The sequence below is a fragment of the Heptranchias perlo genome, chromosome 14, assembly GCF_035084215.1.
Source record: "Heptranchias perlo isolate sHepPer1 chromosome 14, sHepPer1.hap1, whole genome shotgun sequence".
Lineage (NCBI taxonomy): Eukaryota > Metazoa > Chordata > Chondrichthyes > Hexanchiformes > Hexanchidae > Heptranchias > Heptranchias perlo.
The window spans coordinates 60,882,900-61,027,078 of NC_090338.1; the positions used below are offsets into that span (position 1 = coordinate 60,882,900).

Below are 144,179 nucleotides of genomic sequence, written 5' to 3' on the forward strand. Positions count from 1 at the left end.
CCCTCCCTATCCGCCTCGCCTCCCTCCTCCCGCTCCGCCCTCCCCTCGCCCCTCCCCCGCTCCGCCTCCCCTCCCTCCCGCTCCGCCTCCCTCCCTCCCGCTCCGCCTCCCTCCCTCCCCCGCTCCGCCTCCCTCCCTTCCGCTCCGCCTCCCTCCCTTCCTTCCGCTCCGCCTCCCTCCCTCCGCTCCGCCTCCCTCCCTTCCTTCCGCTCCGCCTCCCTTCCTTCCGCTCCGCCTCCCTCCCTCCCTTCCGCTCCGCCTCCCTCCCCCTTCCGCTCCGCCTCCCTCCCTCCCTTCCGCTCCGCCTCCCTCCCTCCGTCCGCTCCGCCTCCTCCCTCCCTTCCGCTCCGCCTCCCCTCCCTCCCTTCCGCTCCGCCTCCCTCCCTCCCTTCCGCTCCGCCTCCCTCCCTCCTTCCGCTCCGCCTCCCTCCTCCCTTCCGCTCCGCCTCCCTCCCTCCCTTCCGCTCCGCCTCCCTCCCTCCTTCCGCTCCGCCTCCCTCCCTTCCGCTCCGCCTCCCTCCCTCCCTTCCGCTCCGCCTCCCTCCCTCGCCTTCTCCGCTCCGCCTCCTCCCTCCTTCCGCTCCGCCTCCGCTCCCTCCCTCCGCTCCCCTCCCTCCCTTCCGCTCCGCTCCCTCCCTCCCTCCTTCCGCCTCCCTCCCCCCCTCCCTCCCCTCCCTCCCCCTCCCCTCCCTCCTCCGCCCTCCCCTCCCTCCCTCCCGCCTCCCTCCCTCCTCCCTCCGCTCCCTCCCTCCCCTCCCTCCCCGCCTCCCTCCCCCTCCGCCCGCCTCCCTCCCGCTCCGCCTCCCTCCCTCCCTCCCCCTCCGCCTCCCTCCCGCCTCCGCCTCCCTCCCTCCCTCCCCGCTCCCGCCTCCCTCCTCCCTCCCGCTCCGCCTCCCTCCCGCTCCGCCTCCCGCTCCCTCCTCCGCCTCCGCCTCCGCTCCCTCCCTCCCTCCCGCTCCGCCTCCCTCCTCGCCTCCGCTCCCCTCCCTCCCTCCCGCTCCGCCTCCCTCCCTCCCTCCCGCTCCGCCTCCCTCCCTCCCTCCCGTCCGCCTCCCTCCCTCCTCCCGCTCCGCCTCCTCCCTCCCTCTCCGCTCCGCCTCCTCCCTCCCTCCCGCTCCGCCTCCCTCCCTCCCCGCTCCGCCTCCCCTCCCTCCCGCTCCGCCTCCCTCCCTCCCGCTCCGCCTCCCTCCCTCCCTCCCGCTCCGCCTCGCTCCCTCCCTCCCTCCCGCTCCGCCTCCCTCCCTCCCTCCTCCCTCCGCCTCCGCCTCCCTCCCTCCCTCCTCGCTCCGCCTCCCTCCCTCCCTCCCTCCCGCTCCGCCTCCCTCCCTCCCTCCCTCCCGCTCCGCCTCCCTCCCTCCCTCCCGCTCCCGCTCCGCCTCCCTCCCTCCCTCCCTCCGCTCCTCCCTCCGTCCTCCCTCCCTCCGCCCGCTCCGCCTCCCTCCCTCCCGCCCGCTCCGCCTCCCTCCCTCCCGCCCGCTCCGCCTCCCTCCCTCCCTCCCGCTCCGCCTCCCTCCCTCCGCTCCCGCCTCCCTCCTCCCTCCCGCTCCGCCTCCCTCCCTCCCTCCCTCCCGCTCCCTCCGCCTCCCTCCCTCCTCCCGCTCCGCCTCCCTCCCTCCCTCCCTCCCGCTCCGCCTCCCTCCCTCCCTGCCCTCCCGCTCCCGCCCTCCCTCCGCTCCGCCTCCCTCCCTCCCTCCCGCTCCGCCTCCCTCCCTCCCTCCCGCTCCGCCTCCCTCCCGCTCCGCCTCCCTCCCTCCCTCCCCGCTCCGCCCTCCCTCCCTCCCTCCCGCTCCGCCTCCCTCCCGCTCCGCCTCCCTCCCGCTCCGCCTCCCTCCCGCGCTCCCTCCCGCTCCGCCTCCCTCCCTCCCCTCTCCGCCTCCCTCCCTCCCTCCCTCCCCGCCTCCCGCCTCCCTCCGCTCCGCTCCCGCTCCGCCTCCCTCCCTCCCGCTCCGCCTCCCTCCCTCCCGCTCCGCCTCCCTCCTCCTCCGCTCCGCCTCCCTCCCTCCCTCCCGCTCCGCCTCCCTCCCTCTCCTCCCTCCCTCCCGCTCCGCCTCCCTCCCTCCCTCCCGCTCCGCCTCCCTCCCTCCCGCTCCGCCTCCCTCCCTCCCGCTCCGCCTCCCTCCCTCCCGCTCCGCCTCCCTCCCTCTCCCTCCCTCCCTCCCGCTCCGCCTCCCTCCCTCCCTCCCGCTCCGCCTCCCCCTCCCCTCCTCCGCCTCCCTCCCCTCCCTCCCTCCCGCTCCGCCTCCCTCCCTCCGCCTCCCTCCCGCTCCGCCTCCCTCCCTCCCTCCCGCTCCGCCTCCCTCCCGCTCCGCCTCCCTCCCTCCCTCCCTCCGCCTCCCGCCTCCCTCCCCCTCCCTCCCGCCCTCCTCCCTCCTCCCGCTCCGCCTCCCTCCCTCCCTCCCGCTCCGCCTCCCTCCCTCCCTCTCCGCCTCCCTCCCTCCCTCCCTCCCGCTCCGCCTCCCTCCCTCCCTCCCTCCCGCTCCGCCTCCCTCCCTCCCTCCCGCTCCGCTCCCTCCGCTCCCGCTCCCTCCCTCCCTCCCTCCCGCCTCCTCCCGCCTCCCTCCCGCCTCCCTCCTCCCTCGCCTCCCTCCCTCCCTCCCGCCGGCCTCCCTCCCTCCCTCCCTCCCTCCCCCTCCCTCCTCGCCTCCCTCCCTCCCTCCCTCCCGGCCTCCCTCCCTCCCTCCCTCCCGCCTCCCTCCCCTCCCTCGCCTCCGCCTCCCTCCCTCCCCGCCTCCCTCCCTCCCTCCCTCCCTCCCGGCCTCCCTCCCGGCCTCCCTCCCGCCTCCCTCCCTCCCGGCCTCCCTCCCTCCCTCCCTCCCGGCCTCCCTCCCTCCCGGCCTCCCTCCCTCCCGGCCTCCCTCCCTCCCTCCTCCCCGCTCCGCCTCCCTCCCTCCCTCCCGCTCCGCCTCCCTCCCTCCCGCTCCTCCGCCTCCCTCCCTTCCGCCTCCCTCCCTCCTTCCGCCTCCCTCCCTCCGCTCCGCCTCCCTCCCTCCCGCTCCGCCACCCTCCCTCGCCGCTCCGCCTCCCTCCCTCCCTCCCGCTCCGCCTCCCTCCCTCCCTCCCGCTCCGCCTCCCTCCCTCCCTCCCGCTCCGCCTCCCTCCCTCCCTCCCGCTCCGCCTCCCTCCCTCCCTCCCGCTCCGCCTGCCTCCCTCCCGCTCCGCCTCCCTCCCTCCCGCTCCGCCTCCCTCCCTCCCTCCGCTCCGCCTCCCTCCCGCTCCGCCTCCCTCCCTCCCTCCCTCCCTCCCTTCCGCTCGCCTCCCTCCCGCTCCGCCTCCCTCCCGCTCCGCCTCCCTCCTTCCGCTCCGCCTCCTCCCTCCCTCCCCTCCTCCTCCCGCCCCTCCCCTCCCGCCCCTCCCCTCCCGCCCCTCCCCTCCCCCCTCCTCCTCCCCCTCCCCCCTCCTCCCCTCCCTCCCCCCTCCCTCCCCCCCCCCCCTCCCCTCCCCCCCCCTCCCCCCCTCCTCCCCCCCCCCCCCTCCCCCCCTCCCCCCCTCCTCCCCCCCCCCCTCCTCCCCCCCTCCTCCCCTCCTCCTCCCCCCCTCCTCCCCCCCCTCCTCCCCCCCCCCTCCCCCCCTCCTCCCCTCCTCCTCCCCCCCCCTCCTCCCCTCCTCCTCCCCCCCTCCTCCCCTCCTCCCCCCTCATTTCTCAAACACTCATTTACCTCTCATTTTTCTGCCCTCCTTTCCTAGTGCTGAGTTTTCCTCTGGTGCAGTTCCACATGAGTCAGCGGCCCGCCGGTATCTCACCCATGTGTCCATTCTTCATGTGTGAGTGTTAGCAGACTACTTCAGCAAGGGGTGGTGGTTGGGGAAGAACAAGGAGAAGTCATCTGAGCTTGATGTCTGCATTTGTGTACAGCAGAATGGGGTGGGATATGGGTATTGTCGAAAGAGCTAATTTTAAAAAGGAAGCATTGTATCTCTTTCATGCACTGGCTAAAAGGAAAACAGGACATTTTCTTAAATCAAAGCCAGTTGATTCGGATTACTGGATAATTTTTTTTGGGGGGGGTGAAAAAATGACTGGAGTTGTCCAGGATTAGACCTTATCAAGGCCATGACCTGAAGTATGGGAGGAGTAGAAACGCTCTTATTTAAAACTCTCATAATAAAGAGAACAATATTATTTGGTGGGAGGAGGAAGCTCTTTTTAAGTGATTCTTCTTTCTTTTCCTCCCTTCCAATAAAAAGGAAATATTAGACATTTTGGAAATCAGCCAGGTTTAGCAATCTGGCTGAAAATGCTACTTGTGGTGCTAATTGGGATATAAATCCCCTCCCCCCCGTGGCTGTGAGTGGCTGAACCATACAGACCAGGGTGGTTACAGATGTTCACTCTACTGAATTAGCTGATTTCAGCCAGCTGACTGGGAGGGGTGCAACAATTGGCCTTAGCCCCCTCTGGTAATTGTTTTCCTGCTGGAAGGCCATGTATAGATGTTGGTGAGGATATGATCAGGCTGCGTCAAATGGACAGCTGACATTCACTGTCAAGGCTCACGCATGAAAAATGGTCACTTTGCAAGATACCAGAGAGCGGCTGGAACCTGCACACTTAATCTCAGGCAGGAGTGATCCCTTCAGTGGAGAAGGGGAGAACACACTTGTTTTGCTGCAATGTAAAAGAATTTTATGACTATGCTTTCTCAAAAGGCCTTGGCATTGACTTGCGGTGACTGGTAACCAACCAATCCTCAGTGACCCACGCAAATTGCAGAAATGGCTAAATTAGCATTCAATAGAGGCAGTTTTAGAGTTACCAGGCTTTTTCATTTGGTGGCAAGTTGATGCCTGAATATTTTTCACCTGTTCTGTCCAGCCCATTGGTACCTTGACCTGCCAATGTATCTCTAATGTGCCAGACTTCAGATTTGCTGCGCTGCTTTTAATTTGGCCCAGTCTCAATGCTGCACACAACAGCAGAGCATGACATTGTGGGTGATGGTAATATGGGTAGTGGATGTGGTAAAACGTGTGATGTAAGTGAATAAAAGTTTATTTAATACAGATTTTCAGAAACCTTATTTAACAGGAAATTATACTGTTCCATGGGCCTACTTAGAACCTTTATTTTTAAGATGAGGTTCACTTGAATCAACAGACACCCACTTTGAGTTTCATTGTATAAGAAATTACTGATTCCTGGCTTAGCCACATGTGTCCCCCCCCGGCCTGTAGCCAAATTGAAGGGTTCACATGAGGCCCTAATCTGGGGAAGTAAAATGTAAGTTGTTTATTACCTTTCTCTGAACTCAACCTGGTCACTGCCTCATAATCGTGCTCAGCTGTTAGTTATTTATAATGAAGCCAGGTGCTTTATGTGGGGGTTGATGAGGTGGGCAAAGGAGAGGAGTAATTTTGTCTGGGCCCAGGGTGCCCTGGCTCTGTGATGTGACTGTTGCATTAGAGGAATAACTGCTGGAAAGGTCGTCGTTGAGCAATAATCTGCAGTTGATTACTGGGAAATGCTGTTTGTAAATGGGAGAGTGGTGTGTTAGTTGTTTCCAGTATATAAAACATAACAGTGGGTTAAAACTGAACACTAAAATGGCAGAAGCTGATTAAGACTGACAGCATCACTCTCCACACTTTAGAGTAAATTACAAAATGCTGGAAGGAGAAAGATGAGTTAATGTTTTGAGTAGGATGCTTAATCAGAACCAGTATTTTCTGTTGTTTTTGATTTCCAGCATTAGCTGTTTCTCTGTTTCATCTCTAGGGTTTATATTACACTGTAATTGGAGGGGTCTTTAACTATCCAATAACTTCATAACCCCACAGAGTGCTAGAAACCGGGAGCCTTATAATGAAGGTGAGGTGTAGCCTTGATTGTGTTATGACTGACCACCTTTATAGGTTGGAATGTCACTATAAACTTCACCACAGTTCCAAAACTTGAGGCGGGTACAAGATTCCATAGAAACACTGGTGCTGGATATTCTAGTGCAAGTGTTGGCATAACAAACTTTAACCATATAATTGTGAACTGCTGCTGTGTTGATATTTTTTAAGGTTGGCTTTTCACTTTTTTCCCCCTGGCATAACTTCAACTGTAAATGGGAGTAATTTCCCTGGGAATTGTATTTCTTTTCCTTGTTGTTCCAGCGCTGTGCTAATGACGAAGTAGAAGAGTAGCTTGTGAGTGCACAACTCGAGTGTTGGGACTTGTTCACTCAGCCTTTGCTCTCTGGCAATCAATCTTGGTTACTGAAACAGAAAGCTTGGACTTGAGTGCGGGAAAGATATGTGTATGTAGACTTTTTCCAATGTGCCAGATTCCTAGATTAGCAGTAATTACTATCGTACTATTTACTGTTGGACCTTGCTTTGTGCTTAGCAGGGCTGTGCATGTTGGAGACTGTTGACTGATTGTTTTTTAGATTGCCTGTTTTATGGTGCTCTCCTTTTTATACTGTACTTGGAAATATGGTCATGGTCTAAAGTGCGTACTGTAATCAATGGGGTTACTAAGAGATAAGCTCAGTCTGTCCAATTCTGGCCACAATCCTCAAATATTTTTAATATAAAAGCCTGTTTACTGTGAATTTATGGATACGGAGTACAGCTCCCTGTATTCTTTCCAAACAATATACTGTAACCCCAAACTCAGAACAGCCACCTTTCTCCGCCGCCTCCTCCCCACCCTCCTACACCAGAATGATATTTTCAATATTTTCATTTTCCATACAAGCCCCTCTGAGTGAGATTTCCAGTTTGTGTCGAGATACAGACAGTTGCAACCTTATTTCACCCGAGACTCTTGACAAACTGTATCCCTTCAATCTGGACTGGATTCAGATCTGAAGTGACGAGATAGTGCGCCAACCCATTTCAGCAGCCAGTACTGCTGTAATTGTAATCAAGTCTTGACTGGATTCGTGAGAGTTGACTTTTGGCTGGGTTGTGCCACATGGGAGATGAGTTTTGGATGGGAATTCTTTTTAAAAAATGACCAAAGTTGTATTACAGTTGGACTGTTTCTTTGTGGGGGTTGGGTGGAAAATTTACTTGCCAACACCACACATGAGCTCACTTTCACTACAAATTGCTATAGGCACTGTTCGTTTTAGTTTAGTCTTTATTTCCATTTTACAAAGTTTGAGAAACTATTGCTCAATTTAAGTGCAACTATGGTCAGATTAGTCCGTTGAGGTTTTTTTTCGATGATTAACCCGTTAAATGTAAATGTTAAGACAGCCAGGCTCCAATTTATATATTTGAGTTTTCAGTGTCCATCACACTGTTTGGTTGTTTACAGTCTTAACAATAATGTATTTTTTTCCTCCTGACCTTTTTGGAGAGGTTTTTGAGATAACAAGATTATTACCTGAGAAATTGGCTATCTAGAGAAATGTGCAACTAAAATAGTTAGCCTTTTAATTTTACCTCCGGATGTGTTTGGACCACTTCTCCACAGGGAGCACCTGAGCAGTGAATTGAAAGGGATAGGCCAGGTTAGCAGCTAAACATGACAAGCATTTTCCGCATTACCTGTGAGCAACACCACAGGCGGTCAGATAGTATGAATATAAAACTTATTTTTAAAAACCTTTTTTAGAAGTGCTGCATTGCAAAAGAGTTGCATTTTTCATTTCTAAAACAATCTCTACGACCTCTTGCAGGAGTTCCTTTTATGTTTCTCAGCAGTCTGAGAAAGTTTACTTAGTGCGCATTTGGCTGCAATTCATTCAGTGAAACGGTCACTAGTGAGGTCATTCAGTTAAATGGTAACATAAGAGGTGAAAAAAGTGGAAGCTTTAATATCTTTTTCAAAATGGTTATGGAATACAATTTTATGCAGCATGATCGGGCTGACCTCCAGCTGTTTTATCCCGTTATTCTGTCAGTGATGTTTATACCATACATTTGGGCAAATTCTGAATGTGCTAACTTGTGCTGGGGCACAGTTCCACAGGTGCCAGCAGCGCTCTGTTACCTTGTCCAAGTGCCTACTCTTCATGTATCACACACTACTTGATTGCAGAGGGCATCATAGAATTAAACCATCCCGATACCCACATACTTGCATTTTCCAGCAGGAGTCTCTGGATGATAATTAGAATGGGGAGCTCTGTGTAATGTTTTGCCTCTGCTTAGTTCAGGAATATTGAATCAATTGCAACACACTTACCCCAACTAGCCCAACAATACCTCACCTGATACTGGCTGACTCGACACAGACCAGGAATTGAATCTGGACCTTCTGGCCTGTATGGCTTTGTAGTATGTGGGGCAGTGCATTTACCATTGAGACTTTGAGGAAGCTCCTGAAAGCATGCATGATTTTGCAGTAGTACTTTGCAGATTGCAGACTTATTCCCATGGTAATTTCTTCATTTTGAGCTTTTTTTTTAAACTTGTGGCAGGGGTTGGGGGGGAGAAACTATTTTTGACTACTTCGTTAACCCCAGTGTCCTGGCCAATATTTATCCCTCAGCCAACATCACCAAAACAGATTATCTGGTCATTATCACATTGCTGTTTGTGGGACCTTACTGTGTGCAAATTGGCTGCTGCATTTCCTACATTGCAACAGTGACTACACTTCAAAAAATACTTCATTGGCTGTAAAGTTCTTTTGGGACATCCTGAGGTCGTGAAAAGTGCTACATAAATGCAAATGTTTTTTCTTTTTACCTACCTCCCCAAAAAAGACCACTCTTACCAAACTACTGTTACTGCCAGAAACAGCTGCACTGCTATATACAGAATGAAGCTGCCCTGCAGGAAAGGAGAGAAGACTCCTTTTTGATGTTCCCCAGCTGTACGTATAAGGCAAACCCATCAGGAGTCAATGTACAACATACCTTACACTTACAACCTTCAGAACCATATTAATTTAGATTTATAGTAATAATCCCATACATTGCAAGATTGTCTAACTTGTTCCTTTTTTTTGTTATCCTGGCTGAACTCTAGCACTGCAAATAATGAGGTGTCCTGCTATGTTGTAGGAGCTTTCTGTATTGCATTTGTCCTGATGAATTCTCTTTCTGACTTGTGTGTGTGGTGTGTGTTCTATTTTTATACAAGCACACATTGATCATAGAATTTCACTGTTATCAGCTGCAAATTGCTTTTTGATAAATTGCATTCCATTATCTGTCCTATAGTAGGAACATTGTTGCAAGTCAGTGGAGAGTGCATTGGCTGTTAGCATCTACACTGGTTGCTGCAAGTACACAAATAGGGTTATAGAACATAAAATTTGCAGGATATTTGAGTGCCTGCAAAGCTATAATGTTTGAATTACAGTTGTAAAGTTTTTAGTTTGTCCTCTGAAATGTTTAGAAATACATAGATGTCACAACACTGAAACAGGCCATTCGACCCAACAATTCGTGTTCTTATATTCCCTCTTAGTTATCTGTTTATATATTACTAGTTGATCTCTTTCATGACATTACACTTGGTGTTAACACCCCCATGTGCAGTGTTCAGATGAAGTGGGGGTTAGAAGGCAGTAGATAATTAAGTCAGTGAGCAGACATAATTCAGTTTGAAATTTATTTTTATATACTTTGATTTTATGTTATTAGTTACATAACATGCAGGGATTTGGGAGGCAGAAAAGAATTGGTTGGAGTGTAGGAATTTCTTTGCGGGACACGCTGTGGAGCTGAGATGCAAAACAGACGCTGTCACTACTGGTGGGAGGGAGTAATTACAGCGTGACAGATTTCCATCGGTAGTTTCAATTATAAATGTGGACATAGGAATATATAATGAGGGGAAAAAGTTAACGCAAGTGTGACACAAAAAACGTGACTGCAAGAAAAGATTTTGTAGACAGGAAGTGCATGCAGATGTAATTTTTTTAAATACAGGTTATTATTCTCTTTCAGTTGTTGCTCAGGTATATCTGATAGTTGTGTGCATTTCATTCACAATCACCGACATGAAATGTTGAAACAGTAACCGAGATTGCAACACATCAACCCAGATTCAAGCTGCCCTGAACACCATTTATTCAAACTTAAATATGCGGTTAGTCTAGTGAAGGACATCTACGCTCAAACAGTTACCACACATAGCATTTTAAAAAGGTGGAGGTTGAAAAGACTAATTAGTTTTAAATGTGAATTGTTCTTTGCAAACAGGGTTCCCTTTTAATCCAATGGGAAGAGGATAGAGGTAACGGGGGAGGACATGCTGAGAACTGGGAAGCTCCTTCCTTCATGGGAAAACATTGCAAGGCCATTTACCCCAGGCCATGTTTGTGCAGCACTCAGCAACTCGTGTTTTATTAGCAGAGACCTGTGTCGGGTTGCCCAGCTGGCCCCTTAAGCCAGCAGGTGTAATGTTTGGCCACCTGACTATGGAGAAGAGGGACAAAAGCCTGTTCTTAAAGCCTGAGCATGTTGGCATAATACATTGGAGCTTCATGAACAGGTGGCAGGATTGTGCCACTGATTCTCCACTTGGCGAGTTAATGGTCCCAACTGTTGAAGGTACTGAGCAAAGTGGGGTAAGGAGGGAGGGAAAATCTGAATTGCATTTGTCACTCGGCTGCTCTTGTCCAACCCCTATTGGCTAGTTTGAGTGACATTGGTGGAAGCTTGGAGCAGATCTCCAGCTTGCATCCTAGGGTGAAAGAAAGTTGTTTGGGTCTTGAGGAGGAAGCATTGTTTATAATATTTGGGTTTTGTAGCACCGGTGGCCCTGCAGCCATTGCCAAATCCAAACTCATTTCAGCCTGCCCTCCTTGTTAATGTAGTTTCCACACCACCCAAAGTTCCACTACTTGGGCATCTCATAATCTAGGCTAGATCAAATGTGTGGCTATGGGTCACTGTCTGTTGACTTAACTGTTCGACATCAATGCAAGTGGAAGATAATACTGGTTGAGAGGGCCCCCATACCAGAATCTGAATGACAGTGGGGTAGATGGGATGAATGATTCCTTTTTCCTCTGCTTCATGTTCCAGCATTCTGCTGGTTTACTATAAAGGCCTGTAAAGGGGATTTTTACTAAGGAGTTTTGTCCACAATAGCAAATAATGGCCATTTCTATGGCGGTTGCAGTTGAAACCTTTCCAATGTTGCAGGATAACCTCTACAAAAATTCTCTCCACTGTAATCTATTTTTTAATGTTCAAAGTCAAAGTGAATTTCTTGGACATCCTTGCACAATCGTAGGGGCTTCACCTAGCATTACCATGGTCCTGTTGTACTGTACTTCTGATGTATTGTTATGTACAGCTTTATTTTTCCCACTTCAGTTTTGGGATCAGTCACTTGTTCTTTTCTGGTTTTTGCAGGGCATGTTCTTATTTGTTGGTGGAAGGGAAAGAAGGCAGATGGACACTTGTTATATCACCACCTCTTAATCATCAACTGTGTACTTGGACTGTAACTTATAGAACAAAGGATCACCATAATATTGTACTAGTTGATCCATTTTGGTGTGAGTTAGAAGTGGTAGTCTGGCTGTCTTGACCGTGTAACACACATTTGCAGCTCTGTATTGGTTGTGTCTGTCGCTACCTTTTTCTTATGGAAGGAGTCATACAACACCAGGTTATAGTCCAACAGCTTTTCTTATGGGGGATGGGAGGAAAAGAGCTCTTGTCACAGCAGGAATCTCTGGGTTTCACCACTATGCTTCTAAATCTCTTGCTACAGTTGTGGTGATTGTGTAATGTACTATATTGTGTAATATAGTGGGTTTCAAACTACCCTGTATAGGAGAACCCCTGTTAATATCGACGCTCTCCTAGGGAATCCCTATCGTTTCCAAAAGGCAAGCTACCCAAAGGAAAATTGTGTTCTATTTGTGTACAGCAACAAAACTAACACACTGGTAAGTCAACAAATACTGAAGAAAAATCAGAAATTGATGACCAAACTGACCCTAGTCGGGTGAATGCAAGAATTCCTTTCTGGTTATGAGATTCCACATTCTAATATAGGTTTTTGGGGTCATCTCGTGACCCTCGGGTAAAGCAATGGTCCTACCATGTTGCCTCTAAATCATTAGCAAACTTATGTTGTAAAGTTGTATTGATTTAAAAATAAAATCATTCAAAGTAGGAAAATCTTCCAATTTAATATTTTTCGATGTCCTGAACCCCTTGTATTTGTTTCCAGGTGAATGTAGCTTGAATTAATGATGTGGATCAAAAATAAATTATTTTGAAGCGCTCAGTAAAATCATCTTTAAAAATGTCAAGGAAGTGACCCGCCCTAGCAGGTAGATTGGCCTATGGTAAGATGGTGGTACCATATTTATTCGTAATGCTATCCATCTGCCCTCGAGCCTGTAACTACAGGGTCTCCATGGTTATGACATGCTCTAACGGCCAGCAAGGTACTGTACCAAGATTGATCTTTGTTTAACCACTTCTGCCACGATTCCAGTTAACAAATCTTCTGTCAACATAACAACTGGGCTGTGTTTTCTGTGTGGTCAAGGAAGTTTTGTTTTATTATTGGCGACTACATTGTGGATGAATCAACTGGCTGATGGCTTCTCTTGTACGGCTCTTGAGTGGCTGCTGGTAAATGCACACATTTCTTTGTGCAATAGCTGTGGGAAAGGCTGTTGCACATACTGCAGTTAAATTCATCAGCAGCTATGGCTTAAGATAGGGCTGCAGTTGCCTGGTAGGCTGTGGAGCATGTGCCTGTGGACTTGTTTTTAATACCACCTTTGAACCACAAGACTTGGAGCAGTTAACTTTTGGCCATTGTTAATTTACATCTGTGTATGTCTTGTTTACTAAGTCTTAAGCAACATGACCATTCAACCAAGAGTTGCTCTGTAAATATTTTTTTCAATTTTGGGGAATTTTTCTATTCATTGAGTGAGGGATGTTGATACTGGGCAATGTATTCGCTATTTCAGGCACCTAGTGTCAACATTGAGCATTTCCAGATTAGGTGTAGCACAGCCTGCTGCAGCATAAGAACATAAGGAATAGGAGCAGGTGTAGGCCATACGGCCCCTCAATCCTGCTCCGCCAATCGATAAAATCATGGCTGATCTTCGACCTCAACTCTACTTTCCTGCCCGATCCCCATATCCCTGGATTCCCTTAGAGTCCAAAAATCTATCGATCTCCGTCTTGAATATATTCAATGACCGAGCATCCACAGCTCTCTGGGGTAGAGAATTCCAAATATTCACAACCCTCTGAAGAAATTCCTCCTCATCTTAGTCCTAAATCACCCATCCCTTATCCTGAGACTATGCCCCCTAGTTCTAGACTCTCCAGCCAGGGGGATCAGCCTGTCCGCATCTACCCTGTCAAGCCATCTAAGAATTTTATACATTTCAATGCGATCACCTCTCATTCTTCTAAACTCCTGAGAATATAGCCCGTTCTACTTAATCTCTCCTCCATATGACAACCCTCTCATCCCAGGAATCAATCTAGTGAACCTTCGTTGCACTGCCTCTTAAGGCAGTATATCCTTCCTTAGGTAAGGAGACTAAAACTGTACACAGTACTCCAGGTGTGGTGTCGCCAAAGCCTTGTACAATTATAACAAGACTTCCTTACTCTCGATTTCCAAACTCCTTGCAATAAAGGCCAACATATCATTTGCCTTACTAATTGCTTGCTCTACCTGCATGTTAACTTTCTGGGTTTCATGAACAAGGTCACCCAAATCTCTCTGGACACCAACATTTAATAGTTTCTCACCATTAAAATAAAATATTCTGTTTTTCTATTCTTCCTACCAAAGTGAATAACCTCACATTTCCCCACATTATACTCCATCTGCCACCTTCTTGCCCACTCACTTAACCTGTCTATATCCCTTTGCAGATTTTGTGTCGTCCTCACAGCTTACTTTCCCACCTAGCTTTATATTGTCAGCAAACTTGGGCACTTTACACTAGGTCCCTTCATCTAAGTCATTAATATAGATTGTAAATAGCTGAGGCCCAAGCACCGATCCTTGCAGCACCCCACTAGTTACAGCCCGCCTACCTGAAAACGACCCGTTTATTCTTACTCTCTGTTTTCTGTCTGTTAACCAATCCTCTGTTAATATATTACCCCCAACCCCATGAGCCCATATCTTGTGTAACAACCTTTTGTGTGGCACCTTATCGAATGCCTTTTGAAAATCCAAATATACTACATCCACTGGGTCCCCTTTATCTACCCTGCTAGTTACCTCCTCAAAAAACTCTTAATAGATTTGTCAAACATGATTTCCTTGTCTTTTTACACTATCTTAGAAATGTACATCAGACCCAACCTCAGCAGAGTATCCCCTACTGTAGCACTGATGTTTCCCTATCCTACATCTGCCATATTTGTGGTGCTAGGTTAAGGGATAGTTTTCGTCCACGTACACTAGGGACTAGGTTGACACTGCATCATCTCTTTTTTTATGTAGGAGCAGCCAACAGAAAGAGAAGGGGAGACCTCCATTCTATAGACTGGGTTTGAACTCCGTACAGAAAGAGTCCATATTTGTCTGCTGGCTCTTTGCTGGATGAAATCAGATTAATCCCTTTTCTTTCCCCACAGCTCTGAACTTTCCTCTAGTTCAAGTGTTTATCTACTCTTCCTTTTCAAAGCTGCAGTGGCATTTACCTTAACTACTCCCAGTGGCGAAGCGTTCCTTGCACGAACAACTCTCTGCGCAAAGGAGTTTGTCCTAACTATATTAAGTTGGTGATTCTTTGTCACTGACTTTCCCCAAATAGAGAAAATAATCTTTCCATATTTATCTTGTCAAAATGCTTCATAATTTTAAAATTCTCTTAAATTTCCTTGGGTTTTTTCTGCTTCTGCATTGTATAGTCTCTATATAGCTTTAATGCCCTTTCTATAAATGGGATATCCGAAACTGGATGTAGTACTTTCAACTGTGAACTAACCATTTCTATGCACAAATTTGTCATTATATCTTTTCTCTTATGTGCCTATTTATAAAAATCCAAAAATGCTTTTTTTTCCTGGTTTTATCTACCTGCACACTCTGGTAGATAAAACCCTCCCTCGGTCAAGGATACTATACAGTGCCATAATTACAATAATAGAGTCTGAACTAACAGCACCCACTTCAAATCATAGCACATGTTCTTAACTAATTAGAGGAATGTCAAGCTGTTAGGTAAAAGGTTCTTGCTGCAGAACCATCACTCAATTAGAATGTTCCCAACTGGATAGCCCTGGTTGTCAAGGCTGCTTCATACCCTCTTCCTTATGTTTGAAGAAGATCTGTTTGAAGAAGACTGTGGACCTCCTGAAAAGAGGAGATCTCCCTTTTGTGGTGGAAGGTTTTGTGTCCATGTAATGAAGGGTTTTTCTTTTTTGTGTTTTCCCTCTTGTTTTAAAACAAAATCCTGTCCTAACAACGCACCATGGTTGTGGTCGAGGTGACCTGGGAGGTTTGGTATCTTGAGCGTGAGTATCCCACCATCGCAGCACACATGTTGGTTGACCTGCTCCCAACCCTATGCCAATGCCACTTTTCAGCCAGCTCCTGGAGGCTGCAACCGGAGTCCAGCAACAACTCCGTTTTGCACAGGTGTTTGCAAGCATATGGGCGCACATACGACAACTCATTAATGTGGGATGCTGGGATAATGTTCTGAGGAATGCTTGTCGTTTCAGTACTAAAATTCAAACCTATTTACCAATGAAGCTGAGAAGATAACTTAATGGCAGTAATGGTGCATCAAGAAAGCACAACTACTAAATGATGCTTGCTATAATATTATGGCAAACTTGATTTCTGCACTAATTGCTGCACACAAAATCCTGCTATTGGCCTTATAGTTACACGGCATCGGTGACTAATCCTCATGGTCAGCAGTAATAAACCCATCCATGAGTAAGACCGACTCTAAATGGCTCGAGAGTGATGGTTACTAGTGCATTATGATTGCCTCAAGTTAAAATATTTTATCTCACTGCTGCCATGATCTGATTCCTAACCTATTTATAACACTCAAAAGGATGGGTCAGAAGCATATCTTGTAAGAATTTTTCTATGTATTGCACAAAGCTGGTTTTGTGACTCTACCATTTTAAAAAATAAATATATTTCTCCACAGTGTTAAAATGGATACTATTTAAATTAAGGCACTTGGGCGAAGGATCATGGCCTGTAGTGCAGAGCCTCACCAAGGTAGAAGATGACATAAAGCCGCAAGTTATTAGGGTGCAGAAGAGTGATTGTTGACAGAGGACCTGACGCATGTTAAATATGGACCAATGGGAGCAATGCTGTCGTGTGCACATTAAAGGTCAGCCCACTAAGTAAATGTCATAGCCAACAGCTTCCTGGAGTGTGCTTAAGTTTTGTACATCTTAGCACTGAAATGATGAGCAATCCTCAGAAGAACACTACCCCAGCATACCACATTTAATGAATTGTCATGTCTGGGCCTGTGCGCACACGCATGCAAAATGGAGTTGTTGCTGGACTTCTGTAGCATGCCTCCAGGAGCTGGCTGAAAAATGACATTAGCAGAGGTTTGGGAGCAGGTCACCCAACACGTGGGGGGGAAAAAAATCTTTTACTTTTTGACATTTAAAAAAAATTAAATAGCATTGAAGTGTAATGGACTCAATGATAGCAATACAATGTAGTGCCATTATAACATCAAAGGGCCTGACTTCAGAACACCAAGATATCGGTGATTGGACTTGTGGCTTAGTATATGAAGAAAATAGTTTTGCATCTCAATTTTAAATTGAATTGTGATCTTTCCTCACTTAGCAGTTGAAAAATAATGCTCTCAATATGGTCCATGATAACTATCTCTTGGATTGAGCAACACTGGTACTAATTGTGTTGTCGCATGATTCCCATTATCCGGTCCATTGACTATCATGGTCCAGGAATTATTTATTACGCAAATATATTCAGTGTTGACGCCAGACGGCTTTCTCTTCAGATCATGACTGGCAGTAACCTCACAGCACCTGCGCAGTGATCTTTAAATGGTAGGTAGAGACCTCCATTACTAGGGACAAATCATGTTTTTAGGGGTTATGGGGAGTGGGCAGGAAATTGGACATGAAGCTGAGTTCGGATCGGTCAAGGCCCTGTGGGTGGCGGAGCGGGCCCAGGGGCTGAGTGGCCGGGTCCTGCTCCTACTACTTGTGTTCTTTAGATTTTAGGTTAGGATCAGATCAGCCACGATCTTATTGAATGGCGGAGCAGGCTCGAGGGGCCAGTTGGCCTACTCCTGCTCCTATTTCTTATGTTCTTATGTAAATCGGTCTGGTGTTTGGGTTTACATAATTATTCATGGCTTCACTGTGCATTGTACTGCAGAAAGTGTAAAGGGCTCATGGTAGCAGCACTCTGCTACATTACCGAGTAAAACCGGATATTCTCTCTGCTTTGGATGGGCATGCGCTCTAGGGAGTAAAAGCAATTTTAGTCCAGCTGTGTAATGCTATGCACTTCCAGATGCTACGTACCTGCCAGTTTTATCACCCTTTCATATCTCATACTACTACTTCTTAGTGTGGCTGTTTCCTACTTCTAAAATAAAAGAAACATGCAGTTTTTAATGTGGAGGATCATTGTGGTCCAACTGGCTGGCTGGCCCAAGGTTCAAAACCTATACCATACTCTCTCCTATACCCTCAACCGTTTCATTTGGCAAAACACTATCTGGCTCCCTTTTTAAATTTGCCCAAAAAGATGGGAGCGGTGGATAGCCCATAATCATCACCCCACTTCGTGAAGTAGTTTAATCTAGCACGTCAGTTCACTTTGCTTCAACTGTTCACTCTCCCACTTCTGAGTTTGAGGCCATGCCCTTTTATGGTTATGTCACACAATTTATTAGAGTTCCGTTTGTCTAGTCTTTTTTTTGAAATCTTAAACTTTGACCATGTCAGCCATCAGCTTCCTCTCTTCCAGCCTAACCAAGAGTGTGGTGGGATTTCTAGATGGTTATTGGGAATGTTTACTGTCAACATTTGCTCACCTCAGGTCTGCATTCCAGGTGAATGCTGATTTAAGATTTCCGTTAACTTGCTAAAGCTCTTATGCCAGGTGTCTTTCTTTCAGTCCCATGTTTTCAAAGAAACATCAATGGACCTCATTGTACTGACTGATAAAGACTGGGCTTCAACAATACTAGGATATTTAATTTTGAACATAAAACTCCCTCTTATGTAGAAGTTTTTTGTTTGCTGGAATTTGGTACTGAAGTACATTTTTGCTCTTGTTTATTTTTCAGGATGGGGAGGTCACGCTCAGTTTCTAACCCAGGTACATACAGTCCTGGTGTTCATGTACCGTGCTTGACCTTTCTCTTTGGGGAAGAATGTGGGTCACTGGAAGAGAGTGGGCCTGATCTGGGTGGAGACTTTTGAGCCAAGTTTTGAAATTCCCGATTTGACTTCAGGGTCACTGTCTTCACTTCTGGGCCTCTGGCTTGAAACCAGTCCAGACTTGATCTGATCTGGATGAAAGTATGTGCACTTTTGCAGGGAGGGGGTGGGGTGGGAGAGAGAATTTTTAAAAAACCACACTATGCCCTATTCTGCCTTCTCCAACCAGTTCAGCTGCTGTGGTTGATTCAGTGTTGCAATTAATGCTGATTGGGTGATGAATTGGGTTCGACATTGACCTCTCAGTCCTGGGACCTGGGCTCCAATCCAGATCTGACTGGCATGAAAATCTGTCGGTTGTAAAGTTCTAATGTGAAATATGATTGAGCAGTCTTAATCGAGCTGATGATGGACGTGGGCCCACAGCTCAAAACTACCCCAAATCTGACACTAGCAATCTTGCTCAGACCACTGGAAAGTTGGTATGGAAAATGGAACATTTTCTCACTTAATGCAATGAGGTGAACCCCTCAGGACTGGGGAAGACTTGGGCAGAGTGCCAGGCGCTTTGCTCTGCATCTGACCATATTCTACCTGCCGTGGAAAGCTGAATGCTGACACAGGATGCCACAAATGGGGGAAATGTTCCATTCCCCAGCATAAATATCCTTCATCTGAGTGCAAAATTTACATTTTAAAAAGTAGGCATTTAAAAAAAACATGATGGGTAAGCAGGGGTGCATTTGGCTAAATTGTGACTGAGATTGAACACTGAAATCAGTCTCCTGCACTCTGCCCGTGTGACCTGTGGTTTCAGAGCTAGGTTAAGAAGTAGACTCCCAAACAAGAATTTGCAAATGAACCATCTGCTCCTTGTCAAAAGCATTCTTGCATCAGTATAAGAATAAAGAGAATGCTGTTTTTATTCAAGTGTATGTAACTTGAATCTAACAAATTATCAGAACAAGATCCAAGTAAGCAAATAATATGTAAAATACCACCTATTTGAATAAAACTGGCTGAAAATTTAACTTGCAGTTATTTAACTTGCAGTTATTCAACTGTCACTTTACTTAGGATTTGAAAGAGCTGTCCCTCCAGTAATGATTATTTTGGATTTATATTAGTTTGTTCTCTGAATTTCATTTTGTGTTTGTAAAACATAGATCCAATATTTGTGGAAGAACAATTGTGGCTTTCAGGCCAATCTGTGTTGCAACCGCTGACGATACCGGAGTTGGCTCTTGAGCCGGAGCCTCTTTGTCAAGACCACAAAAGGCTGCTGTAGCTGCACATCAGCACTCGATAAACTGGACGCTCAATATAGCTTCACACATTGCTTCTCCTGCCCAATGGAACCCTGTTCCTTGGATGCCAAAACACAACTGCAGTGTAATGAGGGAGGGAAAATCGAGGGGAACACTACGGGCTGGGTGCACTGCATATTGTTTGTTTGTTCTCGGAATGTGGGTGACCTCTGGCATTTATTGCCCATCCCTGTGCAACTGACTGGCTTGCTGGGCCACTTCTGAGGGCATTAAGAGTCAGCCACATAGAGTGGACTAGTCTTGTGTAGGCCAGGTTGGATTCTCTTCCCTGAAGGACATTAGTGAACCAGTTGAATTTTTACAATAATCTGGCAGCTTTCATGGTCATTTGTTCTCTCTCTGGTGCTAGTCACACTCACATTACCAGATTTATTGAATTTAGCTTCACAACTTGCCACAGTGGGATTTCTAGTCTAATACCATAACCACTACACTATTGTGCGCACTATACTCCATTGGTGGTGTGCTTTCTTGAGGTTAGGCAGTCCTAAATCAGCTTCTAAGCTAATTTGAAATGCTGAACTCCATTTTAAAATAAGGGACCTGCTCCACGATGCATGGCACCCCTTTCTGGTATCAACCTTGGGTCAGTGGTAGCACTCACCTAAGTCAGAAGGTCATGGGTTCAAGCCCTACAGACACTTGCTCATGTAATCTAGACCGACATTTGAATGCATTGTCGGATGTGCCGTCTTTCAATGAGGCGTTAAATCAATTTGCCTTCTCATGGGATATAAAAGATCCCATGACACTATTTGAAAGAAGAGCAAGGGAATTCTCCTGGTGTCTTGGCCAATATTTATCGCTCAACCAACACCACTAAAACATATTATCTGATCACTTATCTCATTGCTGTTTGTGTCACCCAATAATCTGACTTGGTGTCTAATAGTTCTGTACAATTTCTTCAAATATGCTCCTGGCACCAGAGTGCATATCATGAGACCTCTGAACTGTGTGCAGATTGGTTGCTGCATTTCCTTATATTACAACAGTGACTATGCTTTTTAAGAAGAGCTTATGTTGTGTAGGGTGCTATATAAATGCAAGCTCTTTTTCCTGTAACTGACTCCATTGGAGTGGCTCAGACCCCAGTGGCAGGTCTCTTTTGAGGGCACAAAATTAAGAATTCAATAATGAGTATGCTATATATTTGAGACAAACTTTCAAAGTACTTTCGTCCCCTGCTCTTCTCTGCCCTCTCTCCCCTCCCTCCCCATATCTTTTTTTGAGGGTAGAGTACTTGTGAACAAAAGTGCTTCCCTAAATTTCCCCACCACCCCTTGCTTTTACTACCTCTTGTTGAACTACCACTTGTTGAACCAGGGTTGCTGGAGTATATGTTGAAATTATGGGGAAAATCATCTGACTTGGTGCCTGATAATTCTGTACATCTTTCTATGCTCCTGGCACCAGAAGACCTCAAGAGACCTTTGAACTTGCTAGATTTGTCTGTGGCTCCTCCCTGTATGTTGATTTTTAACTGTATTTTAGAAATTGACGTGAATATTCCCCCCCCCCCCCCCCCCTTTACACAGGGCAATCAAAAGAATGGATTAAGAAAGTGCCACAGTGTCTTGCAACACAAGTTTAAGGTGACTACCTCCCGATGAACCCAGCACCACTGGAACCAGGAACATGGCAGAGTGAAGGGACGGGCGTTGCAGAGGGAAGAGCTCGGTCGCTTTTTCACAGCACACAAGGAAAGGCAGGAAGGTTACCATGGTAACTGTCATTACGGAGCAGCTACAGAAACAGAGTTTGGATGACCTGGCTTGTAAGGCCCTTAATATTAACCTGGTAAGAGAACCATGCACAACAGCTCCAGCCTTGTATTTTGCCATGCATGCGGTACAATGTGGTGTGTCTGAGTTTTTTCACTACCGCTGCTGTATCCTGCAGTCAGACTCACCCTGCTTTGAGAATTTTGCACATCTCCATTGTTAAATCCAGAGTATCAACTCGGCAACTCCACGGTGGCATAGCAGTCACCTAGGCCACTTTGAGCACGTCCTTGCGACTGACTCCAGGTGGTGCTGGTGAAGTTCAGAGAGCTGCTTGCCTGTCCAACACAATGTAAATAGAAAGCATTTATTTTTGAATTTATTTAAAACACAAAAGTTATCCGAATTGAATCTGTGGACTGGCCTGTAGTTGTCTATGGTGAAGAGAAGTGATAGAGCACTTTCGCCAAAAAGATCCATCTTTGGGTCACTGTGCACCATTCTGCCTGCAGTCAAGCGAATAACCAAGCAATCTGTCAACGTTTTGTAACTCCTATTGTCCACGGTGAGGCACATGGGTGAATTGTATTTCTCGGAGAGCCTCTGAAGCTTGATCTGTCAGATTGGAGAGGGATTTATCCACTTTTTCACTACTTTTTGCTTTCTAATCTCATCTCACTCCTTGCCATGTTATCCTGTTGTCTTGTCCTCTAGTATTCACACACTGTTATACATTGAGTGTGGTTTTCCACATACATGCATTCTTGGATGAGCTGAAGGCATGGATGATGAGCAACCCTCCTTCTGGTAATCTTTACTTCTAAAGTAGTGAAGCATTTTAATATAAAGCAGTTGTTTTGACAACTTGCTCTCTCTTCAGTAAAGCTGGCATGCATTCGACCATGTACAGCAGTGGTTTTGAAATTTCCTGTGTGGGGTATTTTTTGCATGGCCCGCTGCAAATATTGATACCCGAAAATACTGAAACACTCCTGGGGACCCCTGTTCTAACTTCCGTTAGGCAATGTCAACTACCCAAAAGAAGAGTGCCATTGTTGCAGAATGCATGTTCAAATTTGTATACAGCAACATAAATTGTGCTAGGAAGTCAATAATTAATGAAATACAGAAATCGGATTGGTCCCCCAGGATCCCTTCACAGCCCCTCTTTAAAACAAGCCTCGTTAAATCTTTCTTTCCTTCCTTCCCTCCATTAATGAGCTTTTCAATGATGGCAACTGTTTAGCTTCTCACTGAGGCTGGAATTCTCGTCTGCAGTGCTTGACCTGTTGGTGAAGCACTTTCACTGTGAGGGAAAGACTTGGCCTGGACTGAAAAGCCCAGTCTGTAGTGATGATTTCATCCATGTGGTAAATGTGTTAGTTTAAACACCAAAGTTCTGCATGGGTTTTTGCTGTTTATTTTTTTGGAGATAGATCTTGTGTTTGTGAAGGTGAAGTGCTAGGAGTGAAACATTTTTACGCATCTTGCATTCAGCACTTTGTAGATCTACGGTGAGTTAGCTGAAGATAATGCTTCCTTTGAACTGTTCCAGTGTGATTATTTTTTTCTTCACTTCACTGTTCAACAATATTGAATTTTGGGTAGTTGTCTGCTGTGGGCCCACACCAATTCCGAACTGGATTGACATCACCCTCCAGTCATTTATTTGTGCCCAGAGCCACTGGTTTACAGTGAGTAAACAAGTCACATTCTCTTTATTAGATGTTACTGAGTCAGTTTTACTTGCGGTTTGGGGATTGCATTCAGTGAATCCATCCATTTTTGAAAAACCAGTGACCTTGCCTATGGTGTACAAAGGGGCTAGGATCCCCTATAATAGCCATTAGTTTATCGGGACTGAGATGCTGCTTTTATTACACATGATTCATGGGTTTTTAGATATTTTGATATTCCACAATTGTCAACTTTTCTAACTAAAAATGGACAATCGGACATATTATCCTAATATTTAGCACGCAAGACTTTTATCCTATCTCTGGCTTGTATTTTTGAGCTTGGGTTATGCAATGCCTAATTACCTCATCCTGTGCAGATTTTAAAATTGGATTTTTGTGAAAAATCAGTAATGTGTTGAAGCTGTAATGCTTTTATCGTTTGATCTTGTGTTGATTGGGTCAGCCATTTGCGGAACCTTTGCTAAAGGTAATCATGAAATGTCCCTCCACCACCCTCGTGGCTGCAGGAGGAGTGTGCATGGTGGCAAGTGTCCTGGTTCTTTTTCCTTCATCCTGACTGGTGGAGAAGAAAACTGTGGTGTCCAACAGCCTAGACCTTTTACTAACCCCCTGACTGCAGAAGGTGTAGACTGCATAATGGCAAGCAGCTCTTCCCTGCCCTCTAAGAACATAAGAAATAAGAGCAGGAGTAGGCCATAGGGCCCTTCGAGTCTGCTCCACCAATCAATAAGATCATGGCTGATCTGTGACTTCAACTCCACTTTCCCACCCTATCCTCATAGCCCTTGATTCCCTTAGTGTCCAAAAATCTATCTGTGTCTTGAATATATTCGATGACCGAGCATCCTCAGACCTCTGAGGTAGAGAATTCCAAAGATTCACAACTCTGAGTGAAGAAATTCCTCCTCATCCGAGTCCTAAATCACCCACCTCTTATCCTGAGACTATGCCCCCTAGTTCTAGACTGTCCAGCCAGATGAAACAGCCTCTCAGCGTCTATCCTGTCAAGCCATCTAAGAATTTTATACATTTCAATGAGATCATCTCTCATTCTTCTAAACTCCTGAGAATATAGGCCCATTCTACTCAATCTCTCCCCATAGGACAACCCTCTCATCCCAGGAATTAATCTAGTGAACCTTTGTTGCACCCCCCTCTAAGACAAGCAAATCCTTCCTTTGGTAAGGAGACCAAAACTGTACCCAGTACTCCAGGTGTGGTCTCACCAGAGCCCTATATAATTGCAGCAAGACCACCTTACTCTTATATTCCAACCTCCTGCAATAAAGGCTAACCTACCATTTGCCTTCCTAATTGCTTGCTGTACCTGCATGTTAACTATGCAAGGACACCCAAATCCCTCTGAATACCAACATTTCTTAGTGTCTCACCTTTTCAAAACATAGTCTGCTTTTCTACTCTTCCTGCCAAAGTGGATAATTTCACATTTCCCCACATTGTACTCCATGTGCCACCTTCTCACCCACTCACTTAATCTGTCTACATCCCTTTGCAGCCTCTTTGTGTCCTCCTCACAGCTTACTTTCCCACCTAGCTTCGTATCGTCAGCAAACTTGGATACATTACACTCTGTCTCCTCATCTGGGCCTGAGGAGGGTAAGACAAGGACTGAGTTACTCACCACCATAGTCTTCTACAGTTGCTCTCTTTATTCACTTGCTGTGAAATAAAGCAACTTGAAAATTCGTATTTGACCTCACCTTACCTTGGTCTGCCTTCGAAAAGATCATAGAGGCACATGGGGGTATTTGCAAAAGACAGGAATATTCAGTTCAGAGGGAGTACTATTGTCACACCCCTGGATGATGCGATTGTATAAGTAGAAATTGGGCAGTGAGAGGCCCCTCTGGTACGTGAGGGGCATGGGATTCACATACAGGAGCAACTGACTCCACTGAACCAGAGAAAATATCTGGCAGAACTGAATTTGTAACTGTGGGGCATGTGTATTGATGACTGTCTATAGATTCTGGCATGGGCAAGAATAGGTAATCACTTATCCACAGTAAATGCTGCTTTATTTGGCTGCTCGGATATTTTGAGCTCTTTGTTGTGTTCAGGGTAACTGCAGAGTTAAATGCTTTTGATTTTCCACTAGTAAATAAACCTGTTCTGATAAACGACAAACTGAGCAATCAGGCATCCATTGGCGTTGGTCTTTGGAACATGGAACCAATGGATGTTAACCCCTTGAGGGCTTTATTGCTTTTTAAATAAAAGGGCAATGAGATTGTAAGTTAACGTTAATTTCCTATTCAATATGCAGTTAAGATCGGCATAAGAATTGTGATGCCCTGTTAAAATGGTTTACAGTTTGCTTCTATTGCAAATATGATTGTATCTTTTTCCCTGTCTTTTTTTTAAAAAGACAAAAAACAATCTAATTGTTTGACTTGAGTCTAACTAAGTAATTGCTAAATGTGGGTTTAACCTAATTGGAATCCTAAAAACACAAACATTGTCTTCAAGCTTGCAAAATAAAGATTCTGCCCCCCACCACCCTATGCCACATGGCATGTTCCTCATCTTTGTATTTAAAAAAAATATTAATTCACTTTTAGTTCACTTAGCCTGTCTCATTTGAGTGCACTGGTTTTTTTGACTTGCTGTGACTTCCTGCCTCCACCCCCTCACTGTTTCAACTCATCCTCAATTTTTCAGATTCCAAACATCATTTATGATTTTCACCCTTTTTAATCTAACCTGATTTGAGGCGAATAAACCAGAAGGCCAATTTTTTTCTTCTGTTTTATTCATGAAATACTCCCTAGCTGCTAGAAACTTGTTTTATTTTACTCTATCCATTAAGGTGTGGCCAAGATCAGGGAACTATTCTACCAGTCGTGCCACAGTACATTTCATTATCAATATTCTGTTGTACCTCCTCTTGACCTGCCTATATTGAATCTTCATGGCTCTTATGCCACTAATTGGAGCAGGAGTCACTGAACTAACTTGTCCTCATGGATGCTTCAGCAGCAGTCTCACTTGGGATTTCTATTGCTACTTTGTGACCAACTGAAATTTGGTTTTGGTTGCGCAACCAAAACCAATCGGGGACTGCCACACCAGATTAGCACAGCAATAGACACTGGCTTTACTGGTACTGCCTGGAATCAGCCATTCAGTAAAGCTCACCCACCACCACTGTTGACTTGAGATATAGTATCCCATGTGTTCTGCAAATGTAACGTATGTCAACATGTTGTAACCAAAGAACAATGGCGATTATGCAGAGAATTTATTTTGTTGACCCAGTCCTTTGTTTTGCATTCTCTACATGCAGTAGGAGTGTAGCCTAGTTTGTTGGTTTCCCCAGAACCAATGTTCTGAGCATTGATGTTTTTAAAAAAAACATCATGACTTTGCTGATATTCAATACCGCATGTCATCTTCTATTCTGTCATCCTATTAAAACCCCAGGACCTGTACCACTAAGCTGCTACTTTTACTCCTTTTTAAATGCTTTTCTTATACCTCACTTTAGAACTTTCCAAAATTCTGGGACAAGGTCTCCAGCCTCTCTGCTACTTGCTAAATTTACCTTGGATTCAGACATCATATTCACATGGAATGGCTGCATTTTGTTTTCCATATTCAGAGCAAGATAGATGAATACAGCGAGTTCAAGAAATCCATCCATGAGCAGTCAGCCAGTGATAAATACACACTAGTGCCCATTGGTGTTGAGGAAACGCTGGCTTCCTACAGTGCTGTGGCCTATGGCATCAGTCACTGCTGAGACAATGCCTACATACATTGGTTCTGAGAGCCCCCTTGGTGCCTAGAGTTCATCGATGCCAATTCTGTGTAAACTGAGGGCAGATTACACCTGATCCCTCCAAAATGGTATCGATCAGTCTCTGACAGTGACCCCTCAGCTTAAGGGTTCTGAAGCAAGCCTAGTTTTCTGTTAACTACCAGATTATACTCCACTGGGGACAGTCAAAGTGTAAATACTCCCATGAGGGACATTTGAAGGTGTCCAAACCCATTACATAAAATAAGCACCTTGAAATGAGCCTGGATTTGTACTCCCAGCTCCCCATCTCTACTTGGTTCCTGTTTATCATTTTCATTGAAAGTTCCTCCCTCTGAGAGATCCACAAGCTCTTACTGTAGGAAGAAATATTTGAGGAAAAGCAGTGTCCTTCCATGGGCTATATGCCAGGTAACCACACAGGACACTTCATGAACTCCTGAATATAACTATTGATTCTGCTGAGTCAACAAGATCCTGCTGGTACCTGGGCCGACTATAACTCCACAAGCAAGAGGTGTGCTTTAGAATGTTTCCATCTTCTTGCGGTCGTTGGAAACTGCACAGGTGTGGAGGTAAAAACCTTAATTAATTGCCAGAAGATGCATTGTTAGACTGATCTCACATTGGAAGCCTTCTTCTGGATCTTACATAGACAACAGCAGATGTTTTTATTCAACCACAAGATTCCTTATGGTTGGATCCTTATGTGATATAGTCATTGACCTATGCAAATTATCAGCTCCAAAATGAACAGTATCCATAAAAGACTACAATGAAACCCTTGTATGGTACATGCATTTTAAAACTGATGAATTGGCATGGAAAGTCCACCCACAGAAAATGGCAACCTAGCCATCGTGAGTTCAAATCCCACAATGGCAAGTCGTGAAATTAAATTCAATATAGCTGGTAATTTGGTGGCTAGCATCAGAAAAAGAACTATGGAAGTTGTTGGATTGTTGTAAAAACCCAACTGGTTCACTAATTTCCTTTAAAGCAAGGGAACCTACCACCCCTACCTGGTCTGGCCTACTTGTGATTCCAGTCCCACACTATGTGGTTGACTTTTAATGGGCAACTAGCGATGGCCAATAAATTCTGGCTTGGCAGCATCGTTCCCTATCCCAAGGACTCCATTCAAGGGCCCCTTATAAATATATACTACTTCAGTATCCTGTGGACTGTCTGTTCGGGTTGACTTCATTATTCAAATGATTTGTATCCTCCACTCATCACAATTTAATCCATATGTCCTGCAAGGGTGTAGTGTGTTTTTTTTTGGGGGGGTGGCATTAGTGTTAACTGATTAGTTTCAGTTTAGCTTCAGCTTGTAACACATTGGTACGATGGTGCATTTCCTGGTCTTTACACACAATAGGAGTAGGCGACCACATGCAACCTTTCTGCAATGTCATGATGTTTGGTGCTTCCTCAGCACATGGTTTTCTCAGAACCTATCTAGCTAGGCTACTTCTATGTTGTGTGGAAGATGCATATTATTTGAAAAATTAGTAGGTAAGCTATCTCTTCCTGGTCAGTAAACTTTTTTTGATTCTTTACTGGTCCCTTGTGACAGATATTGAGACCTATCTCCCTTCATCTTTGATCTTTCAGCCCCTGCCTGAGAACACAAACAAAGGTGGCTGCTGGAACCCGTACCGGTTCGTACCAGGTAGGTGCGCTTACTTGACTCTCTGCTACCGTACCTAGCCTATATTTGTAGAGTTTTTATGATCTATGAAAAGGTTGATCTTCATTGCTTCCCTTCAGGATTGTAGCAGGCTTGTTATCCGAGCAAGGATGCTGTTTAATCTGAGACCGGAACAGGTCACTGCATTGCAGTTGTAGCAATGACCACAGTTTTGTGTAATTCTTTTTTAAGTTTACGAAAACTCTTTGTTTCCCCTCACTGTACAGGACTTCAATTTTGAAATCTAAGGGAAGGGCCCAGGCCCATGGTACAATACAAAACACCACCAATGTTAAAGAGCTGGAAAGAAATGAATAGGGAAGTAGCGATTAGTTAACGCCAAGCTTCAGTCTTAAAAGCCTAGGAATTGTAGGAGAAAGGGAAGATTGAGGGAGGCAGAAAGTTCCACAGTTTAGAGGTCCTGGGAAAGAAGTAATTAGATAAGGACTTGCTAGATCATGCACGTCCTGTGGGTGGATGACCTGTTTCCAGGTGTTCACCAATGCCACTCTTCAGCTGGTACCAAAATGGCATACATCTGTGCACTATAGCGGTGGAGCCAAGATTAGGAACACAGCGGTCAGGTGCGGGGTCAAACTGGAGTCTCTGTTCTGTGGTGCTACGAGTTGGTTTTGCAATGTGTTGTCCAGTAGTGTGGAAAGTTCGTCTCCCCACCCCCCTAACTATATGCAAGGTTCAAGCACATAAAAAAAATGCTGTAGGATTAAGCCTCTGATTCCAGTGCAAACTGTGCTTTAAAAGAGTGGGTTTATGTTTTTTTTCAGATGTGCTGCCTCTTCACTTAAGACCAACGGGTAGGTAGTGCTGTACTAGTTTGCTTGGTGAGCAAGTCTTAATGATGTCCTTTAAGTTGCAGAATATATGCAGGGATTGAAACATATTATCATAGCACTCAATAGCTGACAAGCTATGGTCCAGTTTTTAAAATTCTTTTAACATCATAAACATTTACTTATTGTACCTTGCAGAGATATGATGAAGGCTGTTAGTGAGAACTCTGCACTAGGACCACATTGCTCCCTCCCATACACATAGTATTGTCTGCACATATGCACTGGCATTGGATTGCATTCAGAGGTCAGTTACAGGTTACTGATCATGGCCTGGTTGACTAATTTTGTGCTGTTGCTACACACCTTGTTCCTTCGTAGATTATCTGCAAAAAACACTATTCTGTAAATGTTTTAAAATAGTGTTAGTCCCATGTATTTATGCAGACTGGGTGACACATTGAATTAAAGCCTAACCCTTTTGCGTTTTGGGGACTGGGTTGGAATTGGCCCAGGAAGATGGAAAAGTCCTCTGTCTGACTACCATTTTGGGCCAGAATTTACTGTAGCCGACAAACGAGCGGCAGACTTGCCCTTGCCCACACTTTCCATGAGCTTTTGCACTGGAAGTTGCTGTAAGTTAGAGATCCCAATAGCGCAGTGCCCTCTACAGGGCATCTGGGACATGTGTGAACAGGGCAAGCAACTGTGTATCTCCTTAATCAGTCAGATTGAAGAATCGTTAATGAACAGAGCAGAGTCTGAACCGGGAAATATAAGTTAGAATAGTGAATTCAATGTCAAATCAGGTACAGAAAGCGAAATAAAGAGAGGGAAAGAAAGATTGGATTAAGAGACAGAAAGAAAGAGTAAATTTAAATTGTTTGTTTTTTTAAAATCTCCAGCAACAATTAAAAGCTGAAGGAATGAGTCAATTTTCAGTGCCAGAGAGGTTGTTTGGCAAATTAAGACATATCACGCTATTAAAAAGGGTACTTAGACTGAAAAGGAAAAGCCCCAACTTTCTGTGACGAGTTTAGTCCATACAGGAACTCCACACCATTCAATATATTTGAGTCAGACAGCGAGATGCTGTTTTCGTAAAGCTGCGGCGGAATTGTGCTTCTCTGACAGCAAGTTCCGGATTTTCACGTTTAATTGTGCATCTGCCCTTGCCTGAAGTGGCTGTCCAATTTGCGCATAAGTAACAGTGAGTGCCATTAGCCTCACCGTTATTTTTACAGTAAATTCTGGCTGTACTAACTTGACAGCTGACCTTTTGGAAGATTACTTATTCCTGCACCCATTCCATTTTAATTTATGATAATTAAAATACCCACTAATTATCATCCAACGTGTCTCTGATGGACTTTTATTTTGTAAAAATATAGTTTCCTCCCAGCTTGCTGAGTTATAGCAATTGCCAGTTTTCTTTGATTTCTCCAATTCTCCCATTGCACAAAACAAAATCTCCTTTTTGAATAACATTGACCCTCCCTTAATAATACTAGTATTTTTTCTTTTCCCATCTCCCAAATTTATTTCTATCCCATATTTTGAATCTGGCCATAACTATCCTCTGGTTCTAACCAGGTCTTTGTTAGGCCAGTTGAAGCTGCCTTTTGTCACATGATAACCTATAGATCCCTTAGTCATTTTGTTTTTGTGGTTTTTATGTTTTAAAGCTGCCCTTCAGAGACACCGTAGGAGCAGGCAGCTTGTGCAGTATTCCTCCTGCAGTCACATAATATTAGGCAGTGGAGTAGTAGGAGGGTGCTGGAACTTGCTGTCCAGGCGCTGAGTTACAAGCTTTGAGCTTCCAAGTTTTAAAGCTGAAAGTGTGGAAACAAGGGAATGGGAGTACAAAGACACCAGGACATATGCAGTTGTCTTCCTTTCATGAAACTTACAATTGAGATGCATATAATTTCCCTCACAGACAAAGGTACACCATTTGGCAGCCAAGGCAGGACTGATGGAAAGGGATATGATGCCTTTTCTCCAGTCACAGATTGACCTTTTCAGCTGGCTTTTAAAGACAGAGTCTGATTGTCATTTTAAGTTCTATTGAACATTTTCATTTTTAGATCTTCCTCTTGTGGTGTGTTTGTGTCTTTTTCAATTTTTTTGACTTGGTTTTTCAAATGGCAAGTCCTGATGATGACAAGATATCAGATGGGAGGAATTACTGAGCCCAACAATGTTGGGGAAGTGAATTAACATCAGTAGAGTCGGTCATTGCAGGGTGCCTCAGAGGTGTGTATGTTGCCATTGTTGGGCTCACTAACTCTGCTTTATTCCCCAGCAATTGAATTTGATCAGCACTTGCTGTTTTAGCTTTTTTTTTAAAAAAAGTAAAAGTTGATACTAATTCTTCACTTTTCATGTTTTTTTAAATCAAAAAGTGATTCTTGGGGACTGGATGGTGCACTGGGTTAGACTTGCCTCCCAGCTCTCTGACTTCGACTTCGATCCAGCCCAGACTGGATGGAATGAAAATCTCCTTTATCTGCCAAGCTGTTAAGGGTCCAACTTCTCAATCTAGTTCTTAATAGCCGTAGACTCTCAGTACAGCACTATCCCTGCTTGCCAATCTCACTGAGAGGCTGCAAGGATGGCTAGTGTGCGAAAGGGAAAATATTACACTGGTGCATTAGGGAGTGGTCTTCTGAGTTTGAGGCTGGGGCGCACCACTCTTTAACTGACCTGGAAGTAGCTGAAGAGAAAACATCTGAAGCTAGAGACAAGTGGTGCTGAAAAGATCTAGAGTCCAAGTAAAATGAATACATTGTCATACATTCAAGATTTAGTGCTTACTTGAATGGGTTGCAAGAGAACAGTTACTGATAAAGCTCTGTACCTCCAACTGGGGAATAGTGTGGAGTGTAATGTGTGTCTGTGCTGTGGTCAGTAGTTGATGGCAATGCACTTGCACCCGTATGATGAGTTGTGCATGCTGCGTGGGAGAAGTTGCTGGTAGCTACTGTCTGCTTAGCAAGGGTTCAAATCCACACTTCAGTTGTCTCATGACCAACTAGTGACTCCATCTTCGGGGTGGGGGTATGTGGGTGAAGGTAATTGCGGTGTCTGAGTTGAGTGGGATCGAATGGTCCTAAGGGGACCTCCTTTGCTCCCGCTAACTGCAAGCCAAAGCCCTAACCAGCAGTGTGATCCCAGCTGGATAAGCAGTAGGAAGATTATCAGTGCAGTCTTAGCTACTCAAACATTTACAGTATTCCTGCACAAACTTTGGTTCCTCAATTCTTGGTTCTTGCCAACCTGCACCTGGTTTCTGGGCTTATCTGTGTTCCTCTGGGGAGAAGATGTGTATTCCTCATCAGGCAAACACAAGCTGCAACTATGTAAATTTCTCAGTAGCTTGGTTTAGAAACTATTAAGAATGGTGATGGTTTCCAGACATATCTAACTGAGCCAACAAAAGCAGGGGTTACTGAATACTGATCAGGAATAAGAACTTTGGCTGATTTTCTTTCTCTCCTTTTTCACCTCCACTCCCTGTCCCAGGTGTGCTGAGGCCAATTGTAATGCCCATATTGGTACCCCAGCTGAGATTCGCCAACTCTGCACGCATTGGGAAACAAACCTGGGACCGTCCTGGTCTTTCTGCCTCAGCTACTTGTATCCTTAACCAACTGAGCCATTGGGAGAACACCAAGATAGTTTTATTAACTGAGATTTTCTTGATATGCATGCGAAAAAACGAGCAACGGATTATTTTCAGCAAATGCCTTTTATTACTTGTGAAATGCTGATTTACTGCTCTCATTTCTCTTTCTCCTCCTTCCCCTCCCCTCACAATACAACAACCCAGAGGATACCAAACGAGCTGTGCTGCGTTCCAACATTGTTGCTGATCCAAGCACTTGATTTGTGTTTATCTGATTAATCTGTATTATACAGACTTGTGTGTAAAGAAGGTGTGGCACCGGTGTAACTTCCTGTGGTTGGAGCAAGCAAGGTGGTTTTGGATTATTAGGGGCATTGGTGTTTAAAATTGACAGGGCTGAATAATAATGAGGAGGCAGAGTGGTCAGGGCGCTTCATTGTCCCAAGAGAAGGGGATTTCCCCTGCCCCTACCTAATTCTTGTTGCGGAATTCTAATTGAGAAACTGTATCTCACTGTCATCCTGCTTATTGAGCTGTGGTTAAAAACTGAGTGATTTAGATATGAAAACCAGTAAGATCACATCAAGTTCTATCTATAGAAATGTGTGCATACTGGAGGAAGTGAAAGCTCTTATTTTGTGAAAAGTAATGTATTTGCAAGCATATGTTTTTGACAACAAGCACAGGCTTGGCAAAGTCTTGGAGAATAGTTTGCTGAAACAGAAGACATCATCCACCCTGGTTACATGACCCAAATTTGAACGTGTTAATGGCAGTTGCTGTGTTGAAACTGCTGCTGTTGAGGCTGTTAAAACTGTGTAAAATATGGACTTGATTTGACCGTTGCTCGCTCACTCTCCAAACACTTGGCTGTATGGGATAACTGGTTGGTAATGTCTTCTGCAGAGGGAATGGTCCTAGAACATGGAATATCCAGAATTTGAGATCAAGTGAGTGAAATCCCAATTGTGCCTGATGTAAGATCTGCCTTTCATAGAATAGGGAAGCACATCATCTTCCTTGTGCTGGACAGATCAGCTGCAATCCAAGAAGAAAGCTCCACAATTAGGTGGGATACAAGCGCAGCAATATCAATAGGCTCACAAGCATCATACATGCAGAACTATCTGAATCTTTTTGCACATTAACACCCTGCACTTGTTACTGCGAGATCTTCAATGCAGCCCTGCAGTGGTGGCTTCAGCCACTGTCTCCTTTGCAATAATTTGCATTAGAGACTAATGCCACCTTTTGTAGCGTGGGAAGCTCACTTGAGGAAAGTCTAGGTGTACAGAACATAAAATCCTGCAGGTGATACCTGACAGATAAACAGGGACTCTTACATCGAGCAGTGTATGCTTGGTCTTGAAAGGCTGAGTACACAGCAATGTTGTGAAAATATAGACTGACTTTGTGACTGCCCTGCTGTTAACAAGTGAGGCAGAGTTGGCTCATTGGACTTTTGCCTCAATGCGATGAATACATACCCTGATGCGAATTGAATTCCATAAATCTGTGGGCTGTGCCACTAGCAGGGCCACAGAATAAGATGGCGGATATCTACCTTCATACCTCTTCTCCAAGGCCATGTACCATTTCTCAACTGAAAAGGTGATTAGTTAACCTTTACCAGATTTCTGCTGTTCTGCCAAAAGTAAAAAGAAAAGGGGGTAAACCATCTCTTCTCGTCCGTCCATCTCTGAGCACCGCATTAACCAAGAAAGAGGGAGGATATACATTTATATAGAGCCTTTCACGATATCAGGATTCCCCAAAGCGCTTTACAGCCAATGAATTACTTTTGAAGTGTAGTCACTGTTGTAATGCAGGAAACAAGGTCCCACAAACAGCAATGAGATAATGACCAGATAATCTGTGTTCGTGATGTTGGTTAAGGAATAAATATTGGCTAGGACATTGGGGAGGACTGCCCTGCTCTTCTACGAAATAGTGCAGTGGGATCTTTTATGTCCACCTGAGAGGGCAGGCGGGGCTTCAGTTTAACGTCTAATCTCAAAGACTACACCTCCGAACTGCACTAAAGTGTCAATCTAGATCATGTGCTCAAGTGTCTGGTGTGGGACTTAAGCCCACAACCTTCAGACTCCGAGGCGAGAGCACTACCACTGAGCCATTGGCTGATGCTCTAACAGTCTCGTAGGACAAAAGTAATATTTCTTTAATTTTCATCACTTTCCCACCCCCCTCCAACAAAAATATAAAACCAATCCTCCCTAACTAGGATGGCTAAACAGCCTAGCTCACTATTGAAGGAGTGAGTACTCTATATTTTGTCACTAAGTAGTCCCCAGTCCTGAAGACTTTCCCCCTCACTCTAGCTTCTTAAGGATCTGGCCTTGATCAGCAATATGCCATCCAGGAATTGTGTTTGGAGGCATCAGCAGAGACTGGGTTTTGATGGGATGCATAAGCCCCAACACTGTTCCAGTTTGTATACAGTTTTAAAAAAACATCAAACAGCTCATATAGCTGAACTTAGAAAATTCTGCATTTCACTGGTCTGAAGCTTCCAGTACAACACAACACAAATTAAAACAAACTATACACCTGTGATGTACCATCTGGGTCCAGCCACATTTATCATTTCACTACAACCTTTGCTCACTATAAAAGTGAAACTATAAAGTCAAACTTTTGATAAAGCTCCTCAGGAAACTGTGCCAAGAGCAAACAGATCTGTGCTTCCTTCAGTTAAACCAGCACCTGCCTTTTCCCTTGAACCGTCAGCAATACTGATCAAGAAATCAAGCTAATTAGGACTCTGGAAATGGCTGCTGGAGGAGCAGTAAATGGTTTAGGGGGGGTGGGGGAAGCTCTCCACTTTTCCTTTCAGATTTCTCCCCTATCTTTCGTGAAAGCAGCAACTCTAGCAGGTGTATTGTCCCGTCCCCCCAATCCCTTGTTTTCGTGCAGAGTGAGTAAGCTAACAGAGCTTGTAGGAGAAAATTGGGAGGTGGGGGGGGTCATCACAACAGAATCTGACTCACTGTCCACACAACTACGCTTTCAGCAAAATGGTGATCAGGAATAGGAACCTTAATGATTTTTTCTCCTTACCCAGAGATCCAGCAGCCAATTGTAGGCACCCAAAAAAGAGACTAGGAATGGAACCAGGATCTTCCTGGTCTTTTGAAACTGTATGATGGATCTAGAGATGGATACATAGCCACTTCAGTGCAAAGCTGGAGCAACCCCCTCATTGAAAGGAGAACAGCTAAAATTCAGCTCTTTAAATTCATTGGGCTCTCAAAACTTGCAGGCAGATCAGAAACTAAAAGCTAGTGGACAGGTACAAAAAGTAATCATGAAGGCTGATGGAATGTTGGCCTTTATCTCAAGGGGACTGGAATGCAAAGGGAAGGAACTGATGCTTCAGTTGTACAGAGCTCCGATTAGACCCCATCTGGAGGACTGCATTCAGTTTTGGGCACTACACCCCAGGAAAGATATATTGACATTGGATGGGGTGCAGCGCAGATTCGCCACAATGATACCCGGGGTTAAAGTGCTATATTTTGACGAAAGGTTGCATTAACTTGGTTTGTATTCCTTTGTTTAGAAAGTTGAGGGCTGATCTAATTGAGTTGTGCAAAATGATAAAAGGATTTGATAGGGTAGATAAAGAGAATCTATTTCCTATGATGGGGGAATCCAGGGCATAATAAAATTAGAACCAGTGCATATCATTAGCAGTTTGTAACTATTATGAATTGCATCACTCGGGCTGGACTATCAGTTTGGGCAACAAGAGAGACCCGTTGAGGTATTGTCCCAACAATCTGTGACAAGCAGATCGTAAGAGACGTGCTTCAGCTAAATAATGGCCATTTTATTTATTTTTGATACATTTTTGTACTAAACTATCTGAGGCAGGTCAGCTCCAAGGAATTGAATAACATTTGCACCCATTATCATGAATTTACAGGAAAGGTGCAGAACAGGTTAGATGCAGAGTAAAGCTCCCTCTACGCTGCCTTAAGGTTAGATGTTGGGTTGGTTTACTCTGCCAAACACATGCTCCAACATTAACCTCGAGAGTTGTCTATTGTCAGCTGTTTAGTGTAAACTTTGTCTCCTCGCAAGTAATTTCAGAAGGTTGTTTGATCACGAGGGGGCATCTGGATGCCACAGACCCATTGTAGTGATCAGGAACAAGAACCTCTTACTGTGTTCTCCCCTTTCCCTTAGCTGAGGGGTGTTGGGTTCAATTGTAGTATCCAAACATCTGAGCATAAACAGAACCTAGGATCTTTTGTGTGTAAATCCCAGCACCATACGATGCATTTACCCACTAATGCCATTTTAAAAAATGGCTTCATGCGATGTGGGCATTGCTGACAAGGCCAGCATTTATTGCCCATCCCTAATTGCCCTTGAGAAGGTGATGGTGAGCCGCCGCCTTGAACCACTGCAGTCCGTGTGGTGAAGGTTCTCCCACAGTGCTGTTAGGTCAGGAGTTCCAGGATTTTGACCCAGTGACGATGAAGGAATGGCGATATATTTCCAAGTCAGAATGGTGTGAGACTTGGAGGGGAACGTGCAGGTGGTGGTGTTCCCATATGCCATTGAGGCAATTTGAATTTATACAGCACCTTATTTCTTTTATCATCATCATCATCATCATCATCATCATCATCATCATCATCAACAACAACAATTTGTATTTATATAGTGCCTTTAACGTAGTAAGACGTCCCAAGGTACTTGAACACCTTAAAGTGATTTACATACAATTACTTTAAAGTGCAGTGACTAAGCAAAGATTCCACAAATGAATTTCCAAAGCTGTTGATTGAGTGAGGAGTGTTGACCAGGATACAGGAAGGACTCCCCACTCTACTTCCAATACTGCCATAGGATTCATAAGCAATAGGAGCAAGAGTAGGCCATCCAGCCCCTCGAGCCTGCTCTGCCATTCAACAAGATCATGGCTGATCATCTACCTCAATGCCATTTTCCTGCACCATCCCCATATCCCTTGATGCCTTTTATATCTAGAAATCTATTGATCTCTGTTTTGAATGTACTCAATGACTGAGCCTCCACAGCGCTCTGGGGTGGAGAATTCCAAAGATTCACCACCCTCTGTGTGAGGCAAAGGAGGAGATTGCGGGGGCTCTAACACATATATTCAGAACCTCTCTGGCCACAGGGGATGTGCCAGAGGACTGGAGAACCGCTAATGTAGTACCATTATTCAAGAAGGGGAGTAGGGAAAAACCGGGGAACTACAGGCCAGTGAGCCTAACATCAGTGGTAGGAAAATTATTGGAAAAAATTCTGAAGGACAAAATTAGTCTCCACTTGGAGAAGCAAGGATTAATCAGGGATAGTCAACATGGCTTTGTCAAGGGAAGATCATGTCTGACTAATTTGATTGAATTTTTTGAGGGGGTGACTAGGCGTGTGGATGAGGGTAACGCAGTGGATGTGGTATACATGGATTTCAGTAAGGCCTTCGATAAAGTCCCGCACAGGAGACTGGTCAAGAAGGTACGAGCCCATGGAGTCCAGGGTGCCTTGGCACTTTGGATACAAAACTGGCTTAGTGGCAGAAGGCAGAGGGTGATGGTCGAAGGTTGTTTTTGTGACTGGAAGCCTGTGGCCAGTGGGGTACCACAGGGATCTGTGCTGGGGCCCTTGCTGTTTGTGGTCTACATTAACGACTTGGATATGAATGTAAAAGGTATGATCAGTAAGTTCGCTGATGATACAAAAATTGGTAGGGTGGTAAATAGCGAGGAGGATAGCCTCAGTCTGCAGGACGATATAGATGGGTTGGTCAGATGGGCGGAACAGTGGCAAATGGAATTTAACCCGGAAAAGTGCGAGGTGATGCACTTTAGAGGGACTAACAAGGCAAGGGAATACACAATGAATGGGAAGACCCTAGGCAAGACAGAGGGTCAGAGGGATCTTGGTGTGCAAGTTCACAGATCCCTGAAGGCGGCGGAACAGGTAGATAAGGTGGTAAAGAAGGCATATGGGATACTTGCCTTTATTAGCCGAGGCATAGAATATAAGAGCAAGGAGGTTATGATGGAGCTGTATAAAACACTGGTTAGGCCACAGCTGGAGTACTGTGTGCAGTTCTGGTCGCCGCACTACAGGAAGGATGTGATCGCTTTGGAGAGGGTGCAGAGGAGATTTACCAGGATGTTACCAGGGCTGGAGCGCTTCAGCTATGAAGAGAGACTGGGAAGATTGGGTTTGTTTTCCTTGGAGCAGAGGAGGCTGAGGGGGGACATGATTGAGGTGTACAAAATTATGAGGGGCATAGATAGGATGGATAATGAGGAGCTTTTTCCCTTCGTTGAGGGTTCTATAACAAGGGGGCATAGATTCAAGGTAAAAGGCGGGAGGTTTAGAGGGGATTTGAGAGAGAACTTTTTCACCCAGAGGGTGGTTGGAGTCTGGAACTCACTGCCTGAGAGGGTTGTGGAGGCAGGAACCCTCACAACATTCAAGAAGCATTTGGATGAGCACTTGAAATGCCATAGCATACAAGGCTACGGACCAAATGCTGGAATATGGGACTAGATTAGACTGGGCTTGATGGCCGGCGTGGACACGATGGGCCGAAGGGCCTCTATCCGTGCTGTATAACTCTATGACTCTCTGACTCTGAGTGAAGAAATTTCTCCTCACCTCAGTCCTAAATGGCCGACCCCTTATTCTGAGACTGTGACCCCTGGTTCTAGACTCCCAAGCCAGGGGAAACATCCTCCTTGCATCTACCCCGTCAAGCCCTGTAAGAATTTTATTTGTTTCAATGAGATCACCTCTCATTCTTCTAAACTCTAGAGAATACAGGCCTAGTCTACTCAATCTCTCCTCATACGACAATCCCGCCATCTCAGTCTGGTGAACCTTCGTTGCACTCCCTCTATGGCAAGTATATCTTTTAGGTAAGGGGTCCAATATTGTACACAATACTCCAGGTGCGGTCTCAAGGCCCTATATAATTGCAGTAAAGACATTTTTACTCCTGCACTCAAATCCTCTTGAAATAAAGGCCAACATACTATTTGCCTTCCTAATTGCTTGCTGCACCTGCATGTTCGCTTTCAGTGACTCATATACAAGGACACCCAGGTCCCTTTGAAGATCAACATTTCCCAATCTTTCACCATTTTAAAAAATACTCTGCATTTCTGTTTTTCCTACCAAAATGGATAACTTCACATTTTTCCATATTGTATTCCATCTGCCATGTTCTTGCCCACTCACTTAGCCTGCCTATATCCCCTTGAAGCCTCTTTGCATCCTCCTCACAACTCCCTTTCCCACCTAGTTTTATGTCATCAGCAAACTTGGAAATATTACATTTGGTTCCCTCATCCAAATCATTGATATAGATTGTGAATAGCTGGGGCCCAAGCACCGATCCCTGCGGTACCCCACTTGTCACAGTCTGCCAAGCTGCAAAAGACCCGTTTATTCCTGCTCTCTGTTTTCTGTCTTTTAACCAGTTCTAAATCCATGCCAGTATATTATCCCCAATTCCATGCACTCTAACTTTGTTCACCAACCTCCTGTGTGGGACCTTATCGAAAGCCTTCTGAAAATCCAAATACACCACATCCACTGGTTCCTCCTTATCTATTCTACTAGTTCCTCAAAGAACTCCAAGAGGTTTGTCAAAACATGATTTCCCTTTCATAAATCCATGTTGACTCTGCCAAATCCTATTATTATTTTCTAAGTGTCCTGTTATCACATCCTTTATAATAGATTCTAGCATTTTCCCTACTACTGATGTCAGGCTAACAGGTCTGTAGTTCCCTGTTTTCTCTCTCCCTCCTTTCTTAAATAGTGGGGTTACATTTGCTACCCTCCAATCTGCAGGAATAGTTCCAGAATCCATTGAATTTTGGAAGATGACAACCAATGCATCCACAATCTCTATAGCCACCTCTTTCAAAACCCTGGGATGTAAATTATCAGGTCCTTGGCTTTATCAACTTTTAGCCCCATTTATTTCTCCAGTACTATTTTTTTACTAATAATTTTTTTCAGTTCCTCATTCTCGCCAGACCCTTGGTTCTCTAGTATTCCTGGGAAGTTCTTTGTGTCGTCTTCTGTGAAGACAGACACAAAGTATTTGTTTAATTTCTCTGCCATTTCCTTATTCCCCATTATAAATTCTCCCATCTCTGTAAGGGACCCACATTTGCCTTCGCCAGTCTTTTCCTTTTTACATACCTAATAGAAGCTTTTACAGTCTCCATTTTTATGTTTCTCGCTGGTTTACTCTCATATTCTATTTTTCCCTTTCTTTATCAATTTCTTGATCCTCCTTTGCTGAATTCTAAAATGCTGCCAATCCTCAGGCTTTTTCTGGCAACTTTATATGCCTCTTTGATTTAATACTGTCTTTAATTTCTCTTGTTAGCCATGGTTGGACCACTTTTCCTGTTGGGTTTTTGTGCCTTAAAGGAATATATATTTGTTGCAAATAATGTATTAATTCTTTAAATGCTAGCCATTGCCTGTCTACCGTCATACCTTTTAATGTAGTTCCCCAATCAACCACAGCCAGCTTGCACTTCATACCTTCGTAGTTGCCTTTGTTTAGATTTAAGACCCTAGTTTCAGATTGAACTACATCCGTTTCAAACTTAATGAAGAATTCTATCATATTATGGTCCCTCTTCCCTAAGGGCTCCTTTGGCACAAGATTATTAATTAACCCTTTCTCATTGCACAATACTAGATCTAAAATAGCCTGTTCCCTAGTTGGTTCCTCAACATACTGATCTAGAAAACCATCTCGTATACATTCCAGGAATTAGTCCTCCATGGTATTAATGCTAATTTGGTTTCCCAATCTATCTGTAGATTAAAGTCCCCCATGATTACTGTATTACCCTTGTTACATGCACTTCTAATTTCCTGCTTTATACCATGCCCTACATTACCACCACTGTTTGGCCTATGAACAACTCCCACCAATGTTTTCTGCCCCTTGCTGTTTATTAGCTCCACCCAAACTGATTCTACATCTTGGTCTTCTGAGCCAAGATCCTTTCTCACTATTGTACTGATCTCATCCTTTATTAACAGCCCGACCTCACCTCCTTTTCCTTTTTGCCTGTCCTTCCTAAATGTCGAATATCCTTGATATTCAGTTCCCAGCCTTGATCATCCTGCAGCCACCTCTCTATTGGCAATTAGATCCTACCCATTTACTTCTATTTGTGCCGTCAATTCGTCTACCTTGTTGCGAATGATGCGTGCATTCAGATAAAGTGCCTTTAATTTTGCCTTTTTAACATTTTTTCCTATTTTGACCTTATTTGCTGCTGGCCTTTTGTTTCCGCTGCCTTCCAATTTCACTTACTACTTTTCTGCCTTCCACTTCCACCTTTGTTACTCTCCCTTCTGAATCTCCTCTCAAGTTCCCATCCCCCTGCCAAGTTAGTTTAAACCCTCCCCAACAGCACTAGCAAACCTCCCTGCAAGGATATTGGTCCCAGCCCTGCTAAGGTGTAACCTGTTTGGCTTGTACAGGTCCCACTTCCCTCAGAACCGGTCCCAATGCCCCAGGAATCTAAAGCTCTCCCTCCTGCACCATCTCCCCAGCCACGCGTTCATCTGCTCTATCCTCCTATTTCTGTACTCACTAGCGTGTGGCACTGGGAGTGATCCAGAGATTACTGCCTTTTGAGGTCCTGCTTGTTAATCTCTTTCCTAACTCCTTAAACTCTGCCTGCAGGACCTTATCCCCCTTTCTACCCATGTCATTGGTACCGATATGGATCATGACCTCTGGCTGTTCTCCCTTCCTTCTCTCTTTCCCTACCCCCCCCCCCCCAGAATGTTCTGCAGCCGCTCAGTGACATCCATGTCCCTGGCACCAGGGAGGCAACATACCATCCTGGAATTACGTCTGCGGCCGCAGAAACGCCTGTCTGCTCCCCTGACTTAACATCCTGAATCAGCAGAACAGATAGTCAAGGCCTCAATTTAAGATCTCATTCAAAAAAACACCACCTCTGATAATGCAACACTCCTTCAGTACTGCAATGAAGCATCAACAGAGATTATGTGCTCTAGTCCCAATGGGCTCACGTACAGACAAGAATACTACCAGCTGAGCCAAGTTGATACTAGATTTTTAGTACACGTTAATTGTCTAACTCCCCAAATTTTGTAATGCAATAGCAGTTAGATTTTAATCGACTGGTTGCTAAAAACAACATTTAAAAAAACTGGGTGTGGAGATGACTCAATAAAATGATACTGCATTCTTGCATTCATGGAAACGTCAGATGTCATTGGAAGCTTTGAAACATGATAATATGATGGAGGTGACTACTTTCCCATAGCATTGATCACAATCAACCCTAACCTTTATGCACATATTTGGCATTGGAACACTTCCAAATTGGGTGTGTTGAGATTAGCTGACATTTATTGACCAATTCAACACTGGGTGGTTGTCGTCAACAGGACTAAATGAGGATTAGCTACACGCAGCTAGGGAGATGTCTTTTTTTTAAAACTACATTTTTCTGCTCTGGTTTTCCTCCCTCTCCTGAAGCCACTGACTTCTTACTGGGATATAGTTCCACAGGCAGTGAGCACCCTCCAATCCCTCACCCAGTGGTCATTCTTCATATATGAGACAACACAGGGAGTGTTGTCAGGCTTTTTGACTGCAATGGCATCACAATCATGTCCTCGGAACCAAGGGAGGAACTGAAGGAAACCAGTATTAGTAAAAAAAAATAGTGCCAGGGAAATCAATGGGGCTAAAGGCTGACAAATCCCCAGGGCCTGATCTACATCCCAGAGTACTAAAGGAAGTGGCCCTGGAATAGTGGATGCATTGGTGATCATCTTCCAAAATTCTATCGACTCTGGAACAGTTCCTACAGATTGGAGGGTGGCAAACGTAACCCCACTATTTAAAAAAGGAGGGAGAGAAAAAACAGGGAATTACAGGCCAGTTAGCCGAACATCAGTAGTGGGGAATATGCTGGAGTCTATTATAGAAGATGTGATAACAGAACACTTGGAGGGCATTAATGGGATTGGACAAAATCAGCATAGGTTTATGAAAGGGAAATTATGCTTAACAAATCTACTGGAGTTTTTTGAGGCTGTAACTAGTAGAATAGATAGGGGAGAACCAGTGGATGTGATGTATTTGGATTTTTAGAAGGCTTTTGATAAGGTCCCACACAAGAGGTGTGCAAAATTAAAGCACATGGGATTGGGGGGAATATACTAGCATGGATTGAGAATTAGTTGACAGACAGGAAACAGAGAGTAGGAATAAACGGGTCTTTTTCCAGGTGGTAGGCAGTGACTAGTGGGGTACCGCAGGGATCAGTGCTTGAGCCCCAGCTATTCATAATATATATCAATGATTTTTTTTATTCGTTCATGGGATGTGGGCGTCGCTGGCGAGGCCGGCATTTATTGCCCATCCCTAATTGCCCTTGAGAAGGTGGTGGTGAGCCGCCTTCTTGAACCGCTGCAGTCTGTGTGGGGACCGTTCTCCCACAGTGCTGTTAGGAAGGGAGTTCCAGGATTTTGACCCAGCGACGATGAAGGAACGGCGATATATTTCCAAGTCGGGATGGTGTGTGACTTGGAGGGGAACGTGCATGTGGTGTTGTTCCCATGTGCCTGCTGCCCTTGTCCTTCTAGGTGGTAGAGGTCGCGGGTTTGGGAGGTGTTGTCGAAGAAGCCTTGGTGAGTTGCTGCAGTGCACCCTGTGGATGGTACACACTGTTGTCACTGCGCCGGTGGTGAAGGGAGTGAATGTTTAGGGTGGTGGATGAGGTGCCAATCAAGCGGGCTGCTTTATCTTGCATGGTGTCGAGCTTCTTGAGTGTTGTTGGAGCTGCACTCATCCAAGCAAGTGGAGAGTATTCCATCACCCTCCTGACTTGTGCCTTGTCGATGGTGGAAAGGCTTTGGGGAGTCAGGAGGTGAGTCACTCGCCCCAGAATACCCAGCCTCTGACCTGCTCTCGTAGCCACAGTATATATATGGTTGGTCCAGTTAAGTTTCTGGTCAATGGTGACCCCCCAGGATGTTGATGGTGGGGGATTCGGCGATGGTAATGCCGTTGAATGTCATGGGGAGGTGGTTAGACTCTCTTGTTGGAGATGGTCATTACCTGGCACTTACCTGGCGCGAATGTTACTTGCCACTTTTGAGCCCAAGCCTGGATGTTGTCCAGGTCTTGCTGCATGCGGGCTTGGACTGCTTCATTATTTGAGGGGTTGCGAATGGAACTGAACACTGTGCAATCATCAGCGAACATCCCCATTTCTGACCTTATGATAGAGGGAAAGTCATTGATGAAGCAGCTGAAGATGGTTGGGCCTCGGACACTGCCTTGAGGAACTCCTGCAGCAATGCCCTGGGGCTGAGATGATTGGCCTCCAACAATCACTACCATCTTCCTTTGTGCTAGGTATGACTCCAGCCACTGGAGAGTTTTCCCCCTGATTCCCATTGACTTCAATTTTACTAGGGCTCCTTGGAGCCGCACTCAGTCAAATGCTGCCTTGATGTCAAGGGCTGTCACTCTCACCTCACCTCTGGAATTCAGCTCTTTTGGATGAGGGAGGATGAGGGAACTAGATGTAACATTTCCAAGTTTGCAGACGACACAAAGCTGGGGTGGAATGTGAGCTGTGAGGAGGATGCAAAGAGGCTCCAATGTGATTTAGACAAGTTGGGTGAGTGGGCAGGAACATGGCAGATGCAGTATAACGTGGATAAATGTGAGGTTATCCACTTTGGCTGTAAAAACAGAAAGGCAGATTATTATCTGAATGGTGATAGATTGGGAAAAGGGGAGGTGCAACGAGACCTGGGTGTCCTCGTACACCAGTCGCTGAAAGCGAGCATTCAGGTGCAGCAAGCAGTTAGGAAGGCGACTGGTATGTTGGCCTTCATTGCAAGAGGATTTGAGTACAGGAGCAGGAATGTCTTACTGCAGTTGTACAGGGCCTTGGTGAGACCCCATCTGGAGTATTGTGTGCAGTTTTGGTCTCTTTATCTGAGGAAGGATGTCCTTGCCTTGGAGGGAGCGCAACGAAGGTTTACCAGACTGATTCCTGGGATGGCAGGACTGACGTATAAGGAGAGATTGGGTCGACTAGGCCTGTATTCGCTAGAGTTCAGAAGAATGAGAGGTGACCTCATCAAAACATATAAAATTCTAACAGGACTAGACAGACTAGCTGCAGGGAGGATGTTCCCGATGGCTGGGGAGTCCAATGGCAGGGGTCACAGTCTCAGGATACGGGTATGCCATTTCGAACCGAGATGAGGAGGAATTTCTTCACTCAGAGGGTGGTGAACCTGTGGAATTCTCTACCACAGAAGGCAGTGGAGGCCAAGTCATTAGGTGCATTCAAGAAGGAGATGGTTATATTTCTTAATGCTAAAGGGGTCAAGGGATATGGGGAAAAAGCGGAACAGGGTACTGAGTTAGATGACCAGCCATGATCATTTTGAATGGCGGAGCAGGCTCGAAGGGCCGAATGGCCTACTCTTGCTTCTATTTTCTATGTTTCTCGCCAGCTGTCCACATGCATCCATTTTCCAATGAGATTCCCTGAATAGCCATCAGGAGCAGGAATCCTAGCTTATTTTGTCCTCCTCAACTTGGGCCTTGAGGCTAATTGCAGTACCCTACCAACCGTCTGAGATAAGCAAGATCAACATGGACTAGAAAGTGAACTTTGGTCGTTATGTTCAGTATAGCTTAGCACCATACTGGGCGCTGCCTTTTCTCACCAGGCCATCAGAGAGCTCCTAAGACTTTTCTTATTCACTGGCAATTTGTAAAAATGCCAGCATTTATTTGATACTCAGTTTATTGTTCCAACCCTTGGAGGGGGCAAGCAGTTTGATGCTGTATAACCTGTTTCCGTATGTAAATAAAAGGTCAAGAACTGTTTGGAGTCAAAATTATTTTCATAGAGGTGCCGTAACACAGTGACGAGCAGACAAATGCTCTTTTGAGACCAAGTGTTCTAATGGGAAGAAGCCACGTTTGTGGGCGTCCTGGTTATCAGCTGAGGTTCCTGCACAAATGACACAGCATAGAATGCAGAAAGCAGATACTGTGTCACACGACCTGCGGTTTGTAGTTTGTTTAGAGTAGTGCCCTTTCAGCATCTGCAAACAATGAAATAATTTTCTAATTTTGTCCTCCTTATGCCATAAATATGCGATTAGTTTTGAATTCTTAATCAGATAGGACATCATAAATATATTTTTGCAATGCAACCAATTTTTCCATCTTAAAATTCCATGGGTAGGCTTATTCTTTAATGCTGTTCTGTGGAGTGTTTAGCAATGATTGTTGCTGTTTTTCATTTCTCTATGCTGCTGTCTTCCTCTCCTGCCCACCTACACACGAGGCCGAGACCAGACTGCCAGAGTGGTGAAGAAATCAAAATTAACCCCCCCCCCCCCCCCACCACCATCAACAACCCCAGCCAAAATATGTACTCAACTCCCCAACCTGTTCTTTGCATGCACACACGCAGTGGTGGTGTTGGCTGGGCAGAGAAAGAGTGGAGTCAATTTGATGATGACCTCCAACACCAGCTGGTAGATAGCTCTTCCCCAGGCAACGGCATCCATTCCCAGTCACCATGCTCATTTCCTATCATTTACTTGGTTACCAAAGTCAACATACTGGCTAAATTTGCATCACCCCATGATACCCTTCAACGTGAGCACCTCATTTCAGTGGGAGGACCCTTCGATTACCTATTACAACTGCTACCTATTTTCCATTGTAGTGTTTCTATATTTATTTCCTACATTAAAACAGTGACTACACTTCAGAAATTACTTCATTGGCTGTAAGGTGCTTTGGAACGTTCTGAGATTGTGAAAGGCGCTATATAAATGTATGTTCTTACTTTCTTAATAAGTTACAAAAGATACCTCTTCCCTAATAAAACATGTACATTCTTCCAAAACTTACTGCAATTATGTTTTTCAGTGTAATTCATTATTCCTACATTAATCTCCACAAAGTAGATTCATAATCTTTGCTGGGAAGACCAGGAAAATAAGCTACATGGGAGGGGGTAAAAGGAGAACAAAAATGTCACTTCGACCACTCTCATCTAGTTTGTACTTGGTAAATCAAGCAGACAAGGAGACTCCAAGTTCTCGTCCCAATCCAAGCTGCATTAGTTGATCTCAGCTGGGTCAGCAGTTCAGATGCCACAATTAGCCTCCGAAATATGGATATTGGTTGTGGACATAAACAGGCTTGGTCGTCCTCCGGTGAAACAATATCCATAGAACCATTGAGTCGGTGTCTTCAGGAGCAGTCAGTACTGAAATGCTGTGTTGATGCTTTCGTGACATAATTGTGAATGTTTTTCCCTTTCTGTTTGCAGAGGAAAGGAAGTGGAATGTATTAGACACTTCAAACGCTGAATTACCAGTGAATATGGGGTTCCCTTCACTCACAAGCTACAACCTAAACAGCATCGACTCCTCCAGTCAGAACAAATCCTTGTGGACAGGTCGGGCAACAAGTACGTGGATGGGTCACATGACGAGCACGTCAGTGGGGAATCTAAGTGACTTGCAGTTCTCTGAGAGTTTTGCCTCACTGCCAGCTCCACCGACCAAAAGGCACTGTCGATCACTCTCTGTGCCAGAGGACCTGTCACGCTGCAGGTCTCTGTGGAAGCCAAGCGGCTCCAAGGTGTGGACTCCTGTCAAGCGACGCTGCAACAGTGGTGGAAATGCAGGCACACAGCTCTGTAATCCAACTCAGCGCCCCACCAGCCTCGGTCTCCAGCAGCTGCCCAACTCCGGCCTCCACTCGACCACCAGCAGTTTCACATTTTCCAGTCTCACTGCGTCTCCTGAATCCCCATTGCCATGGATGCTGTCGCCCAACAACCATTCCACAGATATCGGCGAGAGAACTTTTTTGGGCGTGCAGTGTATTTTGCCTGAGCAATGCACATTCATTCCTCAAAGGCGCTTCTCACTGTCGCCGGTGCACATCCGGGAGGCAGCAAGATGTCTGCTGTCAGCCAAAAGCACACCCTCCTCCACTCCAGAGATGAACCGACGGCAGCAGGGCCTGTTGCGGAGTCACTCCCAGCCCTGCGATTTAAACGAACGCAAGTGTGGTATAAAACGGAGGCACGACGAGGACGTCCGGTGGACAAGGCCTGCCTTGGACTTCTTCAAGATGAACCAGGTACATGCTGGTGGGGGGGAGCCAATCCATCCGTTAATCCGCAGTAAAGCAACACGAATACACCCCCACTATGTTAAGGGTCTAGGATCAGATCTGGAAGAGCTAGATTTAAAAATGAAGGGATGATTTCCCCCCCCCACCCCCCCACTGCCCTGATACTAACCTAACATGTTTCTAATAAATAGCAAAGCTCAAAATCAAGACTCCAGTATCATCAAGCCACTCAGCATCTTCTGATCTTCACTGATCCTGTTGTTTTTAAACATTACAAATTCTATGCCATCAAACTAACAACAACTAAAGATTATGCTTTTTATAAACTGCCTTCAAAAGATGATTCCTGTGCACCTGAATTAAGAAAGTAAGTTGGGAGGTGGGGGGGCAGTGGAGGTGGAAGTAAAATAGATTCCAACTGTCCATCGCCTGCTCCTACATTGTCGATTTCGGTCAAGATGGCTGGTGTTAATTTGAAGCCCTGTAATGGGGAAGGTAGCAGCAAGCTTAATCTATCAGAACTTCACGACAAACTGCTAAAAGCAAATTATTTGTAGAATTTAAATGCCAACTAGTAGATCTTCCAAGGTGTTACTTATTGGTAGTCTAGAGCCTAAAGTGCAGATTCTCATATCCACTGTAGCCCTGCCTTTTTACTTTTTAATTTCTTCCCTCTTTTCCATATTGTTCAGAACTATGGCTCGTCTCTTATCCTTTCCCTTCCATAGTGTGCAGGGAGTGCCAAGTGGATGTTAGAAAGCTCTACGATAAAGTGTACCTTGACTTCCAGAAAGCTTTTGATAAAGTTCCATATGAAAGGCTGGTACACAAGCTTAAGACAATAGTTATCCTAGGTAAACCTCAGGTGAATAAGGAATTAGCTCAAAGAGAGGAAGCAGTGGGTACTGGTTAACGGAGTGATGTTGGGGTGAGGAGATGTACTACATGGAGTGTCTCTAGGATCACTGCTGGGATCCCTACGTTGATGATCTACATAAATGACCAGGAAATCTCAAAACTCTCTCCATTGCTTAAAAAGTGAACTGTGACATTTTGAAAATGCCAGAAGTGGGAGCCTATTAAGGGCTTGAAATGCATTTAGAACTGAGCCCAGTTATTTAAAATATTGTAAATTGACTTTGTTACAAGCTTGCAGCACAATCTCAGTGATTGTTTCTGTATAGACAGTGGACAGTGAGTTACTTCAACTGAATTTGAGTTATCAACAGGGTAAGAAAGTGTTGCTGTAAGTGATGTTCCTGTGGTTTTGTTTGCAGGAGATCTTGCTAGGATATACTATATAAATATGATGGAACAATACAAAACCATACCACGCAAAAAGAAACTCCTCCATTGGTGTTTGTAGTGTAGAAGCTCCGTCCCTTTAAGCCAACTCTAGCAGCAGGCCTAAACACACAAGTTATTGCATTTATATAATTGGAGATTACTGCAGATTGAAACTCTATGGCTTTATATGTCTCTAATTGCCATTTGAAACTTGGTTTTAAAAAGAAAAAGAAAATCCTTTGCCGATAGTGTATAATAAAGCGTGTAAGTGGTATTTTTAAAGACACTGGCACAGTTAAGTCACGTAGATTCTGCAAGAGCTTTTGAAGATCTGCATCAGTTAGTGGTGCAATTACAATTAATTTCCTTTTCAAATAGCAGACAAGTCCTCCAAAATAGCTTGTGTGATTCATGACTGCAGAAACGAGGATGCTGTGGTATTAATTATTGTGGTAGATGTCCTGTACTAGTACAGACTTGCCTCAGTGTTGATGGGTTCTACGGCATTGGGCAGTTATGTCAGGATTAGCAGAATAACTATGCAACCAAGTCTTAGTTCTTACTTGCCCGAAACGTGTTTACTTGGCATGGGCCGATCGCCAGAAATCTTCACACCCGCCTATAAAATCAAGACCTTGCTGTTTGACTCCTAGCTTATTACTCCAACCACTCTCCACACTTCTTCCTCCCCCAAACTTGTCCACAGCCCTATTGTAGTTCAGCTACTTAATGGATCAGTGCTTAATAAAAGCTTAGAACCTTTAACGCAGTACTCAGCATGTCCTGACTTGGATCATTACTTTTCATAAGTGATGGCAAAATAGTTTAGATAAAATGTTGCCATGGACATTGATTCATGACTACTTATTTGCATAGAAGGTTGCTCTTGGTACTCCAGCAGTGGTTCCTGGTTTAATTTGGCCTGTACTGTTTGGTACTTTACAGTGAGTTCAGGCAGTTTATGCATAAGAATCCTACAGCTGTTACAACTTGGAATTCCCTTTATTAAAAAAAGTCATAATCAGAGAGAAGGACAAAGGCAGCAGGTGCATGGGAACACCATCACCTTCAGGTTCCCTTCCAAGTCACACACCATCCCGACTATCACCATTCCTTCATTGTTGCTGGGTCAAAATCCTGAAACTCCCTACCTAACAGCATTGTGGTAGGAGTACCTTCACCACACGGACTGCAGCGGTTCAAGAAGGCGGCCCACCACCACCTTCTCCAGGGTCATTAGGGATAGGCAATTAATGCTGGCCTTGCCGGTGACGCCCACATCCCAAAGAATGATTTTTTTAAAATGCAGTTAACTGGATAGCGACTAAGATCCCCAGTCTCTGTAACAATCATATAAATATTTTATTGTGATTATTAAATGGGAGGTACTGCAAATGCAAATTGTGCAGCCGGAGTTACGTATTAAAAGTAGGAACAGCCCTGGACTTCAGTACATTAGGTGAACTGAGTTAGGGGTCCCTGCCCTTTTAACTTGGTTCTCTAATTTGAATGGGTTACCCTGGCATATCTACTAGTTGGGCACTGTAGAGAGGCATTCTGCTACTCTCGGAGGAGAAAGTGGAAATACCAGCATACCCCAGCTCCTTTCTCCTCCCTTGCATATGAACAACTCTTAACCTACATGTCCGATCATAATACTGTGAGCTTCTGTAAGTGGGGCTTAGTGCCAGTGTGCTCTCCTGGCAGGAGGTGGATATATGACAAGCGCTACAAATGGAGAGTGGCAGCAGGAGGAAGAACCATTTAGATTCTTATTGAAAGGAAATATCTACACAATTGATGCTATTGCACACTTTTAAAAAATAAATTGAGATGAATTTTTTCATTCAGCTGCATTATTGGCTTTTGGAATATTTTTGTAATCTCTTTTTAACCTAATTTTATAAGTGGTTCTTTGCATGCTATTTCCAACCACTCTTCTCTGATAATGCCAAATATATTTAAAAGTTACAAACAGGAAGCCAATGCCTCTCTGCTTCATGCACCCACTTCCCTTAATTAGAAGAGAACCTATTCTACTAGTAATTTTTTTTTCCATCGTCAAGAATTTTGACTTGCACATTATGTAAGGTACCAGAATTGCACTGTTAACCACCAGCAGCTTGGGGACAGTCGAGCTGAAACTACAGCTCTTTAGTACTCAAGAAAGCGATCAGCTTCACTGGGCTATCCACAAACCTGCAGACACGAGTTTTGAGTCGAAGCTCGCTTCCACTCTGTTTTATCTTTCGAGAGACTGTTTAGGCGATTCTATGGTCACACTGGCCCGTGATAGTATATTCTGAATGTTATTAACACGAAGGAAACTTTGGTCTTTGTCGATGCTGAGAGCACAATGCCACCTGTAATGCTAGTCACACGTGATGGGCTATGTGGTGTATTCTTTTATGTAACCAACGTTGAATTAAATGTAGCTTGCTTAAAAGATATCACATTCCAGGGTAGTGATACTAACCTAATTTATTTTTTACCTAAGATTTTTTTTTACTCAACGTGATTCCTTCTCAAACCTCATCCCAAAAGCAATCGGGATACTAATGTGCTATTATTGCAGCTGGATGGGGGAAAATTGTTTTTATTTTGAAGTATAAAAACTAAACTAGATAAAACAATAAATCAAAAGCAAAATCTGGATAAAAATTTAGATAAAACAATATTTTCCCTTAGTTGATTTTTTAAAAATTCTAACTCCCCTAATGGTAGACAACAGAATCGAACAGAATGTGTCTCTTGTGCACTAAGCTTCAAATTGGAGCTATTGCTGAACATGCCAGTTGGGGTGAGGGAGTACTGAATTATACAGGACTGAAAGGTGCTTACGAAAAGGGGCAATCACAGAGCATGTTTGCCAAGCCTCCTTCCCTCTAAGAAGAGCAAAGAGATGGTTGCGAGGCCAAAAAAAAATTGAGAAACGGCATTCTTCTTCATTTGGACATCTTCACAAACTGTAGGAGCTTAGCTATCTGCTAAATAGCCCAAATTATTATTTTGTCTGTGCTGACTGGATGGAGTCAGAATAGTTTATTTTGGTCTGTACCTGATCTAAACAAACTTCACAAAATCCCTTACCAAACCAGAAAATAAACCTGTTGGGGCCTGGGAAATGGTTGGGAACAGTCATGGTATGTGAAGGATGCCCAACATTTGAAGGATACCGATCCAAAGAATGAAGACTCCACAAGGTAGGTAATTTATTTTCCTTATCATGGGATTGAGTGGGAGGTGATTTGGTTCAATGAAAACTGCTTTGCACAGTACTTGGATTAGTAACTAAGCTGTGATAAGGGCTTTGGTATTATTTAGCTTGGAAGAAACCAGATTCCTTCATAATTGATGTGGTTGTGGTTCAATGTTCTTAAACTTCTGATTTAGTCTGCAGTAATGAATCTAAAGGCAAATGACTTGTGCTAATTATTCCAAAAGTATATGAACAAGTTTTGGAAACTAGCCTGAATTTCAGTGGGGCTTGCTTGGCTGTAGTACGGTTTTTGTAGGATAGACTCTTTTTGATTTTCTTGTTTTTGTTGAGTGATTAGAAAAGTGTCGCCCTCTCTTTTTAACCCTATGAATGCTCTGAGATCTGACGATTCTCCTATGTGCAGAATTCCTCCTTCCTTTCAGAAACACCAAGTTCATGATTCCAAGTATTGCAAGGATGGCGACTGTAGTGGATGACTCTGGAACACAGTGTGTTTGCGCTCTGGTACTGCCAGCAGGAGGGGCTGCAAAGTGGATGAAGAAACTTTAGTGAAAGCTGCGCATCTCTTGACGCTGTGTGTCTGTTACTTGCCCTTTCAGCCGTGTGTGGCCCCAGAGGGAAAGAGGGAGAAATTGATTGGTTAACCTTCGGGCAGCAAGGCAGATAACAAATGCCAGTGTCGTTCTTCATTCTTCTCTGAAGAATCTTCTGTGCCTGGGCTGCTCTTTCTCATAAAGCACTTTGACTTTCTTGTACAGGGAGCAAAATAGAAATGGTACTCTCGAGTCTCTGGTGGTCCATTTCAATTTACAGTATTCTGCTCTCTTATTTTATTAGTGCTCTTTGGTTGCTTTGAGTTGCTAAGAGAGTTCACTTAAAGGGTTAAATTCAGGATGCAGGAAAGCTGCTTCCTCAATGGTACAATGAGTGGATCTCTGGTCTCTGCTGAGTTAGCTGGTAATCAACCATCTTGACGATAGGAGTACCGCAATCGGCTTCAGCCCCTAGTTACGAAAGGGAAAATCTGCCAGGGTTTCTAGCTCCCAATCACTATCCATCAAACATTGTCGGAAGTGCATGTGGACATTGTGAGAATAGGATTGAACTTGACTGTGATGCTCCTTGGGGTTGAACAACCTGCTCATGATTGAGGCTTACACATAAATAAATGAGCATTTGGGTATCGCATCAGAGGTTGCCTGGGACCCATAGAACAATACCCCAGCAAGGAGAGGAAGCAAGAAAGAAAAAGAATGGATTTAAAAATGGTTTGTCACATTCCCAATCTGCTGCTTAAAGTGATTTCTATAATCCAAGATTGTTGCTTTGCTGCCATTGTATGTATTGTTACACTGGAGGGTGATGAGTGGACAGAATATGTCACTGACAGATGGTGTTCTCTTCGTGTCACAATAACTTGAGAGCTGGGCACTCATGTTGGTGAACCAAGTTGGAATTATGCCTTGGAGGCCACATTTTCAGGTGTGCTGCACTGGACTCACACTAGACAATAGTTTTAATTATGTAGGTATATAATATAATTATGTCAGTATAGTATAAGATGCACTAGGGTGATTTCAAGACTGTGATCTTTTGATTTCAGGTACTGGTTATAAACAGCTCAAGCTTTGCCTTTGTAGTTTCTCTAATGTCAAGTGACTCATGAGTAGCAACTATATTCTCTAGCATTTTTGTGTTTGGAACTGGGGAAGGGAGGTGACCAGGAAGGGCTGCTGTAAATTTCTTCTTTTTGTATATCTCTGTCTCACCAACCCCCACCTCCCCCAAAGCACCTTTTTATTCCTCAGACAAATGACACATTTCAGCTTGTCTATGGTCCTGGCCAATGCTGCTCTTTATAGCTGATGTACCAGAGTGTATGCTACAGCAGTGCGGGAAGGTATTTTCTGCCTGTCTCCCCTCCCTCGGACCGTGGAAAACGCCCTCTTCTTGGAAGGACAAATCTGAGTGTGAATGTCAAGATTGGGATTGCTTCAGAGACAGTATGTCCTTGGGCTGCAGCTTTTGTAGCGTGGAGTTCTCGACATTCTGGAGCTAGGTTTTTTTTGCCATTCTGTTGAATGTAGTCAGCACACGTAGCTGTCTAAGGTTCTTCAGTGTGCCATGGTCCATTGGTTGGGTGAGGCCACAAATTACTGATCGATCCTTTGACCCCCCCCCCCTTCTCATATACATGCTACCTCGTGCATATATTTAAATCAGGGCCTTATGACTTATTTAGAAACCCGATTCATTTTAGTGATGTTGTGCAAGCCCCACCCAGTAGAAATGATCAGATGGCGGTCAAAACAACGGTCCCTTTAAGGCCATTCGGAAAATGTGCAGTAATTTATTTTACCATTTTATTCCGTTAATACTCCTGATCCCATAAAAATTGTCCTGCTAGCTGCAGGTCCCTCCACAGGCCCTGAAACCCCAAAGTCTCCCTGCTGGCGTAGCTGCATGGGAGAGCCAGGCTTTATTTCTTTCTTTCCCCCTTCCCCCCCCCCCCCCCCATCTGCAAACTGTCTGTCGGGGCTTGTTTAGGGCTGGCAGCTCACCAGTTTTATTTAAATGAGGCCTGATCACCAAAATCAGTCAAGCCCTCTGCCGGTGTACAGTCAAATTGGAAATCGCCCCTGCACGTCTTCACTGAGAGTATTAGGTAAATGATTGACCGCACGAAGGCAAAAGAAACTCCTGAAAGTACAACCAGCCAGCAACATTTGCTGATGTCTGATGCATCAAGAGGATTTTTAACCTAATCTGTCCGGCAGGAAACTGACTGAAGTCAATGGAGAGTAAAATCGGGCAGGATGTAAAACGGGCGGCCAATCTGATCCTGTCCATTATCTGCCGGGTGGGTTAGGTTAAAATGACCTCCAAAATGACTATAATGAGAATGTATAGCATTGTGCAGATGTAAAGTGAATTTGCAATCTATGACTCCACACAAGCTTTGGTTCATCACTCCATATGAAACTGCGGCAATTACCTCGGCGAAATTTGCCTGAGATTTGTAGGTAGCCTCTTCCCTTTTTGGAAACCCTTTCCCAATTTTTCTCCTCCTTATCTCCTGTAGGCACTGACTGTGGCTGCGGTACAGTTCCACAGGCACAGATAATCCTCGATATCTTACTCCAAGTAGCCATTCTGTGTGAACCTGGCCAGTGAATGTTAGTGGGATGTTCCATCATGAGCAACATCCTCACTTGATGTCCACATAGTACTTTCCAGCAGGGGTCACACGGCAGAAATCAGAAGTGGTAACCGTGGCTATTCCCCCCAGCCTGGGCACTATTGCTAATTTTAGAACCTCAGTTATTGCACCCTGGCTGAGATCAGCTAACAACATGGTCTGGTGACATCCAGTATGATTTTTTTTTAACAGCCCTCCAGCCAGCGATCAGGGTCCTAATGACTAGGTTGAGGAGTAGTGGGGAGAGAAAAGTTAACTAATGAAACTGCTCTCTTTTAGACAATTGAAATGGGGATCAGTGCGGCACCCAAACAGCCTTGAGTGTTTGAGGACAGGATGTGAAGAAACACCAGGGCATGTCTCACGGTCACAGTATCTATGATAAATGGTAAAATAAACAGGAAGAGCTGGAAATGTTGGAAATCTGAAATAAAAACAGAAAATTCTGGAAGTGCACAGCAGGTCAGTCAGCATCAGTAAAGAGCAAAGAACAGTTGTGAAGTTTTGAGTATCTAACCTTGATGAGTACACATCTGTCAGAACATGTTTTTTCACTTTACAGATGCTGACTGACCTGCTGTGTATTTCCAGCTTTTTTGTTTTTATCTAAGATATCATCATCAGTTGTCTGCCTAAAGCAGGTTCTGACTCCATTCTGTTTTCTGCAAACCACTCTGTCTTGTGCTTCTCTCTTCAGTTCTCCACGTGGTCTCCCATTCTTCAGGCGGTCCAGAAGCATCGTTCTTTTCCTCCCTCTTGGCCTTTTTCCTTCCGTCCAATCTAAGATATATGGTACTCATTTCACCGACCTCGGCAGGATGACCGATTGAGTGCACCCTACTGGCATTCAAATATAGGAACGTCCAGCTGAGCTACCCATAGTAGAAAACCCGTGTTGTACCATGTAATGTAAGTATATTCTGCCCCACAAGCCAATCTAAGCATTGTCTTTTTCATTTGAGGATCCAGCAGTTGAAGAACCACAGTGTATTTACTTGAATAGAAACCTTTACCGTAGTTCCTGTTCTAGCACAAAGACAGAAAGGCCTGATGAGCGAGCAACTTTTTTTTGAAAGTTATTTTGCTGATCCTGGTTTTGTGTTGACCTGGCTGCACTGATGGAAGCAGGTTTCCTGACGTCTTGTTTCAAGACAGCTGTGTACGGTTTTTGGCAGCTCTTTCAGTTTATCCGCGCTCAATTTGCAGCGTGCACTCCGCACACTAGACTAGTTACATAGGCTTTTGGTGCAGCTGGGGTGCTGCCATGGGCTCAAAGTGCTTCAAAAACCATGCAGCTAGCAAAAAACCTACTGCCCTCATACTTCAGGGATATTTAGACAGCACAGCTGTTTTGGTCTGTCAGCAATGTATTGGGACCACAACGAAGGACTAATTGCAAAATGCCATCACAGCCCACAAGTTTGCAGAAAGTAAATGATTCCTGTTTGTGGAAATTTGGATACAAGCAGCAGGTTATGCAAGTGGCTGTCGCTGTGAACGCTGGTGTGCCAGTGACATGCTTGTTTATTGGCACTACCTACCACAGGTTTTCTGTTGATTTTTAGTATGACCGAGGAACAAAACATTAGATAATTTTGGGATGAGTGATTTTGAGCCATTCTTTGGCCACCATTTTGAAGTTCCATATACTCCAAGTCCTATAGCAGATTGTCTAACTATGGTACATCGCCCAGCATAGGGAATCAAACCATTTCTCTCCATTGGTGTGGTGCACTGCATTGGTGCTGCCTTTGCAGCATATTGTCTTTAAATCCCCAACTCCTTCACTCCAGCAGGTAGAAGCCTAGGCAGGCACTAAGAGCTGTGTGCATGTTCTTGGGAAGGCACTTGACCTCCATACACCACTTTGCACCGACAACATAGCTAAGATCAAAAGCTCTCCCTTGGGCATCGTTTAGGGAGGGGGTCTTCCATGATGTCCTCCTCTGTTAAGCAATATGTCTGCACACTGCCTCAAACCATATTTTAAAATTTTCACGAAAGCTGATTTGTCGTCTCCTAAATTCCTTTCATTCAGAACCCTTTTACTAATGTTGTTGGAAAGTCTTCCACATGCTCACTTTCAAAACCCAAAACGGTGTTAAAATTTATCTGCTTTTGAGATTTTAACCTTTGATCAGCTCAGCTAATTTGAATTGCTTAACACAAAGGCCTTTGACAAGCACTGCTGTTGTATTCAGTCTGTATATAAAGTTTCATTGAAATATTCTGCATGTGTCTGTCTCTTCTCTCCCTCCCCCTCCCCACTACCAAGAGTCTTTCTTTCCATAGTTATCATTTCAGCATTGAACAGCCCCTTTGTAATATAGGACACTAATTACAGATTTTTTTGATGCCGCTTTCTCTGGAGAAACAGCAGGCTAATTATCGGTCCCTCTCACTAAGAACATTGCTTTTGTAAAGCTTCGAGTATCTGGAGTCTCTTGGAGACATCTGCTTGTAATGCTCAAGTTGAAAAGCCTTATGAATTTAGCGAGTCTGTTTCTGCACCGTGTGTAATTAGAGTTTGAAAACTTGCCACAGAACCACGGAGCCAAGTGGTATTTCTACACAACGGAAGAGTCGTCCTTGTGAACAGGTTCTGGGATCCTATTCAGATGCTTTTTATACTGTAGCAATTAGGCCTGAAGTTATGCACATTTTTTTTAAAATTCAGTTTTACTTTCCCCCTGGGCTTCATACATAAGAATATCGACTGAAAATGTCCTGGCCAATATTTACCCCTCAACCAATGTCACTAAAATAGATTATCTGGTCATTATCACATTGCTGTCTGCGGGACCTTGCTGTGTGCAAATTGGCAGCTGCGTTTCCTACATTACAACAGTGACTACACTTCAAAAAACACTTCATTGGCTGTAAAGCGCTTTGGGACATCCTGAAGTTGTGAAAGGTGCTATATAAATGCAAATTCTCTCTTTCTCCCTTGCATAGCTTGAAACTAAAGGGGGATGGATATTCCTGGCATTCCCTATGATCTCATTTACAGTTGACCAGGAGCAGCGGTGCACTGCTGTGGAGAGATTGTCAGCAGCCTACCTGCTGCTCTAATTAAAGTTGAGGGGATGCCTGGTTGTGTTGGGTGATGCTCTCCTTACTATGATGCCAGCTTACTTTGGATCTGCAGACCTTCCCCCTCATTTTGACGGCCAAGGCCTTCCTTTCTGAACAATCACCCAAATTTTGTAACATACATAATGGTGTAAATTTGAGCATAATGTTGTAAATTTTGATATCAAAGAATAAATTAAAGGTTTGTGATGAGCTCCTAAGTTTTCCTCAGACTGGAAGGTTTGGCTCTGGATTCTTTCAAAATGCCTATACTCGGTTTCTGGGGGAAGCTTTCCTCTGGATGCTTGGTGTAGTGAAATTGTGACTATGTTTTACTCCAGTTTTCCCTCACATTTCCATGTGAGTTGGGGTTTGTTATTGGATTGAAGCTTGTTTTGAGTGTACTACAGTCTTGGAATCCCCCATGCAGGACCTTCTCTCGAGCTTAGCAAGATCTGTCAGTGTACAAAATGTTTGCACATCCAGACGTACATAGTCATACAATCCTAGAAATCTCAGCGCAGGAGGAGCCGATTAGCCCATTGTGTTGCTGTTAGTACAGATTTGATGAAAAGTATGATGTATAACTTGCCATGCTGTTCAAAATTGGGATTGAAAATCATTTCCAAAATGAATACCAATTAATCTGTGTCCTGTGACATTCTCTGTATGAGTGTAAACTTCTGTATGTATCTTACTTGAACATTCTCTAACTCTTACATGGCAGTTGGGTCTAAATGAATGGTACCTGAAGTGAATCTACTTTATAGGTGAATTGCTCCAACAAGGTGAGCTGACTTGGAGCAGATTGTATCCCTTGTACCACGATTTACTGCAAACAAAAAAGCAGCAACATCTAGGCCCTTTCTCAGTGCCAGTTGCTCAACTGCATGTTTCCCCCTCCATCACCCGAACATGCACTTTCATTCCTTTTTTGAATACATTTGTCTATCCTTTTTCCAATTTTTCTTTGGGAGCAGGAGGTAGGGCTGTACTCCTTTGAAATAAACTGTGCCTTTGAAATGTTTGTATCATTTGAGTTTCAGATAAAGACCATGTACTAATAGGTTATGGACTGAATTTCCTTAGCCTCCGTTAGCAGGCTGAACAGTGAATGCTGTTGGTGTGCACTGCTGCAATTCTATGGACTCATAACTGGAATGAGAATGGGGGAGATTGGTGTTAAATCGATTTTGCATGCTGTAATTCAGCATCAGTCCTCACTGTGGTAATGAACTTGTGTAAAAGTCTGTCTGAAAGAATCCTAATGCAGATATGCAAGATTTTACTAGATAGTGAAGGTTTCATAAAGGGTCTCTCTTTACCCCCCCCCCCCCACTCCGGTCCATCTGAGAGTTTGTTAGCCAGAGAATTTGCAGTTAAATGCACTAGAGAAGAGCTTTGCTACACCTCTGAGCGCTCAGTATGTGTGTGAAACCCTTGACCTTCTGAGTTGCAAAGAGCAGCCTTCTCCTCATGAGATCCATGGGAGCAATGACCCAATCCCAGCCCGCTGTCAAACCGCATTCAAAGGGTTCAAAGAGCTCATCAAAGCTCAGACGCTGCTGGTTTGATGGTTTGAAGTGCAAATTTTTTTTACGTTGTATTTAGGCTAACAGCCATGTTGATGTAGCTGGGTCTCCCTGATTGAATGCGAACTATGTCTGGCAATTATTCGACAGGAGTACCAAAACACTAGGGCCCTACACCAGTTGGCTACGCTGCCAAACCATTTAACATGCTGCTTTCTTTCTGCGTTTGTGCATTACAGGGGGGAGGGGGTGGGGGGGGTTGAGGCAAGAAAGCAATATCTTGCTCACTTTTTTGCCTATTTTTTTTTCTCCTTCACTCTTTCCCTCACTTTCTCTCAGTTATTTTCTTTTAATCTCTTTAACCTGTGCTCTCAGTCTCTCGTTTTTTAATTGGAACTGCACATTGCTTTGTTGGGACACTTCCTGTAAATCTGCTGGGGTTCAGCGATGTACCCTTCTTAGCATAGACATTAACCTTGCACTTTCTATCCTCTGGACAAAATGGCAGGAATGAGCAATACTTTGAATCGTTCCCCACTACTGTTGAGAAGGTGACAGACTAAAATTGGAAAGCAGTTAAAAGAAAAAAGAAAGACTTGCATTTAATTAAGTACTTTATTATGAAATGTAGACACTGTTGTAATGTAGGAAACACAGCAGCCAATTTTGCACACAGCAAGGTCCCACAAACAGAAATGAAATAAATGACAAAATCACCTATTTTAGGTGTTGGTTGAGTGATAAATATTGGTCAGGACACCAGAAGAACTCCCCTGCTCTTCTAATAGTGCCATGGCATCTATTACGTCCAACCTGAGAGGGCAGATGTGACCTCGATTTAACGTCTCAACTGAAAGACGGCACTTTCGACAGATGCAGTACTTGAGGGAATGCTGCCCTGAAGTGTCAGCCTAGATTATGTAAGTCAAGTCAAGTTGTACTAATTGCAAATGCCTTGCAGAATCATAGAATGCTTACAGCACAGAAGGCGGCCATTCGGCCCATCGAGCCCATGCTGGCTCTTTGTAGGTTAGTCCCATTCCCCCGTAGCCCTGCAAATTTTTTCCCCTTCAAGTATTTATCCAATTCCTTTTTGAAAGTTATGATTGAATCTGCTTCCACCATCCTTTCAGGCAGCGCATTCCAGATCATAACTACTCGCTGCATAAAAAGGTTTTTCCTCATGTTAAGAACATAAGAAATAGGAGCAGGAGTAGGCCAATCGGCTCCTCGAGCCTGCTCCGCCATTCAGTAAGATCATGGCTGATCTGATCCTAACCTCAAATCTAAAGAACACAAGAAGTAGGATCAGGACCCGGCCACTCAGCCCCTGTTGCCTTTGGTTCTTATGCCAGTCACCTTAAATCTGTGTCCTCTGGGTCTCAACCCTTCCACCAATGGGAACAGTTTCTCTTTATTTACTTTATCTAAACCCTTCATGATTTTAAATGGGTTCATCAGTATTACTGCTCAAACTAACATGCACTAGTGTACATCAAACTTCCATATTATCTAGAAATCAAACAATAAGGCTGGAGTTACTACAAAAATGTTAAAATATATTTTGGGTAAATTTCCAAACCACATTAGAATGGGGGAACGCCTTAGAATGTCCAGTTTGCATCAAGCAAACAGCAGCTGACGCTGTTTAGCAAAATTTTAGTTTTTAAAAAAAACCACATATCTATCCTGTTCAGGTTACCTGCCAACCTGAGACATGTAACGCATAAGACATACCAAAGCTTCATTCTCCCTTTTTAATGCCATGTGGAAGCTCTTCTGTAATCCTTTCTGAAGTTACCTGGTCATTTCAAAAGACAATTATCTTGAAAAACTCCTTGCCAAACCTCTTGTGAGGATGAAGAGTGCTGTGCCATTTTTCTCGTATCATTTGCGGGCAGTAAAATGATGCATTTCAACATGGCTAGCAACTCCCACCCCTTCTTCTACACCCTAAATAAGAGGGTTGCCAAGCGTCTTCATGGAGAGCACAAGTTGCCAAATCCTATTTCTCTGCTCATTTCAATAAGACATTGTAATCCACTTTTTTTTAATGGTCATTTTGCCTCCTTTGGTGTTGCAGGAAAATGCCAAGTCTTGCTTTTCCAAAAAAAAAATCTTCTACTTAGCCCAGTGGGTTTATTCCATTTTGCCAGTTGCTGAACTCTCTTGCTGAGATCAGCTGGATGATGCAGCAATAGACTGATAGCCACAATTCCCTCCACAGTTCTCTATCTCAGCCATGCTGTTGTGATGAGGTGTTGAGTAGAGGTCAGATACTTCTATGCTTCCTCACGTAGACGGAGGATTGGAGGCCTGATTCTGAACCCTTTTGAAACTGTTTCCGTATCCTATATCCCACAGCTTCTCCTATTGTGAAGGCAGTGCCTTATGCTGGAGTACAACCATAGGTACTAGTAGTCACGTTTTACAACAGCAACTTGCATTTATATAGCGCCTTTAATGTAGTGAAAAATCCCAAGGCACTTCACAGGATTATCAGACAAAATTTAATAACCAAACCACATAGGAGATATTAGGACAGTGACCAAAAGTTTGGCCAAAGAGTTAGGTTTTAAGGAACGTGTTAAAGGAGGAGAGAGAGACGGAGAGGTTTAAGGAGGGAATTCCAGAGCTTAGTGGCTGGGCAGCTCGAGGCACCTTGTATCAAGTGGCCTTTCTTTACATGTGAGGCAGACGGTGATTGTCAGGAATATTTTTGAATATGATGGGGAGGAGGGTCCGATGGAATTCTGATTTGCTATGTGTGCATTTTCAGTAGAGGCTCTTGCACAGCAATCCGGAATGGGAACCCTGCCCTTTTATCTACTCTAGTCCAGGGGAGCTAAAACCAGTTGTACTTCCCACTTCCACCCTGGCTGAGATCTGTACTAAGTTAGCACAGGAACTGGGCCTGTGACTGTTCTGCATCATGTGGTTTTATTCACTAAGTAATTTCAACCCTAGTTTGTCGTCTTGTGTTCATTGTTGGTCTGTTCTGTTACTGTTAATAGTTAACTTTTAAGAGTTGGCAGCTGAGTACTTGGAGACTAGAGAATATGCTGTACCATTACTGTACCATGGACTGCGAGGCTCAGTCTGTCATGAAACTACTTTTCATGGAACTACTTATGTTCCCAATGTGGACATAGTAGAAGATGCATATTGTTTTAATGGCTGATTTTCTTTCTACCCAGGAGAATATCCTGCATCAAGTGCCAAATGTTGCCCTAGCCTATACTGTTACAAGTCTTTCAATGTACTTAGGAGGGTTGTGCAGCACCACTGCTGGTTCATCAGGTAACTGCTAGAAGCCCCCCGCTCCGTTACCAAGTCTGGAGTTTTGAGGTCAGGAACATCACGGGTGATTCACAATCCTACCAAATGGCTTGTAACTACAAAATGTCCTCAACTCGCAGACTAAAACAGTCATTGCAGTCGCAGCATGTGATGACTGAACCAATGACACTTTTGTTTGTTTTGTAAAGTCTCTGCTGCATCACCTTAATCGTCAGTAATTCCACCTCATGTTGTTCCTATTCTAAACTATTTGCATTTACACTTTGGCATCAAGTCCTTTTGGGGATCCATTGGTAACCGTTTATCCAATTGGCAGACCAAGCCTCATGGAGTGAACTTCTGACCTGCCTCTGTCATGTGTCTTCTGTGAGTCCCTGTGATACTGCTCCCAGATCTGATGTTAGAATCTGGGACACTGTTGGGTTGTGGTTCAATTCCAACTGGCCAACCAATCCCCTTTTTTTTTCTTTCGAAAGATTTACTTAAGTGATTCTACCTTCAAAATACTCAGTTTTTTAGACTTGGATTTGAGAGATTAGAATCTGATCTCCAGTTTCCTGACTTAACTGTGTTTGGGTCATTGGCTCAATCGTGGGTCAGGAGGTTCAAACCAGACTGACCACACTCCTGCTGGGCCTAAATAAGTCACTGTTTCTTTCAAGCTGTGTCAGTAGGATGTGGTTTGGATTTCTATCCACTACAAACAAGCCTATTCCGAAGGTGCTTTTAATGTGCCCTAGTTTCACACAAGCTCCAGACTAGCATGCCAGCTTTCAAAAATACGTTCCTATATATTTTTTTAAATTGGCAGGAAGGGCCGATGAGATGGAAAAATTGCTTACTAAAGCCAAGAGACGTTCCTCTCTAGCTTTACAGTAATATCATTGTCAAAACAGTCCTCCTTGTGTGTGTGTGTGTGTAGGGAATCCTTTCAGTTTTATTTCAAATCTTTCTTCCTGAAAAGTTTGCAGTCCTGAAAGCTCTACAGAGGAAGCCAAGGGACAATTGCAGTCAGTAGGAGTTTAAAATGTTTTAATACTTCTTACTTTAGTTTGCCCTCGACTGCTTAATCTGACTCCAGCATGTGTCGAGCTGAAACCTGCTTGTGATTTATTTTTTTGATGTTTTGTAGATGCAGGTACACCACTTTCACATTGTCTCTTACAGTGAAATATATTACTGGGTTGAGGTGGGAGTGGGAGTGTAGAGGTGATTTGGGGGGGGGTTGCCGGGTAGAAAAATCAGGGGCCGATTTTTAAAAGCAGCCAGAGTTGGCTATCCAGATCTGAGCCTGGAATTCCAATGTGCTAAACAGCTTCCTGTTAACTCCTATTTAATTTTTCTGCTTCAAGCACAGCATTTAAATGCAAAATCCCAATCCAGGCATAAAACGCTTCCCAATTATATGGTTATTAACGCTTGCCACATTAAAGGCCATCGCCTAGCTGCCAGGCTTCACCTGGAGACAGCTGCACATTTTCAGAGGCGAGGTTTTGTTCGGTGTTTTTCTCTTGTTTCAGTGCAAGTTGAATTACTGAATGAATAGGCTGTAGGACAAAGATCTGCTAATTGGCACTTTTTTAATCTGCACTTTATGGTAATCCTTAAAAGACACAACTAGTTTAACAAGAACTGTATTATTTGAATAAGGGTTCAGCTGTTCCTGTGCCCAGACTTGAATTTTTTTTGGATGGGAAGAGGAAGAGGGGTGCAAGAAAATATCATCCTGCTCATCTTTTAAGGCCTTTCTTTCATTACCTTTCTGTCTTGATCTCTTGTCCTGCACTTACTCCCCCCCCCCCCCCACCCTCTCCACCCTATCACTTTCTCTCTTCCCATTCTCTCTCTCTCTCTCTCTTCCCCCCCCCCCACTCTTCCCCCATCTCTCTCTTTCTCTCTCATTTCTCTTTCTATATTTTTTTTAATTTTTGGGATGTGGACGTCGCTGGCAAGGCCGGCGTGTATTGCCCAACCTTTGTTTCCCTTGAGAAGGTGGTGGTGGGCTGCCGCCTTAAACCATTGCAGTCTGTGTGGCTGTTAAGTAGGGAGTTCCAGAATTTCTCATTCTGAAATGTTTGGGCAGTCTTAATGCAGTTCCTACTGGGTGTGGGTTCACAGCACAAACTACCCATAATTTGATGCATTTGGATGGCAGATGCAGTACTGATGTCTCCCTAGAGCAGCAGGGGGGTGCTCTTTTGAGGTAGTGGTTAAGGGACATTGTCAGGGCACAATAAAGGAGCATTTACTCTGCATCTAACTAGCACTGCGCCTGCCCTTGGAGTATTTGAAAGGACAGTGTGATGGCAGCCTCTACTGTACTATACCAGGGTGCATTTGCTGCTGAGCAGCACTGACATTTCTCACTGCGACGAGCGCAGAAGTTCAACAGATACAAATAAACGAAGGACTTTTTGATGGATGTAGACTAGATGTCGAGGCTGGACAATAAATCCTTAATATAAAAGGCTGACTTTTACAGTTCAAACTGAGGGTGTGTGGGGTAGATTTTCTAATTGAACATTATTCAGACAGTGTGTTATCAGCTCTTGCACGACCACCGTTTACTGGTGCAGCCTGGCATCCCTCCTCCTCCGCTTTCCCCTCCCACCCTCCTTCCATAAAACAAAGTATACGGGCTTTCCCATTGGAAAGCCCACTGCCCCAATATGGTGACATAGCGAAAAGTGGCAATGGCTGAACACCTGGCAACTCCTCCCCGCCCCCCCCATTTAACTAAGCGGAAATGGCGGCGGGGGCGGAGGACAGGTACGACAACAAAGAGGAACAGATTACAGATCTTACCATGAGGCTCCTTGAATCCACTTCCATAAACAGCACAGTTCCTAGCAACCCTGGACACCAATTTTTATGATTTGAGCTCTTTACCTACAGAAACTATGGGAAATTGTTTGGGCATGTAATGACATCATTGGGGCTTAATTTAATATATTAAAAAAAGCAAAGTGATGGGCAGTTCTGGCACCTGCACAAAACCAACTGGAAAATTGAAAGAGGAGTTTTCGGCAGAAATCCATCGTAACTGATATCGGCTCATTTCTCCAACTGGTTGCAGCCGTTTAGCGGGTTTAACCAGTTTGAATATTTACTCTAATTCTCGTCCAAAGACTCTTCTAGTTGGCTTTTAAAGGTCTAGGTAATGCACAAACATGGTCACACCTGTGTTAAATCAGCCCCTTGCTGGGAGAGGAAGACCCATCCCCTCCAACAGCTGTTGAACTTATTGTCTGTTTGTGGTTGTGACTGTCTGCTGTCTGCTTCTTTTGATGATTTGTGCATGTGGTTAGTATGAACTGGATTTGGGGATCGAGAGAAATATATGTGGTGGTTGAACCTCTGAACTCAAGAGGCTGATCTCTGAGCTTGTGGCCAACACAGCCTTTGCTCAACTTAGCCGCAAGCATCAAGCTTGTGACCAGTGAGACGTCTACTGTTGATGATGTTGCTGTAGTTCGGTTGCTGCAGCTGAGTGTTTTGAGTGCTGTTTCATTGCAACTTGGGTAGATGTACACCACAAAACAGTATATTAGGACCCTCTTGCTTACTTTCTTGTTTCTTTCTCCTCTTCCTCTACATCAAGGTATCTTCCTAAACAAGCCTAGTCAATCTTCATCGTCACATACTTGCCCAGCTGGGTTTTGCAATCTTTTCCCTGTAAGTTTATAATCTCTTTCGTACAGACAGGCCAAACTCAGACTTCAGAATCTATGTGCTGTATCAGACTGTTGTGTGTCTTTTTTTGTCCTATTCCTTATTGATATTACGGAGGAAACTTCTACCATAACAGTCAGGGTCGATTTGAATGCTGCTTCAGAGAGAACATTACATTTTGAATGGGGAGGAAACTGGGTGAAACAGAGCTTTAAAGCCCAGTCCTTTCAATGGTTTAAAAAAACATTGTTTGTTTCTCATGCCAACCTCGGTAAAAAGGAAAAACGTGAACATTATAGGCCTAGATCAATTATCAAGCCAACTAACAGGAAAGGGTCGGACATGGGGCCAAAAAAAGCTGGACTTTCTTAAAATGTTTCATCAGAATTGCATGGACGATCTGTCATTGTTCACAGTAAGGTGCAGTAATCACCTGCACGAGAGACTGAACTAGTAACTAATGGATGATTTATGGTCAGCACATAGTTGGAGTCATTTGCCATAGATCCTGATGGCCATGACCTATCCGTTACACAGTGGTTCAGATTTTATTATTGTTGTGTCAAAGTATTGAGAAGGAAAGAAAAATGAAAAACTTATATTTATCACGTCAGAAACCTCGCCAAGCATTTGACTTATCATGAAGTGTGTTGATTGTTGTGCAGCTAAGCCAAACACTGCACTCATTTTATTTACTCGATCCTACAAGCAGCAATTAGAAGTTTGACCTGTTAGTGTATGATTTTGGTATTGGTTGAGGACACCAGGAGATCTCCCTGCACCTCCAGTAGTGCCACAGGATCAATTAACATGCTGCCGAACGACTAGAACTGACAGCTGGGACCTTAGTTCAACATCTCTTCCTAAGGATAGCACCTCCAACAATGCAGTACTCCCTCATTGAGATGTCAGCCTAGTTGATGCGTTCAAGTCTCAGAGTGGAGCTTGAACCCACAACCTTCTGACTGAGAATTGAGACAACCAAACCGAGAGAGAAAATGCACAAATCCTATATATATATTAAACCAAGTCGCAGTGTGATCCCATGCTTGTTTCTTGTGCGTTATTGAAATAGAGATGTGAAGACGTGGATAACAGTTAAATATAGAAGGCGTGAGAGAGGGGTTCTCCTGAAGTTGAACTGTCAATGTTTGTATGTAAATATTTTGCTGAGGCTGCATTGATGGTGCAGTGTTTCCTGTTAAATTACATAACCCATCAGTCCTAGTCTCTGACCTGTTGTGTAAACCTAAGCTGCGTAAGGGACCCATTTACTTACATGAGGCTTTGCTCTGGAGTTGGATTTCCTGCCTCTCTGTACACATTTTTCCTCTTTTTGATCAAATTTCTTTGCACCTACCAGGTAATGCAGGAGGTGTACAAGCTGCCTTGTATGGTGCACTGGGTGTGCTAAGTTTCCCAGTACTATGTAGTGAACTAAGTTTCCCAGTACTGTGTAGTGTATTGGATGTGCAAATAAAAAAAATCTTTAACTTGCAGTGCTTGTTTCTCATTGTCAAATCGTGTTTAATTAACTTGATTGAGTTTTATGATTAGGGCAACGCGGTTGATGTGTATATGGACTTTCAAAAAGCGTTTGATAAAGTGCTACGTAATAGGCTTGTCAGCAAAATTGAAGCCCATGGAATAAAAGGGGCAGTGGCAGCATTGATACAAAATTGGCTAAGTGACAGGAAACGAGAGTGGTGGTGAACGGTTGATTTTCAGACTGGAGGAAAGTTTACAGTGGTGCTCCCAGGGGTCGGTACTAGGACCACTTTTTTTTGATTTATATTAATGACTTGTACAGGGCACAATTTCGAAATTTGCAGATGACACAAAACCTGGAAGTATAGTAAACAGTGAGGAGGATCGCAGTAAACTTCAAGAGGACATAGACAGGCTAGTGGAATGGGTGGACACATGGCAGATAAAATTTAACGCAGAGAAGTGCGAAGTAATACATTTTGGCAGGAAGAATGAGGAGAGGCAATATAAACTAAATGGTACAATTCTAAAGATGGTGCAGGAACAGAGACACCTGGGGGTATATGTGCACAAATCATTGAAGGTGGCAGGACAGGTTGAGAAAGTGGTTAAAAAAGTATATGCGATCCTGGACTTTATAAATAGAGGCATAGAGTACAAAAGCAAGGAAATTATGTTGAACCTTTATAAAACACTGTTTCGACCACAACTGGAGTATTGTGTCCAATTCTGGGCACCGCACTTCAGGAAGGATGTGAAAGCCTTAGAGCGGGTGCAGAAAAGATTTACTAGATTGGTTCCAAGGATGAGGGACTTCAGTTATGTGGATAGACTGGAGAAGCTGGGATTGTTCTCCTTAAAGCAGAGAAGATTGAAAGGAGATTAGATAGAAGTGTTCAAAATCATGAAAGATTTAGGTAAAGTAAATAAAGAGAAACTGTGAAGGGTCGAGAACCAGAGGACACCGATTTAAGGTGATTGCCAAAAGTACCAAAGGCAACATGAGGAAAAACTTTTTTATACAGTGAGTAGTTATGATCTGGAATGCGCTGCCTGAAAGGGTGGTGGAAGCAGATTCAATCGTGGCTTTCAAAAGGGAATTGGATAAATACTTGAGGGGAAAAAATTAGCAGGGGAAAGAGCGGAGGAATGGGACTAATTGGATTGCTCTTACAAAGAGCTGGCACGGGCTCGAAGGGCCGAATGGTCGTCTCCTGTGCTGTAACCATTCTGTGATTCTATGGTCACGGTCCAAATACAAAGTTGATGGTATTTAAGCCCAACAAATGAGGATGGTTTTATAATTAATGTGCAAGCTAATGGATTTGGGTGGAGGGAGGGGGGGGTGGAGGGGGGGAAGAAAGATCCTTACTAAGCGGTTGTCACTATTATGCCTGTTTTTCTGTGATACAGAAATCAAACTGCTGCCTAGCAGCAGTGGTGAAACATCGTGGGAAAGTGAATTCAGGGGAATCCGAGCAAGAATTCCCTTAGATAAACAGCATCTCACACTGCAGAATGAATTATACTTGTCTGGACATGCTGAGAAAATTCAGCTCGCATTGAAGTATAAAGAAAGCTGCCTTTTTGTGACAATGTGGTGGTTGCTAAATATAAGTAGGACCTATTAAATCAACATGGTTTGTGAAGATTAAGTTATCAATCCAGGCCATTTTGTGTCATGATGTCTCCTGTTCAGAGCATGCTCAGTAGCTGTTTTCTATCCAATGGCTTTTATGTTTTTCCACAAAAAACACCACCACAAATGTATATGTGGTAACTTCTCAAACTCCAGCAGCTACACAGAATATAATGATCCCAGCTGTTTGGCTATACGTTTTGAATATATTGTTGGTACGCAGAAATTCCTTCTGACACAGCTGTTTTCTTCTGTACAAATATTAATCTTGTTGAAATAACAGTTATCATGTCATGCACTTACAGAAGAGCCTGGGTCAGACCTGTAGAGTAATAGATTATGGTGAGGTCTGAACTGGCTGTAGTGTCAAATGCTACAATCATTTGTAATCAACCCAACAACAACTTGCATTTATATAGTGCCTTTAATGTAGAGAAGTGTCCGAAGGTGTTTCACAGGACCGTAATCAGAAAAAAAGGAGGCTGACAAAGAAGGAGATATTTGTTTGGTCAGAGGTGGGTTTAAAGGAGGAGAGGAAGATGGAGATACGGAGGGCTTTAGGAAGGGAATTCCAGAGTGTGGGGCCGAGACAGCCCACCAATGATAGGGCTAAGGGAGGGGGCAATGCACAAAAGGCCAGTGTCTGAGAGGAATGGAGAGTTTGGGGGGTGGGGGTGGTTACAGATAGGGAGGGGCAAGGGCGTGAAGAGATTTAAACACGAAGATGAGAATTTTAAATTTGAAGCTTTGGAGAAGCAGGAGCCAATGTAGGCCAGTAAGGACAGGGGTGATGGGTGAGTAGGAATTGGTGTGGGATGATATGGGCAGCAGAGGTTTGGATGAGCTGAAGTTTACGGAGGGTGGAGAAAGGGAGGCCAGTCAGGAGAAGATTGGAATCGTCGTATCTGGAGGTGACAAAGGTATGGATGAGGGTTTCAGTGGCAGATGAGCTGTGTTGACAATGCCGTGTTTGTATACTGTACAATGGGCACATGTGGAGTTCCATTGTGCTGTGCTGGAGGTTGGCAGGATATACATTCAACCTGCAATCCTCCACAGTTGGGTTTCTGTGTCAGAGGCAGTTCCAAGCAGAGGCCGTGCTCCACCAACAGGATGGGTAGGAGAAACCGAGAGAATTCAATTCCTTTGTCTCTCCCCACAAACAATGCAGCATGACACTACTGCGTCTGCCCATCCTTGCGTCTAAAGGTTAGCGGTCTAAGATGATGATTGTTATCCTTGGTTCTGTCTGATCTTTCCTTTTCTTGGTGCATCTGACCCAATGCCTTGTTCTAAGCTAGAACAGCTGCATTGGTCTGATGTTGTCCTTGGATGATGGCCTTGAACAATGATAGTTTAAAAATGTTTTGGTGGTAGTTCACTCTGCATTTTCTAAATACTTGATAGTGTGTGTGTGTGTGTGAGAGAGAGAAATCCAGACTGTTACAGCTCCAATGGCAATGGATTTGACAAGTTGGCATGTTGTCCAGAGCCGGACATCCGAGAGGTTTGATAGCAAAAACTACCAATCTGCTCCTCTCAGCCTCCCCATACAGTAAGGGTATTATTGTCATCTCGCAGGCAGAATATCACCTGCCAACCTACCCTTTTAAGGTAATCATGCCCTTAGCATTTGTATAATCTTCCTCCATTCTCTTGTGTATAGGGTATTGTTTTGGGTCACGTCCTCCTTAACAGATCTGGCTCACGGCAGAGAAAAGTTTAAAATCGCCGTTGATTGATCACTGTTGGTTAGAAAACTGCTCACATTCTCCTCTGGGCCCAGGGCACGTTTAAAGTGAAAGGTATTCTCCAGTTTACCAGAAGATATTTTGTAAGTTTGCCGATTTCTTGCACCTCTAATATGGCTCGGGGGCCATTTGCAGCCCACCTACCTTTCACCTGCAGCTCTTTGCACGTTTGCCTCTAAGCCTCCATTCACAGCCTGCCTGTCTCTGAGATTTTGACTGAGTTTGGATTCGGTTACCTTTTTTGCTCTTCAGTAAAATGAGGCATGGGAATGTTATTGGAAGGCAGGGCTATCTCAGCTTCCACACAGCAAGTGAAAGGGCCATATAAAGGCATTATTTAATAGAACCATTGGTCCTATAATTTTTATTTTTTATTTTTCTGTGAGGAAGTACCTGGCCTCCTATTGGTAGTTTAACCCACAGTGGTGCTTTTGAAATCGGCAGCTCGTTCTGTAGGGAATTGCAGGTCTATACTGCAGTTCTGAGGGCGTCACAGCCAAGCTTGATTCTGTTCTCATCCAACCTCCATCTATGTGCACTTTTCAGCAGGTGGTGGAGCAGGAGCCCTGGCTGTTATTTCTCCCCTCTCCCTCTCTTCCCCCTTAGCCCAGGGACACTAAGGCCACTAATTGTTGCACTGACTGAGATCAGTTAATTGTCCTCCAGGAATCAAACCAGGGACATATGTGGCTTAGTGCTATATTGACTATTTTATTTGTCTGAGGGGGCTGATTACTTTCAAAGGATGAGGACAACTATCATGACGGGAGATAATATAAGTTTTTTAAATGCATTACTCTGGAGCTGTAGGTACTGAGCCTGCCCACAGAAACTGTGTCGTTATTACGAAGCTATTCAAAATGCCAATGATTTGTCCCATTGGTTACGTCCTTTGTAGTACAATGACAGCGGCTTCATGCTGTGTCTGATCTTGAAACTGAAATCCAAAGGTATCCATATTAATGGAAACCCTACCCGCTGCTGTTCATATCGCTGCAACATCAACCACTGGAACGTTAATCAGCTTACAAAAAAGGATCTGTACGAGAGTGACTGATGTAACTGGATATTTCTGAAGAGCTAATGACGCCAGGGAGGAGCTGTGATGTCTCAAGACACCTGTGGTGCTCGGTTGTACCTGGGCCTGGTCCATAAGAGATCCACCTTAATTTGTGAATTGTGGATTCAGGTGCCGCAGCCTGCCAACATATTAGTATGTTTCAAAAATTGGGTGGTAGTGGTGGTGGGGGTGGAAAGGAGGATCTGAGTCCAAGCCTCAGCCAATGTCCGCACTTGCGCACTTTCCAGCAGGAGTCACTGCACAGTGATCAGGAGTGGGATCCCTGAATGACTTTCATCTTTCCCATCCTCCTCTAGCCCAAACTGCTGCCCTGACTTGAGATCCGCTAACTCGGCACAGACCCGGTATAGAACCTGGAATGGCTTGGAGATGGATCCAGCTGCCAGTAATGGAACCCCGTCTCCTCCTCCAACACCTCTCTCTCTTCCCCCCCCCCCCCCCCCCCCCGCCAAAGAAAAATCTGAATGTTGCTGACAATCAACTGTGTGCACTAGTCTCTTGGTTACCAGTATACCTACAATCTTATTGGCTCCTGTTACTTGGCTATGTGAAGTAAATACTAGTAAAATGGTTTCCATAAAGTAACATGTTTATATCATTATTGACCCGATGTCTGTTGGAATTAGAGGTTCTTGTTAGCCAAAGGGGATGTGGTTTCCTTTATTTGTTTGCTAGGAAGGACACAGTGAGATAGTGAACCTGTTTACTCAGTGTTTCATCGAAATATCAATCCAAGGGAGGTAATTATGGGCACTTGTGGAGGCTGATGCCAAAACTGAGACAAGAGCAGAGGTTTGTTTCTGTACGTAATCATTGGACAGTGATCAGGAAACAAGGATTTTTTTTCTCCTCTTCCTAGCCCTGTGGTGCTGGGGCCAATTGTGCTGCACTGGCAGAGATCAGCTAACTCAGCACAGACAGGGTTCAACCCCAAGATCTTCCTAGTCACTTTGCATAGAGATGGAGAATTTACCTCTGGGCCATCGGGACAGGCTAAACTGAGTAACATTACAAAATGACATACTAAGTTGTACTCCATATACCATAAAACCTGGTGTATGCTGCCTAGTATATTTAGAGCTTAAATGAAGGGTTGCTGATTTTAACTAGTACACTTGCCTATTGGTGTGATTTGTAGTTTCCCACTGAAGTGCTATTTTCCTGTTCCTGTCCTTGTCCTATCAAGTACATTAGTTATGACTGCTGTAATAGCCCACCCTTCCTGTTATGGGATGTAAATATAGAACCAGTAACTTCAAACACCACAGTGGCCTCCATGCACATAGTCATTGGGCAGGCTTCCAGATAATCCATTGTTACGATGCCTATTCTGAATGAGTTGGCGTCTGTTATGGGCTGTAACTCAATCTCTACTTTTGGATCACCTCCTAAACTGCTCAAGCTTTTGCCCAAGGGGGTTTATTTAAAGAAAGAATTTCTTTTCTTTTGATGGATTTTAGCTGATAAAAGATGAAGGCCATCAGTGTTGGGAAAAACAACACTTATGTGTCTTTAGCACCCAGTGTATGTCTCCTAGGTCGGGTACAGCACAGGTTCGATGCAGAGTATAGCCTTTTCTGTACTGTCCCATCAAACTCTCCCAGGTCAGGTACGTCACAGGTTTGACGTGGAGTAAAACTCCCTCTTCGCTGCTCTATCGAGCGTTCCCAGATCAGCTATAGCACTATTGTTATGCAGAGATTCTCTCAAGTGTGGCATTTAACCCAGGAAGTAAAGTAAAGCTGACCGTGGAATTTGTCTGCTGTGCAAAACCTGGCCTGTGGCAGTGGAGGAATCCATGCCGATTAACACCTGGAGCACAGTTCATTGCTGCAAAGAACACCCCAATCTCGGAGGACATTTCATAGCGAATCCAATCAAACTTGTGTAATGCATAAAACAGCCTATTGGTTCTGCATGTGATGGGTGGTCTTTTGCTAACGCTGCAAGCTGTGTAGTTGCAACATGTCACAATCTCCTGTCCTAGTACAGAACCACAGTGAATGTCTTATAATCATTTGGTGGGGGGGTTGAGTGGTTCTGCACCTCCTATCATGTGATCCATTATAATGTCAGATCACGTGAACAGAGGTGGGTAACAATACATGTCCATCTATCTAGTGGCAGTATCTCTATAAAATGCAAACAGTATGCAACTGATTTAGGGTCCTGTGCATTTTCACCTCTTGCTCGATTGCCTGCTGATAGTTGTTTTGCGATTCCGCTGTGTAGTCTCCTGTAATTGGTATAAAACCAGTTTATGGCAGATGTGTTTCATTTACTAAAAAAAACCTTTCTAGATTGAAAAAAGCCCTGGAGATAAGCCAGCGGTGCTGCGAGGGGTCTCCATGTACCTTTGTTTATGTGGTTTAGTCTGGTCTTGGGAGAGAGGGTTTAAAATAGCACATTCTATTAGTCAAGGTCCTGATAATCTTCAGAAAATGGCTGCGTTTGAGGTTTCTCTGGAACGCTGCGGTGCCTTTAGCGTTGATATTCTGTTCTTATCACTTCCTGTTCAACTTGTGGAAGATTTTATCTGATTATGCTCTTTATTGACCTCTACTGATATCAGAGGGTTTCTTTTTTGACAAGTATAACCTGTACTCTGTTGTTTCTTTTGCTGGAACTATTGATACAGTGGCTGTTTTTTAAAAAAAGAACAGGAAGAGGCCAGTGGCAATGATAGGTTGATTGAAATGGAGGGGATAGATTGACTTAACCTGCCACTGAACCGGTCAGCTCCAACAAAAATGGAGGGGAATGGAAGAGAAGGATTCTTTCGACTCGCTGAGAGAGAATATACTGCCCTGTTGTTACGAGACCCGGTGGTTTCTTGGTCGCCTGGTTAAAGTGTCTGGAATTGAGTGCATTAATACATCTTTACCGGAGAACCGGGTGGAATATGAGAAGTGGCAGTTTCATTGCTGCCGCTCATTGGTGATGGTAATGGCTGTGCTCAGTGTGGTTAAGGAGGCTGCCTGTTGCAAAAATTATCCTTCCCTTTCCCTCCCCCCAGATCCACAAATAGACAGCAGTAGTGTTCAATTATTCAGCCTTGTGCAATCCTTAACAAAGGTATTCAGGTTGTTCTCCAGAGAAAGTCAGTTTCTTAGGAACAAGTTGTTTTGTGCTGCGGGGCCTCGCCTTGGATTAGATTTGTGCCAGTTTCCAGAGCAGAACTCGAGGGCAAAGCATCTGGTTACTAGCTCGCAGTTGCACATTACGGTGATCAATGTGGTGTTGCCATCATGTGACTGGAGTCGTAACCTACAGCCAGTGCAACACTGTTGGGGCTCCAGTGGCAACTACAGGAAGCCAACAGTCACAGTACCGAGGGTCCAATCATTGTTTGGTTCATTTCTGTTTTGTTTTAATCCTTAATGTTCTTCTTTCCCTCTGCTAAAGTTGCTGACTCATGCCTAGGTACAGTTCTCTGGGTGTGCACCGGTATTTTGCCTAAGTAGCCATTTTTCCAGGTGAGTTTAGACAGTGAGCGTTGTCCGGCTCTTTGCCCATGGGGAGCATCAGAATCGAGCCCGATACCGTGCTCAGCCGGTGACCACGTGTGCGCATTCCAATCGGGGTCAATGAATGACCTTCAGGAGCAGCTCCTTTCTAACGAGGGGCCTGTAGAGCTGTGCACAGCTGGGTAGGGGAAGGCCGGGAGGCGTTGAAGCTTACAAGGGCCAGCAGGCGGCTACAGGCCTCTCTCTCTGTACAGTGACCTGAGCTGAGTTTTCAGTCGCTGCACAATTAATCTCTCTGCACTAGCAGCTCATGCTGTTGTGTGGTGATGCTGTCCATCCAAAGTTTCTGAGGGCCTCTGACAGTAAAAAGCAGAGAGCATCAGGCACCAGTGGGTTTCAGATGGATCCAAGAGCAGGTCAAAGCATCACACTTGAAGCTCTGTGCATGACCAGAACTCTGCCTACTAAAAGTCACCCAATCTCTTACTGAAAGTCTTAATTTTTGAAGAAAAATTTGTGAATAGTCCGTTTTCTCAACTTTTTCTGGGGGCATTGACTCTTCACTGGGCTATAGTTCCATGGGTGCCTGTCACCTCCGGTACCTAGCCCAAGTGCTCATTCTTCACACCCAACCTTAGGCGGTGAGCGAGCAAGCTGTTTGACCATGGGAGCACTGCAGCTGAGCCCGATCCTGTCCTCTTCTGACGTCCATGTTCGCACTTCCAGCACCCATCACTGGATAGCATTCAAGAGCAGGAATCTTTCCCTAACACAGGAGTGCTGGGTCAACTGTAGCACCCCCTCTTCCTGCCCATCGGGGTCAATTGTAGCACCCCCTCTTGCCCATCTGGGTCAATTGTAGCACCCCCCTCTTCCTGCCCATTGGGGTCAATTGTAGCACCCCCTCTTGCCCATCTGGGTCAATTGTAGCACCCCATCTGCCTCCCTAGTTGTAGCACCAATCTGCCTCCCCAGCTGAAGTGAACAAGCTCGACACAGACTGGGAATTGAGCCACAGACCTCCAGATCACTGAATAAACTTGCTGAGCCACTGGGTAAACTTCAGCACTTTCTAGAACAACTTTATGACCCTTCAGTATTTTGTATTCTTCGAATCATGGTTTAAGAAAGTACTACTGGCGATTTTAGTGGCTAATGTTCCTTGGCCTGCTGTTTTAATAGAGCTGTTTATTTTAAACGTAGTGGGAAAGTGGAGTTGAGATCGAAGATCAGCCATGCTCTTATTGAATGGCGGAGCAGGCTCGAGGGGCCGTATGGCCTACTCCTGCTCCTATTTCTTATGTTCTTAAATGGATTAGTGCCTCTGTTAAAGTAATGGACAATAGGATGCCATAAAGTGTTGGTCCACTAATATCCCAACAAAATACTTGTCAGGCTGTTATGTTTGCGTGGGTTGGTAGTAGTGAGAGATGGGATTAGTGTAGTTGTGTTTCCCAGCAATCCAGTGGTTGGGGAGTAGAGTTATTTAAATGTGCTACTCCTGTGACTTTTGGTTAATGGTGAATATTTATAAAGCATAGCACATGTCTGATGGGTGGTGCTGAGCATGAATTTAGAGGGAGGGCTCTCGGAGCAGTTATTTCCTCGTTAAATGCATTTTTAAAGGTTCTCTGAAATGAGTAAGACTTCACGTGTACTATACAGACTGATAGGATAAGGTAACATGTTCTCTTTGCACTCTGATAACCTCAGTCAGGTTCAGAGCGCTGCAGGTTGCAGTCAATGCAAGTGCCCCCCTTACACAGCCTCAGCCCTTAAACGTGGGGCCCCATTGTTGTGTCATTGTGATCATGGGAGTGTATGTCAGAAATTGGCTGCTGAAAATCTGCACAGTAGCAAATGGATTAAGCCTGGGCACTCCACCTCCTGTGCTGAGGGCACGGGCTTATCCTGGGATTTGGGTCCTTGGGCGCTGGGTGCTTCCAGCACTCCCAGTAGCAGTTACTGGGTAACAACCAAGAGTCGGGCCCTGGCATATTTCTCCCTCCCTATACCAGGATCACTGAGGCCAATTGCAGCACCCCAACTGCTATTTTGCCTAAGATCTGCGCACTGCCATTACTAGGCCATCTGGGGACCTGATATGAGCATCATGACCACAATGGTACTCGAATGCTTTCCCTGCCCCCCCTCCCCCCCGAGCTCAGTTGCTGTAAATCAGGTGCCCTTGGCAACTGTTCAGGTATGTAGCTGTTTCCTTACTTACCCACATATTGGTCACTGCATTTTATGGCATTCTGAATCTCTTGTGTCTAGATCATTTTCCTGAGGTGATCCCATGTTTTGTTGTTAAGCTTGTAAGCGAGTGGAACAGATCTGAGATGTTTTTCTATGTTAAAGGTGCTATATAAATGCAGGTAGTTGCTGGTGAATATTGGAGGGGGGGAGACCTCATCCCAACTAGCCTGTCTTGGCCGCTGTAGGCTGATATTTTATTTACATACCCACACCAAATAGCTTAATTATAATTTATCAGATGGCGTTTATTACTGGACTTGTCTATTCTCTAATGTCATCGGACGGCCATTTTATAATGGAGACTGCAAAGATTAGTGTTATCCCTAACAGGCTTTAACTGCAGCACCACACTAAATTTTTGTTTAAATCATGAAAGTTGCCAGAAAATACTGAAGATTTACATTTCAGTTTTAAAAGCCTTAGTTGGGCCCTACTCCTTGAAAAGAAGCTGCAAGCCCAGTTTGGGTTTCACTCGTCCCAAGTTTGGACTTTTATGCTGCCATCTTCAACTACACAACTGTGGACTGCTTGTTCAGCAACCGGAATCCTCTCATCTGCCATGTTTAAACAGCATTCTTGCCTGCAAACGAAAAATTCCTAAGAACACAACATGGAGCCTTTAAAACTGCTGACTTGGTTTCCCCAGGCCAGCGGGCAAAGATCAGCCTCGCAGCGCCAAAAACCAGGAAAAACCCTTGAATCCTTTTGTTCGTCAGCATTGTAACTGTGGGAGACATTCCCACACTTAGCCTCTCAATGACTCCGCGTTTCAAAGCGGCTCTCTGCTTTGCCTGTTGGTAGTTTAATTGGAGTGCACTGATAAATGGTTCCTTAGCAGCAGGGAAAGGACAGCCCAATACAATGCCATGGTTGGTGTTGTAAAAAATGGATACGGGGCCTGCTCTTTGTTGAGAGACATGAAGGGGCTGATTGTATAATTTATTGGGAATGGCGCTTGCACCGTGTCATCCTTAATGCTAGAAATCCATCATGATGTCCTTGTTAATGAGTGCGGATTTATGGCTTCCTCTGAGTTTTTATCTTCCTGGAAAGTTGATGTGTTTTTTCCCCTCGTCATCTCACTGCCCTGCCCCTAATGTCTCTGTTTTGTTGAGAAAGTGACCAGATTTGCTTGTATATATTAACATTTTGGGAGAGCTGGTTTGAAAATAAACCATGTGGGAACAATAGGGTGACATCTGACCTGAGCATCATGGGGGGAGGGGAAGGGGCAGGCCGAAGATAATCTCTTTGTAACACCACAGACGTACCCAGGTAGGAAACTGATCTTTACTATATGTTGGGCCCAGCATGGGGGTGATGGTGGGGGGGCGGGGGTAGAGAAAATATGGTGGGAGAAGGTTTAACTCGTCGACTATAGTAATTATCTGCAGACTGCGCAATCCCTTTTGCTTTGTTATTGCAAACCTAATGGGATAATTTTCTCACCAATTATAGCGAAATGTGCATCCCTCTTTCTCTCCCCCCAAAAAACTTAATTTTTAAATAACATCTGGAGCTGTTGATCATTCTCTCTTTGATACACATATATTTGAGACTAAAGTATAAATGATGGTTTGTAAGATGCTCCCGATGTGATGCACTATTACTCAGCCAGGAGGACTGAAGATTGTTCTGCTCACAGCTCAACCTCTCCAACAACTTGCCAGTGGATGTTTTTTCCGCTGATCACTTTCTTCTGCTTTTCTTTTTAAAAAAAAAATTCCTTGCCTCCTCCAAATGGCTCAACAAGTTCATGCAGTGAGAAGCTGTGCCATACAGACCAGGAAAGTCACTGAAAGAATTAACTTGCATTTCTATAGCGCCTTTCAGGACCTCTCAAAGCGATTTAGAGCCAACGGAGTACTTTTGAAGTGTAGTCACTGGTTCAGTCCCTTGTCTCTGCTGAGTTAGCTGAACTCAGCTAGTGAGCAGTAAGAGCTCAACGTTTAACCACCATTCCCCTGGGATAGAGGAATTTGCTGTTAGTGACCTCCCCCTCCCACACTAGAAGTGCATGTGTTTGCCGACACAAGTCACTGCATTTCATAGTGGTTCATTGCATGTGAAATACTTTGGTACTTTCTGAGACACCTGATGAAGAACGATGTAAATGCACATCTTTCTTTTGGATATTGGATAAGGACAGGATCAGACTCTTGTGTTTCCCTCCATGGCAAAATAGCCTGCCAACATTGACTGTCGAGGTTAGCGTATAAAGTCTGACCACTTGCAGTTAATGCAAGGCACCAGGTGCCTGTGAAACTCGACATCTTAAAGGAAAGGGTGAAAATTTGAGGAAAAAAAGAACAATTCCATCTCCCTGCCCCTTCCCCATCTTCCCCTCACCTCACTGGCCCCTACTCCCATAGCGCTTATTTCACTGGCCCCTATTCTCATAGCACTTAACTCACTGGTCCCTGCTCCCATAGCGCTTATCTCACTGGCCCCTATTCTCATAGCACTTAACTCACTGGTCCCTGCTCCCATTGCACTTATTTCACTGGTCCCTGCTCCCATTGCACTTATCTCACTGGTCCCTGCTCCCATTGCACTTATCTCACTGGTCCCTGCTCCCATAGCCCTTCCATCACTGGTCCCTGCTCCCATAGCCCTTCCATCACTGGTCCCTGCTCCCATAGCACTCATCTCACTGGTCCCTGCTCCCATAGCACTTATCTCACTGCCCCCCGCCACCCCCGACTTCCCCATACATCACTGGCCCCTGCTCCCATAGCCTTTACATCACTGGCTCCTGCTCCCATAGCCCTTACATCACTGGCCCCTGCTCCCAGAGCACTTATCTCACTGGTCCCTGCTCCCATAGCAATTACCTCACTGCCCCCCGCCACCCCCGACTTCCCCATACATCACTGGCCCCTGCTCCCATAGCCCTTACATCACTGGCCCCTGCTCCCATAGCACTTATCTCACTGGCCCCTGCTCCCATAGCACTTATCTCACTGGCCCCTGCTCCCACAGCCCTTACATCACTGGTCCCTGCTCCCAGAGCCCTTGCATCACTGGTCCCTGCTCCCAGAGCCCTTACATCACTGGTCCCTGCTCCCATAGCCCTTACATCACTGGCCCCTGCTCCCATAGCCCTTACATCACTGGCCCCTGCTCCCATAGCCCTGACATCACTGGCCCCTGCTCCCATACCACTTATCTCACTGGCCCCTGCTCCCCAAGCCCTTACCTCACTGGCCCCTGCTCCCCAAGCCCTTACCTCACTGGCCCCTGCTCCAATAGCCCTTACCTCACTGACCCCTGCTCTCACAGCCCGAACCTCACTGTCCCCTGCTCCCATAGCCCTTACATCACTGGCCCCTGCTCCCATAGCCCTTACATCACTGGCCCCTGCTCCCATAGCCCTTACATCACTGCCCCCTGCTCCCATAGCACTTATCTCACTGCCCCCTGCCACCCCCGACTTCCCCATACATCACTGGTCCCTGCTCCCATAGCCTTTACATCACTGGTCCCTGCTCCCATAGCCCTTACATCACTGGTCCCTGCTCCCATAGCCCTTACATCACTGGCCCCTGCTCCCACAGCCCTGACATCACTGGCCCCTGCTCCCAGAGCACTTATCTCACTGGTCCCTGCTCCCATAGCCCTTACATCACTGCCCCCTGCTCCCATAGCACTTATCTCACTGCCCCCCGCCACCCCCGACTTCCCCAGACATCACTGGCCCCTGCTCCCATAGCCCTTACATCACTGGCCCCTGCTCCCAGAGCCCTTACATCACTGGTCCCTGCTCCCAGAGCCCTTACATCACTGGTCCCTGCTCCCAGAGCCCTTACATCACTGGCCCCTGCTCCCACAGCCCTGACATCACTGGCCCCTGCTCCCATACCACTTATCTCACTGGCCCCTGCTCCCCAAGCCCTTACCTCACTGGCCCCTGCTCCCATAGCCCTTACATCACTGGCCCCTGCTCCCATAGCCCTTACATCACTGCCCCCTGCTCCCATAGCCCTGACATCACTGCCCCCTGCTCCCATAGCCCTTACATCACTGCCCCCTGCTCCCACAGCCCTTACATCACTGGTCCCTGCTCCCATAGCCCTGACATCACTGGTCCCTGCTCCCATAGCCCTTATCTCACTGGCCCCTGCTCCCATAGCCCTAACATCACTGGCCCCTGCTCCCACAGCCCTTATCTCACTGGCCCCTGCTCCAATAGCCCTGACATCACTGGCCCCTGATCCCATCGCCCTGACATCACTGGCCCCTGCTCCCATCGCCCTGACATCACTGGCCCCTGCTCCCATCGCCCTGACATCACTGGCCCCTGCTCCCATCGCCCTGACATCACTGGCCCCTGCTCCCATAGCCCTGACATCACTGGCCCCTGCTCCCATAGCCCTTACATCACTGGCCCCTGCTCCAATAGCCCTTACCTCACTGGCCCCTGCTCCCATAGCACTTACATCACTGTCCCCTGCTCCCATAGCCCTTACATCACTGGTCCCTGCTCCCATAGCCCTTATCTCACTGGCCCCTGCTCCCATAGCCCTTACATCACTGGCCCCTGCTCCCATAGCCCTTACATCACTGGCCCCTGGTCCCATAGCTCTTACATCACTGGCCCCTGCTCCAATCGCCCTTACATCACTGGCCCCTGCTCCAATCGCCCTTACATCACTGGCCCCTGGTCCCATAGCCCTAACATCACTGGCCCCTGCTCCAACAGCCCTAACATCACTGGCCCCTGCTCCCATAGCCCTGACATCACTGGCCCCTGCTCCAAGAGCCCTGACCTCACTGGCCCCTGCTCCCACAGCACTGACCTCACTGGCCTCTGCTCCCATAGCCCTTACATCACTGGCCCCTGCTCCCATAGCCCTTCCATCACTGGCCCCTGCTCCCATAGCCCTCACATCACTGGCCCCTGCTCCAATAGCCCTCACATCACTGGCCCCTGCTCCCATAGCCCTTACATACTGGCCCCTGCTCCCATAGCCCTGACATCACTGGCCCCTGCTCCCATAGCCCTTACATCACTGGCCCCTGCTCCCATAGCCCTTACCTCACTGGCCCCTGCTCCCATAGCCCTTATCTCACTGGCCCCTGCTCCCATAGCCCTTACATCACTGGTCCCTGCTCCCATAGCCCTTATCTCACTGGCCCCTGCTCCCATAGCCCTTGCATCACTGGCCCCTGCTCCCACAGCCCTTGCATCACTGGCCCCTGCTCCAATAGCCCTTACCTCACTGGCCCCTGCTCCCATAGCACTTACCTCACTGGCCCCTGCTCCCATAGCCCTAACATCACTGGCCCCTGCTCCAATAGCCCTTACATCACTGGCCCCTGCTCCCATAGCCCTTACATCACTGGCCCCTGCTCCCATAGCCCTTACATCACTGGCCCCTGCTCCCATAGCCCTTACCTCACTGGCCCCTGCTCCCATAGCCCTTACATCACTGGCCCCTGCTCCCATAGCCCTAACATCACTGGCCCTTGCTCCCATAGCCCTAACATCACTGGCCCCTGCTCCCATAGCCCTTACCTCACTGGCCCCTGCTCCCATCGCCCTTACATCACTGGCCCCTGCTCCCATCGCCCTTACATCACTGGTCCCTGCTCCCATTGCACTTATCTCACTGGCCCCTGCTCCCATAGCCCTTACATCACTGGCCCCTGCTCCCATAGCCCTTGCATCACTGGCCCCTGCTCCCATAGCCCTTACATCACTGGCCCCTGCTCCCATAGCCCTTACATCACTGGCCCTTGCTCCCATAGCCCTTACATCACTGGCCCCTGCTCCCATAGCCCTTACATCACTGGCCCCTGCTCCCATAGCCCTTACATCACTGGCCCCTGCTCCAAGAGCCCTGACCTCACTGGCCCCTGCTCCCATAGCCCTTACCTCACTGGCCCCTGCTCCAATAGCCCTTACATCACTGGCCCCTGCTCCCACAGCCCTTACATCACTGGCCCCTGCTCCCATAGCCCTTACATCAATGGCCCCTGCTCCCATCGCCCTTACACCACTGGCCCCTGCTCCCATCGCCCTTACATCACTGGCCCCTGCTCCCATTGCACTTATCTCACTGGCCCCTGCTCCCATCGCCCTTACATCACTGGCCCCTGCTCCCATAGCCCTTATCTCACTGGCCCCTGCTCCCATAGCCCTTACATCACTGGCCCCTGCTCCCACAGCCCTTGCATCACTGGCCCCTGCTCCAATAGCCCTTACCTCACTGGCCCCTGCTCCCATAGCACTTACCTCACTGGCCCCTGCTCCCATAGCACTTACCTCACTGGCCCCTGCTCCCATAGCCCTAACATCACTGGCCCCTGCTCCCATAGCCCTTACATCACTGGCCCCTGCTCCCATATCCCTAACATCACTGGCCCCTGCTCCAATAGCCCTTACATCACTGGCCCCTGCTCCCATAGCCCTAACATCACTGGCCCCTGCTCCCATAGCCCTTACATCACTGGCCCCTGCTCCCATAGCCCTGACATCACTGGTCCCTGCTCCCATAGCACTTATCTCATTGTCCCCTGCTCCCATAGCCCTTACATAACTGGCCCTTGCTCCCATAGCCCTAACATCACTGGCCCCTGCTCCCATAGCCCTTACATCACTGGCCCCTGCTCCCATAGCCCTTACATCACTGGCCCCTGCTCCCATAGCCCTAACATCACTGGCCCTTGCTCCCATAGCCCTTACCTCACTGGCCCCTGCTCCCATAGCCCTTACCTCACTGGCCCCTGCTCCCATAGCCCTTACCTCACTGGCCCCTGCTCCCATAGCCCTTACCTCACTGGCCCCTGCTCCCATAGCCCTTACATCACTGGCCCCTGCTCCCATAGCCCTTACATCACTGGCCCCTGCTCCCAAAGCCCTTACCTCACTGGCCCCTGCTCCAATAGCCCTTACATCACTGGCCCCTGCTCCCACAGCCCTTACATCACTGGCCCCTGCTCCCACAGCCCTTACATCACTGGCCCCTGCTCCCATAGCCCTTACATCACTGGCCCCTGCTCCCATAGCCCTTACCTCACTGGCCCCTGCTCCCATAGCCCTTACCTCACTGGCCCCTGCTCCCATAGCCCTTACATCACTGGCCCCTGCTCCCATCGCCCAAACATCACTGGCCCTTGCTCCCATAGCCCTTACATCACTGGCCCCTGCTCCCATAGCCCTTACCTCACTGGCCCCTGCTCCCATCACCCTTACATCACTGGCCCCTGCTCCCATCGCCCTTACATCACTGGTCCCTGCTCCCATTGCACTTATCTCACTGGCCCCTGCTCCCATAGCCCTTACATCACTGGCCCCTGCTCCCATAGCCCTTGCATCACTGGCCCCTACTCCCATAGCGCTTATTTCACTGGCCCCTATTCTCATAGCACTTAACTCACTGGTCCCTGCTCCCATAGCGCTTATCTCACTGGCCCCTATTCTCATAGCACTTAACTCACTGGTCCCTGCTCCCATTGCACTTATTTCACTGGTCCCTGCTCCCATTGCACTTATCTCACTGGTCCCTGCTCCCATTGCACTTATCTCACTGGTCCCTGCTCCCATAGCCCTAACATCACTGGTCCCTGCTCCCATAGCCCTTCCATCACTGGTCCCTGCTCCCATAGCACTCATCTCACTGGTCCCTGCTCCCATAGCACTTATCTCACTGCCCCCCGCCACCCCCGACTTCCCCATACATCACTGGCCCCTGCTCCCACAGCCCTTACATCACTGGTCCCTGCTCCCAGAGCCCTTGCATCACTGGTCCCTGCTCCCAGAGCCCTTACATCACTGGTCCCTGCTCCCATAGCCCTTACATCACTGGCCCCTGCTCCCATAGCCCTGACATCACTGGCCCCTGCTCCCATACCACTTATCTCACTGGCCCCTGCTCCCCAAGCCCTTACCTCACTGGCCCCTGCTCCAATAGCCCTTACCTCACTGACCCCTGCTCTCACAGCCCGAACCTCACTGTCCCCTGCTCCCATAGCCCTTACATCACTGGCCCCTGCTCCCATAGCCCTTACATCACTGGCCCCTGCTCCCATAGCCCTGACATCACTGCCCCCTGCTCCCATAGCACTTATCTCACTGCCCCCCGCCACCCCCGACTTCCCCATACATCACTGGTCCCTGCTCCCATAGCCTTTACATCACTGGTCCCTGCTCCCATAGCCCTTACATCACTGGTCCCTGCTCCCATAGCCCTTACATCACTGGCCCCTGCTCCCACAGCCCTGACATCACTGGCCCCTGTTCCCAGAGCACTTATCTCACTGGTCCCTGCTCCCATAGCAATTACCTCACTGCCCCCCGCCACCCCCGACTTCCCCAGACATCACTGGCCCCTGCTCCCACAGCCCTTACATCACTGGCCCCTGCTCCCAGAGCCCTTACATCACTGGTCCCTGCTCCCAGAGCCCTTACATCACTGGTCCCTGCTCCCAGAGCCCTTACATCACTGGCCCCTGCTCCCACAGCCCTGACATCACTGGCCCCTGCTCCCATACCACTTATCTCACTGGCCCCTGCTCCCCAAGCCCTTACCTCACTGGCCCCTGCTCCCATAGCCCTTACATCACTGGCCCCTGCTCCCATAGCCCTGACATCACTGCCCCCTGCTCCCATAGCCCTTACATCACTGCCCCCTGCTCCCACAGCCCTTACATCACTGGTCCCTGCTCCCATAGCCCTGACATCACTGGTCCCTGCTCCCATCGCCCTTATCTCACTGGCCCCTGCTCCCATAGCCCTAACATCACTGGCCCCTGCTCCCACAGCCCTTATCTCACTGGCCCCTGCTCCCATCGCCCTGACATCACTGGCCCCTGATCCCATCGCCCTGACATCACTGGCCCCTGATCCCATCGCCCTGACATCACTGGCCCCTGCTCCCATCGCCCTGACATCACTGGCCCCTGCTCCCATAGCCCTTACATCACTGGCCCCTGCTCCCATAGCCCTTACATCACTGGCCCCTGCTCCAATAGCCCTTACCTCACTGGCCCCTGCTCCCATAGCACTTACATCACTGTCCCCTGCTCCCATAGCCCTTACATCACTGGTCCCTGCTCCCATAGCCCTTATCTCACTGGCCCCTGCTCCCATAGCCCTTACATCACTGGCCCCTGCTCCCATAGCCCTTACATCACTGGCCCCTGCTCCAAGAGCCCTGACCTCACTGGCCCCTGCTCCCACAGCACTGACCTCACTGGCCTCTGCTCCCATAGCCCTTACATCACTGGCCCCTGCTCCCATAGCCCTTCCATCACTGGCCCCTGCTCCCATAGCCCTCACATCACTGGCCCCTGCTCCAATAGCCCTCACATCACTGGCCCCTGCTCCCATAGCCCTTACATACTGGCCCCTGCTCCCATAGCCCTGACATCACTGGCCCCTGCTCCCATAGCCCTTACATCACTGGCCCCTGCTCCCATAGCCCTTACCTCACTGGCCCCTGCTCCCATAGCCCTTATCTCACTGGCCCCTGCTCCCATAGCCCTTACATCACTGGCCCCTGCTCCCATAGCCCTTATCTCACTGGCCCCTGCTCCCATAGCCCTTGCATCACTGGCCCCTGCTCCCACAGCCCTTGCATCACTGGCCCCTGCTCCAATAGCCCTTACCTCACTGGCCCCTGCTCCCATAGCACTGACCTCACTGGCCTCTGCTCCCATAGCCCTTACATCACTGGCCTCTGCTCCCATAGCCCTAACATCACTGGCCCCTGCTCCCATAGCCCTTACATCACTGGCCCCTGCTCCCATAGCCCTAACATCACTGGCCCCTGCTCCAATAGCCCTTACATCACTGGCCCCTGCTCCCATAGCCCTTACATCACTGGCCCCTGCTCCCATAGCCCTTACATCACTGGCCCCTGCTCCCATAGCCCTTACCTCACTGGCCCCTGCTCCCATAGCCCTTACATCACTGGCCCCTGCTCCCATAGCCCTAACATCACTGGCCCTTGCTCCCATAGCCCTAACATCACTGGCCCCTGCTCCCATAGCCCTTACCTCACTGGCCCCTGCTCCCATCGCCCTTACATCACTGGCCCCTGCTCCCATCGCCCTTACATCACTGGCCCCTGCTGCCATCGCCCTTACATCACTGGTCCCTGCTCCCATTGCACTTATCTCACTGGCCCCTGCTCCCATAGCCCTTACATCACTGGCCCCTGCTCCCACAGCCCTTGCATCACTGGCCCCTGCTCCCATAGCCCTTACATCACTGGCCCCTGCTCCCATAGCCCTTACATCACTGGCCCTTGCTCCCATAGCCCTTACATCACTGGCCCCTGCTCCCATAGCCCTTACATCACTGGCCCCTGCTCCCATAGCCCTTACATCACTGGCCCCTGCTCCAAGAGCCCTGACCTCACTGGCCCCTGCTCCCATAGCCCTTACCTCACTGGCCCCTGCTCCAATAGCCCTTACATCACTGGCCCCTGCTCCCACAGCCCTTACATCACTGGCCCCTGCTCCCACAGCCCTTACATCACTGGCCCCTGCTCCCATAGCCCTTACATCACTGGCCCCTGCTCCCATTGCCCTTACATCAATGGCCCCTGCTCCCATCGCCCTTACATCACTGGCCCCTGCTCCCATCGCCCTTACATCACTGGCCCCTGCTCCCATTGCACTTATCTCACTGGCCCCTGCTCCCACAGCCCTTACATCACTGGCCCCTGCTCCCATAGCCCTTACCTCACTGGCCCCTGCTCCCATAGCCCTTACCTCACTGGCCCCTGCTCCCATAGCCCTTACCTCACTGGCCCCTGCTCCCATAGCCCTTACCTCACTGGCCCCTGCTCCCATAGCCCTTACCTCACTGGCCCCTGCTCCAATAGCCCTTACCTCACTGGCCCCTGCTCCCATAGCACTTACCTCACTGGCCCCTGCTCCCATAGCACTTACCTCACTGGCCCCTGCTCCCATAGCCCTAACATCACTGGCCCCTGCTCCCATAGCCCTTACATCACTGGCCCCTGCTCCCATATCCCTAACATCACTGGCCCCTGCTCCAATAGCCCTTACATCACTGGCCCCTGCTCCCATAGCCCTAACATCACTGGCCCCTGCTCCCATAGCCCTTACATCACTGGCCCCTGCTCCCATAGCCCTGACATCACTGGTCCCTGCTCCCATAGCACTTATCTCATTGTCCCCTGCTCCCATAGCCCTTACATAACTGGCCCCTGCTCCCATAGCCCTTACCTCACTGGCCCCTGCTCCCATAGCCCTTACATCACTGGCCCCTGCTCCCATCGCCCAAACATCACTGGCCCTTGCTCCCATAGCCCTTACATCACTGGCCCCTGCTCCCATAGCCCTTACCTCACTGGCCCCTGCTCCCATCGCCCTTACATCACTGGCCCCTGCTCCCATCGCCCTTACATCACTGGTCCCTGCTCCCATTGCACTTATCTCACTGGCCCCTGCTCCCATAGCCCTTACATCACTGGCCCCTGCTCCCATAGCCCTTGCATCACTGGCCCCTGCTCCCATAGCCCTTACATCACTGGCCCCTGCTCCCATAGCCCTTACATCACTGGCCCTTGCTCCCATAGCCCTTACATCACTGGCCCCTGCTCCCATAGCCCTTACATCACTGGCCCCTGCTCCCATAGCCCTTACATCACTGGCCCCTGCTCCAAGAGCCCTGACCTCACTGGCCCCTGCTCCCATAGCCCTTACCTCACTGGCCCCTGCTCCAATAGCCCTGACATCACTGGCCCCTGCTCCCACAGCCCTTACATCACTGGCCCCTGCTCCCATAGCCCTTACATCACTGGCCCCTGCTCCCATAGCCCTTACATCACTGGCCCCTGCTCCCATCGCCCTTACATCACTGGCCCCTGCTCCCATCGCCCTGACATCACTGGCCCCTGCTCCCATCGCCCTTACATCACTGGTCCCTGCTCCCATTGCACTTATCTCACTGGCCCCTGCTCCCATAGCCCTTACATCACTGGCCCCTGCTCCCATAGCCCTTACCTCACTGGCCCCTGCTCCCATAGCCCTTACCTCACTGGCCCCTGCTCCCATAGCCCTTACCTCACTGGCCCCTGCTCCCATAGCCCTTACCTCACTGGCCCCTGCTCCCATAGCCCTTACCTCACTGGCCCCTGCTCCCATAGCCCTTACCTCACTGGCCCCTGCTCCCATCGCCCTTACATCACTGGCCCCTGCTCCCATCGCCCTTGCATCACTGGTCCCTGCTCCCATTGCACTTATCTCACTGGCCCCTGCTCCCATAGCCCTTACCTCACTGGCCCCTGCTCCCATAGCCCTTACCTCACTGGCCCCTGCTCCCATCGCCCTTACATCACTGGCCCCTGCTCCCATAGCCCTGACATCACTGGCCCCTGCTCCCATCGCCCTTACCTCACTGGCCCCTGCTCCCATCGCCCTTACCTCACTGGCCCCTTCTCCCATAGCCCTTACATCACTGGTCCCTGCTCTCATAGCCCTAACATCACTGGTCCCTGCTCCCATAGCACTTATCTCACTGTCCCCTGCTCCCATAGCCCTTACATAACTGGCCCTTGCTCCCATAGCCCTAACATCACTGGCCCCTGCTCCCATAGCCCTTACATCACTGGCCCCTGCTCCCATAGCCCTTACATCACTGGCCCCTGCTCCCATAGCCCTAACATCACTGGCCCTTGCTCCCATAGCCCTTACATCACTGGCCCCTGCTCCCATAGCCCTTACCTCACTGGCCCCTGCTCCCATAGCCCTTACCTCACTGGCCCCTGCTCCCATAGCCCTTACATCACTGGCCCCTGCTCCCATAGCCCTTACATCACTGGCCCCTGCTCCCAAAGCCCTTACCTCACTGGCCCCTGCTCCAATAGCCCTTACATCACTGGCCCCTGCTCCCACAGCCCTGACATCACTGGCCCCTGCTCCCATCGCCCTTACATCACTGGCCCCTGCTCCCATCGCCCTTACATCACTGGTCCCTGCTCCCATTGCACTTATCTCACTGGCCCCTGCTCCCATAGCCCTTGCATCACTGGCCCCTGCTCCCATAGCCCTTGCATCACTGGCCCCTGCTCCCATAGCCCTTGCATCACTGGCCCCTGCTCCCATAGCCCTTACATCACTGGCCCCTGCTCCCATAGCCCTTACATCACTGGCCCTTGCTCCCATAGCCCTTACACCACTGGCCCCTGCTCCCATAGCCCTTACATCACTGGCCCCTGCTCCCATAGCCCTTACATCACTGGCCCCTGCTCCAAGAGCCCTGACCTCACTGGCCCCTGCTCCCATAGCCCTTACCTCACTGGCCCCTGCTCCAATAGCCCTTACATCACTGGCCCCTGCTCCCACAGCCCTTACATCACTGGCCCCTGCTCCCATAGCCCTTACATCACTGGCCCCTGCTCCCATAGCCCTTACATCACTGGCCCCTGCTCCCATCGCCCTTACATCACTGGCCCCTGCTCCCATCGCCCTTACATCACTGGCCCCTGCTCCCATCGCCCTTACATCACTGGTCCCTGCTCCCATTGCACTTATCTCACTGGCCCCTGCTCCCATAGCCCTTACATCACTGGCCCCTGCTCCCATAGCCCTTACCTCACTGGCCCCTGCTCCCATCGCCCTTACCTCACTGGCCCCTGCTCCCATCGCCCTTACATCACTGGCCCCTGCTCCCATCGCTCTTGCATCACTGGTCCCTGCTCCCATCGCCCTTGCATCACTGGCCCCTGCTCCCATAGCCCTTACATCACTGGCCCCTGCTCCCATAGCCCTTACCTCACTGGCCCCTGCTCCCATCGCCCTTACATCACTGGCCCCTGCTCCCATCGCCCTTACCTCACTGGCCCCTTCTCCCATAGCCCTTACATCACTGGTCCCTGCTCTCATAGCCCTTACATCACTGGTCCCTGCTCCCATAGCACTTATCTCACTGGCCCCTGCTCCCATAGCCCTTACATCACTGGCCCCTGCTCCCATAGCCCTTCCATCACTGGCCCCTGCTCCCATAGCCCTTACATCACTGGCCCCTGCTCCAATAGCCCTTACCTCACTGGCCCCTGCTCCCATCGCACTTAACTCACTGGCCGCTGCTCCCATAGCCCTTACATCACTGGCCCCTGCTCCCATAGCCCTTACATCACTGGCCCTTGCTCCCATAGCCCTTACATCACTGGCCCTTGCTCCCATAGCCCTTACATCACTGGCCCCTGCTCCCATAGCCCTTACATCACTGGCCCCTGCTCCCATAGCCCTTACCTCACTGGCCCCTGCTCCCATAGCCCTTACCTCACTGGCCCCTGCTCCAATAGCCCTTACCTCACTGGCCCCTGCTCCCACAGCCCTTACATCACTGGCCCCTGCTCCCACAGCCCTTGCATCACTGGCCCCTGCTCCCATAGCCCTTACATCACTGGCCCCTGCTCCCATCGCCCTTACATCACTGGCCCCTGCTCCCATCGCCCTTACATCACTGGTCCCTGCTCCCATTGCACTTATCTCACTGGCCCCTGCTCCCATCGCCCTTACATCACTGGCCCCTGCTCCCATAGCCCTTACCTCACTGGCCCCTGCTCTCATAGCCCTTACCTCACTGGCCCCTGCTCCCATAGCACTTACCTCACTGGCCCCTGCTCCCATAGCCCTTACATCACTGGCCCCTGCTCCCATAGCCCTTACCTCACTGGCCCCTGCTCCCACAGCCCTTACATCACTGGCCCCTGCTCCCACAGCCCTTACATCACTGGCCCCTGCTCCCATAGCCCTTACCTCACTGGCCCCTGCTCCCATAGCCCTTACCTCACTGGCCCCTGCTCCCATAGCCCTTACCTCACTGGCCCCTGCTCCCATAGCCCTTACATCACTGGCCCCTGCTCCCATCGCCCTTACATCACTGGCCCCTGCTCCCATCGCCCTTACATCACTGGCCCCTGCTCCCATCGCCCTTACATCACTGGTCCCTGCTCCCATTGCACTTATCTCACTGGCCCCTGCTCCCATAGCCCTTACATCACTGGCCCCTGCTCCCATAGCCCTTACATCACTGGCCCCTGCTCCCATAGCCCTTACCTCACTGGCCCCTGCTCTAATAGCCCTTACCTCACTGGCCCCTGCTCCCATAGCACTTACCTCACTGGCCCCTGCTCCCATAGCCCTTACCTCACTGGCCCCTGCTCCCATCGCCCTTACCTCACTGGCCCCTGCTCCCATCGCCCTGACCTCACTGGCCCCTGCTCCCATAGCCCTTACCTCACTGGCCCCTGCTCCAATAGCCCTTACATCACTGGCCCCTGCTCCCACAGCCCTTACATCACTGGCCCCTGCTCCCATAGCCCTTACATCACTGGCCCCTGCTCCCATAGCCCTTACATCACTGGCCCCTGCTCCCATCGCCCTTACATCACTGGCCCCTGCTCCCATCGCCCTTACATCACTGGCCCCTGCTCCCATCGCCCTTACATCACTGGTCCCTGCTCCCATTGCACTTATCTCACTGGCCCCTGCTCCCATAGCCCTTACATCACTGGCCCCTGCTCCCATAGCCCTTACCTCACTGGCCCCTGCTCCCATCGCCCTTACCTCACTGGCCCCTGCTCCCATCGCCCTTACATCACTGGCCCCTGCTCCCATCGCTCTTGCATCACTGGTCCCTGCTCCCATCGCCCTTGCATCACTGGCCCCTGCTCCCATAGCCCTTACATCACTGGCCCCTGCTCCCATAGCCCTTACCTCACTGGCCCCTGCTCCCATCGCCCTTACATCACTGGCCCCTGCTCCCATCGCCCTTACCTCACTGGCCCCTTCTCCCATAGCCCTTACATCACTGGTCCCTGCTCTCATAGCCCTTACATCACTGGTCCCTGCTCCCATAGCACTTATCTCACTGGCCCCTGCTCCCATAGCCCTTACATCACTGGCCCCTGCTCCCATAGCCCTTCCATCACTGGCCCCTGCTCCCATAGCCCTTACATCACTGGCCCCTGCTCCAATAGCCCTTACCTCACTGGCCCCTGCTCCCATCGCACTTAACTCACTGGCCGCTGCTCCCATAGCCCTTACATCACTGGCCCCTGCTCCCATAGCCCTTACATCACTGGCCCTTGCTCCCATAGCCCTTACATCACTGGCCCTTGCTCCCATAGCCCTTACATCACTGGCCCCTGCTCCCATAGCCCTTACATCACTGGCCCCTGCTCCCATAGCCCTGACCTCACTGGCCCCTGCTCCCATAGCCCTTACCTCACTGGCCCCTGCTCCAATAGCCCTTACCTCACTGGCCCCTGCTCCCACAGCCCTTACATCACTGGCCCCTGCTCCCACAGCCCTTGCATCACTGGCCCCTGCTCCCATAGCCCTTACATCACTGGCCCCTGCTCCCATCGCCCTTACATCACTGGCCCCTGCTCCCATCGCCCTTACATCACTGGTCCCTGCTCCCATTGCACTTATCTCACTGGCCCCTGCTCCCATCGCCCTTACATCACTGGCCCCTGCTCCCATAGCCCTTACCTCACTGGCCCCTGCTCTCATAGCCCTTACCTCACTGGCCCCTGCTCCCATAGCACTTACCTCACTGGCCCCTGCTCCCATAGCCCTTACATCACTGGCCCCTGCTCCCATAGCCCTTACCTCACTGGCCCCTGCTCCCACAGCCCTTACATCACTGGCCCCTGCTCCCACAGCCCTTACATCACTGGCCCCTGCTCCCATAGCCCTTACCTCACTGGCCCCTGCTCCCATAGCCCTTACCTCACTGGCCCCTGCTCCCATAGCCCTTACCTCACTGGCCCCTGCTCCCATAGCCCTTACATCACTGGCCCCTGCTCCCATCGCCCTTACATCACTGGCCCCTGCTCCCATCGCCCTTACATCACTGGCCCCTGCTCCCATCGCCCTTACATCACTGGTCCCTGCTCCCATTGCACTTATCTCACTGGCCCCTGCTCCCATAGCCCTTACATCACTGGCCCCTGCTCCCATAGCCCTTACATCACTGGCCCCTGCTCCCATAGCCCTTACCTCACTGGCCCCTGCTCTAATAGCCCTTACCTCACTGGCCCCTGCTCCCATAGCACTTACCTCACTGGCCCCTGCTCCCATAGCCCTTACCTCACTGGCCCCTGCTCCCATCGCCCTTACCTCACTGGCCCCTGCTCCCATCGCCCTTACCTCACTGGCCCCTGCTCCCATCGCCCTTACCTCACTGGCCCCTGCTCCCATAGCCCTTACATCACTGGCCCCTGCTCCCATAGCCCTTACATCACTGGCCCCTGCTCCCATCGCCCTTACCTCACTGGCCCCTTCTCCCATAGCCCTTACATCACTGGTCCCTGCTCTCATAGCCCTTACATCACTGGTCCCTGCTCCCATAGCACTTATCTCACTGGCCCCTGCTCCCATTGCCCTTACATCACTGGCCCCTGCTCCCATAGCCCTTACATCACTGGCCCCTGCTCCCATAGCCCTTACATCACTGGCCCCTGCTCCCATAGCCCTTACATCACTGGCCCCTGCTCCCATAGCCCTTACATCACTGGCCCCTGCTCCCATAGCCCTTACATCACTGGCCCCTGCTCCCATAGCCCTTACATCACTGGCCCCTGCTCCCATAGCCCTTACATCACTGGCCCCTGCTCCAATAGCCCTTACCTCACTGGCCCCTGCTCCCATCGCACTTAACTCACTGGCCGCTGCTCCCATAGCCCTTACATCACTGGCCCCTGCTCCAATAGCCCTTACCTCACTGGCCCCTGCTCCCATCGCACTTAACTCACTGGCCGCTGCTCCCATAGCCCTTACATCACTGGCCCCTGCTCCCATAGCCCTTACATCACTGGCCCCTGCTCCCATAGCCCTAACATCACTGGCCCCTGCTCCCATAGCCCTAACATCACTGGCCCCTGCTCCCATAGCCCTTACATCATCACCTTCTAAAGGATGGTTTTCGGCCCCTCTATCTGCGTAGCACAACCCAGTGGCGTGAGATGGATATTGCAGTGTTATAGTTCTATAGTACCATCCAGTGGCAGAGATTGGGTACTACAGCTGTGATTTGTTGACTTTTGACCTTCTCGCACACCTGAACAAAACTACCTGTCCTCGACTTCACCAGTGATATTTCCATTCCTGATGAAATTTTCCATTTGATCTACAGTTTACACGAGAGCTAAGAAAAAAATAATGAGCAGCAAGATAACATCATGTAAAACAGCATGACTGCATTGTTATGGCTTTCTCGTATCTGAAATTGAGATTCCTATTAATCCCCCGATCGTAAAGGTGTGCGTGTGTGTTAAAACGAAATAATGCCTAGACATCATGTCGAACTAGAATGGTTCACAAAGCTTGACCTGCATTCTTTCCCCTTCTTTGCCCCACTCATCCCTGTGAGGATCTGCTCTGTTGTGAAGATAAACCCTCTTTCAGTACTGCTTAACGTACTGTTATAATGAAGGATTGCCGTAGAATTGGTGCAGTGTACAGAATCCCAGGTGAGCCAGCCTTTTATCAGAGGTCCTTCATTGTCTGCTCTCTATGTAGCTGCAATGCAACTTATTTGATAAGTCGCTCCCTGGCGGCGTGGCGAGCCAAATAGGCCAGGAAGGTCGCAGATTCAATCCCTGGTCACTGCTGAGCTAGCTGATTTCAGCAGGAATAGTGAGGATATTCGTGTCCCTGGGCTGAGGGGTGGGGCAGGTGGGAAATGAGATTCAGTCATGGTTCCTTCTGATAATCCAATAACCCCTTCTGGAAGTGCATGTGTGGATATTAAATGAAAACAGAATTGGGTTCAGCGTGTATACACGCGCGCACGCACGCACACACACATTCACTCCTCAAATCTGGAAAGGTACCAGAAATGCCTGTGAAGTATACCCAGCGTAAGTTTCTCCACCTTCAGGAGAGGGTGACAGAAAATTTGGGAGGAGGGGGAGGAGAGATGGCATGATCTGTATAGCCCCATTTCATCCAGGTGAGTTCTTGCTGGTGCCTGGGTCTCCATTTTTACATTAACATTCAGACTCAACATAGGCTTCCCCTATTGAAAGCAGGTAAATATCAGTTACAGTATGCTCCAAATTTGAACATGGTCTTGGTCTGTTGGACCGGTGCACCCCCAATCTGCAATCGTTGATGCCCGTTACCCTATAAATGTATATTCAGACCTCTTGTTCCAATGAGGGTTTTTCACCTTTGTTTTGTTTTGGTTGCAGAGGAGGAACCTGAGCAGTCCTGCTTGCCTTGAGCTGGAGGAGAGGAAACCCCTGAAGGGCCAGTCTCCTGTGTCCATCCCGGACACCGCAACCTTCAGACTGGACTTGTCACACAGCTGCCCAGCGAGAAGCTGCCGGATTGAAACACTGAGCGAAAGTGACGAAGAGGAGGATCCCAAGAATTATTGTGGCAGCACGGAAGCCATCCCATTCCAACGCACCTGTGAGGATCTGGACTTGGACATGATCGAGGAAAACTGAACCAACTCAGTTAAGCAAATATCAGGACTATTATTTTTTTACCCCATCGGATTACGCCTTAAAATGCATCCCATGTGCACAAAGTACACGGGTCACGTAGACTGTTCTCCCCACCAGATTCCGTCTTTACACTACTTTCCCAGTTGCACAATTTTGTGGGGTTCATGTGGACTGTGACCTATGAACCCCCTTACCTAGGACAGCGGGGTGAAGAGTTGAAGTCTTGGCGGACAGGTTGTATCGTTCCTCTTGCTCTCCTCTCCCTCTCCTCTTCAAATGATGAACTGTTTAGACTTCACTGCACTCCATCACTTGCTAAAGCCCACATGCATTCAGAACATCTGCAGTAAATGCCATATGGCGTCTTCCTGGGACCAGTTGGGGGTGATAACCAAATGGTGCCTTCAGAAATAAATGAGTCAAAGGGGAGATCGATAAGCAGAAGCAAAGGGCCGTTGACCTCCACGGACCATATTGCAGTATTCAGGGGCCCTGAAATTGAGACCCCTGTCTTCAGCTTCACTTTATTTACAACTCAATAAAGCTATGATTAATGGGTTGGTTGGCTCCTCTTTCTCTCTTCTCTTTCCCCCTTCGCCTGCCGCATCCCCCGGGCTGGAATAAAAGCAAAATAAAAAGGGGGAGCACTGTATCTGAGTGGATTTGGCCATTTTCAGGCTTTTGAAGGGCTTAGTGCTCCCCAATTGTGAGGGAAGTTACACGTGGTGCGGGCTGTCGTTTTCTTTAATATCCTTGGCCGAGAAAATCTGCTGAGGTGAAATACAAGCTCCAGATTGCTCTGCGTACTGCAGCCTAGATCTCAGAGCTGGGCAAAGGTTTGCGGGGGGGGGGGGGGGGATGGTGAAGAGGAGGAGGAGAAGCAAGTCGGGCAAGAGCAGCCATTTTAATTTACTGATGGCCTTGGAGGGTGTATAGTGATTGTGTGAGACGGTGTCTGTTTTGTTAACTTGTGTAGATTGTACTTGAAGAGACTCTATATTTTTGTTGTATTTTAGCCCTTGCACCAAATTTATGAACCAAGATCAAAGATTCGCAGCTTCCTGCCGATTTCCTTGGTCCTCTTGAAGAGTTCCCAGCGTTTCTAATAAATTTAATCAAAGATTGTGATAATATAACGACCACCCGCTCTCTTTATTCATTGCCTTATAAATAAAAGAGAAACTCTTTTTTTGAATAGTCTGTGTACTTGTTTTAAATTTGACTTTGGAGGATTGAACCTGTCAAGCAGCACTAGCTAAGCAGCTGAGCATTCAGACCATGATCGATCCTTGGTCCGTGCTAAGTTAGCTGATCTCAGCCAGGCAGCAGTAGGGACAATACAATTGGCCTCTTTGCCAATAGTCGAGGGGGAGGGGTGGAATTGCACTGCCCCGATGCCTTGAATGAAGCTGTCAGCTGAGGACCGGATCGGGCTCAGTTGGATCCCCCCTGCAATCGGGTATCCTGCAGACGCTCCTTGCGACTTGGTCAGGGTAGAACCTCACCTAGCCTTCAGGGGAGAAGGCACAGGGGGAGAAAGATGAGCACATAACGGCAGCAGCAAAGCAGCTGCCAGTCCCCTCGCAGCTCAGCTCACTGAGTGATTAATCTGGCCTGACTTGACCCCATTTCAGTGTTCCATAAATATCCCAGTGTCCCAGTACACAGTGGGCCTGTTGCACCTCACTAGGTGCAAGTGTTAATGTGGAGGTTAAACTGCAGCAATTAAACAGTAAAACTTTCCAGACGGTTTACTGCTCATATTTATTCAATTTTTACTGACCACCTGGGGTTAGTCCACTTGAAGCAGTTTCCAGTTTGGTGGGGCCATTACTGGGGATGTAATGAAAGGACCAGAAGGTTATAATGAGGCCTAAATCAAACGTGACTACTGTGTCAAATAGAAACAAAAAAAATCAATATTTTTAATGGGACTGGGAAGACAGGTTTTCAGCTGAAGTCACTTTGCAATAATTGGTCTGTCTTCCAGAAATTTGGAATAGTCTGAATGTTGACTTGAACATCCCTGGTTCCACTTGTGCCTTCTCTTCTGGACTGAGTTACACAACCTATGAAGGACTTCAGCACCCCTCCTCGCGCAGGGCTGCTGACTCACAATGGCACCGCTAGCCCTGTTTGCTGCACACATAAGCTTGGACCTGAGTGTGGGTGAGCTATTCTACTGTTGGAGGCATTGCAACAAAGCCTAGTGTTCACCTTGTGCCCACACGTTTCTAGCAGGGGTCATTGGATAGCAATCGCAAGTGGGAACCCTATGTGTCTGTGTGTAGGTGGGGGCGGGGGAGCGGGCTTTTCATCTCCCTTTCCTGAGCTATTGAGGCTGTCCTACCTAATACTGGCTAGCGGAATTGAATTTGTAACCCAATCCGTGTCGTCCAGTTTCATTACCACATCATAGGGGCAGGAGTGAGGAGTAAGTCCAGATACTTTTATTAATGGAAACATCCAACAGCAGACACATTTCTGCCTCTTATTCCCTTTGTCAACAATTGATTATCAATCTTAATGGCTGCAACCTTTTGTTTGGAATCATTAGTCCCTCATTGTGAATGACACTCATTAATAAATAACAGTTGCTTTACTGTACTAACTGATGTCCAAGATGGAATAAAAACAACGCGAACTCCTCGATGTAAAGTTTTACTGAATTTTTAAATATTTACCTACAAATACTTATCGTTTGAGACGTGATTATACATTTTAATTGCAGATGCTGGTGGGAGCACTCACTTGAGTTCCTAGGGTTCATTACGTAGCTGTCCCTGCACTGGGAGTATTGTGTTTCTGAGAGTTGAGGCTATTCATTTAGTTTTGAACTTGGTCCCCTGGGGGGTTCTATTGGGGAAAGGGTGGTTGAACAGTTGAGTACACTGCATATTATGAATCTAAGACTGAGGTTGGAGTGATCTCGAGACTGCTATCTCCTTTTGGGTGCTGCTGCCAATTATAAACTGACTTTCATTCCCCTGGTGAACATCCCCTGGCCATCTGAACCTCTCAACTAGATACCAGCCTGTAACGCACTCCCAGATATCCATTATTCTATTTATAAACCAGCTGAACCTCTCGACTAGATGCCAACCTGTAACGCACGCCCAGGTTTCATTATTCTATATATAAACTGTCTGAATCTTTCAAACAGATTCCAGCCAGTAACTCAATCCAGGGTATTTGACTGTAGAGGACATCTCTGATAACGTCCTGTTCCCAAGCAAAGACTGTGCACACGCAGACACATGCTTTCTAGCACAGATTGCTGGGTAATGATCAGAAGCAGGAACACTGGCTCTCCAGCCTTTGGGGCTGAGGCCAATTGGAGCTGCCTGGCTGAGATAAGCTGAAAGGGAGCCTGAGGTCTGGATCGGACAGAAGAAAATGGAGGTCAACTTTTCTTTTTAATTTTTTTTATTTTTCGTTCATGGGATGTGGGCATCGCTGGTAAGGGCAGCATTTATTGCCCATCTCTAATTGCCCTTGAGAAGGTGGTGGTGAGCCGCCTTCTTGAACCGCTGCAGTCCGTGTGGTGAAGGTTGTCCCACAGTGCTGTTAGGAAGGGAGTTCCAGGATTTTGACCCAGCGACGATGAAGGAACGGCGATATATTTCCAAGTCAGGATGGTGTGTGACTTGGAGGGGAAAGTGCAGGTGGTGGTGTTCCCATGTGCCTGCTGCCCTTGTCCTTCTAGGTGGTAGAGGTCACGGGTTTGGGAGGTGCTGTCGAAGAAGCCTTGGTGAGTTGCTGCAGTGCATCCTGTGGATGGTACACACTGCAGCCATGGTGCGCCGGTGGTGAAGAGAGTGAATGTTTAGGGTGGTGGATGGGGTGCCAATCAAGCGGGCTGCTTTGCCCTGGATGGTGTCAAATTTCTTGAGTGTTGTTGGAGCTGCACTCATCCAGGCAAGTGGAAAGTATTCCATCACACTTCTGACTTGTGCCTTTTAGATGGTTTTGGGAAGTCAGGTGAGTCACTCGCCACAGAATACCCAGCCTCTGACCTGCTCTTGTAGCCACAGTATTTATGTGGCTGGTCCAGTTAAGTTTCTGGTCAATGGTGACCCCCAGGATGTTGATGGTGGGGGACTCGGCGATGGTAATGCCGTTGAATGTCAAGGGGAGGTGGTCATTGCCTTGCACTTGTCTGGCATGAATGTTACTTGCCACTTACCAGCTCAAGCCTGGATGTTGTCCAGGTCTTGCTGCATGCGGGCATGGGCTGCTTCATTATCTGAGGGGTTGCGAATGGAACTGAACACTGTGCATGGTGCGGCCCTTTTTTCAGTGGCAATTGGTCTTTTGGGGTCAATTTTCATTTGCCTTCTCCACTGTAGGCCCACGATATCTGTTCTCAGCAGAAGTAGGTCCCGCTGAGCTTAACAGGCATGTAATGGGCAGAATTCCCCCGGTACCTCAGGAATGCGCCTAACACTCCCAAACTGGCCGTGCAATGAAGTGCCCCACAACCACGACAGCGCAGTTTGCTGGCACAATTACACAGGATGGAACCTGGAAGGTCTGGATTGCACTGCAGATTACATCCCCTCCTCCGAATCCCAGGGGGCTGGAATTGAAGCAAAATCCACCCCCTCCCCCCACCCCCCCCAAAAAAAAAATCACGCAATTTTAGGAGCTTGTGTGTGACAGGCAATAATGCTGTGCCCTCTTAACAGCAAATCATCCAATTTACTGTGACCACAGCTAATCCGCTAGTATTGAAATACTAGAAAATACTGACCTGTGCATTTCCAGCTAGAGTCTGGAAGGGAAAGACAGGTTAATATTTCAAATGGGTCCCTCCTTCAGAGTTCCCAGTAATTCAGATTTGCAGGGTTTTTAAAAAAAATATATAAATGCATATTGCCACTGTCAGATTAGTTTTATCATACATTGAATTCTGCAACTAAATCAGCTCTTCCCATAGTTGGGAGTGTCTCAGCCGCTCCTGCCTAGTCCCTTTGCACCACAGATGTTCCAGCTACTTGCTCCCATTGCATTGAAGACGGAATTAGGATAGATATTATTACAGCTGGCTGTGGAGGTAGCATTCTCCCTTGGGTACTGTGTGTTTATACAGTATGCAACACCACAGGAAACAGATATTTAAATCTATTTTGTCCTGTCTTTTTCCATTTTCATTTTTACAGTGGTGATTTCCCCAGAACAAAAGCTCAGTGTTTAGTGTCCAGTGACATTTTGCTTCAGTTTTTCCATCTACCTTTTAGATGAAGTTTTTTTTTAACTCTTATTACTGCTGATGATATCACCATTTTGTCTTCACACGAAGACTGCCAGTGACTTGGTGACTAGATGTACCTAATAGTGTGGCGCTGACTATAAGATCTTAGGTTTGATGCCTGGGCTGTACTGGTGTCAGCCGTGGCTCAATTGGTAACACTCTGGTTCAGGACCCACTCCAGGGACTTGAGCACAAAATCTAGGCTGTCACTCCAGTGCAATAATGAGGAAGTGCTGCACTAACATCTTTCGAATGAGACGTTAAACTGAGGCCCCGTCTTCCCTCTCAGGTGGACATAAAAAATCCCATGGCATTATTTCAAAGAAGAGCAGGGTGGGGTTCTCCCTGGTGTCCTGGCCAATATTTATCCCTCAACCAACATCGCTGAAACAGATTATCTGGTCATTATCACTATGCTGTTTGTGGGACCTTGCTGTGTGCAAATTAGCTGCTGCGTTTCCTACATCACAACAGTGACTTCATTGGCTGTAAAGTGTTTAGGGCATTCTGAAGTCGTGAAAGCCGCTATGTAAATGCAAGTTCTTTTTTCTCTTACTGAGTTTGGTGCTCTTAGCCAAGACAGCAGCTGGGGTGGGTTGTTACAAATGGTCTCAACACCCTTGGGTTAGAGAATATTTAATCTTAAGATTTTTCCACTCTAAGATTTACAGCCTCTGGGAAGAATTATTTGGACTCTGTGCAGGTGGAATAAGGAACTACTCAGGCACCATCTATTATGTTGACTCCTGACCAGAAAGTTGCAAGTTCAGTTCCTGGTGCCAACTGCCACTGAGAAAGTGGAGAAAGGTTAAAAAAAAGTCATATTAACAACCGATCTTGTGCTGCAAACCTGGGAGATGTGCAGGAAGTTTCTAGTTGTTGATGAAACTTACTGCTACATGAAATGAGCCAGCATGGATTGGTGTCCATCTGGGAAAGGAAAGGCTCTGAATGTGATTACTGATGCTGCAAGATGAAACAGGTGTTTTCATCCCTCCGATGCTGGCTCTATTATTTCCCATGAATTAACTGTGGAGCAACATTCAATGAACATGCGGTGAGGCTGTTAGTCATTAACCATAGATGCCACAGAGTGTCTTAGCCTTTGATGTCATTCCACATCAACGACTTGGAATGCCCTGTCATTGTCCATAACTCCTGCAAATAAGACCCAAAATAGGGGATGGGGGAATCCTTCAATCTCCAAAGTAAGTTGGGAAAAAAAATATAAAATGGGTTTGGATGAAAAAGGCTTTCAGCCCAATCGATGCCTTGCTTCCCAAATCCCAACGCTACCATCTCCCCTTTACCACATCTGGCTGTTCCTTAAATGAGTCCAATGTCCTGGCCTCAATCACCCAATAGTAGAGCTATGGGAGGGATCTTAAGTTTGTAATCATGCCTTGGGCTTCCGATGTCTGTTGTAAGTGAGTTGTGTAAGTTTGTTCGTGGTTTGTTCGAAGGAATGAACTCAACAGGTCAAATGAACTGTCCTTATTCCAGACTTAATTTCCTTAATTTGTTTCGCTTGTTGGGCAAGCTTCAGCAAGTCTTGGGCTGGATGTTAGATACCACATTGTAGGGAAACTATATCATCTTTTGCAGAGGAATATAAAATTGACATTGCTGAGCTCATTTAACTCTTCCCGCCAACTGGTTTTGGAGTGACCTCTATGTGAAGCAGTGTGAGACCCTGTCCCCCTCCAATCCCGCTTTAATGGGGAGAGGCATACCAGGCATGACTCAAACTTCTTTTTATCAAGTAACCTCATCTCTGAGAAAAATAAAATAGGTGGAGAGGTGCCATTATGGCTCAGTGGGTGAATGCAGTGTGTGGAGTTGATCTGAGTAGTTAAAGAACAGGGAGACTCCAGGTTCAATCCCTGGTCTGTGCAGAGTTGTCAAAAATTGGCAAAAGAACCAGGGGGGAGATGAGGAGAATTTTTTTTACACAGCGAGTTGTTTTGATCTGGAATGCACTGCCTGAAAAGATGGTGGAAGCAGATTCAATAATAACTTTCAAAAGGGAATTGGTTATATACTTGAAAGGAAAAATTTGGAGGTCTATACGGAAAGAACAGGGGAGTGGGACTGATTAGGTAGCTCTTTCAAAGAGCCAGCACAAGCCGAATGGCCTTCTGTGCTGTAATATTCTATGAGTTAGGTAATCATGGTCAGGGCAGTCCATTTGCCTCAGCACCCCCAGGCTAAGGAGTGGGGGAAAGGATCAGCTTTGATCATTGTGATCAAGTGATTTAGCAGAACTAAACTGGAAACAGCTACTTGAAGGTAAATCAGTGTCAGAGCAGTGGGAGACATTCAAAGGGGTGATTCAAGGGGTTCAGGGTAAACATGTTCCCACAAAGAAAAAGGGACGGGCTGCCAAATTTAGAGCTTCCTGGATGTCAAGAAGCATTCAGGGTAAGATAAGGCAGAAAAAGAAAGCCTATGATAGACACTGGGAACTCAATACTTCGGAAAGCTTAGAAGAGAATACAAAGTGCAGGGGTGAAGCTAAAAAGGAAATTAGGAAAGCAAAGAGGGGCCATGAAAAAATATTAGCAGGTAAAATCAAAGAAAACCCAAAGAAGTTTTCTAAATACATTAAGAGCAAGAGGATAACTAAGGAAAGAGTAGGGCCTATTAGAGACCAAAAAGGTAAACTACGTGTGGAGGTGGAAGATGTGGGTATGGTTCTTAATGAATACTTTGCATCTGTCTTCACAAAGGAGAGGGATGATGCAGGGATTGAAGTTAAGGAAGAGTGTGAAATATTGCATTTTTTTTATTCGTTCATGGGATGTAGGCGTCGCTGGCGAGGCCAGCATTTATTGCCCATCCCTAATTGCCCTTGAGAAGGTGGTGGTGAGCCACCTTCTTGAACCGCTGCAGTCCGTGTGGTGAAGGTTCTCCCACAGTGCTGTTAGGTAGGGAGTTCCAGGATTTTGACCCAGCGACGATGAAGGAATGGCGATATATTTCCAAGTCAGGATGGTGTGTGACTTGGAGGGGAACGTGCAGGTGGTGTTGTTCCCATGTGCTTGCTGCCCATGTCCTTCTAGGTGGTAGAGGTCGCAGGTTTGGGAGATGCTGTTGAAGAACCCTGGGTGAGTTGCTGCAGTGCATCCTGTGGATGGTACACACTGCAGTCACAGTGCGCTGGTGGTGAAGGGAGTGAATGTTTATGGTGGTGGATGGGGTGCCAATCAAGCAGGCTGCTTTGTCCTGGATGGTGTCAAGCTTCTTGAGTGTTGTTGGAGCTGCACTCATCCAGGCAAGTGGAGAGTATTCCATCACACTCCTGACTTGTGCCTTGTAGATGGTGGAAAGGTTTTGGGGAGTCAGGAGGTGAGTCACTTGCCGCAGAATACCCAGCCTCTGACCTGCTCTTGTAGCTACAGTATTTATATGGCTGGTCCAGTTAAGTTTCTGGTCAATGGTGACCCCCAGGATGTTGATGGTGGGGGATTCGGCGATGGTAATGCCGTTGAATGTCAAGGGGAGGTGGTTAGACTCTGTTTTGTTGCAGATGGTCATTGCCTGGCACTTGTCTGGCGCAAATGTTACTTGCCACTTATCAGCCCAAGCCTGGATGTTGTCCAGGTCTTGCTGCATGCAGGCATGGACAGCTTCATTATCTGAGGGGTTGCGAATGGAACTGAACACTGTGCAATCATCAGCGAACATCCTCATTTCTGACCTTATGATGGAGGGAAGGTCATTGATGAAGCAGCTGAAAATGGTTGGGCCTAGGACACTGCCCTGAGGAACTCCTGCAGCAATGTCCTGGGGCTGAGATGATTGGCCTCCAACAACCACTACCATCTTCCTTTGTGCTGGGTATGACTCCAGCCACTGGAGAGTTTTCATCCTAATTCCCATTGACTTCAATTTTACTCGGGCTCTTTGGTGCCACACTCGGTCAAATGCTGCCTTGATGTCAAGGGCAGTCACTCGCACCTCACCTCTGGAATTCAGCTCTTTTGTCCATGTTTGGACCAAGGCTGTAATGAGGTCTGGAGCCAAGTGGTCCTGGCGGAACCCAAACTGAACATCGGTGAGCAGGTTATTGGTGAGTAAGTGCCGCTTGATAGCACTGTCGACGACACCCTCCATCTCTTTGCTGATGATTGAGAGTAGACTGATGGGGCGGTAATTGGCCGGATTGGATTTGTCCTGCTTTTTGTGGACAGGGCAATTTTCCACATTGTCGGGTAGATGCCAGTGTTGTAGCTGTACTGGAACAGTTTGGCTAGAGGCGCGGCTAGTTCTGGAGCACACGTCTTCAGCACTACAGCCGGGATGTTGTCGGGGCCCTTAGCCTTTGCTGTATCCAGTGCACTCAGCCGTTTCTTGATATCACATGGAGTGAATCGAATTGGCTGAAGACTGGCTTCTGTGATGGTGGGGATATCGGGAGGAGGCCGAGATGGATCATGCACTCGGCACTGCTGGCTGAAGATGGTTGCAAACACTTCAGCCTTGTCTTTTGCACTCGTGCTGGACTCTGCTATCATTGAGGATGGGGATGTTTACAGAGCCTCCTCCTCCCATTAGTTGTTTAATTGTCTACCACCATTCACGACTGGATGTGGCAGGACTGCAGAGCTTTGATCTGATCCGTTGGTTGTGGAATCGCTTAGCTCTGTCTATAGCATGTTGCTTCTGCTGTGTAGCATGCATGTAGTCCTGAGTTGTAGCTTCACCAGGTTGGCACCTCATTTTTAGGTACGTCTGGTTCTACTCCTGGCATGCTCTTCTTCACTCCTCATTGAACTAGGGTTGATCCCCTGGCTTGTTGGTAATGGTAGAGTGAGGAATATGCCAGGCCATGAGGTTACAGATTGTGCTGGAATACAATTCTGCTGCTGCTGATGGCCCACAGCGCCTCATGGATGCCCAGTTTTGAGCTGCTAGATCTGTTCTGAATCTATCCCATTTAGCACGATGGTAGTGCCACTCAACACGTTGGATGGTGTCCTCAGTGCGAAGACGGAACTTCGTCTCCACGAGGACTGTGTGGTGGTCACTCCTACCAATACTGTCATGGACAGATGTATCTGCGACAGTTGGTTGGTGAGGATGAGGTCAAGTAGGTTCTCCCCCCCCCCCCCGTGTTGGTTCACTCACCACCTGCCGCAGGCCCAGTCTGGCAGCTATGTCCTTCAGGACTCGGCCAGCTCGGTCAGTAGTGGTGCTACCGAGCCACTCTTGGCGATGGACATTGAAGTCCCCCACCCAGAGTACATTCTGTGCCCTTGCTACCCTCAGTGCTTCCTCCAAGTGGCGCTCAACATGGAGGAGGACTGATTCGTCAGCTGAGGGAGGACGATAGGTGATAAACATGGGATAAACATAATGAGAGAGGAAGTATTAAGGGGATTAGCATCTTTGAAAGTGGATAAATCACCAGGGCTGGATGAAATGTATTCCAGGCTGTTAAAAGAAGCCAGGGAGGAAATAGCGGAGGCTTTAACAATCATTTTCCAAACTTCACTGGATATAGGCGTAGTGCCAAAGGATTGGAGGACTGCTAATGTTTTATCGTTGTTTAAAAAGGGAGCGAAGGATAGACCGAGTAATTACAGGCCAGTCAGCCTAACCTCGGTGGTGGGCAAATTATTGGAATCAATTCTGAGGGACAGGATAAACTGTCACTTAGAAAGGCACGGAGTAATCAAGGACAGTCAGCACGGATTTGTTCAGGGGAGGTCGTGCCTGACTAACTTGATCAAATTTTTTGAGGCGGTGACAAGGAGGATCGATGAGGGTAGCGCAATTGATGTAGTCTACGTGGATTTTAGCAAGGCTTTTGACAAGGTCCCACATGGCAGATTGGTCAAAAAAGTAAAGGCCCATGGGATCCAAGGGAATGTGGCAAATTGGATCCAAAATTGGCTCAGTGGGAGGAAGCAAAGGGTAATGGTCAATGGGTGTTTTTGCGACTGGAAGGCTGTTTCCAGTGGGGTGCTGCAGGGGTACAAGGTCCTTTGCTTTTTGTGGTATACATTAACGATTTGGACTTAAACGTAGGGGGCACGATTAAGAAATTTGCAGATGACACAAAGATGGGTCGTGTGGTTGATAGTGAGGAGGAAAGCTGTAGACTGCAGGAAGATATCAATGTATCAATGGACTGGTCAGATGGGCAGAAAAGTGGCAAATGGAGTTCAATTCTTCAAGAAGTGTGAGGTGATGCATTTGGGGAGAGCAAACAAGGCAAGGGAATACACAATAAATGGGAGGATACTGAGAGGTGTAGAGGAAGTGAGGGACCTTGGAGTGCATGTCCACAGATCCCTGAAGGTAGCAGAACAGGTAGATAAGGTGGTTAAGAAGGCATATGGAATGCTTACCTTTATTAGCCAAGGCATAGAATATAAAAGCAGGGATGTTATGCTGGAACTGTATAAAACACTAGTTAGGCCACCGCTTGAGTACTGTGCACAGTTCTGGTCACCACATTACAGGAAGAATGTGATTGCACTAGAGAGGGTGCAGAGGAGATTTACGAGGATGTTGCCAGGACTGGAGAATTTTAGCTCGGATGACAGATTGGATAGGCTGGGGTTGTTTTCCTTGGAACAGAGGAGGCTGAGGGGTGATTTGATTGAGGTGTACAAAATTAAGAAGGGCCTAGATAGAGTGGATAGGAAGGACCTATTTCCCTTAGCAGACGGGTCAATAACCAGGGGGCATAGATTTAAAATGATTGGTAGAAGGATTGGAGCGGAAATGAGGAAATTATTTTTCACCCAGAGGGTGGTGGGGGTCTGGAACTCCCTGCCTGAGAGGGCGGTAGAGGCAGAAACCCTCAACTCATTTAAAAAATATCTGGATGTGCACCTGAACAGCCGTGACCTGCAGGGCTACAGACCAAATGCGGGAAAGTGGGATTAGGCTGGATGGCTCGTTTCTCAGCTGGTGCAGACATGATGGGCCGAATGGCCTCCTTCTGTGCAGTAAATTTTCTATGATTCTATGATTATCTAGCGATCCCTGATGTAGGTGTCAGGTAAATGCAAGGTCAGGCTGGATTAGTAAGGCTGGTGTGTCCTGCTTGTGTGGAGTCCAGTACAACGACTGAAAGGGAAATGATGTTTTAAATACCTGAATTGTGACAATGATCTTTCACCCATCAGGAAGTGCCACAGTAATACAAACCAGGAGAGATACACACACAGATATCACAGACAGGTGTGCATCCAATCAGTTAGGGGTGTTGTGGCACTGGGACCCTGTGCTCTGGACAGTTTGCTATTATATGTCACTACCTGTGCTGGCTTGTTTTTGTTTTATGTGATGTATTTTGATGGCTAATATTCTGGTATTTGTGACACACCTGTTACTTATCTCTCTTGGCTGTAAACTTGTCTTTTTGTCGATTTGCTGTAATACATTTAGGCACCTCTGATCCACCCATTCTTTCTCAATATATGTAGATGTCTATCCATCTGTTTATAACAATGTAACTATGCATTACACAAAACTGCCATGTCTACTACAGCAAGGCTGTCAAACTGTGGGGCTGGGTTGCTGATGCCCTGAGGTATCTGAAGCATGCAGTGTACAGTAATCACTGTCTTGCATAAGTTTTGAATACTTACTTTGAAGCTGAACCATCGCCAGTTCCCAGGAATGTGCTCGATGTTTGCCAATGTCAACTTGCAATAAATCATCTCGGACACTTGATGATACGGGAAGTTTGTTAGATCAGGGCAGTTGTAAACATGTGCAGTTTTGACTAGTTTAAGAGGCAACTTTTGACTCTTATGCGTTGAATCAACCGGCCTCAGAAAGTACAGCTATTTTTGAAGAGTAAACTCGGTAATTTCAACATGAATAATGGTTGCACTGTGGCATAAATGGCTGGTTTTGTATTTTCTTTAAGTATTGTCTTTTACCATTCTTTTTATGAGTTGTTTAATAGTAGATACAGTTTATTTGTGTATGATTCTATTATTACATATGCAAAAGTCTTGCTTCTAATGCACACCCAGCACATTACAGGCATTCCGCTCCAAATGCCACCTTTTATTACAGATGCAAAGCAATCTTAAAGAGAAACCCAGGTTTCACGCTGAGCTTTTACGACTTACAGCCTGAAATTTACAAGTACCAATGATTTACAAGTAGCATCAATTACCTGGATTCCCACAGGGAGCAAGAACATAAGAAATAGGAAAAGGAGTAGGGCATACGGCCCCACCAGCCTGCTCCGCCATTCAGTAAGATCATGGCTGATCTTCTACCTCAACTCCACTTTCCCACTCTATCCCCATATCCCTTGATTCCCTTAGTGTCTAAAAATCTATCGATCTCAGTCTTGAATATACTCAATGACTGAACATCCACAGCTCTCTGGAGTAGAGAATTCCAAAGATTCACAACCCTCTGAGTGAAGAATTTTTTCTTCATCTCGGTACCCCTTATCTTAAGACTATGACCCCAAGTTCTAGACTCTCCATCCAGGGAAAACAGCCTCTCAGCATCTACCCTGTCAAGCCTTCTAAGAATTTTATATGTTTCAATGAGATCACCTCTCATTCTTCTAAACTCCAGAGAATATAGGCCCATTCTACACAATCTCTCCTCCTAGGACAACCCTCTCATCCCAGGAATCAATCGAGTGAACCTTCACTGCATTGCCTCTAAGGCAAGTATATCCTTCCTTAGGTAAGGAGACCAGAACTGTACAAAGTACTCCAGGGGCCCGATGTTACCAGGGCTGCGGGTTCTCGGCGGGGGGGCTATCCACGCGCCCGGCGAAATGAGTCAGCCACCCGCGCAATCGTAGCCCAATTGGATCCACTTACCTTCTCTTCCGGGTTCCCCACTGCTGATCTGCGCGTCAGGCGGGCTGCGCATGCGCAGTAAGATCTGTCAGCTGGAGGAGCTCTATTTAAAGGGGCAGTCCTCCACTGACAGATGCTGCAACAAATAGAAAAAATTACAGCATGGAGCAGCCCAGGGGGAAGGCTGCTCCCAGTTTAATGATGCCTCACTCAGGTATCAATACACGGGGTGAGGAGGAGGGGGAGGACAGAGATCTTTCCCCCGGCGGGCGGGAGGAAGCGGCCTGCCTCTGCCACCAGGAAGGCCTGGCTCGAGGTGGCAGAGGAGGTCACCTGCACCACCAACATATCGCCCACCTGCATAGAGTGCAGGAGGCGCTGCAATGACCTCAGTAGGTCAGCCAAACACTCCATCTGTCACAACACCGCCCCCAACCCACATCTCCTTCAGCACTGCCAACACTACTGTCACATCACCCCTCACACCCACTCAAACCTCATCCTCATCTTACCTGCACCTACTCACCTCGCCAGTACTCATCCCGCCACTACCACTCAACCCAATCCTCATACAACCTCATGGCTCTATCTCATACTCACCCTCTCGTGCATCTTTTTTCACGGCCAGCTTCACTCAACCTGCCACTACCTGTGCTGCAGCCACAGGGCATGCATCACATATGTGCAGTAGGCAGCGTAAGGCAAACGTGTCGTGAGCATGAAGGGGATGCACAAGGGTGTTTGAGGGTTTGTCATGTTTGTTACTTATATTGAATTTCTGACCAACTCACATTACATATTATATTGGCACCACGACTGCCATGTCTTCGCGAATCTTGTCTGGTTTGTGCAATAATGCCCTCTCCTGAGGATCACTATGAAGACCCACAACTGATGCCACCCATTGTGTCACTGCAGAGTGGGTGTAGGTGTATTTGCAGGGCTCTTTTGAGCAGACAACTGAGAGACGTCGGCGATGTCCCCGGTGGCACCCTGGAAGGATGCGGAGGAGAAGTTGTTGAGGGGCAGTGGTGACTTTGACAGCGACAGGTAAGAAGATGATGCTCAGGCCAGCCAGGAGCAGCTCGGCATGAAGGAGGCTGCAGATGTCCACGACTACATGTCGAGTGACTCTGAGCCTCCGTGTGCACAGCTGCTCAGAGAGGTCCAGGAAGCTGAGCCTCGGTCTGTGGACCCTGTGGCGAGGGTAGTGCCCTCTGCGACGCATCTCTCTCTGCGGTAGCCCTCCCTCCTGCTGTACAGGTGGATGTGTCACAGCACTGTGTTGTAGAGCTCCACGTGTTAGCGTGTTAGAGGTGGACGGCATGGATGGCGAGGCTGGTGATGCTGTTCACCTTCCGAGGTCATGACTGCAGCTCCGGCGGCCCCCATCCGGAAGATGTACATCTGAGGGGGTCCACAAGGTAGGTACATGTCTCTGGACCCCGGAGTAAGTGTGCAAGTTGGTGACTTTGATTGTCAGGAGGAGGGTGGTGGAGGCCAAACTTTGTCCCAAGTGACAGAGTGGCCTCCTGCAATGGGTGAGGGTCTCCCCCACCCCCCCACCTGTCAAATGGACCTTTGCAGCTGCCACAGGCTGACAGCTGCAACAGGTCCATTTGAACTGGAAGTGTTTCCCAGTCCCAGTTTGCTCTAAAATCCCACCCCTCCGCACATAATCCCTTAATCAGGTCAGTTAATGACCTGAACAAGCAAAATAAATACTGTCAAGTGGAACCCCGCTGGCTTTAATTGCCTGCGGGATTCCCACCAGCAGGGGCTGCGCGCGCACGCCGGCGCGTCAGTGGGGAACCCGGAAGTGCGCGGGTTCGAGGCGGGCTCCGGTCCCGCTCCGGGATTTCCCAATTTTCGGGGCCCCCCCGCCAGGAACGCACCCGCTGGCGGGTGCTAAAATGCTGCCCCAGGTGTGGTCTCACCAGAGCCCTATATAATTGCAGCAAGACCTCCTTACTCTTATACTCCAACTCCCTTGCAATAAAGGCTAACCATTTGCCTTCCTAATTGCTTGCTGTATCTGCATGTTAACTTTCTGTGATTCCCTCTGACTACCAACATTTCTTAGTCTCTCACCTTTTAAAAAAATTCTGCTTTTCTATTCTCCCGACCAAAGTGGATAATTTCACATTTCCCCACATTATACTCCATCTGCCACCTTCTCGCCCACTCACTTAGCTTGTCTCTTTGCGTCCTCCTCACAGCTTACTTTCCCAATAGCTTTGTATCATCAGCAAACTTGGATAAATTACACTTGATCCCCTTATCTAAGTCATTCATATATATTGTAAGCAGCTGAGGCCCAAGCCCCCACGGCGCCCCACTAGTTACAACCTGCCAACCCGAAAATGGCCTGTTTATTCCTACTCTCTGTTTTCTGTCTGTTAACCAACCCTCAATCCATGCTAATATATTACGCCCAATCCCATGAGTCCTAATCTTGTACAACAACCTCTTTTGTGGCACCTCATTGAATGCCTTTTGAAAATCCAAACATGCTACATCCACTGGTTCCCGTTTATTTACCCTACAGTACTTGAAGACTGGTCTTAAAGGGACAGGGTGGCTTGACGCCTAAACATCAAAACCATGCGCCAAATCCCAGATTGTTCATGAGCAATGCCACGGGAGAACTACTAATATTATCATTTGTACTGAAATTGGTCTCAAGCATTGAAAGCTCAAATCTTCACACTGTAAGGGTACTTAAATAATGCTAAATAGCCTGATAATGTCTCTTGACCTGTGTTCCTGGCTCTACTGTGAAGTGGAGATGCCGGTGATGAACTGGGGTTGACAATTGTAAACAATTTTACAACACCAAGTTATAGTCCAGCAATTTTATTTGAAATTCACAAGCTTTCGGAGGCTTCCTCCTTCCTCCGGCTGAATGTGGAAATGAAATCCTCGAACCCTTCGCATTTATAAATCACAGAACAATGCCTGGTGATTACAGACAGTGTTTTCAACTGCCCGTTGCCAAGGCAATCAGTGTGCAGACAGACAGGTGTTACCTACAGATCCCCCGAATATACAAACCACCAAAAAAAAAAGGAGAGAGAGGCAGAAACATCGAAAAGACAGCAAATGACCCGTTGTATTAAAAACAGATAACATTTGTTCACTGGTGGGGTAACGTGTAGCGTGACATGAACCCAAGATCCCGGTTGAGGCCGTCCTCATGGGTGCGGAACTTGGCTATCAATTTCTGCTCAACAATTTTGCGTTGTCGTGTGTCTCGAAGGCCGCCTTGGAGTATGCTTACCCGAAGGTCGGTGGCTGAATGTCCCTGACTGCTGAAGTGTTCCCTGACTGGGAGGGAACCCTCCTGTTTGGCGATTGTTGCGCGGTGTCCGTTCATCCGTTGTCGCAGTGTCTGCATGGTCTCGCCAATGTACCATGCTCTGGGGCATCCTTTCCTGCAACGTATGAGGTAGACAACGTTGGCCGAGTCACAGGAGTATGAACCATGTACCTGGTGGGTGGTGTCCTCTCGTGTGATGGTGGTATCTGTGTCAATGATCTGGCATGTCTTGCAGAGGTTGCCGTGGCAGGGTTGTGTGGTGTCGTGGACGCTGTTCTCCTGAAAGCTAGGTAATTTGCTGCGAACGATGGTCTGTTTGAGGTTGGGTGGCTGTTTAAAGGCGAGTAGTGGAGGTGTGGGGATGGCCATAGCGAGGTGTTCGTCGTCATTGATGACATGTTGAAGGCTGCGGAGAACATGGCGTAGTTTCTCCGCTCCGGGGAAGTACTGGACGACAAAGGGTACTCTGTTGGTTGCGTCCCGTGTTGGTCTCCTGAGGAGGTCTATGCGATTTTTCGCTGTAGCCCGTCGGAACTGTCGATCGATGAGTCGAGCGTCATATCCCGTTCTTACTAGGGCGTCTTTCAGCGTCTGTAGGTGTCCATCGCGTTCCTCCTCGTCTGAGCAGACCCTGTGTATTCGCAGGGCCTGTCCATAGGGGATGGCCTCTTTGACGTGGTTAGGGTGGAAGCTGGAAAAGTGGAGCATCGTGCGGTTGTCTGTGGGCTTGCGGTAGAGTGAGGTGCTGAGGTGCCCGTCTTTGATGGAGATTCGTGTGTCCAAGAAAGAAACTGATTCTGAGGAGTAGTCCATGGTGAGCTTGATGGTGGGATGGAACTTGTTGATGTTATCGTGTAGTCTCTTTAGTGATTCCTCGCCGTGGGTCCATAGAAAGAAAATGTCGTCGATGTATCTGGTGTATAGCGTTGGTTGGAGGTCCTGTGCAGTGAAGAAGTCCTGCTCGAACTTGTGCATGAAAATGTTGGCGTTTTGGGGTGCGAATTTGGTCCCCATGGCTGTTCCGTGTGTTTGGGTAAAGAACTGGTTATCGAAGTTGAAGACATTGTGATCCAGGATGAAGCGGATGAGTTGTAGGATGGCGTCTGGAGATTGGCTGTTGTTGGTGTTGAGTATTGATGCTGTCGCAGCGATGCCGTCATCGTGGGGGATACTGGTGTAGAGTGCTGAAACGTCCATCGTGGTGAGAAGTGTTCCTGGTTCAACTGGTCCGTGGGTACTGAGTTTTTGTAGGAAGTCTGTAGTGTCGCGACAGAAGCTGGGAGTTCCCTGTACGATGGGTTTCAGGATGCCCTCGGTGTATCCAGAGAGGTTCTCACACAGGGTTCCGTTGCCTGATACGATAGGACGTCCGGGTGTGTTGGCTTTGTGTATCTTTGGGAGGCAGTAGAAGTCTCCCACGCGGGGAGTACGTGGGATGAGAGTACGTAGGATGCTTTGAAGGTCTGGATCGAAGGTCTTGATCAGTTTGTTGAGCTCGTGGGTGTGTTCTTTGGTCGGATCTGCGGGTCACCATCTGTAGCGTTCCTGATTGTCACAATGTCTTCACCTTTGATAACCAGTTCTTTACCCAAACACACGGAACAGCCATGGGGACCAAATTCGCACCCCAAAACGCCAACATTTTCATGCACAAGTTCGAGCAGGACTTCTTCACTGCACAGGACCTCCAACCAACGCTATACACCAGATACATCGACGACATTTTCTTTCTATGGACCCACGGCGAGGAATCACTAAAGAGACTACACGATAACATCAACAAGTTCCATCCCACCATCAAGCTCACCATGGACTACTCCTCAGAATCAGTTTCTTTCTTGGACACACGAATCTCCATCAAAGACGGGCACCTCAGCACCTCACTCTACCGCAAGCCCACAGACAACCTCACGATGCTCCACTTTTCCAGCTTCCACCCTAACCACGTCAAAGAGACCATCCCCTATGGACAGGCCCTGCGAATACACAGGGTCTGCTCAGACGAGGAGGAACGCGATGGACACCTACAGACGCTGAAAGATGCCCTAGTAAGAACGGGATATGACGCTCGACTCATCGATCGACAGTTCCGACGGGCTACAGCGAAAAATCGCATGGACCTCCTCAGGAGACCAACACGGGACGCAACTAACAGAGTACCCTTTGTCGTCCAGTACTTCCCCAGAGCGGAGAAACTACGCCATGTTCTCCGCAGCCTTCAACATGTCATCAATGACGACGAACACCTCGCTATGGCCATCCCCACACCTCCACTACTCGCCTTTAAACAGCCACCCAACCTCAAACAGACCATCGTTCGCAGCAAATTACCTAGCTTTCAGGAGAACAGCGTCCACCACACCACACAACCCTGCCACGGCAACCTCTGCAAGACATGCCAGATCATCGACACAGATACCACCATCACACGAGAGGACACCACCCACCAGGTACATGGTTCATACTCCTGTGACTCGGCCAACGTTGTCTACCTCATTCGTTGCAGGAAAGGATGCCCCAGAGCATGGTACATTGGTGAGACCATGCAGACACTGCGACAACGGATGAACGGACACCGCGCAACAATCGCCAAACAGGAGGGTTCCCTCCCAGTCGGGGAACACTTCAGCAGTCAGGGACATTCAGCCACCGACCTTCGGGTAAGCATACTCCAAGGTGGCCTCCAAGACACACGACAACGCAAAATCGTCGAGCAGAAATTGATAGCCAAATTCCGCACCCATGAGGACGGCCTCAACCGGGATCTTGGGTTCATGACACGCTACACATTACCCCACCAGTGAACAAATGTTATCTGTTTTTAATACAACGGGTCATTTGCTGTCTTTTCGATGTTTCTGCCTCTCTCTCCTTTTTTTTTTGGTGGTTTGTATATTCGGGGGATCTGTAGGTAACACCTGTCTGTCTGCACACTGATTGCCTTGGCAACGGGCAGTTGAAAACACTGTCTGTAATCACCAGGCATTGTTCTGTGATTTATAAATGCGAAGGGTTCGAGGATTTCATTTCCACATTCACCTGAGGAAGGAGGAAGCCTCCGAAAGCTTATGAATTTCAAATAAAATTGCTGGACTATAACTTGGTGTTGTAAAATTGTTTACTACTGTGAAGGTGAGAGCTTTATTTTTAAAAAAAGTTGTTGGGATGTGAGTGACGCCAGCAAGCCCGCATTTATTGCCCAATCCTAGTTGTGCTGAGAAGGTGCTGATGTAAGATGTCAGCCTTGTCTCAGTGGAAGCACTCTCGCCTGAGTCAGAAGGTTGTGGGTTTAAGTCCCACTCCAGAGACATGAGCACATAATCTAAGCTGACACTTCAGTGCAGTACCAAGGGAGTGCTGCACTGTTGGAGGTGCCGTCTTTTGGATGAGACATTCAACCGAGACTCCATCTGCCCTCTCAGGTAAATGTAAAAGATCCCACGGCAATACTTGAAGAAGAGCAGGGCAGTTCTTCCAGACATCCTGGCCAATATTTATCCTTCAACCAACACCTAAAACAGATTATCTGTCATTTATTTCATTGCTGTTTGTGAGACCTTGCAGTGTGCAAATTGGCTGCTGCATTTTCTACATTACAACATTGACTGCACTTGAAAAGTACTTCATTGGCTATAAAGCGCTTTGGGACGTCCTGGGTTCGTGAAAGGTGCTATATAAATGCAAGTTCTTTCTTTCCTTCTAAAATGAAATGTTTGTGATGTTGAAACCATCAGATGAGGCTCCTCCAGTTGCTCAGTGGATAAATGTAGCCCTCAGGGGCAGGAATGTGGACAATTCCCGCTCCCCCCCCCCACAAATGCAGAGCACCCATAACGAGATCAGCTAACGCAGCACAGATCAGGGTGGAACCTTGGACCATCCTAGTCAGTAGGTGGTTCAACTACACGCTGGATAAACTCACTGAGCCACCCGGAGAGTTTGGAGGCATTTTCATTCACGAAGAGTATAGAAGAGAGCAGGTTCTGTCCAACTGTTGGTAAGAGTGAACACAAGGTCAGGCTGAGAATGGCCTGTGTCACACGGAGGGCTGTAATGGGGAAGAAAAATCATTTTAAAAATGGAGTGAAAGTAAATGTTAAAGATTTCTTCAAGGAAGCATGACCGTAGTAGGGAAATCCCAGTCCAGTCTCTCCCTCCAGTTGTCATCACAGGCTCCGTGATTATGGACACTCATTTTTCTTGACAAAGGAATTAGTCGATAGAATGTGAAGTGTGGTGACAGCAGGATGTTTGTATACAAAATGTTTCTGCAACTTTTCAAAAACCCAACAAACAGGAAATATCCTTTCCAAAAAAACCCAAAACAACAGAGAGCAGGAAAATCTCAGTTTGATCGCGTTTTTTTTAATCGGTGAGTTAGCTGACCTCAGTCAGGGCAGCAGTTTTTAAAAATTCGTTCATGGGATGTGGGCGTCGCTGGTGAGGCCGGCATTTATTGCCCATCCCTAATTGCCCTTGAGAAGGTGGTGGTGAGCCGCCTTCTTGAACCGCTGCAGTCCGTGTGGTGTAGGTTCTCCCACAGTGCTGTTAGGAAGGGAGTTCCAGGACTTTGACCCAGCGACGATGAAGGAACGGCGATATATTTCCAAGTCGGGATGGTGTGTGACTTGGAGGGGAACATGCAGGTGGTGTTGTTCCCATGTACCTGCTGCTCTTGTCCTTCTAGGTGGTAGAGGTTGCAGGTTTGGGAGGTGCTGTCGAAGAAGCCTTGGTGAGTTGCTGCAGTGCATCCTGTAGATGGTACACACTGCAGCCACTGTGTGCTGGTGGTGAAGGGAGTGAATGTTTAGGGTGATGGATGGGGAGCCAATCAAGCAGGCAGCTTTGTCCTGGATGGTGTCAAGCTTCTTGAGTGTTGTTGGAGCTGCACTCATCCAGGCAAGTGGAGAGTATTCCATCACACTCCTGACTTGTGCCTTGTAGCCACAGTATTTATATGGCTGGTCCAGTTAAGTTTCTGGTCAATGGTGACCCCCAGGATGTTGATGGTGGGGGATTCGGCAATGGTAATGCTGTTGAATGTCAAGGGGAGGTGGTTAGACTCTCTCTTGTTGGAGATGGTCATTGCCTGGCACTAGTCTGGCGCAAATGTTACTTGCCACTTATGAGCCCAAGCCTGGATGTTGTCCAGTCTTGCTGCATGCGGACTCGGGCTGCTTCATTATTTGAGGGGTTGCGAATGGAACTGAACACTGTGCAATCATCAGCAAGCATCCCCATTTCTGACCGTGGAACGCTACAATTAGCATCAGTGTTTCCCGGGTGGGAAAGAGAGAAAATAACAGACAGGATCCCATGGTTCATAGCTCATATTGTGTATGGTAACATTGAGTTTGGATGTGCTACTGATGTGACTGAGGAGTGAAGCGGTGGTGGTTGGAAGATTTTGGGAATAGGCCTCAGGCTTATTCTGCATCGGGATATGCAGTCCAATTTCTAACTTTGAACTCACTTTCAGCATTCTAAAGAATTACTATTGCCATTCCTCGGGAATTCCTCTTGCCCTCAAGGAAGTTGAGGAGGAGTTGCCACGGATTTGTGCCCTCAATACACCATCTTGTACAAGCAGAAAAGTTGTCCTGAGATGCTGGAAGTTTAAGGAACACAGGCACAGTGAGAGACCTGCAATCCAACTTAGGTACTTAGAAAATTTGAGTGTGGCCCAAGGCTTTCAACAGTATGTTGAATCTTGAAGGTATGCCCTGCCGAGGCATAGGTATACATGAGATGCAATGAAAGAGCTGTAACTTTGTGTGAGGACTTGGCATGGGCGAGCAGTAAACGTGGAACAGATTGACAAGCAACACTTTGTGGTATGAAATCATGGGCCATACATAGTACTGTCAGCGAGTCTTACCTTGCTAGATTCCTTAAAGTGTGCCTGCTCCCAAGTAGGGTTCTGCCAGGAAAGGCACACTGTTGCCTTCTGGGTAGTGACCTGAAGTGCCAAACAGGACAACACTCCTCTCACCTGCCTCATGCAGCATCATGTGCAGGAAGGTCAGATACCATACCAGTCTGTCACTTGCCCACGGAATCCATTTTGCACCTCCACATTGATAATCGTCACACTTCATTTCTGTCTGGAACCTTCTTCCTCCCGCATCACTGGTCATGGCAAATGCTGACAAATATTTCATAGAATCATAGAATGGATACAGCACAGAAGGAAGCCATTCGGCCCATCATGCTCGTGCCAACTCTTTGTAAGAGCAATCCAGTTAGTCCCATTCTCGTGCTCTTTCCCCGTAGCCCTAGAAATTTTTTCCCTTCAAGGAATTTATCCAATTCCTTTTTGAAAGCCACGATTGAATCTGCTTCCACCACCCTTTCAGGCAGCGCATTCCAGGTCATAACTACTCGCTGCGTAAAAAAGTTTTACCTCATGTCGCCTGTAGTTCTTTTGCCAAACACCTTATATCTGTGTCCTCTGGTTCTTGACCCTTCCGCCAATAGGAGCAGTTTCTCTTTATTTACTTTATCTAAACTCTTCATGATTTTGAACACTTCTATCAAATCTGCTCTTAACCTTCTCTGCTGTAAGGAGAACAACCCCAGCTTCTCCAGTCTATCCACATAACTGAAGTCCCTCATCCCTGGAACCATTCTAGTGAATCTTTTCTGCATCCTTTCCAAGGCCTTCACATCCTTCCTAAAGTGCAGTGCCCAGAATTGGACCCAATACTCCAGTTGTGGCCAAACCAGTGTTTTATAAAAGTTCAAAATAACTTCCTTGCTTTTGTACTCTATGCCTCTATTTATAAAGCCCAGGATCTCGTATGCTTTTTAACCGCTTTCTCAATCTGTCCTGCCACCTTCAAAGATTTGTGCACATGTACCCCCAGATCTCTCTGTTTCTGCACCCCCTTTAGAATTGTACCCTTTAGTTTATATTGCCTCTCCTCATTCTTCCTGCCAAAATGTATCACTTCGCACTTCTCTGTGTTAAATTTCATCTGCCATGTGTCCGCCCATTCCACCAGCCTGTCTATGTCCTCTTGAAGTCTACTGCTATCCTCCTCACTGTTTACTACACTTCCAAGTTTTGTATCATCTGCAAATTTTCAAATTGTACCCTGTACACCCAAGTCCAAGTCATTAATATATATCAAAAAAAGCAGTGGTCCTAATACCGACCCCTGAGGAGCACCATTGTACACCTTCCTCCAGTCCGAAAAACAACCATTCACCACTACTCTCTGTTTCCTGTCACTTAGCCAATTTCGTATCCATGCTGCCATTGCCCCTTTTATTCTATGGGCTTCAATTTTGCTGACAAGCCTATTATGTGGCACTTTATCAAATGCCTTTTGAAAGTCCAAATACATATCAACCACATTGCCCTCATCAACCCTTTCTGTTACCTCATCAAAAAACTCAATCAAGTTAAAATTCATTTTGAAGCTCTGTTGACAGTTTATGTCCCCATTTGCAGGCATTTACCTTTAACTGTACACATTCAGTTTCACTTGCTGGGCATATTTCTAACATGATCTCCCCGCCAATTAGGGTGCTTCTTACACAAGGCCAAAGTTGAGCGAGCAGCTATGAGTAGTCGTTCAAATGAGCCAACAGCAGAAAACTAGGGGCAGCCAGCTCACTGTCCTGCTGGCCAGCTTTGGTTTAGCACCTATGCAAAAAAAAACCTAAACTTAGCCAGAAGCAGAGAATTAGCCCTCATGTGAGAACACAATTGGCCTTGATAATCTGCAACCCCCACCCTCCCCTACCATCACAGTTAAGCAGCTTGCTGACATTCCCCATCCAGGGTTAGACATGAAGGATGGTCAGTTGGATGAGGTACTGGAGGGCTGCCAGCGCTCATGGAGCTGTATCCGAGCAAGAGTCAGTACCTTCAGAACAAGAGAGCAGATAATTGGGAGGGAGGGAGAGAAAATCGGAACACTGGGAAATTGTAATGTTTACGTATCATTACAGCTCTGAGCACATCCCAACTGACAGGTCTTGACTGTGATGTAGTGAGGATAAGACTATGTAGGCTTGATTTCTGTTTCATTTTTTTTGATAATCACGGTGATTATCTCTCCTTAAAACCAGTCAAATCTACGACTGAAGTGAGTAGCTAGAGCTGCTCGCTCAAACTGCCTACATTCCCCATCACGCTGTCGGGGGCTTCCAATAACTGAGGTTAGAAAAGGATAAACGCTGCTTTCTTTCAGCCGCTTTCAATGTAAACACCAGCCACATCGCGATAAACACACAGATCTGTTTGCCAAGAAATGCTGTGCTTGGATTGAGGTTTCTGTATAAAAGGACCAGTTGGTGATGTTTGTATCTCAGCTCGTTCAATCATTCATTCCTAAACTAAATCTAGCACCAGAACGTAGACAGGGCCTGCTGCTGAGCCAACAACATCAGTAACCCATTACCAGTTGCCATACTAATCAGATGATACTATCTGCAATGGAGCCCATTTCGTGCTCTTGGTAAAAATTGTTATTTTGCAGTTTTTAATTATTATGTTAAAAGGATTCAATGGGGTAGATAGAGAAACTATTTTCTCTGGTGGGGGAGTCCAGAACAAGGGAACATAATCTTAAAATTAGAGTTAGGCCATTCAAGAGTGGTATCAAGAATTGTTTTTTCACATAAAGTATAGAAGAAATCTGGAATTCTCTGCCCCAAAAGGCTGTGGATGCTGGGTCAATTGGAGCTTTCAAAACAGAGATCGATTGATCTTTGTTAGGTAAGGATATCAAGGGATATGGAGCTAAGGAGGGTAAATGGAGTTGAGGTACAGATCAACCATGATCTCATTGAATGGCAGAGCAGGCTCGAGGGACTGAATGGCCTGTTCCTGTTCCTATGTTCTTATTAAGTTACATTTTCCGTATGTAACCCATGACACTGCAGCCACTGTGCGCCGGTGGTGAAGGGAGTGAATGTTTAGGGTGGTGGATGGGGTGCCAATCAAGCGGGCTGCTTTGTCCTGAGAAAAAAAGTAACCCATGACTCCCTGTTCTCAAGTAAAACAACTAATTAAGCCTATTGATGGTGATACTAAAATAAATCAATGATTTTGAATCACTTTTTGAAGCAATAAATATGTGCATCTTAGCTGTGTCGTACAGGCTAAGATGGTCCCAAGTTCAAATCCATGGCAGTGTTGTGTTAGCTACTCTCAGCTGGACTGGTGACAGAAGTGCTACACTTGTACTGGTTTAAGGAGGAGAAAATGAGCCAGGGTTCCCATTCCTGATTGCTTTCCAGTGGCTCCCTTGCTGTGTGCACATTGGATGAGGCCAGGATTCTGCTCAGCTGTGGTGCCCACTATACCAGAAATAGGCTGCTGACACTCACTGTCAAGGCCAACACATGAAGAATGGCTACTTGGATGAGGTATGAGAGGATGACTGGTGCCTATGGAACCCCAGCAAGGAATCAACAGGAAGAGAAGAGGAGGAACATTAATGAGAAAAGAATAGAATATGTCCCTTAAAGCACAACTCTCTGGCATTCGGCATGCTTGGTTTCATTGGTCAGAACATTGAATGCAGGAGTTGGGATGTCTTGTTGAAGTTGTACAGGGCATTGGTGAGGCCACACTTGGAGTACTGTGTACAGTTCTGGTCACCCTATTATAGAAAGGATATTATTAAACTAGAAAGAGTGCAGAAAAGATTTACTAGGATGCTACCGGGACTTGATGGTTTGACTTACAGGGAGAGGTTAGACAGACTGGGACTTTTTTCCCTGGAGAGTAGGAGGTTAAGGGGTGATCTTATAGAAGTCTATAAAATAATGAGGGGCATAGATAAGGTCGATAGTCAAAATCTTTTCCCAAAGGTAGGGGAGTCTATAACGAGGGGGCATAGATTTAAGGTGAGAGGGGAGAGATACAAAAGGGTCCAGAGGGGCAATTTTTTCACTCAAAGGGTGGTGAGTGTCTGGAACGAGCTGCCAGAGGCAGTAGTAGAGGCGGGTACAATTTTGTCTTTTAAAAAGCATTTGGACAGTTACATGGGTAAGATGGGTATAGAGGGATATGGGCCAAGTGCAGGCAATTGGGACTAGCTTAGTGGTATAAACTGGGCGACATGGACATGTTGGGCCGAAGGGCCTGTTTCCATGTTGTAACTTCTATGATTCTATGATTCTATGATTCTAAGTGTGCGTCAAAGGGAAACAAAAATCAAGATACTGCAGATGGTGGAAATCTGAAACAAAAACAGAAAATGCTGGAAACACTCAGCAGGTCAGGCAGCGTCTGGAGAGAGGAAGCTAACGTTTTAGGTCTATGACCCTTTGTCAAAGGATCAACCAGTTCTGACAAAGAATCATAGACTTGAAACAATAACCCTACCTTCCTCTCGCCACAGACGCTGTCTGACCTGCCAAGCGTTTCTGGCATTTTCTGTTTTTATTTCAGATTTCCAGCATCTGCAGTATGCACCGGAAGTGTGTCATGGGGGTGGGACTCCTGTCTGCCAGTGTGCCCTCGCTCTGACCAGTCAAATTTCCCAGGATCAGGCTGATTAAAATATTCCTGGCGAGCTTCCAACTCTATTACATTCTCTTTTGGGAGTCCGCCTACGTGGGGGAGGGGGGAATAGTTGTGGCTACTGCCTTGCATAGTGAGGCCTGCGGAGCCGACTGAAAAAATAGATACCTTTTCTTAAAGTTATTTCAGATATCCCGCTTTGCCTAGTGCCGCTCATTGCTCTGCAATTGATCACTACAATTGATGACTCTACAATTGATCACTCTTCAATTGATCGCTCTGCAATTGATCACTCTATAATTAATCACTCTGCAACTGATCACCACAACTGATCGCTACAATTCATCACTGTATAATTGATCATTACAATTGATCACTCTGCAGCTGATCACTACAATTTTTTTTATTCGTTCATGGGATGTGGGCGTCGCTGGCGAGGCCAGCATTTATTGCCCATCCCTAATTGCCCTTGAGAAGGTGGTGATGAGCCGCCTTCTTGAACCGCTGCATTCCGTCTTGTAGAATTGATCACTCTGCAGCTGATCACTACAATTGATCACTCTGCAGTTGATCACTCTGCCATTCATCTCTCTGCAGTTGATCACTCTGCAATTGATCGCTCTGCAGTTAATCGCTCAGCTGTAGGGAAAGCAGCCCATTCGTTTAGGTCACCCCCTCCTCCACCCACCTCCTTAGCACTGCTAGGTGCCAGCAACACGATAATGTTCTTGATGCCCAATGGTTGCTCAAGTGTTAATCTCGGGACATACATCAAACGGAAGAAAATCCCAGAAGTGGCAGAGAATACACCCGGCAGCCTGAGGAACAGATCCTCGCCCACAAATCCTGCTTCACTCCATCCCAAAATGCATAGGAACAAAGAGGAAAATCCAGCCCTCGAAATCCTGCTTAATTCCTTTCCCCTTTTAGACAAGTACTTAGTGCCAAATATAATCTGCTCCAGATGATAGTGCTGTGACTTACAGAACCATTGTCTTTCCTCATCATTCTCTTGAATATAATTACAGGGAAGGTTTAGAATTGCAAAGCAACGTATGATTTTTACAATCTAGCCATAATGACTAAATTCTATAGCTTCCAACTTCAAAGACTTGGCTGGCACAAGGCAGGCCGCCGTCTACATGCATACAGTGAGGAAATAAGAACCTGAAGGATAACGGCGTGACACATTTGCCAGACCACTCTAAGAGATGAAAGCGCAATACACTGGTCCACCTCGCAGCATTGCCTTCACAATTATTTAATGTCCACTTAGAAATAATTCATTATCCAAACTCTAGCAGAATGAAAAGGGATGCAGAAGTGAACAAAAATGACTACAGTATTGAACAAGTTTTAATTTTAAAACTAAGTAGATATACAGTGTAGCTGGTAATACTTACTGTTCTTGTAGAAAACCTAGTACAAAGCTGTCAGTATATGGTTTCCCTGGAGGTGCTGTATGGAGCATCACTTGCATAACACACACACAGCACCAAAACAGGAATAGAGGCACAGAGAAACAAACAAACAGAAGAGGCAAAGGGCTAGGGTAGATAGGGTCTGGGTTGGGGGGGGGGGAGGCAGACCTGGGGTCAAGGTCATTTCAACACTGCGTCTCCAAACAGACAAATTGAGCTAAAACTGATCGTATACAATTAGATTCCAGCCTGTAACTCAACCCCAGGTACCCATTATTCTATATATGGAACACCTGGACCCTTCGATTAGATTCCAGCCTGTAATTAATTTGCAGGTATCCATTATTCTGTATATGGGTAACTGATGTCGAACAGCACAGTTCTGGGGTGCAGATTTCTCCATGTCCCTTGGTGAATATGTTCCATGGTTCTGCTCAATCACAACTTTAATGCCCTTGTCTCTATTAAAACCATTACTCTCTCTCACCCTGGTCATTCCCCTGGCTCTCATTTCCACTCCCTTAAGTCCAAGGGATGCAGTTTTGAACGTTGTATGGCGGATAACGGTTTAGCCATTCATTGCCAGATCTGGCTGGACCACATAAAGCACTATCAGGTCCTGCTCTCCTCAAATAAATCTGCTCACTATTCCAGCTTCTCTTCGCCACTACAAACCATCTTTTTAAATCCATCTCCCCTGCCCCATCCACCCTCACCTCCAACAACAAGAGCGAGGAGCTCATGGACTTCTTTGTCACTAAGATTGAATTCATCCATTCAGCTGCCTCTGCCGCTTCCCTCCCTTCCCTTAGCTTACCAAGCCAAACTTCCCCTAATGTTTCCGCTTGCCCTAGCCCTGAACTTGCATCTTTCTCTAGTTTCTCGCCTATCTCCCCTCATGTCCTCTCTGAGCTCACCTTGTCCATGAGATATACCTCCAGCTCCCTCGACCATATTCCCACCAAACTGCTGACCACCCAACTTCCCTTCCTGGCCCCCATGTTAGCTGATATTGTTAACGGTTCCTTCTCCTCAAATACTGTTCCACTCCGCTTCAAATCTGCCGTCATCACCCACTTCCTCAAAAAAACCACCCTTGACCCCTCTGTCCTTGCAAACTACTGCCCCATCTCCAATCTCCCTTTCCTCTGCAAAGTTCTTGAACATGTTGACGCCTCCCAAATCCATGCCCATCTTTCCCGCAACTCCATGTTTGAATCCCTCCCATCAGGTTTCTGCCCCTGCCACAGCACTGAAACAATCCTTATGAAAGTCACAAATGACATCCGATGTGACTGTGACCGTAGTAAACTTTCCCTCCTCATCCTTCTCGACCTGTCTGCAGCCTTTGACATAATTGACCACACCATACTCCTCCAAGGCCTCTCCTCTGTTGTCCAGCTGGGTGCAACTGCCCTTGCTTGGTTCCATTCCTATCTAGCCAGAGAATCATGTGCAATGGCTTCTCTTCCCACACTGTTAACTCTGGAGCCCCCAAAGATCTATCCTTGGCCCACTCCTATTTCTCATCTACACACTGCCCCTCATGCTGCCCCACGGGTGTCCCATCCAAAAATACTACATCAGATTCCACATGTATGCTGATGACACCCAGCTCTACCTCACCACCTCCTCTCCTGACCCCTCCACTGCCTCTGATTTGTCTTGCTGCTTGTCCGATGAGCAGAAATTTCCTCCAACTAAATATTGGGACGATAGAAGCCATTATTGTCAGTCCCCGCCACAAATTCCGTTCCCTAGCCATGACTCCATCCCTCTCGCTGGCCACTGTCTGAGGCTGAACCAGACCAATCGCAACCTTGGCGTCCTATTTGACCCTGAGATGAGCTTCTGGCCCCATACCTGCTCTATCACCAAGACTTCCACCTCCTTAACATCACCCGTTTCCGACCCTGCCTCAGCTCATCTGCTACTGAAACTCTCATGCATGCCTTTGTTACCTCTAGTCTTGACTATTCCAATGATCTCCTGACCGGTCTCCCATCTTCCATCTTCCATAAACTTGAGCTCATCCAAAACTCTGCTGCCCGTATCCTAACTCACACCAAGTCCCGTTCACCAATCACCCCAGTGCTCGCTGACTCACATTGGCTCCCGGTCCGGGAAGACCTTGATTTTAAAATTCTCATCCTTGTTTTCAAATCCCTCCATGGCTTCGCCCCTTCCTATCTCTGTAGCCTTCTCCAGCCCTACAACCCTTTGAGATCTCTGCATTCCTTCAATTCTTGCCTCTTGCGCATCCCCAATTTTAATTGTTCCACCATTGGCGGCTGCGCCTACAGCTGCCCAGGTCCTAAGCTCTGGAATTCTCTCCCTAAACCTCTCTGCCTCTCTTCATCCTCTAAGATGCTCTTTAGAACCTACCTCTTTGACTAAGCTTTTGGTCACCTGCCTAGTATCTCCTTGTGTGGCTCGGTGTCCTTCCAGGTGAAACAGCGATTTACTTGTACTTCTTTCAATTTAGTTACTGTATTCACTGCTCACGATGCAGTCTCCTCTACACTGGAGAGACCAAACGCAGACTGGGTGATCGCTTTACTGAAAACCTCCGCTCAGTCCGCAAGCGTGACCCTGACCGCTGTTCGCTTGCCATTTTAATTCCCCATCCTGCTCCCACTCTGACCTCTCTGTCCTCGGCCTCTTATACTGTTCCAATGAAGTTCGAGGAACAGCACCTTATCTTTCATTTAGACACTTTACAACCTTCTGGACTCAACATTGATTTCAATAACTTCAGATCATAACCACTGCTCCCTTTTTTTCATGATATGGAGATGCCGGTGATGGACTGGGGTTAACAATTGTAAACAATTTTACAACACCAAGTTATAGTCCAACGATTTTATTTTTAATCCCACAAGCTTTCGGGGGCTTTCCCCTTCCTCAGGCGGTGTGGAAATGACAATTTCGAATCCTTCGCATTTTAAGATCACATAACAAAGCCTGGTGATTACTGCCCATTGCCAAGGCAATCACAGTGAGCAGACAGAAAGGTGTCATCTAAAAGGCCACTGAATATACAACCCCCCCAAAAAAAAAAGAGAGAGACAGAACGAAGACAGTCAATGACCCGTTATATTAAAAACAGATAACATTTGTTCGCTGGTGGGGTTACGTGTAGTGTGACATGAACCCAAGATCCCGGTTGAGGCCGTCCTCATGGGTGCGGAACTTTTTTTCAGACAGCAGGTGCTGGTCATGGTTCTGCTGTTGTCATTTACAGCTCCTCTAGACCCATCTTTTGTTTCTTTACTTGTCCCATTACCACCCTCCTTGCACCATCATCCCTTTTGTCATTTAATCACTTCTGCCCTCCACCCAATCAGAGACCTTCCCTTTTGTTCTTTCCTCCCCCCCTGCTTAAAAACTGTTTGATGTGGAGATGCCGGTGATGGACTGGGGTTGACAAATGTAAGGAATCTTACAACACCAGGTTATAGTCCAACTGTTTTATTTGAAAATCACAAGCTTTCGGAGGCTTTCTCCTTCGTCAGGTGACACAGGAGAAAGCCTCCGAAAGCTTGTGATTTTCATATAAAACAGTTGGACTATAACTTGGTGTGTAAGATTCCTTACATTTAAAAACTGTTTAATCTTCAACATCTTCCAGTTCTGACGGAGGGTCATTGACCTGAAACGTTAGCTCTGTTTCTTTCACCACAGAAGCTGCCTGACTTGTTAAGTATTTCCAGCATTTTCTGTATTTATTTCAGATTTCTAGCATTCGCAGTATTTTTCTTTTGATTTAGAGTTAATGAGGGATATGTTTTGTATCTCAGTGAATGACTGAATCTGGTATGAATTGGTTACTTCCAAGCTAGGACTAGAGTACTACAACTCCCTGAAAAGCTGAATAGAAAAAACTGGAATATTCAGAGGGGGGAATAAAACAATGAGATTTTCAGCGGTGAGCCACACTGAGTATTTGGTAGCAGACATTGATGAGACAGTATTCACCTCAAGTTGACTTCAGTCTAAAGATATCCCAGTACAGCCATGGGCCTAGTTTCAGTCGCTCACAACGCGGGTATCAACTGCACCAAGAAAGCTTTTGTTAGCTGCTCTGACCTCGGTATGACCCATACACATCTTATATTCTGTATGACAGGAGATCGTCTCTGTGTACTACTGTACTCCATACACAAACATGCAAACAAAAAGAAGAAAAAGAACTTTTTATCCGGGGGGCCTGTAACAGTGCGAATTCAGCTCTATTCAGAGTCGTGCTCTGTGGCGTGTTTAATAAGCAGCATGACACAATAGGTCAGGAAACTGGATTTTCAGTCAATTCAGGGCAGCAGAAGAAAGGGTTGTTCAGAGGATAATGCTGCTTCTGATCTAAACGTACCGTGGGTGGAAAGAAATGTTGGCAACACACTACACGAGAGCTACTGTAGTCTCGTTTAACTCTTACCACACAAGATCCTTTGGGTTTAGCCTGGCAAAGTCTAAAGGTTACTGTGGTGGAGGCTAAAGGTCAGCATTTGCCTATGTCACTCAAGTTCAGGCCTTTAGTGGATTCGATGCAGCGGATATGTTAATTATTATTAAACTACTTTTTAAAAAAGTGTCCATTTTTTTCTCCTCTTGTCTCTTGCTGAGTTACAGGTACATGGGTACTGGCTGCTATCTCATCCAATTGGCTGTTCTTCATGAGCAAGCCTGAACAAGCCATTTGATTACAAGGGACATCATGAGCAACACTAATCTCATCCAACGTTCACACGTGCACTTCTAGTGGGATCACTGGTTAGCGATCAGGAGTGAGAGCCTCGGTTGTTTTATTTTTCCCATCCTTAATTCAGGGAAGCTGAGGCCAATTGTAGCATTCGATCTGCTGCCTTATTTTCTCTCCTGCCATCATTTTTTAGTTATTCATCACAGGCTGCCAATATGATATTCCCTACATGCAAGTGCAGCCACTGTCATCTTTGTGATCATCATCACTGGCTACAGATTGAGTTCATTCCCCACACTTGAAATGAAGGCCCCATCTGAGGCCTTTGCGGTGGTGGGGCCTTCAAGGGGACCAATACCAGATGGTCTTTTTCAGTAGTGAACGTGTTTTGGGATAATGCCCCATTGCCCAAATCAAGGGGCCCTCAAGAAATCCTGCATCTAATCCTCCGACAATGCCGCTCATGATGTGAGTGCTAGGAAGCATACGGGTGTGCATGGGCCACTCCCTCCCTAAGAGAAGCAACTCTGGCCTCTACATGGTGCCTCTCCTTCTCTTGATATCATGGAATTGTGACTTTGAGCCTGTGCACTCCAATCCATGATATGGTGTGTTGGATTCCACTAACCTGCACCATCACAAGATAGATACCATCTTGTAATTGTGAAGCAAGATGGCTGCCCACTGTCTTCCGTCGACATTCAGCATGCTATTAGACTCTGGGGTATCACTGAAGAAGAAATTCTACTTTTCTGTCAGGATGCCTCTGACCAATTTGTTTTCACTCCAGATTTCTCCTGTCCCCTTGTCTCCCGAAGGCGCTGACAGCTTGGTCCATCAGCCATTATTCATGTGTGGGCCAGACAATGAGTGTCACCAGGCTATTTGACCACAGAGGCATCAGAACCGAGCTCAATTCGGTCCTCACCTGATGTTCACACAGACTTTCCGGCAGGAGTTGCTGGACAGAGATCAAGGCCCCGATTTTCGGATGGCGGAGCTGGTGCGTTGGGGGCGGGTGGGGCTCCTAAAATTGTAGAAATCCGGAGCGGGTTTGGAGCCCGGCTCCAACCCACTGACTTCCGGATCCCCAGTGATGCGTTCGGGTGTGCGTGCGCCTCCCGAATGCGGGAGTCCCACCAGCAATTAAAGCCGGTGGGATGATGATTTACATACTTTTATACATAGTTAAAGTACTTGAGATACCTGATTGAGTAGACATTTTGGCAGGGGTGCTATTTTGAAGGATCCTCAGCGTGTATCCTGTGCTGTGGGAAACACTCCCTGTTGCAACAGATGTGTTTCAGCCAGCAGCCAGTGGGAGATGCAAATGAGTATTTGACAGGTGGGGAGAAAACCTCATTTATTGCAGCAGGGCACTCTGTCACTTCAGACAAAGTTTTGGCTGCAAGACTTTTGTGTTTCCATTCAAAATTCTTACTTTCCACCCAAAACTCTGCTGTGCAAACATATTTACCTACTTTGCGGACCCCCTCAAACTCACACCGTCAGGATGGGGGGCGTCATGTCTGCATTCATCACTTCATCCGAGGACGAGCAACATCACCAGCCTCACCAGGCACGGCGTCCACCTCCGCCACGTGGAGCTCCACAACACAGTGCTGCACCACAGGCACCTGCACAACAGCAGGGAGCGCAACAACAGAGAGAGCGACGTCGCAGGAGGCACTACCCTCACAACAGGGTCTACAGATTGAGGCTCAGCTTCCTGGACCTCTCTGAGGAGCAGTGCATACATAGACTCAGAGTCAGTTGCCAGGTAGACGCAGACATCTGTAGCCTCCTTCATGCCGAGCTGGGCCGAGCAGCATCTCCTTACCTGTCGCTGTCAAAGTCACCACTGCCCTCAACTTCTTCGCCTCCGGATCGTTCCAGGGTGCCACCAGGGACATCGCCAGGGTCTCTCAGTCGTCTGCACACAAGTGCATAAGGCAGGTCACCAACGGCTTGTTTTGCAGGGCCTCGCACTACGTCAACTTCCCCATGGACGACATCAGCCAGATGGAGAGGGCAGTGGGATTCCACGCTGTGGCTGGCTTCCCATAGATGCAGGGTGTAATTGATTGCACCCATATAGCAATACGAGCACCTCCACACGAGCCAGGACTGTTCATCAACAGGAAGGGCTATCACTCCATCGACCACCGCAAGAGATTCCTTCACGTGTGCACCAGATACCCTGGCAGCTGCCACGATTCCTTCATCCTCCGGGAGTCCAACATCCTGCCCCTCTTCCACGCACCCAACACCCGCAAGGGCTGGCTCCTCAGGGACAAGGGATGCACACATGGCTCATGACACCTGAGGAACCCCACCACAGAGCAACAACGTCGATATAACGACAGCCACATCGCTACCAGGTCTACAATTGAGCATGCTAAAGGGCTGCTCAAGATGCGCTTCAGGTGCCTTGATCGTTCTGGGGGAGCGCTTCAATACGCACCAGACAGAGTGGGACACATTATAGTCGTGTGTTGTGCCCTGCACAACATGGCACAACAGAGAGGGGTGCCGCTTGAGGAGGCCCCATCCACATCTGCCACCCACATTGAGGAGGAGGAGGAGGCAGAGGAGGAGGAGGCGGAGGAGGAAGAGCAACCCATGGGCAGAACAGCAGCTCCCCTGGCTGCTCATGAGGCCAGGGAGTCACTGATATGTGAACTGTTCTCCTAACATCAGACAGTGTGAAGACTCCAGTCCTCACCACCCGAATCGAGCAGCGGCCATACCAGCTCCCCCCCCCCCCCACTCCCTGCACAAAACAGTCCTGCAATTATACATACGCCCACTGTAGAGTGACCCAATGGGTGGCATCAAGTGTGGGTGTTCATGGTGAACCTCATGAAAGGGCCTTATTACAGAAGCCAGTCAAGCATGGCCAAGATGTGGCAGTTGTGGTGACAATAATAATATTTAATGCGCGTTTAACAAAAAGCAAATATAAATAAAAAACATGACCAACCGTCAAACACCCTTGCGCATCCCCTTTGTGCTTACAAAACCTTCGCCTTTCGCTTTCGACTACTTCTACGTCGTTCATCCCCTCTGGCTGCAGTAGAGGTAGTGGCAGGTTGCTCTTGTTCATGCCCTGATCGATTAGATGCTTCGGGCCTTCGCCCTCTGGGTTTTGGTGCCCGTGAGCGCCCCTCCAAAGACTGCTCCACCTGCACCTGTGCAGAGGCAGACTCAGCCACCTGGAGAGGAGGCAGCATTGTGGATACTGGTTTAGAGGGGGGCAACAGGTGAGACGTGGGGGCATTTTGAGTGGCGTCCCCACTTCCATGTCCCCTTTCGCCATCATCCCTCCCCTGGGTCAGGCCCACACCATTCCTACCATTCTGCTGGATGACAGTTTGGAGTACATGTGTGATGCCTTGTAAGGCCAGTGCTAGAGTATCTGCCTGCCTGTTTAAGGTGGCAGAATGTTGCTCACCCTGAGTCCGAACGGCCATTGTCAGGGCCTGAATGGACTTATTTGCGAGGCTTGTTTGAAGCTCCATGGAGGCTAGCCTTCCCTCCATCGCAGACATTCCTGCACTTACCCGCGACACTGTTTCAGATATGCCTTCACGTCTCTGTGATAGTATCTCAGAGATGCCCTTCCTTACCTGTGCCACCATTCCACTCATGCAGGAGTTGGACTCCTCCATCCTCTGTGCGATTGTGGAGAGTGCACGTGGCACCTGTTCCAGCACCTCGCAAATGTGCTGCTGCCCCTCAATCATTCTCCTTTTAATGGATGGCCCCCAGGGTTCAACATCTGTGTCCAGCTGAGCAGAGCCTGGAGAAGAGTGCTCCCACCGATGCAGACACTCCACAGCTGCCCCTGCCACCAGTGTCTGCTCGTGCTCACATATGTGTGGTAACTCAACATGTGCGACCCCAACTAACTGCGGACAGGGACCCACCGAGGTGTGCGTATCTGCGCCGGTGGTTGGCTCGCTCAGATGTGACGGTGCACAGTCAGAGTCCGGCAGGTCGTCTGAGGAATCGCCCTCCGCTGTCACAGCGGTCGCTGAAAGCCCTGTAAGAGATTAGAAGGCAATATTAAGCATGATGACAGATGTTGAGGTACTGAAGCTGGCAAGGCATGTTAACATCAATTGATATTGTGTGTGCTGACTGTTAAAGTTCTGTCACCAGACGTTTGTCGGGTGCCCGTCTCGGCGTCCCCGATGGACAAGCACTCGAGGGTGTGGCTCAGCTCCAGCGCCTCCTGCTCCGCGTCTGTGAGCACGACTATCTGTTGCAGCCCCCCTCCGGTCCGCGCCCTCTCCCGTGCATTCTGGGCTCTCTTCTCCTATAAGGGGAGAAAGTAGAGACGTGTGAGTGAGTGATGGTGACGTGGTCAACTGCTGAATGCATTGATTTGGGTGCGGCTGACTGTGAAAGAGATGCATCAGAGGGTGAGTATGAGACAGAGCCATGACATTGTATGAGGATTGGGTTGAGTGGTAGTGGTGGGGTGAGTACTGGGGAGGTGAGGAAGTGGTGAGGAAGTGCAGGAGAGTTGAGGATGAGCTTTGAGTGGGTGTGAGGAATGATGTGATAGAGTAATGTTGGCAGTGCAGAATGAGTTGGGGGGTGGGGGCGGTGATGTGGAAGACGGAATGTAGGAGTACGAGTAAGTGTACTCACTTTGGCTGACCTAGTTAGGTCATTGAAGCGCTTCCTGCACTGGAACCAGGTGCAGGAGATGTTGTTGCTACTGGTGACCTCCTCTGCCACCTTGAGCCACCTTCTTGGTGGCAGAGGCAGGCCACTTCCTCCCATCTTCCGGGTAGGAAACATCCCTCCTCCTCACCCCATCCAGTAGAACCTGGAGTGAGGCATCATTGAATCTAGGAGCAGTCTTTCCCCTGGGCTGCTCCATTGTACTATTTGGGTGTTTGCTCCAGGAGCAGCCATTGGAGGACTGCCCCTTTAAATAGAGCTCCTCCAGCTGACAGCCTGTGATGCGGGTGCGCAGTCCGCCTGCTGCACAGGTTTTGGATGTCAAACCCGGAAGCCATGTCAAGTGGCTCCAGTTTACCCGTGATCGCATGGGGCACGGACAGATTGCCCAATTGCCCCCCCCCCCCCCCCCGCCGCTGCCATCCCACCTCCCCGCTAATATCGGGGCCCAAGAGTGAGAACCCTATCAGATTTTTTCCTTCCTAAAATGGGAGCACTAAGGCTAACTGTAGCATCCCTGCAACCTCCCTTGTTGAGATTGACTAATGCTGCAAATTCTGCCCTTACAAATTGCAACTCATTCCACTGCCCACATGCAAGCCCACATTAAGTCTCATTCTGTTGTTATCCCAGTGCATGCCAACCTTCGCTCTCTCCCCATCTGCCTATACATCAGCTTCAAAATCTAAAAATCCCTCCATGGCCTCGCAGCTCCCTTTAGCCCCATATCCCAGCACATGCTCTCCTCTCTTTTGATTCTGCCCTCCTTTGAATTCCCCTTCTCTCCGCTCTACTTTTGGCTGCAGAGCCTTCAGCCATTTCAACCCTGGATTCTGGAACACTCTTCCCAAACCCTTTGGCCTTGCTGCCTCTCCCTTCAAAGGCCCTCCTTAAACCTATGTCTATATCCTTGGTTTTATCACCTCCCCTAATCTTTCTCTTTCCACTTCTTGGTTATAATCGGTTGATGTTGTGTATATGGACTTTCAAAAGACATTTGATAAAGTACCACATAATAGACTTGTTAGCAAAATAAAAGCCCATGGGGTTAAAGGGACAGTGGCAGCATGGATACAAAATTGGTTAGGGGACAGAAAGCAGAGAGTAGTGGTGAATGGCTGTTTTTTAGACTGGAGGGAAGTATACCCCCAGGGGTCAGTATTTGGACCACTGCTCTTTTTGATATATATTAATGACCTGGACTTGGGTATACAGGGTATAATTTTAAAGTCTGCGGATGACACGAAACTCGGAAATGTAGTAAACAATGTGGAGGATAGTAAGAGACTTCAGGAGGACATGGACAGACTGGTGAAATGGGCAGACACATGGCAGATGAAATTTAACGCAGAGAAGTGTGAAGTGATGCATTTTGGTAGGAAGAATGAGAAGAGGCAATATAAACTAAATGGTACAATTTTAAAGGGGGTGCAGAAACAGAGAGACCTGGGGGTGCACATACACAAATCTTTGAAGATGGCAGGACAAGTTGAGAAGGTGGTTAAAAAAGCATATGGGATCCTGGGCTTTATTAATAGAGGCAAGGACAAGACCTTAGTACAAAAGCAAGGATGTCATGCTAAACCTTTATAAAACACTGGTTAGGCCTCAGCTGGAGTATTGTGTTCAATTCTGGGCATCACACTTTAGGAAGGATGTCAAGGCCTTAGAGAGGGTGCAGAAGAGATTTACTAAAATGGTGCCAGGGATGAGGGACTTCAGTTATGTGGAGAGACTGGAGAAGCTGGAGTTGTTCTCCTTAGAACAGAGAAGGTTAACGGGAGATTTGATAGAGGTGTTCAAAATCATGAACGGTTTTGACAGTGTAAACAAGCAGAAACTGTATCCAGCGGCAGAAGGGTCGGTAACCAAAGGACACAGATTTAAGGTGATCGGCAAAAGAGCCAGAGGCGACATGAGGAAACATTTTTTTACACAGCAAGTTGTAATGATCTTGAATGCACCGCCTGAAAGGGTCGTGGAAGCAGATTCAATAGTAACTTTCAAAAGGGAATTGGATATGTCCTTGAAGGGAAAAAAATTAGAGGGCTATGGGGAAAGAGCAGGGGAGTGGGACTAATTGGATAGCTCTTTCAAAGAGCCAGCACAAGCACGATGGGCTGAATGGCCTCCTCCTGCGCTGTACCTACTATGATACTATGATACGAAAATTATTTTCAGCACTCCCTCAGTACTGCACTGGAGTGTCAGCCTGAATTTTGTGCTCAAGGCGCTGGAGTGAGACTTAAACCACAACCTTCTGATTCTAGAGGCAAGAGTGCTACCACTGAGCCACGGCTGTCACCTAAGGAGACAAGGGTGTGCCTTCAGGAAAGCTGTCTGCTGCTAAATTGGAGCTCTGTTTAAACTAGCCTGTTCCTTTAACACAAAATCTAACTGAACCTGAGCAGAAATCTGATCTTCCACTTGCTCAATGACTTGCTGTGGGGAAGTTTGTCTGTTTAAAAATAAATCTGAATTTTTTTCAAGATGGTACTTTTTCAATGGTAGGTTTTCTTTTGAGGTGCAATGGACACACTAGGCACAAGACTTTTGTTATATAGAGTAGCTGATCTTTCTGGCGAACCACTGTTTTGGTGAACCAAATAACTAGGGCGGTAGAGAAGATTTTAAACTAAATAGAGGGGGGGAAAGTTCAAGAGGAACGAAGACTATATTGATAAAGAGAAAAGACAAGGAAATAGTATAGGAAAGTGATGGGGGTAATGATAAACAGAGTGTGTCAGGAAGGGACAGAGCGTACAAACGTAAAAGTACACTAGCAAATGGGACCGGGGTAGAAAAGAATGGTAAAAAGATAAAATGAAAGGTTCTTTATCTGAATGTGCGCAGCATTCATAATAAGATAGATGAATTGACGGCACAAATAGAAACAAATGGGTATGATCTCGTGGCCATTACAGAGACGTGGTTGCAAGGTGACCAAGGTTGGGAGTTAAATATTCAGGGTTATTTAACAATTCGGAAGGATAGGAAAAAAGGTAAAAGTGGTGGGATACCACTGTTAATAAAGGATAAAATTGGTATAATAGTGAAAAATGACTTTGGCTCAGAAGATCAAGATGTCGAATCAATTTGGGTGGAGGTAAGAAATAGCAAGGGAAAGAAATCACTGGTGGGAGTAGTATATAGGCCCCCTATCAGTAGCTACACTGTAGGGCAAAATATAAATCAGGAAATAATGGGGGCTTTTAAAAAAGGTGATGCAATAATCATGGGCGATTTTAACTTTCACATAGATTAGGCAAATCAAATTGGCAAAAGTAGCCCTGAGGAGGAGTTCATAGAGTGTATTTGGGCTGTTTCTTAGACCAATACGTTGGGGAACCAACCAGGGAACAGGCCATTTTGGATGTGGTAATGGGTAACGAAACAGGATTAATTAATGATCTCAAAGTAAAGGATACCTTGGGAAGCAGTGATTATAACCTGATAGAATTTCACATCCAGTTTGAGAGCGAGGATCTTGGTCTGAAACTACTGTGTTAAACTTAAATAAGGGCAATTACAAAGGAATGAGGGCAGAATTGGCTAAAGTGGACTGGGTAAACAGATTAGATGGTATGATGGCGGATAAGCAGTGGCAAACATTTAAAAAGATATTTTATAACTCGCAGCAAAAATATATCCCTATGAGGAGGAAAGACTCCACAAAAAGGGTGAACCAACCATGGCTAACTAAGGAAGTAAAGGATGGTATCAGGTTAAAAAAAAAAGCATACAACATGGCAAAGATTACTGGTAAGCCCGAAGATTGGGAAAACTTTAAAAACCAGCAAAGGGTGACTAAAAGAATAATAAAGAGGGAGAAAATAAATTATGAGAGTAAACTAGCAAGAAATATAAAAACTGACAGTAAAAACTTCTACAAGTATATAAAAAGGAAGAGGGTGGGTAAAGTAAACATTGGTCCCTCAGAGGATGAGACTGGGAAAATAATAATGGAAAACAAGGAAATGGCAGAGGAATTGAACAGATATTTTGTATTTGTCTTCATAGTAGAAGACACTAATAACATGCCAATAGTAGTAGATAATCAAGGGGCAAAGGGGAGGGAGGAACAAAAAACAATAACTATCACCAGAGAAAAAGTACTAGGTAAACTAATGGGTCTAAAGGCTGACAAGTCCCCTGGACCTGATGGCTTGCATCCGAGGGTCTTAAAGGAATTGGCTACAGAGATAGTGGATGCAAATGGTTGTAATCTTCCAGAATTCAATAGAATCTGGAAAGGTCCCAGCGGATTGGAAAACCACAAACGTAACACCCCTATTCAAGAAGGGAGTGAGACAGAAAGCAGGTAACTATAGACCAGTTAGCCTAATATCTGTCATTGGGAAAATGCTAGAATCCATTATTAAGGAAGTAGTAGCAGGACATTTGGGGACTCATAATACAATCAAGGAGAGTCAACATGGTTTTATGAAGGGGAAATCGTGTCTGACAAATTTATTAGAGTTCTTTGAGGAAGAAGTTCTCCGTGCCTGCATGCAGCAAGACCTGGACAACATCCAGGCTTGGGCTGATAAGTGGCAAGTAACATTTGCGCCAGATAAGTGCCAGGCAATGGCCATCTCCAACAAGAGAGAGTCTAACCACCTCCCCTTGACATTCAATGGCATTACCATTGCAGAATACCCCACCATCAACATCCTGGGGGCTACCATTGACCAGAAACTTAACTGGACGAGCCACATAAATAATGTGGCTACAAGCGCAGGTCAGAGGCTGGGTATTCTGCGGCGAGTGACTCACCTCCTGACTCCCCAAAGCCTTTCCACCATCTACAAGGCACAAGTCAGGAGTGTGATGGAATATTCTCCACTTGCCTGGATGAGTGCAGCTCCAAAAACACTCAAGAAGCTCGACACCATCCAAGACAAAGCAGCCCGCTTGACTGGCACCCCATCCACCACCCTAAACATTCACTCTCTTCACCACCGGCGCACCGTGGCTGCAGTGTGTACCATCTACAGGATGCACTGCAGCAAATCGCCAAGGCTTCCTCGACAGCACCTCCCAAAACTGCGACCTCTACACCTAGAAGGACAAGGGTAGCAGGCAAATGGGAACAACACCACCTGCACGTTCCCCTCCAAGTCACACACCATCCCGACTTGGAAATATATCGCCGTTCCTTCTTAGTTGCTGGGTCAAAATCCTGGAACTCCCTACCTAACAGCACTGAGGGAGAACCTTTGCCACACGGTCTGCAGCGGTTCAAGGTGGCGGCTCACCACCACCTTCTCAAGGGCAATTAGGGATGGGCAATAAATGCTGGCCTTGTCAGCGATGCCCACATCCCATGAATGAATTTTAAAAAAGTAACGGGCAGGGTGGATAAAGGGGAACCAATGGATGCAGTGTATTTGGATTTCCAAAAGGCATTCGATAAGGTGCCCCATTAAAGGTTACTGCTCAAGATAAGAACTCATGGTGTTGGGGGTAATATACTGGCATGGATAAAGGATTGGTTAACTAACAGAAAACAAAGAGTCGGGATAAAAGGGTCATTTTCAAAATGGCAATTTGTAACTAGTGGGGTGCCGCTGGGCTGTACTGGGGCATCAACTATTTACAATATATATCAATGACTTGGATGAAGGAACAGAGTGTATTGTGGCCAAATTTGCTGATGATACAAAGATAGTGGACAAGCAAGTTGCGAGGAGGACACAAAGTGTCTGCAAAGGGATATTGACGGGTTAAGCGAAGGGGCAAAAATTTGGCAGATGGAATATAAACTGGGAAAATGTGAAGTCTTCCACTTTGGGAGGAAAAATAAAAAAGCAAAATATTATTTGAATGGAGATATACTACAAATACTGCAGTACAGAGGGATCTGGGTGTCCTCGTACATGAAACATTAAAAGTCAACATACAGGTGCAGCAGGTAATCTGGAAGGCAAACGGAATATTGGCCTTTATTTCTAGGGGG

General features: G+C 47.1%; 1 protein-coding gene across 6 annotated transcripts; it reads left to right on the plus strand.

Annotated features, from left to right (window-relative positions):
- Positions 1-21,130: 21,130 nt before the first annotated feature.
- Positions 21,131-100,749, plus strand: fam53c (family with sequence similarity 53 member C). 6 transcript variants are annotated; one of them, XR_010965698.1, is made up of 6 exons: positions 21,131-21,388; positions 28,411-28,468; positions 29,272-29,301; positions 48,325-49,145; positions 57,543-57,754; positions 99,294-99,360. XR_010965698.1 is itself a non-coding variant. In XM_067996494.1 (6 exons), the coding sequence occupies exons 1-5, from the start codon at positions 21,311-21,313 to the stop codon at positions 53,615-53,617; spliced, it is 1,080 nt and encodes a 359-aa protein (XP_067852595.1). In that variant the 5' UTR covers positions 21,131-21,310; the 3' UTR covers positions 53,618-53,629; positions 99,294-99,379. The 6 variants fall into 6 exon arrangements, 5 of the variants coding, with proteins under 5 accessions (XP_067852595.1, XP_067852593.1, XP_067852594.1 ...); XM_067996494.1 differs by lacking the exon at positions 57,543-57,754 and adding an exon at positions 53,525-53,629 and having other exon boundaries at positions 99,294-99,379; XM_067996492.1 differs by lacking the exon at positions 57,543-57,754 and having other exon boundaries at positions 99,294-100,749.
- Positions 100,750-144,179: the final 43,430 nt, after the last annotated feature.

Bases quoted from the DNA above. Each gene is read 5' to 3' on its own strand.
- fam53c (XM_067996492.1), top strand. From the start codon at position 21,311: ATGGTAACTGTCATTACGGAGCAGCTACAGAAACAGAGTTTGGATGAC. The intron at 21,389-28,410 runs GTAAGAGAACCA...TTGATCTTTCAG, and splicing joins AGGCCCTTAATATTAACCTG to CCCCTGCCTGAGAACACAAA. The intron at 28,469-29,271 runs GTAGGTGCGCTT...GTTTTTTTTCAG, and splicing joins CCCGTACCGGTTCGTACCAG to ATGTGCTGCCTCTTCACTTA.